Below are 144,179 nucleotides of genomic sequence, written 5' to 3'. Positions count from 1 at the left end.
CAATATGGACATAAGAGGTTTCTGCCCCGACAGCAACGATATCATAGCTTCCTGATGTCCGGAATCTTTAGGGTGTTAGTGGTCGCTGCTAATTCTATTGGGACTGGGCCCGGTTTCCCCATAATGAACTGCTTATCAGTGCAACCTGAGCCTCTCCACTCTGGCTCCGCTGCTATCACGTAACCCACATGGAACCACCAAGGTTCACAGCTGTCTAGTGCACCATCTCCAGGCCGCGGTACAAAAACCTGCTCTCCGCTAACACTGGATCCACTTACCTCTTGATCCAATTGACGAGGCGAGGAAATGGGGATGTAATGACATTTGAGTTATCACCTGGGTGGCGAAGTGGCACTGCGTTCAACTTTCACCTGATTCTGCAACGTCTTTCACACATGCGCACGCACACGCGCGCACACTGGCACACACACACACACACACACACGCTGGCAGATATTTTATGTGGTGTTGTACATATCTCTGACGTCCCGTCTCTAATAAAGTTTTACTTCCCACCTCCCCTGCTCTCTCCATCCATAAATCTCTCTCTCTCTCTCTCTCTCTCTCTCTCTCTCTCTCTCTCTCTCTCTCTCTCTCTCTCTCTCTCTCTCTCCCTCTCTCTCCCTCCCCTCAGTACAGTGTGTATTTGTCCCTCCCCATCTTTTTGGTATAAGATTCTCTCTTCTCCTCTAGTCTATACACCTCTTTCATTCCCTTTATAATTATACTGTTCCTCTGCCTCTGCCTCCGTCCTCCCTCCCTACCTCCCTCTCTCTATCTCTCCACAACTCCCCCCTCATCATTTGGGCCCTCCATTCCAAACACCTCGCGTCCATCGCTCCGTTGGCTCGTCGTCTGCTCATTATCTTCGTTTAACGTCTTCTCCCTTAACGCATCATGAACCTGGAAGATGGACTGCCGCTTTTGCCGGAGGAGACGTCTGATAGCGTCTCCTCCTCCTCTTCCTCCTCCTCTTCCTCTTACTCCGGCTCCTCTTCTTGGACGAGCATTTTCTTTGTCCCGTGTCTGGGATCGTCGGCGGGCCTCCGGCAGCCCCATGGCCCCATGGAGGACGCTGGGGAATTCAAAAGGGCCCGGGACCACCAGCCTCCGGAACGTTGTTCACCCTCCGTGTCGACTCCACCCGTGGGATGGATAGAGACGGCTTTTATTGACCTAGTGGAGTAAGTGTAATGATAGGAAAACAAACAAACTGCACTGTACACAATTCATGTGTTCATTTAGCACCTCTCAGAGTTACAGGTCCATTTGGTTCTGTTTGTTGTGGATCTTACTGAGGCTTTTGGGTACAGCATGTCATGTCTCTATCGTGTGTGTGTGTGTGTGCGTGTGTGCGTGTGCGTGCGTTGTACGGTATGTACTATGTATTCTAATAGCAGTTGAATGAAGTAATCGATTGGAAATTATATCTAAGAAATAATTGAGTTAAAGTTATTCAATACTGTATGCTCAACAAAAACTGATCAGTAAGCAATTCTGCAAGCGCCCCCACCCCCCAACCATCCATTCAAATGAACGTCTATCCTTTGGACCCCACTTTGAGACGCACTCATCTGAAAAGCAGCCCTGCCCTGTAGAGATAGGACTCGCTGGTTTCCATTACACAGCTGCCAATGATTAAAAAGCTCATTGATGGTCTTTGATGTGTGAGGTGAAAGCCATGCTTGTTGTGTCTGTCTGTGTGGCTGTGGGCCATGCTAGCGGATGAGAATGTTATCAACCCAACCAGTAGGTTGTGTTGACAGTCTTAACCGGCCACGTACTGTAAGTAAACAAAGCAAAATTGTTGTATAGCGCAGTTTCACAATGTTTCACAAAGTAACCTACCGGTGATTATTATTATTATTATTATTATTATGGGTTGATACTGATAGCATGCGAAGCTGGTGGCCAGGCGGCATAAGGACGCTCTACTGGAAGTGATTATTGTAAGCATGCAGTTCCCATTAATGGCCCAGCAGATGATGCTATTTCACCTCTCCTGCAGGCTGCAGAAGCCTTCACACTATTCAAGTGAATGAGATTCTGTCCTGACTTTACACTTAACAAGTTAGTAAGCATTTCCATGAATACTTTACCATATCTCTCTCTCTCTCTCTGCCCCACTTTTCTTTTTTCATCTCCTTCTCACAGAGGTTTTCAAAACTGTTAAACTCTTTTTTTTTGTGCCTTTGGGGCTTTTTGTACCTGCCTTGACTGTGTTGAAGCGTGTAACTGGTATCTTTCTTTGTGCTGCTTCTGTGGTTATCGGTGTTGTGGGAGGCAGCAGCCAGAGGATTAGTGGATTAGGGCATATAGTCAGACAGCACCATGCTACACACTGATTCATGAGGCACGGTGAAGATATACCTCCTATCTCCACATTCTAACCGCTAGTGTTCTTTTCCGCGGTAAATCAACGTCCTATACTTGATCACACTACGGCGTCACGCGAAAAGCATCAAAAGTTTGCTTTGTACATCTGCTACTTTTGATGTTTTTGATCCTGAATTCTGAAAAGTAACAGTTTTTGACATATGAGGTTTCCAACCGGCCAGAGACTGCTGCTCACTGACTTCTCTTTTCACACAGTGTGTTTGTTATCCACTTAAGCACCATTTTGTGCTTTCAAAACGTTTTTTTGAGGAAAAGATTATAATAATAATCACACCTGCAGTGTGGTCAGGCAGGGTTAGTGTCCCATCCCCCAGCAATATGTGTTGGCAATATCATCAAGATAGTGTAACCCACCTTAACCCTATATACTTTTCCAATTTGATCTTGAGAGCTTGTAGACCTGCCAAATCTGGGATGAAGAATGTATTATCCTCAGACAGTGTTAGGAGAAAAAGTGCTGCTTTATCACTGCTTCTTTATGGCAGTCTTCCCCTCCGGGCAAGCTCTTTGTTCTAACTTCTAGGCAAAGAAAGGTTGAACCGGAGGATTTCTGTAAGGGCCTTTAGTTCACATAACTCTCCGGGGACAGTTTTCGGCTAGACGTTTTCGAATCAATCCTCGCTTCAGAAGGCATTAACCATATGAACCATAGCGCCCCTATTCTGTTGGGCGAACACTACGAGAAAATACATAAATGTCACAATGCCACGCTTTGTGACCTTGCACAGCGGCTATTTTCGGCAAAAGATCTTGACCATACACAACATACTGTGCTCTCTCCATGCTCTGGTAGTGAACAGGAAGTGACTTGATTAGGTGGTGAATGGTGCTGGTTCAACCCACGGCTGTTTCAACCAAGCAGATTGCTTCCTCGAAACGACCTGTGGTAGAATAACCCATACACTCAGTGGCTGCCATAACAGCATGTATCGTACAACCTTCCCAGTAGATGTGAACAGACAGCCTCTTTTCCTTCATCATCCAGCAGAGCATCACTTATCGAGGGCAGAGGGGACGGTCGGTCCTAGACCGCAGTCAATAGGCCCGAGCCAAAGGCCGGTCTATACTATACTAGACGATATTATAGCGGAGTGGTGGGTTTGCCTGGTCAACCCACCACTCAGCTGCTGGTGGAACCTATAGTCTCTTGCGAGTGGCATCTCGCAGAGTTGTAGAAGGTTGCGTGGTGGTTGGCGTAGAGAGAGGAGAAGAGCAGGAGCAGGTCAGAGCGTCAGCAGGCCGGAAATGATTTTGGCTCGTCAGAAATTTTCAGTTGCACCGAAGCGCAGACTTTATGACGGTTCCCCCCCCCCCAGTAGGATTTGTAAAAACGGTCAGCTGTAATGTCAAGTTCTCTGTGAGCATCTAATCAATAGTCTAAAGATCACAGACAAACCTGGTGTGTTACCACACCACACGCCAGTTTATCTCCCACTTAACATTCTGTGACTTTGCCCATCTAATTGTGAGTCATTGTTTTTGACTGGAAGTCGCTTAGCCCGGGTGACTCCATGTTACATCATTAAAGGATAGCGGGAGGGCGTGATTAAAGAGGCCATAATCTCTATTCTCTCTTTTAATGACACAGAGGGGACCAAATCCATCTGTCACTTCAAATCCTCAAGATGAGACTTGGGTCTCATCACTCTTGTTCGTGTATGAGCCACTGACTCCCCGCCGCCCGGCGTCATTTTGAAAAATCACCTTGCATTTGCTTTGTAATATTTCATGGTGTGTGGTTTTGTTTTGGGGACATCATGCCTGTTTTTGTGCGCTGGGCCCTTTCAATGGACAAAACAACCAGTCTTCACAAAACGGTGAACTTTTAAAACAAAGCAAATCCAACGTTGAATAGAGCGAAGAGGAAGCGCTGCACCGTCCGTAGTTATCTGTAACTGCTCATTGGAGAGGGTTCATAGTAGGTACACTTTTAAGTGTCTTACCTTGTGGTAGTGGGCTGACATCAGAAGTGAAAGAAGGCAGAACTTAAAGAAAACCCAAGGCACTACGCTCAGTTGAATTTAAAAAAGCCTTTGTTGTCATCCTGGCTAAGCTAGGCAAAGGTTAAAAAAAACGACCTATGCGTTTCGGCCATAGAGCCTTCATCAGGGTTCAAATAAAAGCGAAAATAAAGCTAATCCACTTTGCTTCTAATAGTCCTATACCAGCAATTATAATTTCCCTTTTAATCTCAATTTGAGCTTTTATGATAATGTGTATTTCCTTTTCATCTTCGTGTTCAGAAAGTTTAATTATACCATATATGAGATTATCATATAGTGTAGCTTTCAGTAAGGAATCGTATTAATCTTAATTGTACTTCTATCATACATACTCTTTGAGTTCAACTTCTGAAATCCATTCCTAGCTCTTTGTCCCAGAAGCCGTTGTGGTCCCTTTTGAACCAAGACTTCATCCGTTGTGTGTGCTCTCCACAACCCGTAGTCAATGACACAATCTCTCTCTCTATCTCTCTCTCTCTCTCTCTCTCTCTCTCTCTCTCTCTCTCTCTGCCCCTGCTGCCCTCCATCTACCTCCTCCCTGCGTTCCCTCCTCTCCTCCTTTCCTCCTATGGTTCAGTGAGCCGAATAAACCCATGTGTGTTTCATCCTTCCTCTCTCCCTTCCCCCGACACCCCCCTGTCCATGTCTATCATATGTTCCCCTCTCCTCACCTCTCCTCTCCTCTCTGAATGAGCTCTTTTCAGCTCTCTGTCACTGTTCAGCCATCCTGCTCCGGTGTCATATCAGAGAGAGAGAGAGAGAAGGAGCAAAAGTACCTGTTAGCTGTCGGGCAGAAACCCCCCCCATCTCCATAGTAACAATAAAAAAGAAAAGAAGAAGCGTTACGTGGGTCCTTTGTTGTGGAGAAAACTGTAGACAGGTGCTCTTTAATAAAGAGGGTTTCATATAAGCAAAGCACAAGATTTCTTGAAAAGTTCTATACCTTAAGTCAATGTCACTGTGGAAGGAGATAAAAGGTGGCAAACTTAAAAGAGGGTCCAAGGCAGCTCTGTCCAGTTGAAGTGAAAGAATCCTGTATTTCATATTAAAAAGGGTTAAAAACACGACCCCCCCATCTCCATATTTTAACTTTTCGTGTTTTTTCCAACCCTAAAGGAACGCCCTCTTTATAGGGTTCTTCTGGCCTATTTTGCAACCAAGATGACCATTTTCCTACAAGACAGGAGATTCTAATTTATGTTTTGTCATGCGAGGGATTTGATGGATCGCTTTGGATACGCTATGATTTTTCATTTGTCTGAAGTCAGATAGGGATTTGTTCATTCATCACTCCAGTCAACTAAGTATACATTTAACCCATTTTGGGGCGGGAACCCCTTTTGGTGTTTTAAACATTGTTATAATTTAGCTATTGAAAAATAGCAGATCTATGAGCTTGTAGCGCTATGAGCACGAGCTTGTAGGTCTGCTATTTTTTTTAAATCGTGAATATATTTATTTCAGAAAACTGGAGGATTTAGAAGATTTTCTTTAAATGTTGAGGTCAGGTCTAAATGGGTTAAGCAGTTCATTGATCCATTCTCCTCCCCGCTCCTTCATATTCGTCTGTCAGTCAGTAAAACAGTCAGCATTTCCATAACACCTTTTGCACAAAGCGCGTTACAATGCAATGTCACATTCACCCCACACTCTCACACTGAGGGTGAACGACGGCGATTCAAGTCACCAGCCTGCTATAGTCGGGAGCATTGTGCTCAAGAACAACTGACGCCAGGAGGAGCCGAGAGTTGCACCGGGGCATCGAACCGGGAACCTACGATATACCTCATGAGCCACTTTCATAGATTTGTCTATGCACAACGAGAACATATGGTGGGGAAATTGTAATAATTCAGTGGGCGTAATGGAACAGCAGGAGCCGTGAACCTGCTTGGAATTCGAATGAGAGCCAAACTATGGTCTCGTTCATACTTGAAAACAGCAGTTTTACTCGCTTTGAGACCGGCTATTGCACCAGGCCAACCGAACCATCCATCCATCTATTGCACCAGGCCAACCGAACCATCCATCCATCTATTGCACCAGGCCAACCAAACCATCCATCCATCTATTGCACCAGGCCAACCGAACCATCCATCCATCTATTGCACCAGGCCAACCGAACCATCCATCCATCTATTGCACCAGGCCAACCGAACCATCCATCCATCTATTGCACCAGGCCAACCGAACCATCCATCCATCTATTGCACCAGGCCATCCGAACCATCCATCCATCTATTGCACCAGGCCATCCGAACCATCCATCCATCTATTGCACCAGGCCAACCGAACCATCCATCCATCTATTGCACCAGGCCAACCGAACCATCCATCCATCTATTGCACCAGGCCAACCGAACCATCCATCCATCTATTGCACCAGGCCAACCGAACCATCCATCCATCTATTGCACCAGGCCAACCGAACCATCCATCCATCTATTGCACCAGGCCAACCGAACCATCCATCCATCTATTGCACCAGGCCAACCGAACCATCCATCCATCTATTGCACCAGGCCAACCGAACCATCCATCCATCTATTGCACCAGGCCAACCGAACCATCCATCCATCTATTGCACCAGGCCAACCGAACCATCCATCCATCTATTGCACCAGGCCAACCGAACCATCCATCCATCTATTGCACCAGGCCAACCGAACCATCCATCCATCTATTGCACCAGGCCATCCGAACCATCCATCCATCTATTGCACCAGGCCAACCGAACCATCCATCCATCTATTGCACCAGGCCAACCGAACCATCCATCCATCTATTGCACCAGGCCATCCGAACCATCCATCCATCTATTGCACCAGGCCAACCGAACCATCCATCTATTGCACCAGGCCATCCGAACCATCCATCCATCTATTGCACCAGGCCAACCGAACCATCCATCCATCTATTGCACCAGGCCATCCGAACCATCCATCCATCTATTGCACCAGGCCAACCGAACCATCCATCCATCTATTGCACCAGGCCAACCGAACCATCCATCCATCTATTGCACCAGGCCAACCAAACCATCCATCCATCTATTGCACCAGGCCAACCGAACCATCCATCCATCTATTGCCTTATATCCATCTTTGCCTTATATTGGTTGATAATAGTACCCCAACTTTCAGCAGCTGTCACAACGTCTCCCAAGGGAGTTGGGTTGGAACACATTTTTCTGTGATAGTAGACACCTTTATGAACACATCTGTGAAGAAAGCTAGTGGTAAGCATTTGTTTTGCAGATTCGCCTCAACTTAAGCTAACTTTACCTATGCCGTACAACCAAGGGGTCTCTTTTTCCTCAAAATAAATGTACACATGTGACACGTTCTTAAAACTGTTTTGTTGGAAGGAGTTGCGAGTTGCTACTAGTTGCATTGGTGTGGTTTGGGCCTGAAGTCCTGCCACCTTCCATACACACAACTACACGTGCACCACACGCATAACAACGGATGGAGGTGGGGGGTGCATGTGCCTTTTTCATGCAGATCTGTGAGTGTTGCTTTTTAGTTTGAGTCCAAGTTAGAGATGGTTTATGATGCTGCTCACTGGAGATTTATCTGTTGTCTATCTGTTGAAGTCCCCTAAATGTCAGCTAGAGAAAAGGACATCAAGAAAAAGAGTGATTTACATTCCCCTCCATGCCCTTCAGTGTCAGAGATTGAAAATCACAGAGTGGTTCACCCCAACGAAATATTCTTGTCTTATCAATTTACACAACCATCATAAAGCCTTGAATTCATGGATTTGTTTTTCTTCACATTCCAAAGCCAATAATGTGATAACCGGCTGTGCAGAGGCTGCGCTTCCGGTAGGAAACACAATGGAGACTCTTTGTGTTGAATGGCCATCAAATTATTGGCTTAGCAATGCGACAAAATAAATAAAAATATATATCCATGAATTCAAGAGTAATTGATGGGGAGAAAAAAAACTGTAATTTAGTCGGTGAACTATGCCTTTAAAATGGCTTGGCTTGGTCATGTGACAAGAAATTAAATGTATAAGCGACTATACAGAAAATAATCCCCAGAAAAAACAAGCCCAAAGTGGCTTATAAGCAGACTTGGCCCTGGAAAGAACACTGTACCTCGGACCATTCTTATCCATTCCAGATGCATCTGCTAGAGAGGTCGTCAACAGATGCAGTTGACATGAAAATTGTAGAGAAAATGGTACATCCAATTCCCTTTGCTTTGCACTGAGATTGCGTTGCCATTACTGTGATGGATCTGCCCCGGTTGTTGTAGCCTAGAGCGAGTCTGAAGGCACTGCTAGGTACTGCTAGGCATAGTGCCGTTGTTTGCTTATGTCACGCTGGCGTCTGCAATACCATATGGTTTATATTAGGCTTCTTTTCTTGGAAGTTTTATTTTATTTAGAATAGGGTGGTAATATTTAAACGATAATTCTAATATATCGTCTCTGTCGGGTGGAAACTGTCCAAAAACTGTCACTGTTCAGGATTAAAATTCCAAAACGGCAAAAAGTAGCAGATGGAGCTTGCGGATCTGCTATTTTTGCTGTTTTTGCATGACGCTGTAGTATGATCAAGTAGCACGTTAATTCATTATTACACCTGTCACGTCAGCGTTGAACCACTTTAGCCATTATTTGAATCTTTAACTATTGAAAAATAAAGCAATAAAGAGGTCTCGGGTTACCGTGGGTTTTTATAATGGGTGAGATGGGCGTGATGAGACACGATGTGGGTCCGCGGCCACATACATACAATGTTGGGGAACAAGTTTGAGAGCCACTGACATAGAAACATGATGCATTGTGGTGTGTGTCCTTCAGATCACATTGACGTGTTGACCTTTTACTCCCCCCCCCCCCCCCCCCTCACCCAGGCTGTTGGATGTATGCATTGATTAATCCATTAAGACCCCGAGGCTGATTCGTATGTTTCTGTCGGCATGTGCTCAAACTCTTTCATGTCAAGGACCCCCACGATCGGAACCGAACCCCATCTCAAAACATATAGTTCCGGGGGATCCCCAGATTTTAGCAGTGAGCACATGTGTCTCTGATGTCATGGACACTCACGGGCTCACTTACTTCCTGGACTACATGTTGTCTCAGTAAGACAGCCCCTCCTCCCATCCACAAGGAGGAGCAGGTGCACCAAAGCATTATGGGAATTGTAGTCCAGGAAGTAAGTGGAAGTGATTGATCTATTCAAATGTATATCTTTGCTTTTGTACTGTAAATGACACTTTGGATGTTTTCCCCGGATTGAATGGGTTAACAGTCACATAGACACACACGCACGCAGGTACGCACACACAGTGCAGCTACTCATGTATACTCTAACCAGCAGTACAGCAGCTCTAGAGTAAAGTTGTTGTGTGTGTGTGTGTGTGTGTGTGTGTGTGTGTGTGTGTGTAATCGCGTGCACATGTGTGTGTGAAAGAAAGTCAATCACACCCATCCACAGTATTGCACATCCATCATTCATATTGTCATCTCTGTCTCTCTCTCTCTCTCTGTCTCTCCACCAGACTCACAGAGAGAGTGTGTGTGTGTGTGTGTGTGTGTGTGTGTGTGTGTGTGTGTGTGGGGGGGGGGGGGTCCGTGCAGTCTTCCCCAAGGGCAATGACTGGCCCCTATACTATCTCACACCGCATGATACACACGAGCACATGTGTATAGTATGCACATACCGTGCATGTTCGTTTGTGCGCGCGCACGTGTGTGTGTGGTCGGGGGTTTATCCCATGCATGCAGCTAGCCCAGATGCCCTGGCTAAATCCATCACCATTGGCGCTGCACAGCGAGGGCTAAGCTGGAACATTTGGCACCAAGCTAGAGAAAGGGACACACACACACACTTTTGAGTTGAGGGAGTTAGCAGATTTACAGTGGCGGAATCAGTCCCAGGGAGTGGAATAGGGGATCTTTTCTCCTGATGCACGGAGACCTCTTTCTGTGGGGGGACACCGATCCGTCCCTCCTTCTCTGTCTGTCTCCGTGTCCATTCTGATGGGCTGTCTGTCTCTGTCTGTCCGTCTCCAACAGCATGGAGCCCTACTACCATGACCAACAGGAGACGTCGTCCATCCTCGCCATCCGGTAAGTACCTGAACGCATGCTCGCATGTTTTTACAACTTTTTAATGCTCTTCACAGGCAGTCTTTTCACCCTGTTTGCATTCCATGTTTTTAATTTAATTTTATTTCATTGAGGCCACTTTATTCCATTATAAGCCTGTCATAATGGTTACATCAGGGGTTCCCAAACTGTGGTGAGTTGTGTATCAGTCGCCACAATATCTATAATATATAGTTTGCGACAGTATGGATAGAAAAAATACCTTCAATAGAATGATGGAATGATGTAAGTCCAAGAAAACAGTGAGTCACTGCATTTTATGCAATTTTAAATGTCTTTCACACCTTCCAAGAGACAGAAGAGGGTGTTTCACCTTGCACCCTTCGCCCTGTGTGTGTGTGTGTGTGTGTATATATATATATATATATATATATATATATATTTCATCTCAGTACAACTTGGTCTTGCCTGCATTGAGCTCAAAATAACATTTTGTGAATTGAATTGTATTTTATTTAAACATTTTTGCACATCCTTATTCCACATGATCATCACACTCAGAATTGAATTAACGCTCAGATTTTTCCGCGGTGCATAATTAGTCGGCATGCTATTGTAGCACAGCCTCGCCATCTCACAGATGGCAAAATTAATTCATAAATATTTAATTTGTTGAGCATACGGGGTCAACAAATCGTCCCTCCATTATTCTATACTCTCTGCACTGAGATTACTATACAAACATCCATGGTGGTAGTGGTTGATGTGAAGTGGCCATTGCATGGCTGCGATGTTGAGTGGTAATGTGCATAAGCCTGTCACGATTACAAATATAAGTTGACGGTTAATTATCACACAAATAATTGCGATTAATGATTTAATTGTGCTCTTCTTTGCATTGAACATTGGAACGTTACAATTTGTATTTCTGTTTGCCTTTTAGGCTTCGTAATCACAAATTGCACAGGACAGGTATGACTAATACTAAGAAAATACTGACATTCAATCATTTTTTTTAATATATTTTTCTTTCCATTTTTTTTTCAAAATAGAGTAAATAGTTGATCTAAAAGCTTACAACACATGTTGTAAGCTTGTAGCCATTTTTGAAGACGAAAAAAGGGGCACGGTGGCACAGTTGGTAGTGCTGTCGCCTCACAGCTAGAAGGTCCTGGGTTCAATTCCCACTCGGGACGCTGTGGGCGCTGGCGGTGTGTTTCCTCCTCCGCGTCATCAGTGCCCATACCCGAGGCGGGGTTGGCGAAAGGGCCTTTCTGTGTGGAGTTTGCATGTTCTCCCCGTGTCCCCTATTGTAGGTATACCCTCACAAAAAACATGCAGTAATCCTGGTCTCTAAACTGCCTAAACTGATGACATTTTTCAACTTTGAAACGACTGACTATTATACAAAACATAATTGTGACAAGCCAACCCCATCCATCCAACCAGTGTTGTTTTTGGCAGCAAATAGTTGGGTCTTGAATAGTTCTCATTTAGTTTTAGTCACAATTTAGTCACCCGGAATATTTTAGTGTTAGTCTAGTTTTAGTCGACTAAATATCATAACATTTTAATCGACTAAATCTACAGGTGATTTAGTCGACTAAAATCTGTTTTAGTGAGCCTTGATGCTGTCGTAACTCATAATGGTTGATTTTAAATATTTTCAGCACGCAACCAAGTGTAAAATGACTTGTGTCTTTTACTTATACTGGATCTCTTGTCCACTAGTGTCTTCCTAACATTTTAGGCTAGTTTTTATGTGTTGACAAAATCGACAGTATATTTACCGTAGTCATAGTTTTAGTCATCATGGCTTAGTTCTTATTTAGTTCTCGTCAGTGAAAAAAGGTAGTCGACGGACATTTCTCCTCATAGTATTAGTTGACGAAAACAACATTGCATCCAACAACAGATTGCATGGGAGGAAAAGGGAAGACCTGATGGAACACAGGGGTTTACGTTACGTAACGCTGAGGAGGATCCCAGGGCCTTGTGTGATTACTGAACCCACTTGGGAGATTACATCATGGATTGAGGAGGTTTATCTGGCTAGATGCTGGGAAGTGTGTGTGTGTGTGTGTGTGTGTGTGTGTGTGTGTGTGTGCTCCCATGCTTCCTGTGTGCGTGCATTGTTTGTGACACATACTGTATGCACAAAATATTGCATGCATGCACAAGTGTGTATATACATCTAGCCTAGCATGCTGTGCATTGATGAACATTACATTTGTGGTGTGTGTGTGTGTGTGTGTGTGTGTGTGTGTGTGTGTGTGTGTGTGTGTGTGTGTGTGTGTGTGTGTGTGTGTGTGTGTGTGTGTGTGTGTGTGTGTGTGTGTGTGTGTGTGTGTGTGTGTGTGTGTGTGTGTGTGTGTGTGTGTGTGTGTGTGTGTGTGTGTGTGTGTGTGTGTGTGTGTGTGTGTGTGCGTGTCTATATTGCATGCAGCGACGGTCAGGGGCAGGGTTTACAGTGAGATAACTAACTGTGAAGTCCAGAGATGGATTATGTTTTAATAATAGTCCTTCCAACAGTTAATTTGTTACTGTACCATGACTGCAGTACGGGTTGGGTCAGTACAGTACAGTACAGTACAGAGGCATCATCAGGTGCTTTGGTCATTTTGTCTCCCGTGCAGCCTTCCTAACAGCTTCAGTAAAGCTAAAACTAAAAAAGAATCATAATACATAATGATTTTATTTTTCAATGTATTCAAAGTCGTTTTACTGCGGGGGGCCTGGTTGTGGTGAGTATTTAGAAGTCAATTCTGTACTTGACTGGGAGCCAGTGGAGTTCAGACATTCTAAGGCAGTGTTTTTTAAACATAATGGGCTGTGAGAATATTGCAAGTGGGCCCCAAAAGTATTTAAAATGCTCTGAAAATGCGTGATTTAAAATAAACATGCTCTGAAAACAGTTTTTCAAGATTTCACTTCTACTGCTCAGTGCCAGTGTCAGAATGAAACCACGGTTCGAAGAGAAGTCAAGTCATGCGTTTGTGAGAAAATATGAAACGTTGGCGTCTTCTTTTAGTTGATGTTTTACCGTCGTATAAAGCTGGCTTCTGGATAGTGTGGGGGCAAGAGGTTACCAAGTGTCAGCATCATCGGCCAAGGGATCACAGCGACGGGGGCAAAGGTCACAGGGCTGGGCAGAACATTGGCAGAAATAATTTGGAATCGGACACATGGTGCTCTGCTGTGTCAGACCGACTGAGAGAGACACCCGTGATTGAGCGCCGACTCAGCTGTTTTTGTTTTGTCTGTTTTCAGATAAACTTTGAGTGACTCTCCCGGCTCGCATGCCGGTCTATTTTTGGAATTCTCCTTCTAGTACTGCTCCCAATGTGCTACCCTGTGCTAAAACAAGAGCTATTGGTGAACTAACCTTGCATGTTTGTAGAGACTCAGGGCTGTATTTTGCGTGTCTTAAGTACCAGGTCTTATTACTTAACTTAAGACCTGGAGGCGTGATCAATGCCATTTGGCTATTCTGAGTGGCCAAAGAGCATTGACCACGCCTCCAGGTCTTAAGTTAAGTTTTTTTTTAAAGTAAAACATGATTCATGTTTTAGGTTGTTATTCGAGAAAGTAAAACAAAAAAAAGTGCTGCTTTGTTTCCCTAAAACAAAAGAAAGCAGCAAATGGGGGGGGGGGGGGGGGGGGAGAAACAACACGCTTCTTTTACTTTCTCTAATATGCTTTGTTTTTGCTTAATGTAAGTCGCTCTGGATCAAGAGCGTCTTCTAAATGCCTAAATTGTAAATTAGAGAGAATGGTCCTCATTCTGTAATGTTCTGCACATCTACAGTATGTGGTGCATATTGCCTACAAAGATGATTAGCCTCACCACTGGGCGCAGTGACGTTTATTACTGTACATCTTTTATCAAAATCCTTTGTCGGTTCACCTCGGTGACCTCTCGGCATGATGCAATGTTTGTTCGTGGATGGGCTGGATTGGACAGGGAACGGTCCCGGGGATCAATTTGGCCGCACGCCAATCAAGTCGCTGGCCGGCAATCAAACTCTAGTCATCCGTTTTGGCCCGCCTATCCCACTGGCCCCGAGCAGGAATCACTTTGCAACGTAAACGCTGTCCTGGTGGAGAGAGAGAGAGTGGAAATACCAGTCAGCAAGCTGAGGCTGATTTGGGCTTTGATTCGCACGAGGTGTCTCGCTCTAGTCTGCTCTCTCTGCTCTTTTCCCCCTCTACACCAGTGGTTTTCAACCCTTTTCATATCATATCAAGCCACCTGGAACCCCTTAACCCCCCTACTAGTAACTCTGGCATGGGGTCCCATACTCCCTGTAGAAGACCCCCCTGGTCTACAACGTGCCATGCAGCGTCACAGTAAACCTCTTGACCAGCTGCCTGTCGCTTCCTGGGCAGCTCCCAGAGCTTGTGTCCTTGCATAAAGTGACCCAACTCATATCGCATGCAGTTATGCATGGCAGGCAGCATGTGGAATTTCCATTCCAAGATGGAGATTGTGAGAACGCTGAGCTCCATCCTAGTGTGTCCTTCCAGCAGAGACTACACCGCTAATAAGCAGACAGCAGTTTTACTGATGAGGGAATTAAGGTCAAATCCAGATGGTTTGCAGGTTTGTTTGAGTTGTCATGTTTCCCCCACACGCTTGCGTGTCTACCATTGTTTGTGTGTGTGCGTGTGTGTCTGTGTTGCTGTAGTTGACAAATAATCCAAGTGTCTGTATTAGAGATAGCCAGCACCTTTGACCCTAGTTTAGAGCCTTTACCAAGCTGTCATAAATACCAACTTGATGAGATTTATCACAGTCGCAAACACACGTGCGTCTGCACCCACACACACACACACACACACACACACACACACACACACACACACACACACACACACACACACACACACACACACACATGCTTGGCTAAGTGGGGATTTAGGGGGTAAATCTGCCAGTGGTGGCGTCTCCAAACAGAGGCCTTTCATAGACATCAGTTGGGCTAATGTTTTTAAAGCCACAATCCAGTCAATAATGCCTAAAATGCTGTGGTAGTGTCGGCCATGACACACTGTGTGTGTGTGTGTGTGTGTGTGTGTGTGTGTGTGTGTGTGTGTGCATGCGCGCGTGTGCGTGTGTAACTGTAGTTGACAAATAATCCAGGTGTCTGTATTAGAGAGAGCCTGCACCTTTGACCCTAGCTTAGAGCCTTTACCAAGCTGTCATAAATACCAACTTGTGATGCTGTACTTATACCCATAGAGTACTGAGTGACGTGCTTGTTGTATCATAAAGACATAATGCCATGATCGTGTGAATTATGCAACCTTACTGACCCTCGTGTCCTTGTATGCTCTCCTTTATGTGGACGTAAATAAATGGTTAAAATGTGAGTGTGTTTGTGAGAGAGAGGGAGGGAGAGAGAGCATGTGGATCTGAATGTTAGACCTTTGCAACAAACTGCTGACCACATTGCTGACCAGCAAGGCAGCACTATCGATACCACATTACCAGCCAAAAGAGTGTGTGTGTGTGTGTGTGTGTGTGTGTGTGTGTGTGTGTGTGTGCATGCGTGCGTACGTGCTCACTTGTGTACAAACGTGTCAGCATGTATCGAGTGTATCGAGAGAGTCGGCATGGTGTTTACCGTGCTCGGCTTGTTGTCGTAGGTGCACGTTACATGTTTATCTATGGTCTTACTAGAAGTCTTTCATATGCTAATCTCAGCGGGAAGAGATTTATCACACAGTCGCACACACACACACACACATACAGGCACACACACACACACACACACACACACACACACACACACACACACACACACAATAATGTCAACCTTGTTGTATGTCAAAAAACGTAATTCTTTTTTCAGGAAATGGAATGAAAATGTCCAGAAATAGTGAAAATAGCAGATCTACAATCTTGTAGATGTGCTATTTTCACTACTTTAACCTGACACTCTTGCACGGCGAAGAAGTCCATTAAGTTGCATGGGGGGTAGAAGATGGAAATTTGGAGATACAAGGTTTCTGTCCAACAGTGACAATATAAAGTTTATAAACCACTAAGAATTGTGAGGTAATGCTTACCTTTACATCTACTGTGTGAACTGTCGCTGCCTCAGCAGAAACCTGTGTATGTTATACACAGCACCCGCCGGGTGGAATACTTGTATGTCCAAAACTGTTATTTTTAAGAAAATGGAAAATGAAGAACCTGTGTTCCAATGGATCCAATGCAGTTATTATTTAGTCACAAGCTGTTCAAATCAATTTACCAAAACACATAAACAAAATTGAGATGTGGAGATACAAGGTTTCTGTAGCTGTCTTTCATGTTAGCAAATGCCCTTCACCGGCCTCAGGCGCATTGAAGGACAGTTATACAAACAGTGTACCTGCCAGGTGTGATGTTTTAGCCGGGGGCTTCTAAGTGACTGCTTGTGTCTATTGATCCTATTCGCACGGCACATGTCACCACCACGTGATTGTATGATCAATGGGTTCTGAGGGGACTCTGTATAAACGTAAATGTGGCTATACTGCTTACGAATTTTGTGACACATTTGCATGTGACTTTGTTGTGGTCCAAAGGTATACAGGAGATGCAGTCGGGAGTGTTTCATAATAGTGGATACTACATTCCATATAGGTTTAAAGTGCTCATTATGGCGTAATAGGACGCTTATTTTGGGCTTGTTTACATGGACCTGGTCCCAAAATCTGCGGAAGTAGTGCTCACGACCTCGTTGCTGCGAGTCAGTGCTAACTGCCGAAGACCACTGAGACAGATAAGTGATTGTACAGCGTTATTGTTGACACAGTGGCTGCGATGCCATGAGCTGTGCAGAGTCGACCCGCCACAGGTGTGAACGTGTCGATCTCCGCTAACGAGGCCGCGATCCACTTCATTGGGAATTGATCGCGTCCGTCCTCAAGTCAATGGAAACCTGCTGTGTCAGAAAAAGGCGGAGGGACAGCGAAAGAATCATTGATTGTATACCTGTGTGTGTGTGTGTGTGTGTGTGTGTGTGTGTGTGTGTGTGTGTGTGCGCGCGCGCGCTCGCGCTCTCATGCACTTGCACGTGACTCTTAGAACATTGCCTCTGGTAACAATGAGGTCGACCCTAAGCATTGACACAGTGTCTCCTTTATATTCAAGGTACGTTAGTGTGTGTGTGTGTGTGTGTGTGCACGTACATGCGCGTAGTGTGCATGTCTGTGTGCACACTGTCGCTCTATCGCCTCTAAATCTCTGAACGGTTAGAGATGAAGCACCCGGTGTGAATTGTAATGTGCAACCCGGTAACAAGCAGCCGGATTTCTCCAGCTGCTTGTGCACACAAACACCTTTACTCAAATACTGTACTTGAGCATCAGTTTGAGGTCATTTTACTTTACCCAGTGATTTAAAAATGGTGATACTTCTGCTACAACAAATATTGTATGTGTTCACTGTCTCTACTACACAATAATGTGAAAACGTTGGTTAGTAGTTACTTTATAGATTAAAATTATTATTACAAAACATTCATTTACCACTGAAGGCATATTTTATGCTTTGGCTGTTCAAATCCAATCTGAATTTTTGAGTGGTGCAACCACTCCTACAACCAGCAATGTCCGTGTACCTGTGTGTGTACCTGTGTGTAGTCATGAGCACGAGTGGTGTGCGCATGCGTGAAATTGGAACGACACGAGTATGTGACTTATTAATACCAGTAGGGGGCGCCAGAAACGGAGAGAGGGGTATGCTGTGCTTGCTGCCTGCTAATGAGAGAGAGAGAGAGAGAGAGAGAGGAGGGGGGAGAGAGGGGAGTTGCACCACTCGGTTCACACAGGTGTGACTTTTTTTTAATGTTGAAGAATAAGTTAAGTTTGAGAACGACAAATGAGACAAATTATGTATAGCTCAGTTCTGTCCTAGTTGATAATCAATTATTCACTACCATGTTGTTACTGATCCATGTCAAACAAGGGATAGTTAATGTAAAGTGCCAATCCAGGAGGTTAATTCCAGCATCATGGGTCCAAAACAGAACAAACAGATTGTACTCCACTAGTGACTCAACATCTCTATCTCCGTACAGGCTATAAATAGAGTGGGCCGGGCGGGGGGGGGGGGGTACTGGAAGACAGCCCAAAGACCATGCAATCCGATGTCTGGCAAGTGATTTGCAACAAGAGGTCCTGGACACACAATAACGCTTCAGAGCGCTCCGATGAGAAATTCAAACCAACCTTTACAACTTGTTTCAGGGACGTCAGCTTTGTTTTTCTGACCTTTATGGAGAACCTGGTTTTCTGACAAGCTTTCTAAGCGGAAACAGAATGGACTTCTCTTCTCTTCTCTTCTCTTCTCTTCTCTTCCCTCTTTCCATCCATCCATTCACCCATGTCTCGGCCCTGGGTGATTTAGTAGGCCACTGTGATAAGGAATAATATGTCAGAGAGGGAGAGAGAGAGAGTGATTGCTGCTTGGATTAAGAGAGATGTAGGGATACAAATCTATGATGTCATTGTTTACACAAGTCACACAACACTGGTGTGTGCGGGTGTGCGGTCCCTTGATCTCCTGTAATGAGAGCTCACCAAGAACGTCTCGTAATGCCCCATTGCATGCTGGGAAGGCACATTGCGTCTTCTGATAGTGGAAGAGGGGTCTGTCTAGATTTAACAACTGAATGAAATTAAATTACATTATGTAGTAGTAGTATGGCATGTTCGTTCGTTTGTTTTTGTGTGTGTGTGTGTGTGTGTGTGTGTGCAGCAGCAATGTCTCTCTGACATATTCCTTATTACATAACATCACCGTCATCACAAACAAATGTGTCATCACATTTGGGCAAGTGACTATGGCCGAATATGTTATTTGGATGAACCCTACAAGCTCACTGCATCGAGATGCAACACATTGTGTGCTTGTAGATCGGCTATTTTCAAAAGGATACACTTTTAACTTATGAAATGGGACATTCTGCATAACTTTCTACTTTTGGTACATTTTGATACTAACAGTTTTGAATTCCAAACTTTTACTTGTAACAGAGTGTTTCTATATTGCAGTATTGATACTTTTACTTAACACAGCTCTTGATAAAGACACACAGACATGGTCATCTCACACCTGAGTGGTGGTGGTGACCTTGGGAGCTGAATTGTTATTCATGGCGGGACACAACCTGCATGAGAAGAGAGTCTTGTTTTTATTTTCCTCTCTCTCCGCTCATCTCTCTAGCTTTAGAAGAAGTACGAAATGTGTTGGTGTCATGGCAGAAACCAGACACCACTTATACACAAATTGATTGATCACACTACAGCGTCACACAGAAACGTATCAAAAGTGGCAGAGAAGCAAGGGGTTTAAGCTTGTAGATCTGGTCCGGTCCATAATTGGCAATTAGACGTCTTGACGTTTATGGCTCTTAAACTGTTCTTAACAGTTTTCGACATATGAGGTTTCCACCCGACAGAGACGAAATACAAGTAAAATTCCCGTATTCAACATTTACTTAACTTGTACCAGTATCCGTTATGCAAAATGTCCCATTTCGCAGTTAAAAAGTTTGTACAAGCTCACAACGCGCTGCATCAGCAATGTTGAAATACCACAATTTATAAAATAGGGCTTTACTTGTTAATGTATGTTCTAATAATGCTAATAATATGAATCTACAAAGTAACTCGTGACAAAAACAATTATAGTAAAAAAAATCATTTGATACTGAGCTGTACTGACATATCGAAAAATGTTATACTCATTTAAATTGTACTAAAAATTGTACTAAAAAGTACAGTACTTGAGTGTGCATACTTAGTTACATGCCACCAATGGCTTTATTGGTATTCATGAGTGGACAGAGCCATGGGAGCCTCTCCTCTTATCACCATGAGTCACCAAACAGCTGTGAGGCACTAACGACGTTCCTATCCCCCTTTAACGTAATAAGAAGAATCGCTCTTTCCAATCAACCCGTAGGTCAGATAAATCTCTCTCTCTCTCCATGCAGGCTTTGAAAGATGAAAAATCACACCTGTGTGAAGTGAGGGGCGCTCTTATCGTATATAATCCAATAAAAATATGAATATACTTCCTTTTGTCAACATGCCCTAGTTCTTTCACGTCACTGAGATAAGGCATTACACAATGCCCCACAATATACCACTTCTCCTCATGTTTTTCTGAAGCAAAAATATATATACATAGCCGCGTTGCTCAGACACAAATTCTCGACGTAAATTCTCCTTTCATTGTTAATGGCATTTAATGTTTGTGTAAGCACAAAACGCAGATTTGCTACCACAATTTATGTGTTAGCCGATACAGAATACCGATACCAGTGTTGTGATCTCGTGTTGTGTTTATAGCTATCTGACTATTTATCTCGTGTTGTGTTTATAGCTATCTAACTATTTATCTCGTGTTGTGTTTATAGCTATCTGACTATTTATCTCGTGTTGTATTTACAGCAGACTCAAATGTGCACTTGCAGTTTAGGCAACTCCAAAGCAAACTCCACATGCCCCAACATTTTATTTACTTGGCATAGTGTCAACACCTTACCACTGTGGCATATTCGCCGATACCGATATGACCTGATGTGACAAATAAGGGCTGATACAGATACTTTTCCGATACCCATACAGTATCGAGACATCTCTAGTAATTAGTTACAGCTTTGTATCACGATCAGTTGCAGCTGTTGATGCCGTGTGTACTGTGTACTCATATCGACAGACAGACATACATACAAACACACAGAGTCAGATGTAGAAGCGGCCTGGCACCACTTAAAAATGAAAACACCTAACAAATGTAAAGTCTCATCCTCCCCTGTCTACCAGCCAAGGCTTTTTACTCCATTACAGACCATTGAGACTTCAGTGTTAGCCTTGGAAGACATTAACGTGACGAAACAACACGAGAAGGGTTCCTCGCCCTTTGAATTTGAATAGATGGAGCCTTGAAGATGTTGGTATTACAAGCCCGACTAGGAAGAATAGCTGCTTGTTTTCACTCGGAACGGCATGTGAATTTGAGGGAGGGAGGAGGGGGGGGTCACTGGGCGGTCAAGGAAAACATTGTTGCTGTTGGGCAGAAACCTCATATCTCCATGTTTTAAATGTGTGTACAGTTTTCTTTTGTAAATCAATGCTCTGTAGCATGTATACAAAAGTAGCAAAAAAGTGCCTACCCACAAGCTCAGTCATGTATGATGCTTGTGAGCATGAGGACTGTCCGTTTACACTAGTTTTTTAAACGTTCTGAAATTGACAGTGAAAGTTCTTGCGCGTCGACGTGGACTTTAACCGATGAAATTTAGTAAGAGCTTGTGACAAAAATAATAACTACATTGGTTCCACTTCCAATTTCTTTTCAATTTCCTGAAAAGTAACTCTTATGGTCATACAAGGTTTCCATCCGACTGTGTGCGCTGCATACTTACTGTATATGAATCCAACGCCAGCAGGTGATCTGCCGCACAATCTCCCAGTAGTGCCGCCACCGCCAATATAGCAGCGACACATATAACTGTAATAATATACTGTATAGTGTGGCGGCTGCGTTTCACATAAAAAGGAAATCACTTTCAAGGAAAGCACTTGGCCACACACAGTGAGACTGGGGGATGCTTATCTCTTCACTTCGGGGGGAAAATAGCCTTTTCATTACCTGCGGTATATTGCGTATACACCTCTATAACGGAGAAGGAGAGAGGCACTGATTCTTACTGATCTGCTTCTACTGGCTGCTTCTCTGGGTTAGTTGCTCATGTCATAAGGCACAGGGTTGGATCGGCTGAGGGGGGCAAGATGTGGATCCGCCACTTTGGTCGTTCCTTTTTTATGACCGGTTGGGATAACGTGTTATCCCTGCTTCTGGTCAGACTGAATGGACACTTTATGACCTGAGGCCGATTCTACAAAATGTCTTCTGAATCCTAACAGTTTTCTGAAAAACCTATGTTGCTATATCAGTGGTGCTCAAACCGCTTTCATGTCAAGGGCATGAGGTTAATTATGTATTTGCCTGCAGATGCCCATCTCAAAATAGGGACCCCCTAAGAAGCAAAGCTTTGATTTAATAATGTTTGCATAAAAATAAAAAATAATTATAGATTTTTATGAATAGTACAAGCTCATAACGCGGCACGAAATCACGAACTATGAGCTTGCATATCTGCTATTTTTGAATAGCCAAAGTATAAGATATGTCTAAAACTACAGTAGGGGATAGTATTGAACCGTATTCAGCTAGGCGGCTGCACCGACAATTCGTCCGTCCCACGGGTATAGTTCCGTATTTACTGTTATGTTTTCCCTCTGAATGGCGAGGCAAAGGCCTGCGTAACCTCCGGACACGCGGAAAAAATCAGATTTACACAGGGAGCTTATATACGCACAACCTGTGCACCGCAGCTGGGTTCTGTTGATTATACTGGCAGCGGACCATTGTGGAGCCAATTCCGTCCCCAGTGTAGCCCGGCCCTTAGATTCCTAGACTAGAGTAACTTTTTAGATTTTTATTTCAGCACGTGTTTAGACTGGATATATGCTGACAGAAGGTTATGGGCTGCTTTCATTTATCTGCGTACTTATTTTCCGTCTGCCTGGGTGCTGAGACAGACAGGATGTGAACCACTATGAGGCGAAAGACTAAAGGAAACTCTTTCAAAACCATGGCTTTTTGTTTGCCATGCACCCTCTAAGCATGTTTGACGTTTGAGTGTGCACGTCTGTGCACGTGTGTGCGCGCGCATGTATGATGCATCCATGCGTGCGTGCGTTTGCCTGAGGGGAGCTTGGGTCATCAAAGAGGTTTTCTGCATCAAAGCTGTCTCTACTGCTGCCTGATGTAATAGGCTGCTTTTGTCGGCCATTTCAACTCTGCTCCCAGCACTTTGGACAGGACAGGACAGGACAGGGCAGAGCGGTGTGCTATAGAATGATTTATTACACATCATCTTCTTTAACCATATGAACCCTACTGTACTGTAGCTTGCCTGTTCTGGGCATGACATCATTATTTGTCAGAAATAGCTGGATGTACAAGTTGTTATTTTTTTTATTATGTTTTTTTGTGGCTTTCGCCTTTATTTTTTATTTCTTTTATGGAGGGACAGACAGTATGCTGACAGGAAATGAGGGGAAGACATGCAGTAAAGGCCGTCGGGATCGGGAGTCGAACCCGCGGCACACTGCCAGACTGGATTACCAGCCAAGGTGCCTGGACCACTGAGCCATGGCCCAGGCCTGGATGTACAAGTTTTTATTGTCATTCCATTTCAAGTACAGAACGAAATTTGATTACCCAGGTCCTGGTCAGGCATAAAATAAGGTAAAATACAATACGTCTAAAATATCACTACTAGATATAAATAAAAACCTATAGTGCAAAAAAGCATTTGCACAACACGCTAATATTTGCACGTGCCCATACAACGCAGCAGCACTAAAAACGGCATTCAAAGAAACAGTTAATGTATCACGACTCAAGTTCATAATGCAGAGTTCATGTGTAATCAACAGATCACTAGTGCAAAGGTCACAGTTCAGGGTCTAGATGGTCACGTCGGAGGTCTCCACGTTTCCTAATAGCAGCCAGCATGCTCCCAGTATACATGCAGTAGGTCCATAAGATTGTCTTTTTCAATTAAAGTGTCAAATTACAACAAGTTCTCTCAAGACACTTTACATATAGAGCAGAACAAACGACAGACCGACAGTCTTGATAAGTAACCTACTGGTGATTATGGATTGATTTCCATTCGAATCCGCTATGTGCATATAGTACAGAGAGTCTAAGCGGTAACTACAGTGTTGTCATTGCCATCAGTGTGGCCATTGTGATTAGAGTCTCTCCTGAGACTGGGAGGTCGAGGTTCAATCTCTGGCCGTGTCATATAGCAGAGACTATACAAATGGTGGCCAATGCCTCCCTGCTTGGCATGTGGCATCAAGGGATGGGGGTATAGACTTCATAAAGCTCAGGACTCTACGGTAATGTGTCCTCAAGAAGAAACCGCTTGGACTGGTTTCTTCTTGAGGACACATATTACATTACATAATAGTGACTGCACCTGTTCAATGCAACACTATATTTATTTGCATCTGCTTTAAATAACGTTTGTTTGTTGTTTTCATTATCAGGGCTTGCTCATCTCGTCATGTCCAGAGGGTTTACTTTTACACCAAGCCGCCTCGCGCTACAGAAACATGAGATAAGCTCCTGCCCTATATGGGCCACATACGTACAGTATATCTCCCGAGGCTACTTACTCACTTACAGTTTTATCACTGCAACGGATACATTTTGACATGTATGTGAAAGCAAGCTACAGTGCATATTATTTTATCACACACATGCATGCATGGGCACGCGCACACGCACGCACACACACACACGCGCACGTACGCGATGACTGTTATCCCACAAGTCATGTTACTCAGAACACTTGCTGAATGCTGTTGTCCTGGTTTCCCTCACTTACAGAAGAAAATGGGGAAGAAATGTGTTTCATCTTGGTTTTGGTTTCTCAGTCATGACGGCGTATAATAGATTAGCCCGGTCTCTGTCTGTGTAAACTTTATACGGTACACGACAAAACTATCAAGTTTCTGTGTTTTGGGCTAATTTCTTACTGCTTGACTCTCATTAATCACTAATTAATGTTTAACTAATGAGCTCAAGTTTGCCCAAGAAACAATGCGCTCTCACGTCCTTGTATTGATATTCCATTAAAATGCCAGTGAAATGTTGTAAATCAAACAGATTAACCCATTCTGACCTGAGATCAGATTCTAAAAATGTCTTCTACATCCTGACAGTTTTCTGAAAAAGCTATGTTTCTATGTCAGTTGTTCTTCCATTTTTCAAAAATAGCAGACCTACAAGCTCGTAGCGCGTCACTCGGTGGCGCGCTATGAGCTTGTAGATCTGCTATTTTTCAATAGCTAAAGCATGAGATGATGCTAACACCGAAAGGGGTTACCGCCCAGAATGGGTTAATGTGTGGAGGACAAGTTGTTTTTGTTTCACTGTCCCATTTGTTTTTGATTTACTGTACAGTAAATGTGTCATTATTGTTTTGCAATCCAGCAAGGGTTAGTCTGTTCACCCCTTTTGCAACCAGATCTTATCTAACTATAAATAAAAAGTCTCTGTACGTCTGTAATCCACGTAACTCGAGAACCGTTCGACCACCGACTTCAAATTCGACACCGCTCTAGTTTTAATGATGTTTAGGACACCAGAAACACTTTCCTGGGGTGTTTAATATGTGTTTTTAGATATTTTAGTCATGATGCCATCCATCTTCATGACAAAAATGTGTCATGAAAATGTGGTCTCACTTTCTTCCTGGACTACTCAGTAAGACAGCCCACATGGGGTGTCTCCCCTCCACAAGTGCACCAAAGCATTATAGTCATTGTACAATCCAGTCAAACACACAGACTTCATTATTTTTCTGGTCATACGGTGCACATTTCAAATTGTGCAACTGTTATCTACTACAAATACTATTGACAGTGATTGCAGTTTCTTCCAGCTGTGAAATGGGCCTTAACTTGGAGAGAACACACAGTTAACTGCTGTTCTCATTCTTCTTCTTTCTCTCTCCTGTTTGTGACCAGAATGATTGTTCTGCTTCATCTTCTAAGTTGTAAACATTGACACCCGCTTTGAAGTGAAAGAGGGAGGGAGGGAAGAAGGGAGGGAGGGATTGAACGAATCATGGAGCCCTGAAACAAATGTTTACTTCATTTATTGGGTCGGGCCGCCGGCATAAGCAGCAGATCTACAAGATTGAAACGTGCCGCTTCGTGCCACGTTTTGATCTTGTAGATCTGCAGGTTTTTTCTTTATTTTGTAAGGCTTTTTTTGCCTTTTATTGATAGTGGAGGGAAGAGAGACGGACATTATACAGCACAGTTTGTCAGGAATGGGACTCGAACCTACAATGTGCATTAGGAGCCTATAGGTGTCCCGGACCGCTAGGCCGGCCCGGGCTGTAGATTTGCAGCTTTTGTGTGACTGTCGTGTGTAGTATCGAGCAAGGCATTAATCTCTCTCTCCCTACTGTACGTACACAATACATACATGGGCTAACGCTACAGAAGTATTTATAATTAGTCTCCTACCAGTTTTCAGATATCATTGGTGCTCAAACGTTTTCATGGCCAGAACCCCGGCTAGAATTACATGTATTTGGCCGCCGAACTCCATCTGAAAATGTTTTGTTCCAGGGACCTCCCAGAAGCAAAGATTTGAGTTGAAAACGTTCGCTGTGAAAGAATATAGTCAAAGATCTGCTATTATGAGCTTGTAGATCTGCTATTTTTGAATGGCTTTAAAATAGTTTAAAATATTGTTTAAAGTGGTTAAAAGCTAAAGGTAACGGACAGGGTCAGCTATACTATTCCCCATATAGAGCGTCGCAGTCCCGCCCCCTTTCATGACCACGCCAGGCCCAGGAAATGAATCCCAATACATTTTTCCCATAGGCATTTCAAAACGTATTTATTTAAAGACCTTTTAAGCGTCGTTCGAAGCCAACTCTAATCGTGACAAATCATGACAACACACACAATATTTTGGACCAAACAAATAATTACAAAGTGTTGTGTAACCTGCCGTTTTTTTCTACTTTCTAATTCTTTGTTTGGTCCGAAATGTTTTGTTTGTTGTCGTGATTTGTCACGACAAGAGTTGGCTTTGTCCGCGGCGTAAATGTCTTTAAATAAATACTTTCTGAAAAGTCTATGAGGAACAGGGATTCATTGCATGGCATGGGGCTTAATAAAAAGTACATCGCTGGACACACATGACATTTCTGCACAAAGGTGTCGATTTCATGGCCTTGAACCGTGCAGAACAGAAGGAAGAGATTGCTTCTTCTTGTTTGATTGAAACAAATTGTATTACATGGTATGCTAAACCTAGTTTTCCGCATTTTGCACTCAATTAAAGTTCATTGTCATTGTCGCCGCTGTAGTTTGTAGCCTGTCCTTGACTGTGGAAGCAGGGACATTTAGATGAAGCTTAGCCATCTGCACATATGTGTGCACGCATTGTACGCACGCACGCACACACACACACACACACACACACACACACACACACACACACTGATCTGTGTGTGTCGTGAAACCTTGTATGTCACGAATCACGGTTAATTTACTTGACGAATAATTGTTATACACATAATTGCAATTAACGAGTTTCAGGCATTGTACACTGGGAAATAACAGTATGAATAACGTTTAGGTCTTGTAAACTGAAATAACAGTATGAATAACGTTTAGGTCTTGTAAACTGAAATAACAGTATGAATAAGGTTTAGGTCTTGTTAACTGAATAACAGTATGAATAACGTTTAGGTCTTGTAAACTGAAATAACAGTATGAATAACGTTTAGGTCTTGTAAACTGAAATAACAGTATGAATAACGTTTAGGTCTTGTTAACTGAATAACAGTATGAATAATGTTTAGGTCTTGTTAACTGAATAACAGTATGAATAAAGTTTAGGTCTTGTTAACTGAATAACAGTATGAATAACGTTTAGGTCTTGTAAACTGAAATAACAGTATGAATAAGGTTTAGGTCTTGTAAACTGAATAACAGTATGAATAACGTTTAGGTCTTGTTAACTGAATAACAGTATGAATAACGTTTAGGTCTTGTAAACTGAAATAACAGTATGAATAACGTTAAGGTCTTGTAAACTGCACAGGGCAAATATGGTAAATACATTTCATATTGGCACTGGGAGGATTGAATGATTATTTAGTTTGGCAATGAATGAGTTAATCAACAAATGGAGCCTGCAGATTTGTCCATTCAGCGCTCTTGATCGCATATGACATCATGTTGAAGCCTCACGTTCTTTCAAACAGAACACTATGTTTTCTCACGGTGGTGGTCCAGGGACTTTGGGGTTTTCCAGCTAAATGATTGGTAGTTAGGAAGGAAATTAACGCGTATGTAATTTTGAGAGTGTACGAGGGCGGGTCCATCTTGATCCATTCATACAGTCTCACAGTTATGGGGGGTCCTAATAGCAACCTGGGGGTCCTTGGAAAAACTATGTTTGAGAACCACTGGTTTATGTTGTGGCTAGCTGTCTATAGTTCCGGCTATAATATAAACCACTGGTTTATGATGTGGCTAGCTGTCTATAGCCAGGCTATAATATAAAATACCACAGAGATTACTTTCACACTACCGGTAGGCCATCATATTGGCCAAGGCCTAGCCTATTGAGTGTCTAACCCAGTGCTTCTCAAACCTTCACATTCCAAGGTCCATTCGTAGCCTAAATAGTCTTGTGATTGTCTTTTGTTTTTTCAAAGAAGCAAGACAATACAAAAGTCATACAATTGTCCGTTAAATTGATCACCCCTGAGGCCGATTCTACGAAATGTCTTCTAAAATCCGTACCTCTCAAACGCTATTTTTTGGAATAGCAGATGAACAAGCACGCCGCTTCAGGCAGGACAGCCAAACGTAAGCGGATGAAAACGTAATAAAATATGCCATAAAGAAGAATAGATAATGTTGCAAATCGTAGGCCATTAACACACAAATTGGGCTTGCATTTTCAATTTCCATGCCTTTTTAATCCACTCCAGCAGCTAGCCTCGCTTTCCAATTAATTAATCGTTTCTCTCCGCCCGCCGCGAGCGGCGCGCACGTACACACACACGGCCGTGCAACGTGGGCTCGGTGCGTCACGTCGAGCAGGACACTATCTCCGTCGCCGTTATTAAAATTCCAACCGTGCATGCACAGACACACACACACACGCACACACACACACACACACACACACACACACAAACACACACACACACACACGCACACACACACACACACACACTCACTCACTCACTCACTCACTCACTCACTCACTCACTCACTCACACACACACACACACAGGCTACTTAATTGAATCTCAACAAGTCGAGGCGGTCTGTTGACGCGGTGCCAGCCATGGCGCTAATTCAGCTGGACTGTCAGGAAAGTGGCGTGCGGCGGCGGTGAAATGGCTCTACCGTGTCATGTGGAGATGGTGATAATGATGGGGTGTGACTGCGTGCCGGTACGAAGGGGGGTGGGGGGGGGATGTGAGTTATTGCCGGCTAGTGCATCACTTAAGCAAAGACACACAGAGACGGGGGTCCTGCGTGCACTTTCTGCAGAGTCAGCTTTACTCTGTCCATTACACCAATGCCCCCCCTCTCTCTCTCTCTCTCCCTCTCTCTCTTCCACGGTCCTACACTGGAACACACTCTCTACAGCCTACACATTTTCACCGTGTCTTTCTTTTAGACCGCCTCCCTCCTGGTCCCCTTCCCATCCTCCCCTCCATCCCTCTGTCCTCTCTCTCTCCTCAGCACCCCAGGGCGACCGTTGTGGGTGGTGGTGGGGTGGGGGGGGGGGGTGGTGGGGAGGGTCTCTCGCGGCTCCAATTCAGCAGAGAAGGGCTGCAGCTATATAGCCCAGGGGAGCATCTGTCATCTGACGCCATTCGCTTCATCCCTCCCTCGTTCAGTCTCCCCCTCCTCTATCCAACCCCCACCCCCCCCTCCACTATCCCCCTTGCCTCCCTCCCTCTTTGGTTGCGCTCCACTCTCCGCGTGCCTCGGTGGCGGCTCTGTGGGACGGTCGGACGCGGACACATCTTCCGGTGAGCGGCGAGCGCATGGCAGGCTGAGATGCAGAGTAAACACCGCCGGGACAGAGCAACGCAGCACGGACGTGCTCGGCCGGGGGAGGAGGGGGAGGAGGAGGAGGGGGGGGGGGGGGGGCAGCAGCAGCAGGAGGAGTGAGGACCGGCTATATAGTCCCATCCCAGAGAGAGACAGAGAGGAGGGAGCTCTCTCTCTCTCTCTCTCTCTCTCTCTCTCACCCGCTCTAAGCGCACAACGTTCTCAGAAGCGAGGGAATGCTTTGACTGTGCTGTGGTCGTATAACAACAGGGAGTTTTGACATTTTTTCCTCATAAGAACCTTTGACACCCGCCCCCCCCTCCTCCTCCCCGCCCACAAAAAAGTGTGAATCTTTTACTAGTTTACAAGTTGTGTGCACCATCATCATCATCGATATGGATCCAGGGTGAATTGCGGGGTCTGTCTGGTCTGGTCTGGGTCTCTGGATTGTGAGATTGGAGGAAATGCTTTAGGATGCGGGATTAGAATGCAGACGTGGAGAGTCTGAGACACCTCAGCACTGGAACCAACACATGGACGTGTTTGGCTTCTCCAAGATGGGAAAGCTGTCAGGGTGAGTGTGTGTGTGTGTGTGTGTGTGTGTGTGTGCGCGTGTGTGTGTGTGTGCGCGCAGTTGCGCACATGCATGTGTGCGTGCATTAATGCATATGTGCTTGTCAAATAATACAGAAGTGAGGGGAAGACAGCGTGTGCATGTTAAGTGAGATAACCGATGCTCTGTGCACATGCGCAGGTGTGTGTGTGTGTGTGCGCGCACGCCATGAGCGTGTGTGCGTGCATGCATGAAATATTGTGTACAATGGATGTGTGTTTGAAGAGGTCAGCAAATATTGACAGTGTGCAAAGTACAGCGTGCAGTGAGGAAGCTGACCATGTAACTGGTTTTTAACATTTTGAAAAGCGAAACCTTTAAAGTAATTATGATTAATATTATACTTCTTAAGGAAGCAACACATTGGGCCAGTGCTTGCAGGCTTTGATGAAGCCGCCCAAATTGGAACATGGCTGTTCTAGCTTTGGAGCCAAACTTGGTGAGAAGGGAAGATTAATTAAACAAGAGACGATCATTACAATACATTAGGATGGATGGTACATTATAGTGACTGTATATACAGTATGTACAGTGCAGTAACAGTATATATCGTTGCAGTCAGACAGAAACCTCTCCTCAACGTTACAACCTTTATTGTAAATGAATGGCCTTCTTCGAATTTGATTCGTGAAAAGTACCAGCTTTGGACAGTTTCCCCCCGACATTAACAATAATGTATACTAGGTCTACTGTATAGCGACAAACATCCCAGGTTTGCGTCTGCAAACGTGTGACCCTTCAAAGTGGAGCCCTATAAATGTATAGACTTTTTATATACGATGGATAAAAACTAGCAGATCTACAAGCTCGCAACACATTATAGCGTGACGTGTTAAGACAAGAGCAAGTTTGGTAAAAAAAATGAAATGTAAAAGAATATTTGACACCAGGGTTAATGTGGTTAAAGCAAGAAACCAACACTCACTTTTTCAATCATTCTAAGTGGTTGTGTGTGTGTGTGTGTGTGTGTGTGTGTGTGTGTGTGTTTGACAAAATGCTAAGGGGAGTTGTTGGCTGTGCCCAAAAATAGTCTTCCACAATCCTTCTGTCTGTTTGTGTGAGTGAGCTGTGTTCTGATGCCTGTGTGTGTGTGTGTGCGCGTGTGCGTGCGAGCTGAGTTCTGATGCCTCTGTGTTTGCTCTGTCGTGGTGTCTGCTGAAAACCTTGTATGTCCAACTCTGTTACTTTTCAGGGAAAGTAATCTGTGTTCCAATGAAGTTATCATTGAGTGACATAAGCTCTTGTTAATACTTTTCATTGTTTCAATATCCATAAAACCCATACAATATAACCTCTTGCACTTGAATTACAACACAAATCTTACACAAAATGTTTTCGTATTAGGGCAAATCAGACCATCTGCAAAGCTTGTGCATTGGCTATTTTCGCTACTAGTATAGGGCATAAATCAAAAAGTTGATATGGAGATACAAGGTGTTCCTGTGCGTTAGCAACGTACCGGATCTGTTGAACTGTAACATGTGCTGTTTTGCCCCATGGGCTCTAGTTGTTAGCAGTCAGTCAGGAACTAGCAGTGTAGTGACAATTAGCATAGCATTGGCCTCGGGCTATGCATGGTGTTTTTCTTTTTCTTTCATCAAGCATGAATGGTATATGATTCTAAAAGCATATACAGTTGTTATACCACTATATTTCCACGGCGTAGTTTAACAGATGTAATAGTCAATGGCCAAATAGTCACCTTGTTGACTAAGTGGTAGGCTACTGTATGCTCAACAACAGTACATAATTTAAAAGGGATTTACAAAAAGGAAATGAAAGAACCCAGAGCCCAGTTTTAGTTTTGCAGTTTGTGCTAGTCCATAATGCAACACATGCATTAGGATTTACACCAGTGATTCTTGATGTGGGGTCTGAGGACCCCGAGGGGTCCTTGAGGGTGTTCCAGGGGGGTCCCCAACTAAATCATTGATAGTTAGGCTTAGGAACCTAACCAAATAGAGCAGTCTGTAACTGGAACCAAAATGTGTACATATGGGGGTCTGTGGAGCGTGAGACACACTGGTTTTACACAATGAGTAAATCAAGTTTAATGTCACTGTTACTGGTACGCGAGTGGAATCGTTTTGGTAATGGAACTGGTTTCCACACAGAGTCCAGTGTATTGCCTTAAAGATCTCTCCGCTGCATACAGAGTGGAACCCCAAGTCGGGCTGACATTGCGTATTCTATTCCGCCACTAGGCTGGATCAATAAAGTAATACCGCAATGAGTTCCATTATGACCAAAGGGGGTGCTTAGGTGAGAAATGGTGACACGTACCGGGAACGTTGGAAATGCGTGGCTAGCCTAAAAGACAGAGTGGCATGAGGAGGGGGGGGGGGGAGAGAGAGAGAACTACACTAAATTCGATGGAGGTGAGAAAGGAAGACATGGTGGATGATGAATGATATAGACACAAGGAGAGGAGTAGGAAAACAAGTGCAGATAATTACTTGTCTGCCAGAGCACACAGGAACGGCTGACGGTGGACATTTGTTCAGTTAGGCAGAGAGACAGATGACTCAGTGATGGATAGTTAATGAAGGATACTTCACTCACACTGAACCAATACAGTTAAATATCCTTAATTGACTCGATTGATTTCAACCCTCCCAAAAATAGGCTCCATGCACAGGAGCCATATTGGCATTGGCATGAAATTTTACTGTATTTGACTTATATCACAGGTGTAACCAATGATACTAATTAATTACTGATTTAGGCCTCAGAACGAAAATACACTGCATGGATGCAACTGGGACGTATCCTCAGTGATGTATCACAAGGTCATCGGGGTTCCGGGTCTCGCGAACATCATACCCCTCACTCGGGTGACCCAGCCGGGGTGATCAAGTCCCGACTTACGTCCCAGTAGCTACCCTCGATCAGACCCACTAGGGAAAGACCAGGGCCACACAATCCGTTGGAACCACTCCGGAACATAGTATGCCGGGACTGAGAGGTACAATTCTGGTATGTGGAGGGACTAGGCTCTGTGGGTTGCCTCCTGTCCGCGCCCCTCCCCTCCACCAGGTCCACTCCTGCTCTCACCAGGAGTACAGCGAGGACCTGTGCGTTGCACCAGACTCCCAGCACCAGACACTTCATTCAGGAGTGGTGGATCCTTGAGCCGCAATGGTTCTGCAGGCTCCACTTGCGGCTCGAATGAAATATTCGTTATATACCATGCTGTTATTGTGGTTGCTTATAGCTAACCTTTATATCTTACCATCACTTACTGTATATAGTACTTGCATGGATTGTGACATTTGGTAGCTTGTAAAAGCCTAGTTGTCTCCACTAGGCCTGACGGCTATTGTTTATGTCACAGCCCGCCTTGTGGTTCAGCTTGTGCTTAGAGCAGATACAGTATAGCTATGATTTGGGCCTTTTGGCAGAACTACCCTTGCCACCGACACTGAGTGTTGCTGTACTTCTCCCCATGATGTTGTGTACATTAAAGAATAACCATCGCCACCTAGAATATTATCTCGAATCCTATTGCCTCATCAATTGCTCATTGGTCCAGAATCCAGGTCTTAGCGGGTTAACAAACAAAATAGCTCGGCAAACTAGCTCAGAGGCTCAAATCCTTTGGAGCCCCAGAGAGTCTCCCTCTGACACATAATAATTAAAAAAGAAGAAACAGAAACAGTTAAATGGGCAGCAGCACAAAGCTTAGTAAAGAGAACGGGGACTTGACGGATGGAATTAGAGGTTGATAAGGCCAATTGCTATAGTTGAGAGCTCAGCTTTGTAAATACTGTTATGTGTTGGCACCAAGAGGATTTCCATTTCTCCATTTCTCGTTCATTACACACATTACAGCTATGAATGTTTTTCTCTTTTTCTTTTCTTTTTTTCTCTTTTGGTCGCGCCATCTGCTCAATGCTGCTGAATGTCCCTAATCTTTCTTGTTTCCACATGTTCCCACTGGGAAGTGACTTTTTTCAATTAAAAAAATGAATCCAATGCAGCAATTAATGTAACCGGTTGGGTATAAAAATGGTCTTTGGTCTCAGTTATGTCTTGAAGTCTAAATGAAGCGTTGCGTTAGTTCATGCAGGGTGCGGGAGTCGCAGTGCTTGTGCTGTAATCAGCTGTGAGTCAGCCACGCTCTCCTACACACCAATCACACCTCACTTCCTCATGAACGCGCTACGTTGAAATGTGGCTCTCTGCTACACTAGATGCTGATGCAATGGTCTATGGCTTTAACCCATTCTGACCGGGCACCCATTTTGGTGTTCGCATCATGTTGTGCTTTAGCTATTGAAAAATAGCAGATCTACAAGCTCGTAGCGCGCCACCGAGTGGCGCGCTACGAGCTTGTAGGTCTGCTATTTTTGAAAAATCGAAGAACGACTGACATTTTTAGAATCTGATCTCAGGTCAGAATGGGTTCATCAGACCAGTGTGTGTCCAGTGGAAACCTTGTATGAATCTGATCTCAGGTCAGAATGGGTTAATTGCGAAAGCAGTGAGCACTAGCACTAACTATGAGACCTAGCAGAACATGTCTGTCTGTCTGTGTGTGTGTGTCACACTGTAACACCACTTGCACGCCACCAGAGAGCTGTATCACACAAAAAACACACATGCACAAAAAAATAACGTAACTTTAAAAAACTCAAAATGTACGAGCTGCATTCGCTTCCCGCGTTTGCGTGTCTTACTTGTGTTAAAATGTATTCACGTTATTCTGATTACATGTCTTCCTATGGGCCTGCTCTTTACCCCTTGGGAGGATTTTGAATAGCGTTCCCTGATTTTGCTGAGCATGTTGCTCAGCAAAATTTAGGGAACGTCTTAAAAGGCCGGAGCCATTAACGGCAAGTGTATTCCATTTGTTGCAAATATGCCCTTTTCGGGGCAACCACACTAATAACATTTCACGGCATGGCACAGTTCCAGCATGTTCTTGCACTGTAGTGGAAGAGAGCCATAAGTGTGAGTCTCACTCACAGCAGTTATCCAGACATCTGTCATGGCTCTGTGTGTAAGTGCACCACAGTGTCCCAGTAGTCCATGTGCAGAGTGTGCCAGAGTCAGCAGGAACTCAGCCCAAAAGGACAGAACAGGCAGTGCAATGTCTTATAGGTTGTCGTCATTGTGCCTCCTGGCACAAAAAGGCCTGCCAAGAGGAGAACCACGTTAGCAAAACGTGCTACGGCGATGTTTTAGCATGCCTCTTAAGTTCTTCAACCATTCAGGACAGGGTTCTGACAGTATATAAGCAACATGCAGAACGCTGCTTATTGAGCATGTAGTACTGCATTTTTTATTCCCTACGCTGTTCGTCTGTTTTAGGTTTGATTTAGACATTATGCTGAATACATTTGAGGCACTTCAAGACTTCTGACTGAGTTATTGAATTAAACCCTTAGGAGCCTGCGTGCAACCTGGCAGTCAGGCTTAATTAACTGGTATAACTTACTTTTATTGAATGGTCATTTTACTAATTTCCATAACTTAAAATGTGTTGTAATTTGCTTGATGTTTTATTTATCACTGAAAATAATATTCTATACATTTTCTGTTGGGATGGTTCGGGCCAGTATGCAGCCCTCAGACCTACAGTTGAATTGGCAGTGCCAATCCAAGTGATAAGTGATTCAGTGATAAATTGGCAGTGCCATTCCAACTGTAGTAGTGTCAGGGGCTTTGCCAGAGTACCCGTTGTACTTGTCTGTCTGTGTCCCTTTTGTGTCCATACAGTATATGCACTTTGTAACCTTGTTGTGCTAAAGTGCTTTATAAATGGAGTTATTATGAAGCATGATACATTAGAAAGCACAATTAATTAATTTGACGTGTCTGGCTGAAAATTCGCCCCCCCCAGAGAAAAGACTGATTTCCAAATGACAGATTTGTATGGTGGTGGGTTTATCGCCTGAAAGCTAACAAAAAAGCAAAAGAAAACCCAACATACATTAGGTATTTATTGGAACATCCATCAGCAGTAATGTCAAGTGTCCTGCAAATGAAGATGGAGAAACATGCATGCCACGTTCATCTGTCCCTAAACAGGACTGCACTGTTGTTGCCAACACGGGAACCCTGGGAATGGGTAGAACCATGTCTTTTTGAACCCTGGGAATGGGTAGAACCATGTCTTTTTGCACGTATACGCCTAAAAGCTGCAGCCCGGGACTTGTTTGGCCCATATGGTGGTGGAATATCATTGCTGTCGGGCAGAAACCTCGTAAGTCCTTATTGTTTGTGTGTTTTTTCATAAATGACTTACATACTACAGTAGCCTTGGATCAACTGGATGTATTTTAGGGATCTACGACAGTCTTTTGTGTGAAGCTGTAAGTATGATCACATAAGGGGCGGTCGTTAATTAAAAAATACACAAAGTGTAAGTGTAAAAATATGGAGATAAAAGGTTTCTGCCCGACAGCGACGACAAAAATATGATTCTTGATTATTCGATTAACCTACATGAGTACGTTTTTTAAGTCAGTTATTGGTTCTAAATTCCAGACCCTATATGGACATCTCTGTGTCTGAATGCTGTACTCGTGAGTAAAATTACGTGTATTTTATTCATGAGAAGAAGGAGGATGAAGTGACAATGAGTGTGATGCCAGGGACCGATTTAAAAGAAAGGCAGAGAGAGAGAGAGAGAGAGAGAGAGAGGGGGAGGGAGGGGAGGGATACTCTATAAGTAGAGGCTGCAATAATAATGAGAAGCTCAGTGAACTGCAATCCCTGATCACTGTTATTCTAGATGCCACTCACCCTGCCGCTGTAACAACTCACACACACACACACATACACACAATGTGTTCGGATGATCCCTGCCTCGAGTGGGGTCGCCTTGCTAAGCCCACAAAACGTGGCCCTTGATAAATCTTTTAAACCTACTGTACACACACACATGCCGTGCGTGCACACATACACTCGCGCACGCATACACACATGTAACCACACACACACACACACACACACACACACACACACACACTGTACACACTGTACACAAGCTACAGCATCTGGAATTGTCCCTACTCTTCTTCGTGTCGTCTTGGTTGGAGTGAGAGAGAGAAAGCGAGGCAGAGAGGTGAATGGAGATTGAATGAATGGGTTAATGGCTGATTGGATGAGCAGGTCGTTTAATGTGATCAATAGTCGGCTCGATGCACATCAGTCACCAAGTATCAGCTATGGAGGATAGATTAGAAGACAGTAGCATACTGCTTCATCTGAATAATAAATGTAATGTAATTTGAGTGTGGTCATTGGCACGGAAAAGTGTGTTCAAAGTTTCAAACTAGCCTACATATTTAGAAGGTATTTGTAGAATTGGCGGAAAAGGGAGCGAAGACATGCACATCCCCAACCCAAACTTGGGGCAGGTTCTGAGCGACAAACAGTGTATACAGAATCAAAAATAAAGACGCTCGCACACTGAGGGCTCCAATGCTTTAGATGCCTTTCTTGCACCATTAAAGCGACTGTGGCGTTTTGACGCACAAGGCTCTTCCTCAGAAAAGCCTTGTGAGGGAGAGCCTTGTGATCGAAACGCCACAGTCTCGGCCTCAGGTCTTAACCCATTTTGGCCTGACGTCTTCTAAATCCTACCGCTGGCTGTAGCTGTCTTGTCTTTTAGTAAGATGAGGTCTTTGGTGGCTCAGTGTACAGGAAGTCTATACAGTATACAGTAGCACACTCTGTCAAGCAGCTCCGTGCATCAGCTCTATGCTGGCAATAAAGCGTTCGCATTATGTTAAGTGATTGAAAACAAAAGCCGATATCACAGGACAGCGGTCTACCCTCTCTGTGGCGTTTCTTGTTACTCCTGCTGTAGTCTCTGTCACTGCAATGCTTATCCAACGAGCAATGATTTGAATAAATCACACTAATACCACAGGCTTCTCTGCCTTTTCTATATCTATACAGTAGACAATGGAGTACACGTGGAGAGGAATTCATGTCGACAGAAAATTGCGGTGTGTTCTGTTCACGCACACCGTCACACAGTACATTTTAAATTAGTTTACGCCTCACATAAAGACCAAAGACTTCAAAAGAATGCATTTTCATAGTGACTTGACATGAATCGTGTTCCAATGGAGTGCTCTGGAGTAGGAATGAACTCTGAACGAAGTGTTCGAGAGAAAATGTGCATTTAGTAAAATATCTTCACTTTTCATTTTCCCCACTTTCCTCCAGTGACCATGGCAATGAAGTGATTTTCCACAAGAAATGCTCTGTACAGCCCGTTAAAAAAATTAATCTGAATCAACTTTTTTTTTGTAAAAAGTGGGTGAAATTCGCTTTTGTGCAAATACGTTTTAGCGTGTGTCAGGTTGTTGATCCGTCCGGAGTTTCTGGACGGGAACCCCTTTTGGTGCTAGCACTTTATGCTTAGATGATCTCAGGTCAGAATGGGTTAGGTGTGAAAGTTGCGTGGAATGTGGTGACCTATATCGATCTCTGTTTCGCCCGCTGGCTGCTGGTGCGCACCAGCAGACGAGGCTTCCAGCAGAAGAGGTCACATGCTGTCAATCGGTCGCGCGAACGTCACTTTTCCTTGCCGTCTGCTTCACAGCCTGTGGTCAAAGACATGGCTGTGGAACGGTGACACATAGCTCTGTCCACTCAGTGCAGACATTCATTCACCAGCACCATCTCATGCATTGGACAATATCAAGATAATTCAGGACTTTCGCTCCACTACATTTTAAAGAGAAGAGACATTTTAGTAGTATACATTAACATTAACCACTACAAATAACCACATAAGCCATAAGCTATTTCAAATATAGGAATAATAGCATCAATGTATCAGTATCCAGGAGGATATTGTATATTGTCTCTGTCGGGTAGAGGAAACCTCATAAATTATGTCCAAAACTGTAACTTTTCAGGATTCAAAATTTCAAATTCAAAAATGGCAAAAGTAGCAGATCTACAAGCTCAAAACGCATTGCTTCGCACCATCTTTCAAGTGTGTAGATCTGCTACTTCAGATGCTTTTATGTGACACTGTAGTATGATCAAGTAGAGCGTTGATTTATGAAAATAAAAAAAGGTAAAATATTCAGATGGTTTGTGCCCGATAGCAACCATATACTAGGTTGAAAGTACACTGAAAGGAAATGGGAGAGAGATGGGGGGGGAAGACACGCGGCAAAGCTCGGCGGGATCGGGAGTCGAACCCGCGGCACGCCGTCAGGCTGGCTCAGCAGCCCATAGGTCCCCGGGCGGGTAGCTCAACGCCTACAACGATATACTTTGACTTAAGTACTGGGGGTTGAGTACTTTGTCCACCACTGGAGATTCCATCACCATGAGCGCAATCTCTCCCGTCCATTACAAGCATTACATGCACCAAACACGGCCCGGTTGTGTGTGTGTGTGTGTGTGTGTGTGTGTGTGTGTGTGTGTGCGCGTGTGCGTGCGCGACTGCGCGTGCGTGCGCTTGGCAAGGCAGAGGCAGTCAGCAGGCCTTGTTTGTGTTACTCATAGCAGACCGCTGTGCCGTGTGCCAAAACACACGCTGTTTTATGCCCAGTGCCTGCTGCCACTTGAGAGCAGGAGCCCATTGGAGTTGTCCCGTGTGAAGAGCATTGAAATCTAGGTCCAACTGCTTGGGACTGCTTTAAACCAAATGCTGTTTACGTCAGTGTTGATGTCTCTACCATAGAGTATTTCAAAGAATACGCTAAAATGCAAATAATCCCCAATTATGACTGTGCTGTCGGGTTAGTTTTAGGTGACATAGTGAAGGAAATGGAAGAATTGTTGCGTCAAGGTCGTTCTCTCAGTCATAAATGACTTTGCCTAGGAGGAGTTCTGACTAGAGCAACAATTTTACTTTTATTATTCTATTACCTTACATTACCTTCTTCTTTTTATTCCCAGATATACATGTTTTATGATTTCCTGACGCAGCATTTTGTCAAAGTCAGACGACTCAATGGAGTGTTTTATGGTTGCTCTTTATTTCCCATGAATCCATGCCGTTGCATGGTGAAGGAGAAAGCATAGCTGCACATCCCTCTCTCTCTCTCTCTCTCTCTCTCTCTCTCTCTCTCTCTCTCTCTCTCTTTGTGTCCGTCACTAGCCTTAAAGTCGCACGATCGTCTTGATTTGAGTCGGGATAATCCTCCTAAGGGATTTGATTGGTGTTCAGTGCTGTAGGGGCCGGCACACATGGCCGAATCCTGTCGGCTGGCATTTGATTCAGTGGACCGGTTCATATCGCATGTCTCACCCACCCACTGTCTGTCTGCCTCTGTATGTATGCTCACCACAACCGAACCCAACCGTCCATCCATCCATTCATCTTTCATCGCCAATTATGTTATTATTATTATGCAAAGCAACAAACTTTGAGCTTCCGATACTTTTGCTATTTTTTAATTTGAATCTTTCAAGGCACCCAAAAAAAGTGTCCACTGAGACAGAAGAAAACATTGCAACATTTTTTTTTACAGTTATTTACAAAAGGAGAAAACAAAAGACAAAAATGCAATCTAATGCAAACATCAGCAATCTTGAAAAGTAACATTTTTGGACATTGTCCAACTGACATAGACGATATTCTTTCATTCATTCATTCCTAAATCCGGTGCATGTTGCAGGGAATCTTCTCACTGCAGTCACATCCCTGACTGGATGGCATGCAGATTGTAATTGGAATGCTGTGATGATTTGCATTATGCATCCATCCATCCACTCGTCTACAGTATGTCCCTTTTAACTACCAAACAAATTTGATCAATTATGCAAATGAAGGAGGCTCTCTTTCCATTTCCGTTCCATTCAGTGGGAGAGCTCCTTCCCTCCATGCCTTCAGCAAAAAAAAGACAATTTGCTTTCTCTGTGCTCAGTGGCGCACGCCACACTTTCATTAGGCGCTTTTTTTTAACCTGGCCAGCCTATTTTTGTCATGCCATTATTATACTGTAGTAGGTGAAACATTTCAAACATTTTCCAAAATGTCTTATGACGTATTAAAACATTTATTATTTTTAAACGTTCACTCCACCAAATTTTTTGTGTGTGTGTGGTTGATATATTTTTGAAGCTAAAAGGAGTAGTTCACCCAATTAACATGATTTCTTTTCCTGAGTCTATCCGGTAGGAGACTCAAAGACACTCAAAGGTAGTATTCAAAGAGTATCCTACTGAGCAGACACCCGGCCATCAAATTATTGGCATCCATCCATCCATCTTCAGCTGCTTATCCGTAGTCGGGTCGCGGGGGAAACAACTCCACCAGAGAGCTCCAGACTTCCCTCTCCAGAGCAACACTAGTGACTAGTATTTATTTAGTATTAGTATTAATTTGTGCGCCCTCAAATTATTGGCTTATGCCACCTAAACAAATTATAATCTCCATGGCATGAATTCAGATTCAGATACCTTTATTTGCCATTTGTGTATACACACATAGGAATTTGCTTTGACATAACATGAATGCATTCAATTATTTTTTCACAAATACCAACAGACAACACCGTGCCGGGAAATAAATATAAAGTGCAGGGTTATAGTTCATAGTGCATCAAATGTTGCCGGTGGTTAAAGTGCCGGTGTCACTAGGAGGCAGGGGTGGAAGGGAAGCCAGAGTCATTGAGCAGCCTGCTTCATTCAATGCTTCATTCCATAGTGTGTTGTAATAAGGGCCATTCTCGGCACCACCATTATCCCATTGTTTATTATTGTGTAAGGGCATATGTCGACCCTGCCCGCTCACCTCCGCCCCACCCTCTCCTGGTGCTGCGGCCATCTTGGAAACTAAACACAATATAAACAATAGGAGAAGGGTGGGGCCAAGAGAGGCCCTTATTGTACTATAATTGATAGAATATACTGTATGCATTTCTTGGGGTGAACTACTCCTTTAAAGGCATAGCATGTAACTTTTGGTAAACTAACAAAAACTAAATCATCCATCATTTCCTTCTATAGCAGCAGTTATAAGCCACTCAGTTTCTGCTTTACCTGCAGAAACACGCTGCCTTCTTTAGGGATGTTTTTGGGCTACCAAATTGTTTGATGTACCCTTTTGATATATTATTCTCGTGGATCAAACACAATTCATACAGTAGGATATGGAATACTAAATGATTGCTCTGAGATTAGAGATCTTAGCATTTATTCACACATTTGATTCTGTGGAATAGGACTACAAGCTAACAATGCGTCGCCATGCCTGTACAGAAAAGTATATATAGAGCTTACATGGTTACAAAGAACAAGACTAACTGTATGTTAGAAACAATGGCAAGCATGCAGGCGTAGTGATGCTCACATGTTTGTATGTGGCTTGTTGGCCAGGCGTCTAGAGAACATCAAGTACAACGTGTTGGCCCAGAGCAGAGCATGTTTCCTTGTACGTGCCTTAACCCATTCTGACCTGAGATCAGATTCATACGAGGTTTCCACTATGGACACACACTGGTCTGATGAACCCATTCTGACCTGAGATCAGATTCTAAAAATGTCAGTCGTTCTTCGATTTTTCAAAAAATAGCAGACCTACAAGCTCGTAGCGCGCCACTCGGTGGCGCGCTATGAGCTTGTAGATCTGCTATTTTTCAATAGCTAAAGCATGACATGATGCTTAACACCAAAACGGGTTCCCGTTCAGAATGGGTTAATGACTCTTGTCGGGCAGAAATACATTGTAAGTGCTTATTGTTTGGAAAGCTTTATTGGGTGGAAAGCTTGTATGTCCAAAACGGTTTCTTTGTTATTATTAAGCCTATATACAAAATATAATAGCTGATATACCAGCTGTGTGTGACACTCTTGTAGAGACGTTTCAGTACAGTGAGTCCTTGTCAGCTTGCTGAATGCGTCACAGTCTCACAGAAGATTATTTTGCATTCCTAGCCCTTGAATTTGATTAATCTTTGTTTTACATTCTTACTTTGGATTACTGTGCAAAAAATGTCATCATTGTTACATTTGTCATCCATAATGTTTTTGTTTTCATTTGGGTGGGAATAGAAATGTCTAATTCTAACCAATCTGTATGATAAAGTAATCTTAAAACAATGGCATTGCATGAAAGTCGAATCACAATGTATCCTCTGCTCAAACAAGCTCCTCACATGCGCAAACGCACGCACGCACACACACACACACACACACACACACACACACACACACAATTTGCAATTTAGGCATTTAGCAGACGCTCTTAATCCAGAGTGATTTACAGTAAGCAAGAACAACACATGGTAATACATCAAATTCATAAAAATAATCATATGTAAGCTAAGAAACACACACACACACACACAGCTTTGCCACACACACACACACACACACACACACACACACACACACACACACATTTTAAGAATGTATTTATGTCCACACAAAGGAAAATGAATAAAGTTTTTTCTACTCACCAAAATTAGAGCTATGGAGCTACCTGCCCCCTATACATTTTACTGTATGCTGAATCATTGGCTGTACAGTACCTGTACCATTCTACTGTTCCCATACATTGCCCAAGATGGCATTTAGGTTGTACCATGGTACCGTTCCCATACATTGCCCTCGCTGTCCGATGGCATTTAGAAGGACTGTCTTCATGCTGTGAAGATGCATGCAGACACACGTGTCCCATGGCAAAGTGCACAGTCAATAATTCATCACTTTGAATCTGTTTTTCTTTCATTTTCACTTTTCAGAACAAATCCAGAGAGAGAGAGAGGTCAAAAGTGGGAGGGTATAAATAGTTAAAGAATTAAAAATAGCATCTAAAGTCTCGGTATAACTTGTTGTGTGTGTTTTTGTAGGCCTAACTTAACACCCAATTAGATATACTGTCACACAACAGTAGCAGATCCACTTCACGCCATGCTCGAGTTTGTGGATCTGCTACTTTTTTGTTATGGAATGTGAATCCTGAAAAGTAACAGTTTTAGGACAAATGAGGTTTCCACCTGACAGTTATATGGTTTAAGTGGCTAATTAATGAGTTTTTCTTTTTTATTGGGACATGTGTTAACGAGTGTGACTTTGAAGAGGAGGGACATATACATAATTCACAGTGCAAAGGACATGGAGGGTGATTGATGTTGTGACTAGAGTGGGAAGGTCATAAGAGTACAAGATAATTATTCATTTGTTTTGTCCTTTGCGTCAGTCGTTAGACCCGAAAAACTGCCTTTAGTCCTTTATTATTTAATGCTCTGTATTCACGTTGAACGATACCGATGACAGATCTGGGTGAAACGGCGTTCGCAAGTGCTTAGGACAGCAGACAAGTGGCTCTAAACACATCAAGAAAAGTCAGATAACGTCAAATTGTTAGATGTTAATCGCAGAGAGGAATACTTGATTGAACTTTAAATGGCCTGCATGTACACTTGCCGGTTCTTAATGAATTCTTTGTTCCTAATCCGAGCCATCGTTGTACCTTGCTTGAAGTTTGAGAGTCATGTCTGTCTTCTGATAACATCACCTCCAACTCACTGTCATCAGTGAGTTGAGAAGTTTTCACAAGGTCACGGACACACAGGGATGTGTTTTATCTTAATTTACACTGTCAAACAAGCTACTGTATCTATGAAATCTATGACAAAATTAATTCTGCAACACAACGTTATACTAGTGCTTCATCTCTGTCTGCAGTCAGGGAGTCCTCGGCCTGAAAAAGACGTTGAAACTCCCCTGCTCTACACAAAATATCTTTGTGGTGATGAGACAATCTGCTATTTTAACAGATTGTTAACTCCGGCCTATAGCAAATATGTCCTATATAGTTCAGAGAGACACTGAGGACACCTCTATGCACCGATTTGGACATTGCTTGTGTTTGTGCCAGGACATTTATTTTACATCAGCCACAGTTAGCTGAAGATGCGAGTGGAGCCATTAGTTCTGCTCCAGATAGTATCACACAACACTTAGAGGGTCTTTACACTGCGGAGAGCCCACTCCAACACACAAGACGTGGCTCGTGCTTACAGAATGCATACCATTGAATTGCTGCTACAATGCAATGACAGTCCAATCGGAATTGCTGTTGCATTGGGACCAAGTCAGAATCTCTGCTACCAAGCTGTCTGACCGAATTCGCCATTCCAAAGCTATCAATTTGCGGAATTGCTGTTCACAAGCCCATACACTTGTCAGTAAAGCTCAGTCAAATCAGAATGGTACATAGATTTGTTCCTTTTCTGTTTTTCTTGTCTTATTACTGGAGGCCATCCTTAGGCTGTGATTCAAGGTTTGAACTGGGTGTTGTGTGTGGTTTGTCTATATGTAGGTATGTCATTTTATTTAGTGTTGGTTTTTGTCTGTTCTGTATACATGTGATGACTGTAACATGTATTTATCTCTAGGGGTTCACCCTAATAACGTTTTCCATCCCAAGGACCCCTAACTTGTTTGACAGCACTGTCAGCAGTGTCATAGAAATTAGTGTTAACTGTCAACACTTCATACACTTGACCTTTCACTCTGTACTTGGTCTGCTATTTTGTTCCCTCTATACCAAAAGGCTGATTATAGTCCGAGACTGGCTGCTTTTTGGGAGCTAAAGTTCTCTTTAGTATGGGGATGCTAGGGTTAAAGTGGTTAATGTAAAACAGGTCCTATCACACAAAGAAAGAAATCACAATTGTCATAATTGTCTTAGAACAGGCTCCTGTCCACCCAGCTGTTACATTTATACTCTGCTGCATGCTTAATTGTATTAGCCTTGGGTCTCTCACCCCCTTCCTGATTATATGGCTATAATAAAAAAGTTATATAAACAGCAAGCAATATACTGGTTCCCCAGAGCTTAAAACCATACTTTTTTAATTTGTTAAATGCATTATTGTGTCTGTGTGAGAGTGTCATAGCGTTTTGTGTGTAATCATTTATTTTGAAAATGCAAGTGCACTTGTTGGATAAAGTGATTTCTTAGCACCGGCAGGGAGACATACTCTAGTACTCAGTGTTGCCATGTCTGCTTATGATACAGTAAGCGACTATGGGCTTCTTGGGCTTGTTCCTAACGTCTGTGCTATAGACTCCATACAGGATTTATGTTGTTAAAATGTTTCAAACATCTGATGCCCAGTCCACACACGTCTTATCAAATAAAAGGTGCTAAGGACGTGTGGGCACGTCTTAAGGTATTTTTTACCAACCTGTTTGGGTGCATGCACACCCATTACTAACTTGTTTACGGGCAGATAAAAAAACACTATTTTCTCTGAATCTTTGCTGCATCCACGCACCAGAAGTGTTCAAAATATTTCCATTTTTTTCCCCAATATTTGACATGTGAGCTTGTAGATCTGCTATTTTCAAATTGCCAATGTAATGTTTTCGTACACCTGGCCGCTTGTTTCTCTATAGCAAAATCTGGCAAGACTGACAGTCCTGTATGTAGAAGTGCTTCCTGTGTATATCCATCAAGGTCAGTGTCATACTATGTAATCACAGTTAGTGCACTTGTTTCTTGGCACAGTCCATTCTTTCTGGCAGTTGGGAGAGGTACTCAGATTTGTTTGTGCCATTTGAGGCTTCACATCTGCATGCTCATTTCCAGAGCTTCTGTTGCAGCAGAATGCATGACGGACGCATTTGAAAATCGAGTCTCGTCGCACTATAGTTTCTACACGAGAAAGAAGGTGGTGCCCCAGAGGCAAAGACCTCGAATGGGTTCCCACACACGCAGTCGTGTGCATGCACACACACACACACACACATACACACACACACGCACACTTCTGTCCTTTTGAATGCTTCTGAACTATTTGAGAAAAGCAGATGGAGGTAGTCAGTGCATGGCTGTGTGTGTGTGTGTGTGTGTGTGTGTGTGTGTGTGTGTGTGTGTGTGTGTGTGTGCGCATAGTCAATGCTCACTACGCATCTCACTCCCATGCCTGGTGAGCTAGCATATCAGCTATTTGAGGCAAGCGACACAATGTACTGTTACATATAAATCAGATGTCACTGCAGCACAGTCAACCAAGACCAAGACTGATCTCTAGCCAAACTCCCTGTAGGCATGATACCATTTACATTGGGTATGTCCTAGGCTGCCAAATCTGCAGTCTGCAAAAATTAGGGGTGTAATTTTTTTTGAAAGTTGAATTAGAATTGCAATTCTCATTATAAACGATTCAAACAAAATGTGCTTGTTGCAGTTACACAAGTTTGTACTACAGTATGTGGTGTTTGTGATATGAAATTAAGCTTACCATAATCACAGTACATTAACATTATCATGTCTTCAGTCATTTTCAAGTGACTCCAGTCACTTCAGTTCAGCACAGCTGAGGTGTGTGTCACTGGCTAACTGGCCCCTCGTTGACACTCGTTGATATTACTTGCATCAAGGCAATGATTGCGTTTGTGCATCAAATAGAACTACAACTAATCAGATACCATCAAAGCCAATAACTTTTACACGGCCCTCTCTGGTATTATATAATTTTTGCTGGGCTAGACTTGGTCCAGAACAACATGAATATTTTGTTTTGAGAATATAATCCAGTGCACAGTGTATTCATTGAGACACGGAGGTCAGAAGGTTTAATTATTATATAATCCCCCCCTTCATTCTCTATCAGTAATTCATTCTGCTCCTTTAAATCAGCTGTCTCTCTCCACGTCAACTCCCTTCACTCTCATTCGCTGCCAGCTGACTCACTCACGCCCACATCAGACAGGTGGTCCCTTTAAGCAGTCACTATAGTCTGTATTCAGTCTACATGCCAAGCTGTCTCTGTGGTTGTTAAGATGTCATCGTTCAAGTTCCCTCCACCTATCCCACCTATAGGCCCCCTCCCTGTGGCGTTAGTTCTGTAATGGATGATTCTGTGATTATGAATGTGATTCATGGATCGTACTATATGGTATCTAGTTCTGTTATGATGGTGTGATATGTTCAGTATCTACTGTATGTGGTATATGGAAATGCATTCAAAGTTTTGTTGTTGATGTAATATCTTTATCTTATGCTCTGCTCTTGGGTTTGTTGATACCAGAGCTGTGTCTCGGTGCACACACTGCACAGATAATCTGAGATGCATGCACGCACGCACGCACACACACACACACACACACACACACACACACACTGCAGAGCCACGTTGTAAAAAAAGCAATATACAATGTATTAGCAAACATTTGTGTTTTGTTTGTGTGTGTGTGTGTGTGTGTGCGTGCATTCTTACAGTATGTGCGTTTGTGTGTGTGTGTGTGTGTGTGTGTGTGTGTGTGTGTGTGTGTGTGTGTGTGTGTGTGTGTGTGTGTGTGTGTGTGTGTGTGTGTGTGTGTGTGTGTGTGTGTGTGTGTGTGTGTGTGTGTGTGCATGTGCGGGCAAACCATATCGGTATCAACTGCGCGCGTACATTACGTGTTTACACGCTGGCACATGTACTGTAAATGTGTATACAGTGCAGCAGGTAAATTAATGAATGCTTGCTGTGCTTGCTGTTTTCCATTGTTCCCATGCATGTTGTGTGTGCGTGCGTGCGTGCGTGCGTGCGGTGCTAATGCAGGAGGCTGATGGACAGGTAGCATGGGGCTGTACAGTCAGCACATCGCATGGGTTCATCGTGGCGGCTGGAAGTTAATGCTTGGGTTGATAGATGAGCTTTTCCCCCTCGCACTGTTTGTCATTATCGTTGGTGTCGGAGCAGAAACCTCTTATCTCCATATTCTAACGGTTTGTGTTTTTTCCACCCCGTAAATTAACGCCCTATTTGATCACACTTCAGCATCAAAAGTATAGCAGATCCGTAAGCTTGTAGATCTGCTGCATTTGCTGTTTTTGAGTTTGAATCCTGAATTTAAAATGTACGTTTTGGACATACTGTATGAGGTTTCCCCCCGACATAGACAATATTCAACAGAATGGAAGGCAGCTACAGTACAGTTTAAATACGATGTCATTCATTTAGAATATTTGACATGTTCATTGGTTTCAGTCAACTTAACTTCCTGTGAAAGATTTATTTTTGTCCTGAGGTGATGACTCATAGCTAGTATTAACACAAAGAAAATATTCTTTATTTCTTTCTTTCTTTCTTCCTTCCTATTATCTTAGTCAACTACTGCGTCATTTACCGCAACACTTTTCAAAAGTTCATAGTGAACATTACACCTATGTGTACATACTGTACAGTCGCTCACTGATGCTTCATTTCACCACCAGGTGGGAAATGGTAGGCTACACAAATGTTCTCCTAAGTGGCTGGTGTCTGACGGCAGATCTCACAAGCGTCCTATGCTAGAACTTGGTGTTGCTGGGACAAAGAAAGGTCGATAACAAAGTTGATTTCTCCTCACTTGTCTCTCTCTACCACACATGCGGGAAGTAAAGGCCAGCTGGGCTGTCTTGCTCTTATGTTAGTCTTGGGTGTAGTCGAAGAACTGGATAAGGCTGGGCGGAATGCTCTGTGGATGATGGATCACTTTTCCCCAAAAAAAAGCCTTTTAAAACATACTACAATTGTCAGCATGATGAAGGTATAGGCAGTGGTGGGAAAGGGACTACGATATTTTACTTTTACTTTTTTATAATAAATACAATACATTTGTATGATATGTTAATACACTACAATTGGGGTGGTTGTATTTTGTCTCCCTGCTCTTCTATTGAGACATTTATATCGTGTCTCACCTAGACACACATTTTGACCTGATTCAATTTATTCCCTGAGCAAGCAGGCGGGCTCTATTAGCTCATTGGTTTAAAAAACTAAATCTGGGGTAGAAGTGCAAAGGACATATTGCACTTGAGTAAATGTATAGTTACTTCACGCCACTGCTTTTAAGAGGATTGACTCCAGTCGGTGTGAGCATGTTGATGAAGGTGTAGGTATTCTGCACCTGTCACCGCGGCTCGTAACGTATTCTTCTTCTCCAGGTGTGTTTCTCACCTTAAGCGACCCAAAGTGCATTCCATCCGTTTCCCCAATAGTTCCCCTGCGTCTGCAACTTGTCACGGTGTGTGTGTGTGTGTGTGTGTGTGTGTGTGAGATATACACTTAGCTTCAAGTGCGTCTGCACCCCCCCACCCCCTCTCCATGTTGTTATTGCCTGCTGACAACCTTTTCAGTTCGGCAGTGCACTTTCCTCTGTGACAGCACAATCCCCAGCACACGTCACGCCCAGTGATTCTTTGTAAATGGGCCCGGACTGGGGAAAAAGTACTGTAGTGGTTGTGTAGGCAAAGTTCATCTGAGCAAACACTTAAGGTATGTTGCTCACTGGCGCGTTTTCTTCTTTTTCGGACGAATATCGGAGCAAATTTCAGAGGACATTAAAAAAACCCATCACTTGATGTCAAATGTCAATCACGCTTGTACACTGCCGCCGAATATTTCGTCCATAGGTCGTTTAAAAAAATATATATTTTGGGTGGGGGGGGGGTGACGTGGGTGTGGGTGACAGGCTGACAGCTAGTGATAGACTACCTCTTTCGGATCCGCAAAACGCAGCGAAAAAACGCACTAGTGTGCAACCACCCTTACAGTCTCTCTTCTTCTTTCATTTTCTTTGAGAGGAAAGGATGGTCCTCGAGTTGTTTTATTTATGTTTTAGGAGAAAAGATATTTTTGCACACCCACTGTATGGACAGGTAGACATACATACATACATACATACATACATACATACATACATACATGTATGTACAGTTCAAAACCTCAGTCTGTGGTGACTATACACTCAAAATAATAATTGGAATACTGTGCCGCAATTTACTGTACTGTGCTGTGATACGCTGTGCTGCTGCTGTGTACAGCTACTGTACTGTACTGTACTGTACTGTACTGTACTGTACTGTACTGTACTGTACTGTACTGTACTGTACTGTACTGTACTGTACTGTACTGTACTGTACTGTGCTGTACTGTACTGTATGTCAACCAGACTATGAAAAAAGAGGTTGAGCTACTGTAATTCCAATCTCAGGATTAGAGATAATCTGGTTCATTTGACGTGATGGACTGTGATACTGTATAATCTGGCCACTTGTGTCCTTATCTGCCGTTTCTGCCCGACAGCAACGACATTAGCAGTGTATATTTCCATCATACTGTATGTTGGACGCATCATATACCGTATGTCCCGGACCTTTGCCCATGCATGTAATGTCAGGTCATATTGCCTTACAGTACCTTATACTGTACAGTATGTCGGCAAAATGGCGTTTATCTCTTTTGTTTACATTTTTTATGAGGATATTTTTTCTTTTCTTTTTTTATCGGACCGGGGACTTTGCAATGTGGTCGAGGCACTCCAGTGTTGTGTAGCTATAAATGATGTATTTATTGATATGATGTACTTACACTTTTACAGTGTAGAGAGAGATGAAACTATAAGGGCAGAGAGAGAGAGAGAGAGAGAGAGAAAGAGAGACAGAGGCAGATTCAAACATGGCTTCATGATTTTGACAGTCTGAACATAACTGAACATAACTGGCTGAGGCACTTCTGCAGGCATCCCACTAGAAAGCCTTTGAATGGGTGTCTTCACCCGCAGCACGTAGATATCCCTCTAGTTTGACTACCCCCAAATTATCCATGCCATTTTGCCGTATATGGGGAGGGGGGGTTGTTGTTGGAGCCTGTATGAACTACTGGTAGATCACAATCTACCTTTTGGCCACCCCTGGATCCATCGACTATTTCCACCACGCAACACCGTCATTGTGTGGGCTTGTATCCGGTTTGTCGTCATGGCAGCAAACATAGACATGATATCGACACCTGGAATCTAACACTAGTTAGTTAGTTACGTCATACATGGCCCACATGCGGCCCCCGCCTTCACTTAATGCGGTCCTCAGGTTATTATCGGAATATTGATGTATTATTTATTTCAGCTGTTACAATTCCAAACAGGCAAATTAAATATGACCCGCTTTAATTACTTCAGTCTAAATTAGTAGCTTAATGACTAATATTAAAATGTCCAATGTATTATTCAGTTCATGAAGTTAACATAACTCTAACAAATAACTTATAATCGATTAATAGTATTGGTTTATTGACGTCTCAGTCTGTATAGCCTATGATGACGTGATAATACTACTAGTGCACTAACAATACACGTCCGTTCTTATTGGAAAACAATTGATTTGGTATTGGTAACTCTTTAATGTAATCAGATCACACATTTTGTCCATTGCAACTTGTGCATTTCCCTATCGGCTAACAATTAATTCACCATTAACTAGATTTAATTAACGACCCACGATGAGTTGATGTCATTGATCGTGGGTCTTCTCTCCGGCATCACAATTAGGCTGTGATGCCAGTAATTATCTATTTTCGCTCTATAGTCTCCTTTATTACGATTAGCGGCTCTTCTCTTCATTCACAGTGTTTGGTTTTATTGTACTTTCATTCAATTAAAATGTTGAATACAGACCTTTTGCTATAATATTTGTATATTGTGGTATTGATGCTACCTTTATTTAAGCATAAAACCAGACGCTTGGGTGGCACACTGTGGCAAAGTCCCTGCCCACCACCAGGTTGTGACTTTGAATCCACTCTGTTGCATCCGGCTTTGTCTATATCGTCTATATCATAAATACATTTGTGTGGCCTGGGCCGTGGCTCAGCGGTCCAGCCACCTTGGCTGGTAATCCAGTCTGGCAGTGTGCCGCAGGTTCGACTCCCGATCCCGACGGCCTTTACTGCATGTCACCCCCCCCATTTCTCTCCCCATTTCCTGTCAGTCTGTCCCTCTATAAAAATAAATACATTTGTATTGTTATTTCCACGTCCCCATCTTCTGTATAGCATTGCGCTATAGGCTAACACTGCTACCAGTTATATCTCATAACGCTACGGTGCTCAGCGTGCCTGCACTCCCCTCGCGCAACATTGATCTGTGCCCTGGCATCAATGTAGGCTTCTTTCACCAGGGTTTGCAGGGTTTGCACCTGTCAGCAGGGAGCGTTGGGCAGGAGGAGTGTGATTGATTGAGTGACTGATTGATTTTGTTTGGTGACATTAAAAAAAAGAGCACTACCCGACATACAGTCAATGCATCACTGAGGAAGAAAACACAGGCAAGCTAGAGGGCTTGTTTCCATTGCGGTGCTCGTCAACAAAAAAAACACTAAACAACATGACAAGACATCACAACAACAGATATGTATTAACGCATTACATAACATCGGAAGCTATTCTCTAATGAATGTGCAATCCAAGCCATTTTCATTCTTCCGCAGTATGCATACAACCCAATTCAAATAAAGTGCATAATGTATACCTTTACTGCATGCTATACAATAAAGTTCACAGTTTATCATCATAATGTGCTACTAAAGTGCCAACACACGTGTGTGGGGAGGAATTAATTGGCATAATGACTAAATTGAGGAGAGTAAGGGGTGACACATTAATACATGAAACTTCTTCTAGCACCGATCTCGGCCTTCTCCTGCCACCTCTGAACCTTCCATTCCCATGATCTTTCTCCGTGCATTTCATCCAGTGGCGTCCAGCTTAAGGGAGCTATAACATAAAATTCAACTTTTTTACTTTTGGAACTTTGTTCCAACCCAGATTTCATCAACGTTATCCGGCCCAAGAGGCCCATTAACCCATTTAGACCTGAGGACGATTGTAAAAAATCAAAGAAAGACTTCTAAAACCTATGTCAGTGGTGCTCAACCTTTTTCATGTCAAGGACCCCCAGAATTATCTGTATTTGGCCGCCGACCCCCATCTGAAAATATGTTGTTCCAGGGACCCTCCCAGAAGCGAAAACGTTCGCTTGTACCGCGGCACTCGGTGCCGCGCTACGAGCTTGTAGCTACTGTATACGAGCTTGTAGCTACTGTATACGAGCTTGTAGCTCGTATAGCTAAAGACATAACATAATGCTCAAAACACCAAAAGGGGTTCCCGCCCAGAATGGGTTAATCACCAGGTTATTTCTCTAGCATTGATTCTCCAGGTAATTCATCTGCTCATTGTACAGCCCTTCTCCCAGCAGCTCATTAACCTGCTCAGATGTGTCCTTAGATTTATTTGGTTCAGGGCTGTGGTGTCTAATGTTCTTTTTGGAGTAATTCAAGCTCAACCTTGCATTCTTGTAATTCAGCGGTTCTCAAACTTTTATTTGATTTTTTTTTCAAGCACCCCTAGTTTTGGTATATGCATTAGGGCCATGGCCGGCCCCATGCAGCCTCCTATAAGTCTTGAGATTGTACCGGTTTGTTTCCATATTTCAGTACACATTCAGAGTTACAGATCTGCAAGGGTCCGCGACCATTTGGTTCCACTTGTACACAATCAGAGTTACAGATCTTCTACAAGCTTGTAGATCTACTATTTTCGAGAAATCTCAAATCTTTCAATATATAATTCTTCCACAGCGAATGTTATTAACTCTTCTGGGGGGTCCCTAGAACAAAATATTTTGAGATGGGGGTCGGCGGACAAACACGTCATTTTTGGGGTCCTTGACATGAGAAGCTTTGAGCATCACTCATATACAGTATAGGGTTTTTCAGATTTAGGTAGCATTCTCACCTCTACTTCGATAGACTCGATGCGAATGGGCGGAGAAGTTGCATCATTCTTGCATATTTCATTTGCTGCATTTGCCTTCACACTGCGCTGTCATCCGCAGCAATTGGAAACGCAGCAGGGAACTTTATCAATGTGTTCAATTCATAAACTACACAGTGTTAAAATTATACTTTGAGTAATAAGTTAGGACGTGAAATTAGGGAAACGTGGATGCAGTGTCGTCGGGGAACTGGACTGGACGTCTCGTGTGTGTGAGTGTGTGAGTGTGTGTGTGTGTGTGTGTTCTTTTGGGCATGTGGAGGCACAGCGCAGACAGCTGCGCAAACATAATCCGACCTCTGACGTTTACAATATCAAGATGAAGAAAGTCCCCACTGTTTACGCACAGACAGACAGAATGTTCTGTACACTGCAGTGTTTTTATGTGTTTCCTTAAGCAATTGATTAATGTGCTCGTCCTCATATTTCGATGTGGGCTTCAGTCTCCTCATTTGACCACGTCTATCCACGGCAACGGGACATCTTTGCGCTGCGTTAAATATGCCTTCTCCGTCTCCAACTGTGTTTATACTCCTCATTCATCCGACACATTGTTTGCTTAATTTCCTTTATTTGATGCGATTGCATTCACACCTGCAGTGAATCGAAGTCAATTGAATTTGGAAGCTCCCGTTTTTATGAATGTAGAATGCTGTTGTTTAATGCGAAGCAGGATTCAAATGAGCCTTCAAACCTGCCAAACGAAGCGCACTTTCTGACAATACACAGCAGGATTCGTTTTAATCGCAGTAAAGCATCCTGGTGTGAATGCGACCTTAGAAGTGGCCTCAGCCAGGTCTTAAGTGCTAAACCTGCTCGCATATGTCCTTAGCGTTTGGTGTTCAATGTCATAATAGAGTTAATTAAGGCTCACCTTGTGTTATTCTAATTCACCACACACACACACACACACACACACACACACTGAGGCCTCTCTTTTGTTGGCCAAGTCCAGGTTCATTTCAGTAAAGAAACTGTGACACGCTGTCTCTTCTTTATATATCCAGTAATTCCAGTGTCAAGTGTCACACGTACAGAAAGTCCGGATTCTCATTCAGAGTTGCTTGCTTTGCATCTCTGTCGTCATGATGTAAGCACTTTGTGGAAATAAATGTAGCTTATTTTCTAAAAACTATACCTATACCTACTACGGGTCACAGACAAAGTCAGCGAGAGAAGGGTGGCAGGGTACTGCGTCAGGCACCCAGAACTAGAAACAACTACATTGACTATGCGAGCCAGGGCAAAGCCAGGAAGAGAAAGAAGCGCACCACCTATGTGGCGTGACAGGTTAGCTAACAGCACTGTAGAGCTCTAGAACCTGATGTTACGTAGGAAAGGGCAGCGATCCAGGAGTCCTGAGTTGGTGTTGGCTAGACCTCACTCTCGCAGTAAGTAAGTAAAGTGCTTAAACAGATTTGTATGCAATATTTACTTCTCTAGCCTCTCTCAAGGACCTTGGGGGTCTCCGGACCCCACTGTGAGAACCCCTTGTCTAGTATAAAAGGTAATATTGTTTAATTCACTTTCACTTCTGAACTTGTAGTAATCCAGGTGGAAACCGTCTCACAATCAGCACGGGGGAGGGGAGACAACAGAGGGGAAAAGTCAGGGAGGCGACCCAAGCGGGGCACACTCTAGGCACAGAGTGTGACACGTATAGAACTGTGGAAATAATTTTGTTCAACATAGAAGAGAATGTTGAGTGGAACCAAGTGTTGGCATTATATGAGCCCTCCGGTTTTTTACTGAGCTAATTCCCTCCGGCCGATCAACAAGAAACGACGTAGTGAATGCTAATAAGGCCTCTGTGGATTTATGATGAACTGAAGTATGCAGTGAAAATCTGCAATAGATATACTGAGGAAATGAGAAAAAATTGAAAAATAGTAAGGAGGAAAAAAATATATTAAAAAAAATCAAGCAACAAACTGTTCCCAAAAGTCCAGAATGAAAGATGAAGTAGAACAGAGTAATGCGCCTTCTTTCATTGAGGTTAATGGAATTTGTATCAAAGGACATCGTAAGCCTTTCCAAGGATCATTCCTTTTGTAGATAAAGTATATAGGGACATTGGTTCCCCCAGTGGGAGTGGATCCATGTCATTTTATATAACCAATTATTATTGTGAGAAACAAACAGTGACTTTTTCTGAGTTTCAACTAATAGTATTTGGAAAGGTGGGGGGAAAACTACTTATTATTTCCCCAGTTTGGAAATCTGCCAGGGTTTGTACCTCAGCTGTTTTTCCACTGTCAATATAGCAGACCTATTAGTAGTGTTGAGTAAGCTAATGGAAAAAGTTCCTTTTGAACAAAGAAGGCTACTACACTGTTTTTCACTTAAAGGAGCAATTCACCCATTTTCAACCTTATCTTCATATACTTGAAGAGAACTGCTCCTCACTAATTCTAATTCATTCATTATGCAATGGCACCATTTCCATCTACTAGCTCTGTGACTCATGAGAGGTGGGCTGTGGACAGTTCAGAAGCCTGCCCTACCAATGGCATCATCGCTGGGTGATACGTTTCGGGTACGTGCACTGCTACTCCGTGTTCACGTCATGATATAAAACTATTTTCCTGTGGACGTGGTCAGATGGGTGGGCCGCTAACACTTTTGAGGATTTTCAAGTGGGCCCTGATCCAGAAAAGACTGGGGAGCCAGTTCTCTATAGACAGAGTCTAGTAACACAGACAGACACTAGTTTCATTTCACCTTCATTACCGACTGCAGTCTGGTTGAGTGCAGCCAGAGAGCATCTGCCTAAGCTCTGGATCGCTCAGAAATGGAGAAAAAAGGCTGCAAGGCTCACAGTGCCCAGTCCGCTTGGTGCGTGCGTGCGTGCGTGCGTGTGTGTGGCAGAGACCAGACCCAATCAATGCCAGTGTCTCATGGCTCAGAGCAGAGGAGAGGTTGGCATGCAATTCAATGGCTTTCTTTGGGAAACATCTGTTATAGTAAACAACCATGTTGTCCAATACTCACAAATAATGCATATTGGCAACCTTCTAGGAATGATCTATACTTGAACCGAACCCCAGTACAGATGCAGCTATACAGACCTTAAAAAAAACACAGTAACATTATCCCTTAACGTTAATTCAATTACATGAATTAACTTCCACGGTGAATGGTTTCACTTATTGCACGGAGCATAGCGGCCCCTCTAATGGCACCAGCCTGTACTTCTTATCGGCTAGCGATACCATTATGTCAACATCCGGTTCTGGTCACTTTGTTTTGGATCTTCAAAATAAGGGTTGAACGGGAGAAAATAGAGAAACCATTCTTGAATTAAATGTGGCCGTCTTCAGTGTTAAGTACCAGGTCTTATGACTTATGACGACCTAGAGACGTGGCCAATGTTGTTTTTGAGTCTTACTGTAAGTTAAGTCATAAGACCTGGTACTAAGACACGCAGAAATAGGGCCCGTATATGTCATGTATTTGTTGGTGGCAGGTTAATGGGGATCCAGTAAAGCAAGGAACAAATATATATGGACACTCATAGTGTAGTGAGTGGCCTAACTCTGATATGTACATCTGTACGTGTGTGTCCAGTACATGTTTATACATCTACATCCTCATGTGTGTTTTCTGCAAACTCTCTAGCTACGAGCACTACTGACCGCAATGTAAATTATTAATTAGTAGTTAATTTAACATTTGAATGTCCAGGCTTGCAGGTGCATCCCTGCGGTCATGCATTATTCAAGTATATTTATACACGCATATTATGCATGTCTGCATTATATCCTTCTGTGACCACGCGGCTATACAGTACAAGCCACTGGTCTGTCAGTCATGTCTGTCTGTTGGTCCCGAACGAACACTGCAGTTAGCTTTATCACTCCTTTCCGTGCTTGTCTTCAACAACACATACCTTCCGCGCGGGGGAAGGTATGCTAATGAAAACAGATCAACCATGACATTGTGTTTCATGGGAAAGGGGAACCCGGCGTGCTCCTGTGCCTCCGCAGCGCTCTTTAGGACACCACTGGTGCAGATCCGTTCTGTAGAGACTGGCTGATAGAACCATGTCCTTGGGCCCGGAACTAAGCTTGCTTCACTCTTATCACCGCTCTGTGGAACTGAACGACTTCAAGTCCTCCAAAGCCCCCCTACACACACACACACACACACACACACACACACACACACACGCTCCATCATTCACTTTATAGAGCCTATACCTCCCTGAGAAGTACAGTATACTTTTTTTCAATTTAAAGATGACTTTCCCTGATTTTCTTTCATAATGCAGTACATGGATGTGACAGTTAATTGAATGAATCGATTGAATCTATTAAAAACAAGAACAACAAATCAAATCTGTAGTTTAACAACATTGTAGATTCATAATTGATCCCTGTTTTGGGTATGTCTTTATGGGGGAAATGTTTCCCCAAAGATAAAAAAGAATTAAGAAATATTGCAATGTTGTTTTCACAATGTTTGCACGACACGGCTACTTACGTGATTAATTGATTCATTTGTAAGAGATAAACATAGAAAGCACACAGATTATTTTATTCATCAAAGAAAAGTATCGATTAATCGATAGTTCCCACCTGAGAACTATCGATACTTTTCTTTGAAGTCCTACAATAAAAAAAAACAAATAGCTGTAAATGAGCATAATAAGCCACCTTTAATTATTGATCCCTGGGTCTAACACGTTTGTCAGCATCACCATTGTTTTAAACTTTAGCTTTGGAATTATTCATGATTTTTTTTTAATCGTGAAAATGTGTGCAAAGTTTTTTTATATATATTATTTCACAGTGAACGTTTTCAACTGAAAGCTTTGCTTCTGGGGGGTCCCTGGAACAACGTATTTTCAGATGGGGGTCCGCGGGCCAAATACAGATACTTCTGTGGGTCCTTGACATGATAAGGTTTGAGCACCACTGATATACGTTTTTCAGAAAACCGTCAGGATTTGAAAGACATTTTGTAGAATCTCGTCTCAGGTCTCAGACGGGTTAAACCATTCTGTACGGGAACCCCTTTTTGGTGTTTTAACTAAGCATTATGTTGTACTTTAGCCATTGAAAAATAGCAGATCTACAAGCTTGTAGGTCGCCATTTTTGAAAAGTCGTGAAAATGAACTCTTTGAATATATATTCTTTCAGAACGTCAGGCCTAAATGGGTTAATTTGAGGATATGAGCCTCCAAGTCACACTAATCAGCTGCAGTTCACTTCATTCTTCACGGAGGCCCCAGTGGGCGGGGTGCACACTGAACAACGCAGCGCATAGTAATGCTCCGCCACATAACCGGAAGGGATTCCAAGTTTAAAACAGGACCCCCACAATGGCACTCATTAGCCCGCGGACCCCCATTAGAAAAGATATGCCAGGGACCCCCATGAGAGAAGATTTACACGGCTCTAGCAGTGATTTTCAACTATTTTCATTTCCAGGACTGCAACTGTTTGATATGCAACAGGCTACGGACTCCATTTTACTGTAGGTCAGTGTTCTTTGGCCAACATGCTAGTTGGGAAGAAAGCAGGGCGACAAGGACTGAGCCCTGGCTGACCCCGGTCAACGAAGTACAGGGTTTAAGTGGTTAAAATCGTGTAATTAAGCCATTCAGGCCTGAGGCCGATTCTACAAATGCCTTCTAAATTCAGCCACTTTTTCGTAATTCACAATTTCTCAACACTTTCAAAGATCTTTCAAAAATGGCAGATGTACAATCTTGCAGCACGGCACGAAGTGACACGGCGTGAGCTTGTATATCTGCTATTTTTTAATAGCCAACCCGGGAAAGCTTTCCCGGTTTTACTGGTTTAAATAATGACGTGTTGACAGCTGGCTGTTTTACTATTTAATTGTCTTATCATAATCACCATTGTCTAATTAAATTAGGGACAAAATTGGTGTTCCCATCCCATAACAGACCATCCAAAATGAGTTGGAGCTTCTTTTTCTTTTATGCGTGTCAGTTACACTTGCGTCAATGATCCTTTCAAGGTTATGGTAAGAGGCTTTGGTATGAATGTAGGTCAGCAGGTGTGTATACATGTACAGTACAGTTGCAAAACCTTTAGTGTGTTTGTGTGTGCGTGCGTGCAAGATAAAAAAGCAAGATATTCTGTAAGCCATAGCATTGAGAATTTGCATGAAAAGGACAAGAGAATTGATGGTATAGTGGTGCTGGCCAGGGTTGACATCAGCTTCCTCTAGTGTCCGCACTATAAAAATGTAATGGATTGTTGTGTGTTATTTATTATTTTAGAATCTTGGCTTCACCATCAACACAAACAAAGCAAAAAGGACAATGCAATAAAGCCCTGTGTTAACATCAGTAAATTACACAATAATAATAGAAAATAAAATTGTCATTCATAATGTGAATTCCCCTAAACATTTGGCACAGCTGCTGCAGCCAGAACGAGATCATCATTATCCCAGCTGGGATGACGTGATTTAGAATAAAGGTCTTGTTAGTGTGTGTGCTAACTAAGTGAATTTAGCCAAACCCCTCATTTACATTTTTATCAGTGTATTTAATAATGTGGAGCTTGGAATGTGTCCATGAATTAAGCCAAGGGATTCTCAAACGTAATAATTCTAAGGACCTATAACTCTGAGCGTGTACAAATATGGAACCAAATGGACCCTTACTCCCTTACTGTCTGCACCCTTACTGTGCACTCAGTTATAAACCCGTCCTGACTATATTTGGGCTTCAGACTCCTCCCCGCTGAAGACTTGACTCAGATCTGAACCCATGTGATTTGGCATCAGCAGGAACCGGCCGCACGCCCTTGCTGACGCCGTTGGCGCCAGGCAGGGTTCGGACATATAGCCGACACAAGCTCACAGCGTTATCTGACAGCGTGTCAAGGCCCCTAGATTAGAAAGGCTAGATGGCTTGCCCGCGCTGCTGGCCAAGAGCGATGCCACCACATTGCGGCCATCTTGCTTCAGGTAGCTCGCCCACTCATGGAATTACCATACCACTCATAAATGACCATAACTTTCTACATTTTCATTTTGTCATAAACAGTTTGTTTATGGTTATGTTTAGTTTATTAGTTTGTTTTTTTCTTTCCATACAAAACATTCTTAGTTCATCAGTTTTTTCTTTTTCTTATTCTGAAAAAACTTAGTTATGGGTCTGTAACTCTGAGAGTGTACAAATGGAACCAAATGAACCCTAACGGTTCCATTTAAGTTAATTTCAAATTTATTTTACAATATAAATTGGGGGCCCCAGAGATAGAACTGCCATTAAATGGGGGTCCATAGACTAATACATGTCAAACTGGGAGTCCTGCTAGAACCGTAAAGATCTTCTCTTATGGGGGTCCCTGCAGGCATATCTTTTCTAATGGGGGTCTGCGGGCTAATGAGTGTCATGAAAAAGTGTGTACACACCCTACCCCAGAACAACAGAACCACTGCTCTATAGTACACACCCTACCCTAGAACAACAGAACCACTGCTCTATAGTACACATCCTACCCCAGAACAACAGAACCACTGCTCTATATAGTACACACCCTACCCTAGAACAACAGAACCACTGCTCTATAGTACACACCCTACCCTAGAACAACAGAACCACTGATCTATAGTACACACCCTACCCCAGAACAACAGAACCACTACTCTATATAGTACACACCCTACCCTAGAACAACAGAACCACTGCTCTCTATAGTACACACCCTACCCCAGAACAACAGAACCACTGCTCTATAGTACACACCCTACCCCAGAACAACAGAACCACTGCTCTATATAGTACACACCCTACCCCAGAACAACAGAACCACTGCTCTATAGTACACACCCTACCCCAGAACAACAGAACCACTGTGAAGGTTATAGCAGTACACACGGGGAGAATTGAAACGCCTATGAAGAACTATTCAACATCCCGCTCCTGGCTCTCTATGGTAATACGCAGGCAGAGACAGAGAGCGTCGTTGACTTTCAGGTTTGTTATTTCTGCAGTTTTTTATATCCGACGAGGTGCACGACCAAACAAAGCCATCCTGGCAGTTATATACCTCCCTTAACCCATTCTGACCGGGAACCCCTTTTGGTGTTTAGCATCATGTTATGCTTTAGCTATTGAAAAATAGCAGATCTACAAGCTCATAGCGCGCCACCGAGTGGCGCGCTACGAGCTTGTAGGTCTGCTATTTTTGAAAAATCGAAGAACGACTGACATTTTTTAGAATCTGATCTCGGGTCAGAATGGGTTAATCAGACCAGTGTGTGTCCAGTGGAAACCTCGTATGAATCTGATCTCAGGTCAGAATGGGTTAAAGTCTCAAACACACTGTGTTCCCCCTGACAGCGGTGTAAAGTAAAGTACAATTACTCAATTTTGAGGTATTTGTTTACTTGAGTAATACTTTTACTTCTACTCCACTACATCTCGGATCCAAATATGCTCCATTACATTTATTTGAACACTTTAGTTACTTGTTACTTGTAGATCCTTGATTATTATTACACGACATACATAAACCACTTCATCCCTATAGCCTACATTTCGTTTTGAAATTAGCTGATCTACGAGCTCGCAATGTGTCCCATTGCGACGCATTGTGAGCTTGTAGATCTGCTATTTTTTCAAAAGATTATTATACATTTGAAAACTTGGGACATTCTGCACAATGCATGGGTACTTGTATTTTTGGTACTTCAAGTACTTTTGCCAATACTTTTGTACTTTTTAATTCCGGACTTTTACGTAGTTCTACATTGCAGTATTGATACTTTTAGTACAACACGTGAGTACTTCCCCCCCCCCCCCCCCCACGACTGCTGTCTTCCCCCAGGCAGTGCTTGTGCAGTTTGACCTATCGTGGACTCACTATAAGAGCCGATCTCCTGTTCTTTTCTCTTTTACGACACAATGAAAAGCATGGGAAAATCAATGAGGCTAATGGCCGGTTTTGAAGGACTATGGCCGTGGAGAATCAATCTGGCTCGCCCCAAGTGTCAAAGAGGAAACCACTAGTATTGGCGTTCTGATTGGGTTCAGAATGCTCAAATACATTAAAACTAGGGCAACTGCACTGCATAATGTTCTGTTTTGCACGAGATGATTAGACTTCATGTATTATTGTCCCACGGAGGGAGATTTCTTTTCACATTTTGCTGTCGGGATGGAAACTGCTCTGCTTTTGATATACGCCCTCCTTTTATCGCCGGTGGGGACATTGTTGCGGTCAGGCCTATATCTCCATATGTTAACTTTTTGTCGTATTGCATATTAACGCCCCTACTTGGACATTGTTTATAAACATTTGTGATTTGTTTATAAACATTTGTGATTTGTTTATAAACATTTGTGATTTGTTTATAAACATTTTGGGATTTGTTTATAAACATTTGGGATTTGTTTACAAACATTTGGGATTTGTTTATAAACATTTGGGATTTGTAAGTCTCATGGGGGGGGTAGGACCACTACCAGTTGGCCTGTAGTAAGTCTCATGGTCGGGGGGGTAGGACCAAGTCTCATGGGATTTGTTTATAAACCTTTTGGTATTTGTTTATAAACATTTGTGATTTGTTTATAAACATTTGTGATTTGTTTATAAACATTTGGGATTTGTTTACAAACATTTGGGATTTGTTTATAAACATTTGGGATTTGTAAGTCTCATGGGGGGGGTAGGACCACTACCAGTTGGCCTGTAGTAAGTCTCATGGTCGGGGGGGTAGGACCAAGTCTCATGGGATTTGTTTATAAACATTTTGGTATTTGTTTATAAACATTTGTGATTTGTTTATAAACATTTGTGATTTGTTTATAAACATTTTGGGATTTGTTTATAAACATTTGGGATTTGTTTACAAACATTTGGGATTTGTTTATAAACATTTGGGAATTGTAAGTCTCATGGGGGGGGGGGGGGTAGGACCACTACCAGTTGGCCTGTAGTAAGTCTCATGGTCGGGGGGGTAGGACCAAGTCTCATGGGATTTGTTTATAAACATTTTGGTATTTGTTTATAAACATTTGGGATTTGTTTATAAACATTTGTGATTTGTTTATAAACATTTTGGGATTTGTTTATAAACATTTGGGATTTGTTTACAAACATTTGGGATTTGTTTATAAACATTTGGGATTTGTAAGTCTCATGGGGGGGGTAGGACCACTACCAGTTGGCCTGTAGTAAGTCTCATGGTCGGGGGGGTAGGACCAAGTCTCATGGGATTTGTTTATAAACATTTTGGTATTTGTTTATAAACATTTGTGATTTGTTTATAAACATTTTGGGATTTGTTTATACACATTTGGGATTTGTTTACAAACATTTGGGATTTGTTTATAAACATTTGGGATTTGTAAGTCTCATGGGGGGGGTAGGACCACTACCAGTTGGCCTGTAGTAAGTCTCATGGTCGGGGGGGTAGGACCAAGTCTCATGGGATTTGTTTATAAACATTTGTGATTTGTTTATAAACATTTGTGGTTTGTTTATAAACATTTGTGATTTGTTTATAAACATTTTGGGATTTGTTTATAAACATTTGGGATTTGTTTACAAACATTTGGGATTTGTTTATAAACATTTGGGATTTGTAAGTCTCATGGGGGGGGGGGGTAGGACCACTACCAGTTGGCCTGTAGTAAGTCTCATGGGGGGGGGGTAGCCATAGGTATACCACAGCGTCACACAAGAGCTTCAAAAGTAGCAGATCTACCAGCTTGAAACGTGGTGTGAATCAATGCGTTTATGAGCTTGTAAATCTGCTACTTTTGATGCTTTTTGAAAATTGAATTCTGAAAAGTAACAGTCTTGGACATACTGTATGAGGTTTCCACCTTTTTTTTGTTTCACACAAGCATGCACGCGTGCACACATACTCACTGACTCACTGACTCACTGACTCACTCACTCACTCACTCACTCACTCACTCACTCACCCACTCACTCACTCACTCAGGGTGGTTTGTTAGGTTCATCACTGTGCTTTTAACGTCGCTTCGTAAATGATATGAAGCATAGATTAGCTCATGAATATCACATTATTGTAATGTGATATCTCTATAAGCTTAATGTATTCATACTCATAATGGCTTTATTGGGCTTTTAGGCTCTTATAGTCACTGTTGTAGCAGACGGCAGCTTTAAGCGCATTCTCCTGGGTGTAGTTATTAAAAGTAGTAGGAAGGTATACAATCATTTCCCCACTTATGCCAAGAGCAGTCAGACGATGATGTCTGGCTCAACGCTCATATATCTCACGCTTTTAGTGTGTGTGTGTGTGTGTGTGTGTGTGTGTATGTGTGTGTGTGTGTGTGTGCGTGTGTGTGTGTGTGTGTGTGTGTGTGTGTGTGTGTGTGTGTGTGTGTGTGTGTGTGTGTGTGTGTGTGTGTGTGTGTGTGTGTGTGTGTGTGTGTGTGTGTGTGTGTGTGTGTGTGTGTGTGTGTGTGTGTGTGCATGCGTGCGTGCTTGTTAATCTGCTATTTTCTGCTAAGGCTTTGCCCACAATCCAGAATTCTGGATGCTGGCATTTAAGTGCTTAAACCCCAAACATGTTGTTGATTGGGGTCCCCTTATAGAGCGTGGCAGTCTTTCAGAACGACGAGTGGCCCAGGAAATGATTCCCCATTCATTTTCCCCATAGGCTTTTCAAAAAGTACTTATTTAAAGACGTTTACAGCGGACAAAGCCAACTCAGATTGTGACAAATCATGACAACAAACACAATGTTTTGGGCTGATCAAATCATTGGAAAGAACTAAGAAGAACAAAAAAGTCAGGGTACAACACTTTTTGTTTTGTTTTTCTTCTTACCAATTATTTGATCGGCCCAAAGCATTGTGTATACTGTATATGATTTGTCACGATCCGAGTTGGCTTTGTCCGCGGCGTAAACATAGGTCTGCTATTTTTGAAAAATCGAAGAACGACTGACATAGAAACATGGCTTTTTCAGAAAAGTGTCTCAGGTGTCTCAGGTCAAAATGGGTTAAATAAATACATTTTGAAAAGCCTATGGGGAAAATGAATGGGGATTCCTTTCCTGGGCCTCTCGTCGTTCTGAAAGGGGACTGGGACGCTCTATAGGGCTCTATCCAAGACCCTCTAGTAACTTCCCTCTACACCAAATCCCTCGGGCCTGATCTGCAAGCAGAATATTTATTGTTTACCCCAGTGTATGGGGTAAACATGTGTATGGGGTAAACATGGGATGTTTACCCCAGTGTATGGGTTCACGTCAGGGCCCATCAATGTGTCCATATAAGCAGAGGCAAGTAAAACTAGATCCTTTTTCCCCCTCCATTATAATCTTGTTTTGTTTGTGTAATGTGCGATGAAAGCACCGACTTCACTCAATTATTGATACGCTTCCAAATGGAATAGACTTGTGCCATGCTGCGTTGCAGTCTCTTTTCTTTAGTATACAGGTATAGGACACTGATTGAATTATATCGTCTCTGTCGGGCGGGGAACCTCATCATGTCCAGAACTGTTACTTTTCAGGATTCAAATTCAAAAATCCAAAAGGTAGCGGATCCACAAGCTTCTCAAGCTTATCAATTTGGTACTGTTGATGCTTTTATGTGACGCTGTAGTATGATCCATTAGAGTGTTAATTTACGAAAAAGTAGGCGTCCACTAGTATAAATATAGGTTCAGGTCTATGTGTTTAATATATTATTGACCAAATGACCGCGGCAACAATACATTTGGCCGACAAGGTCCATCACAAGCCGCCATGGTGATGACCCGCCGTGGTTCACGTTCATGTTCATAACCCATTCTGACCTGAGATCAGATTCTAAAAATGTCTTCTACATCCTGACAGTTTTCATTCTGACCTGAGATCAGATTCTAAAAATGTCTTCTATGTCAGTCGCTCTTCGATTTTTCAAAAATAGCAGACGTAAAAGCTCGTAGCGCGCCACTCGGTGGCGCGCTATGAGCTTGTAGATCTGCTATTTTTCAATAGCTAAAGCACAACGTAATGCTAACACCAAAACGGGTTGCCGCCCAGAATGGGTCAAAACATTCTGAGCCTGTAAATGACTATAGGAGGGCAAATTGATCTATATCTAATATAATATGAGGCGACTCAGACGAGGTTGAATTGATTTTTATGAATGAATTAACTGTGTTGCGGTGGCCTTTTCAACGTAAGTGCCCTCAAGTCCAGAGTAACCGGTGGTTGTTTTGGAGGTGTTGGAGCGAGTGGCAAATGTCACTTTAGTTTACAGGTTTTTAGCTCCTCTCTCCAGCGGTGAGACTTTAGCTCTGAAACAAGAACTGGTAACAAGTCTCTCTGAAAATCCTCTTACCAAACACACACACACACACACACACACACACACACACACAGATGCTTGTACGCATGCGCACATACACTTATAGGGTTCTCTCTCTCACGCATACACACACTCGCATGCACACACCCAGTCAAGTCTCATTCTTTTTCATACACAATACTCACTTTCTCTCTCTCTCTCCTCTGTTACTCTCGCACACACACACACATGCACGCACACGCGCACACAGGGGTCAGGGTGGGATTATAGGATGAAGGAGGCGAGGCCGTGCGTGCAAGCTGGTTTAGTTCGCGCTCAGACCAAAATCTCTATCTCTCTCGGTGGCAACAGTGACAAAAACACAGATGAACATCTGCCTCGGCTTGCGCACCACACCACACCACAGCACAGCAAACGCACTCTACGATGGACGGATGGAGGTGGCCGATAATACCACGGCAAGCAGAAGAATCCTGTGACATGTATTATGACTAAGCGTCTCCCCCGGTTCTATTTCGGAGGATGCAAAAAGGGGGAACCTTTTCTTCCCCCCCCACCCCCTCCCTCTGACCCCAGGATGACAGAAGTGTCAGATGATGAGACGGTGGGCACCGGGCTGCCCACGGGGCACATGGCCTCATCCCAACAGCGTCCAGACGGGGGGAAGTCGGCAGAGGAGCGCGCCGTTGAAGACGGAGCTGTTTTTTGGGGGCTGTTTCTTTTCTTCCAGAATAAGGAGACTTGTACATGGTTCCCGTGCACCACCCGCCGCCAGACACCATATTAACGTTTTGTAAAAACGTTTTTTTCTCGGGGAATACGGCTTTCCCCTAACTGATGATTGCCCGTGCTATAATGACATGCAGCACATGTCTCCAAAGAACCTGGATAACGTGTAGGAGTCATTAGCAGAGGGACCTTATGCGTGGTGTAGGAGTCTTCAAGCATATGATTTTGGTCTGATCTCATCCTTTTGGACCGCCTGGACTGATCCGTGCAATATATTTTCATGTGTGATCAATCAAATGGCTCGACGTTACTCGGCGCACGTCGATGATCTCATGCGTCTCTGTGGAAAGTGAATATTACTTTTTGCACGGCCGACGGGTCAGATCCACTGTCTCAAGAGGGCCGTCCTTTGGTGACGTGTCACCGCGAAGAAGTCAATATGGACCTTTAAAGTCTTTTCGCCGTTACCTTTCAATCCGGATGCAGCCTCTGTGTCTCATTGGTTGTTGCTGTACATGTATGATTTTTGTTTTTGAAATAATAATTTGTTAAGTTAATAGGTTAATATGTCCGAGAGGACAGACAAGCCTTTGTTTTTATCCATTGGACACTTTTGAGATGATGGACTGATGCATGGAACCCATCACCAACGCAATATGGGAGTGAAGCGTCTGGATTGTTATGGGGACGACGTCCTTATCTAGTATGCATTTTAAGATCATTTGTCTTTATACTTACATTGAAAACATATCGCAGCTGTAAATGAAAGTGATACTATCTCGTACGCATTTTCTTTAGATTAGTCTTATCTCTGGCTTTGTGAGAATGTAATTCATCATATATATATATATATATATATCCATGTATGAACCAGATCCAGAATGAAACCCAGGAGCAATCTGGGTCTTTGTAGGATCAGAGTTTGTGGGGCCCTATTAACACAATCTGTACATACGACGTCTGGAAACGTCATAGGGACTCGAACCGAGCTGTACATCTGACGTGTGAGGACGTCCTATAGCGCATCCTCAATGATACCGGGCGAGATACGAATATTCAGAATCTTTACTTTTTTTTTGTCAGTTCGCCTTTCGGCTACCGTATGCTACGCTCTGGGCTCATAGTTTACCGTTGACTTAGCTGTTAGCGCGGCGGAAAGAATGACTCGTCTACAAGCTCATCTACAAGCTTGTAGGTCTGCTATTTTTGAAAAATGTGGTGCAAAGCTTTTTAACTCAAATCTTTTCTTCTGGGAGGTAGTCCCTGAAACAACACATTTTCAGATGGGGGTCAGCGGCCAATTTAATATATTTTTGGGGGTCCTTGACATGAAATATTGAGAACCACTGATATAGAAACATGAGGTTTTTCAGAAAAAAATATTTTTTTTCCCGACGTCAGGCCTAAATGGGTTAATCTATAACAAAAAAAACACAAAAAGTTCTGTAGATAAGAGGTTTCGGCCCGACAGCAATGATACTGCAAAGTTTCCGCTGATGTAATACAGTGTGATGTCAACTGAGGCCGAGTCATCGGCTCTGGAAGTGGTTGTTTTAATTAGCCTGGTCTCTGTGCTTTACACGGGTCAAGGGTCAACGGCCCTGACTTATAGATATGCAAATCTCTGCTTGGTGATGCTATACCGTTACACTGGGCTGTCAATTCTCATCATCTAGGGGATGGGGCCCTTTTCGCATAATGTCCTCCCTAACCAGACACCGTGATTTAAAGCGACATTTGCATTAGCAGATTTCTGTCTGGCTTGTCCCACGTCTCACTCTCTCCACCTCTCTCTCTCTCTCTCTTCTACACACACACACACACACGCACGCATGCACACACGCACACACACACACACACACACACACACACACACACACACACACACACACCCTCAATGTCTTTCTCTGCAACAACCCCTCTTCTCTCTCAGTCAGGTCTTTATTACCCCGGCAGTCTCCCCTCCCCCATCCCATGCCCTCTGCGCTATACGTATAGCGCCTCCCTGGACTCCTCAATGACATTGTTAGCGTAATCTGCGGTAAGCAAATCAGCTGTCATATCGTCTCCCCCCCCCTTCTGGCCGCCTCGTCCCCGTGGCCCTGCATCGTAATTTTGCAGAGTAAGCCATTGATTGGCTGTCTGCGGCCATCGCGCCGGGACGTTATTCAACCGCGGTCGATTGCGTCGAGCGCTGGCTGTCTGCCGCGAGACGGGGCGCGACGTGCCGCGGGTGAAGAAGTCGTGCTAATTGAGGGCCCGAACTGCGACCAAATGTGACACGTTCTCACATGCCGCGGTCTTTTGGAAAGGCCTCGGCACGGGATGTGAATGAATGTATCCCAGAATGTCACGGCTCAGAGAGAGAGAGAGAGAGGAAGCGCACTCCTTTTTGGTGACATTTGCCAGTCCTTGAAAACGACCTGACACCGCGCTCTGCACCGTAATCGTTTTGTGCGACTGTGGATGTCCAGCATATGCTCGCTCCCCCCGCCCCCCGCCCCCCGCCCCCGCCCCTCCCCCAGCCATTCCCTTTAAATGCTACACCATTTTTTATTCCACGAAGATAGCCAGATAGATTTGCAGCCTCACAATGCATCGCAACGGGACACCTTGTGAACTTAAATATACACTGTTTTCAGCAAAGATCCCCAGCAACACGTGTTAATATAGCGTGACAATCATTCCATTTATCCATTTATATGTTGGCTATTGGAAGCAGATATACAATCTCACATGCAAAACTTTAGCATTTTTTAACTTTAACATTTTTTAAACACAAATCTTCTCTTCTGGGGGGGGGGGGGGGGGATCGCTGGGTGGCACAAAACCTTTCCAGATGTGGGGGCTGTGGCCAAATACAATTTTGGGGGTCCTTGACTTTAAAACTTTTTTGAAATAGTGTCTAACTGGCTGTGTGTTTTGCGTTGCAGCCATAAGAACAGAACAGCGGGCTGGCCGCCCCCTGGCCCGGGGGGCTCCTGGGGAGGCCTGCAGGGTCCACCCTACTGCTGGGACAGCATGAACATGTCCTCTGGAGAGGGACGCGACTACCCCAGCAAGTAAGACCACGCGCGCAGCCGCGCGCACACACACACACACACACACACACACACCCCCCCCGGAGGTTATAGTTTATGATTGCAGGAAGAAAACTAATATACAAATTTGTTTGCCTCGGGGCGTCCAGATTATACAGCTCGTTGCTGTGGGGTTCTAATGCAGCGGCGTGGTAATAATGCCTTTGTGGGCAGTGTTGTTTTTTTGTTTTTTTCTGGCCTATACCTGACCCTGCCCCCGTTTCCTCAACCGGAAGCTATATACCTGACCCTGCCCCGGTTTCCTCAACCGGAAGCTATCATCAAACGCAGTGGTTTCAGTTGTGTTGCTACTGTACAGCTTTTGGGAAGGAAGGAAGGAAGTAAGGAAGGAAGAGAGGTGTAGAGTTTGTCATTCTAGCGGCAGCACAGACCATCCCATTCCAAACGCCCTGCATAGGCACACTTGTCTCTCTCTCTCTCTCTCTCTCTCTTGATCTCTTCCATGTCTCTTTCATCACGCTGCACTGTGTGCGTGTCATTGCTGTATGATGAAGTATAGGGCATTCATTTATGGGAAAACATAAAAAAGTTAAAGTAAGGAGATAATAAGGTTTCTGTAAGGTACTGCATGTTGCATCTGTCGGGTGGAAAAACCTTTACTTTTCATGATTCAACGGCAGAAGTAGCAGCTGTTTGGTAAAAGAAAATTGCAAAATCAAAACAAAGAAAAACAGTACATGTGAGATGTGACACTGTAATATGATCTAGCAGGGCATTCATTTACGAAAAAACACATATAGTTAGAATATGGAGATACAATTTAGGCATTTAATCCAGAGCGACTACCAGTAAGTAAGCAAGAATGACACATGTAATACATCAAATACATAGAAATAGTCATCAAGGATCATAAGCAAGCTAAGAACCTAAGAATCTAACAGTAGCTGTACAATGAACTATGAGTATACACACTATAGAGTGCTATGTCTACATACTATGCTATCTAAATGACATACTTTTAGGATTCAGAAGATTTTTTCCCTATATCGGCCTCAGTCCTAAATGGGATAAACTGAATTGAGCTGATTGAAATTAGTCACGGTGAATATATACAGTATTGTTTTACTGTCATCTCTCCTCTCTCGCTGCCTCCTGCTCACTGAGAGAACACGGATCATCACGCTCTAACATGTTACAAATGAGAGGTGGCTGAAGAAAGGCTCATGGCTTAAGTTGAGGTGACACTGCTATCCAGGTGGTGTCACAATTGGATTTCTGAGGAGAGTGGATTCAAGATTCAATAATTTATTTGCCATGTCAACAAGTTGATAGGAATTTGTCTTGGTTCATACTCAACATATACAGACAACCATAGATACACAAACAAGAAGGACAGTACAATACAAAAACAAAAACCAGCAGCATAGGAAATTACATTCAGTTTTTTAAAGTGCTATATGCATATACTATGAGTTCAGATGTCTAATGGCTACGGGGTAAGTGCTATCCCTGAAGCGACATGTTGAGCTCTGGATACTTCTATATCTCCTGCCTGATGGGAGGAGATTGAAGAGGTGATGTGCAGGATGGGAGTTGTCTGCAATGATTTTATTTGCCTTCCTAATTATTCTGGTGGAATAGAGTGAGGAAAGTGTAGGGAAGCTGCATCCTATGTTTTTTGATGCGTGACGTACTACTCTTTCCAGCTTTGATTTGTCTTGAGAGGTTGTGTGACCAAACCATACAAGCATAGAGAAGGTGAGAACACTTTCAATAGTGGCCCTATAGAAGTGAGTCATGGCTGCTTGGCTGACTTTGAACTTCTTAAGCTGCCGCAGGAAATAGAGACGCTGGTGTGATTTGCTTATTATGAGACTGGTGTTAAGATCCCATGATAAGGACTCATGGATGGTGGTCCCTAGGAACCGGAAGGAGGAAACTCTTCCCCATTGATGAAGAGGGGGGGGAGGGGACACGATTTATTTTTCCTAAAATCTATGAACATCTCTTTGGTTTTAGAGATGTTTAGAATCAAGTTGTAACTCTCACACCATCTCACCAGCTCCTCTACTGCTCTGCGGTAGTCGGTTTCAACCTCGTTGGTAATAAGACCTACTAAAGATGTGTCATCAGCAAACTTATACATCATAACTGTACGAAAGTGAGATTGACAGAAATGAGTGTATAATGAGTACAGAAGTGGAGAAAGGACGCACCCCTGGGGGGCCCCAGTGTTTAGGAGCCTCGACAGCGAGACGAGGTCACCTATTTTGACCACCTGTTTCTGTCACATAGAAAATTAAAGATCCATTTACATAGATGTGATCTGACGCCTAGCTCCTGTAGGGTTGAAATCAGCTTCCCCGGCACTATTGTATTAAATGCGGAGCTGACAAACAAAAAGTACACGAGCATAGGTGGATCTGGATTCTAGATGTGGAAAAGAGGGGGACTGATGGTCTTCACTGTCGAACCGACAATAAAAATCATTAAAGGGACACTTCACCCTTTTTGCTAAAGAATATATGTTAATGACGTTTAGAAGCTTTAGATCACTTTCCTGGGGGTATTTATGTGTGTAATATGTGGTTTTAGATATTTTAGATTGTAGCAGTGAGCCTGTTGTCTCTGATGTCATGGATACTGGTCTCACTTCCTTCCTGGACTACATGTTGTCTCAGTAAGACAGCTCTCCCCCCTATCCACAAGGAGGAGCAGTGCACCAAAGAATTATGGGAATTGTAGTCCAGGAAGGTAGTGAGACCAGTGTCCATGACATCAGAGACAACAGGCTCACTGTTACAATCTAAAATATCTAAAACCACATATTACACACATAAATACCCCCAGGAAAGTGATCTAAAGCTTCTAAACGTCATTAACATATATTCTTTTGCAAAAAGGGTGAAGTGTCCCTTTAAGCCTCCCAGGAAGGGAGGGGTCCAGGTCTGGAACATGGTGCTTGGTTTTATAGTCAGTGATGTCCTGCAAACCCTGCAATACACCTTTGATGTCATTTGCTTGCAGTTTGTTTTCAAGCTTCACTTTGTAGGAGGCCTTAGCCTTAGACACATCACGCTGAAATTCATATTTCAGTCTCTTATAATTCCCCATATCTCCACGTTTATAAGCAGCATGTTTCTCCCTACAAAGCGATCTCACTTCATTGTTGAACCAGGGCTTGCTGTTGTTCAAAACTGTAATGGTCCTTGTGGGAATGCAAACACTTTCACAGAAGTGAATATAGGATGTAACAGTGTCAGTGTACGTGTCAATATCCTGACCGTCAGCCCAGAGGTTAGTCCATTCTGTGGACTCCAAACAGATGTATGCGTGCGTGCGTGTGTGCGTCGCATCCATAATCCATATGCATTAACTTTAGCACCATTAACAATTTAGTACAATGCTCATTCACTACTTCAGAACCATGGACAGATCGCTGTAGGTCCATTCACTGCTCAGCACCATGGACAGTTCAGTACAGGACAGGTCTATTCACTGCTCAGCACCATGGACAGTTCAGTACAGGACAGGTCTATTCACTGCTTCAGCACCATGGACAGTTCAGTACAGGACAGGTCTATTCACTGCTCAGCACCATGGACAGTTCACTACAGGACAGCTCTATTCACTGCTTCAGCACCATGGACAGTTCACTACAGGACAGGCCTATTCACTGATTCAGCACCATGGACAGTTCAGTACAGGTCCAGTCACTGCTTCAGCAGCATGGCCAGCTACACATTGCTCCATGGGAGAAGACTAAATTAAAATTCAAGAAAATAATAACAATAACCAGTAAGACACCCTAAGGGAGAAGCGACCTCGCTCCGTCTAGAAGGAGGCCTGTCTAGAAGAAGAGTTATAGAGTAAGATGGGAACAGGGAAACCACAGAACTGGTGAATTAATTACAGAGCACGCCGATCTCTCGCCCTCCACTTTTTAACCGCGTGGGCTCTGCTGACCTTATGGATTGAATATCATCCTGACCCAGTATCCCCCCTGACGCTGGGTCGGCCCTCCATGAGGGATTAAACGTGAGTGATCCCCGCCGCCGTCTCGCGCGTCCCAGATTGGAACATGCTTCATTACCAACAGATTTACTCTGAGATCAGTGTTGCCATGTCCTCTTGTTATAAGAGACTTTGGGCTTAATTTTTTCTGTAAAGTTGGTTGTAAATATTGGCAGTTCCGGGTTGCTTATTTTGGGCTTGCTTCCATTTTTCATGTATTATTTAAACCAGTGGTTGTCAAATATTGTCAGGTCATGTAAAGATTGGATGCCATTATGTATTTGTCATCTGGAAATGTTTTGTACACCAGAGAGCCCCATACCAGATTTGTGTTAGCAAATAGCAGATCTACAAGCTCTATTAGATCAGCTATTTTCAAATGGATGTGTTCATGCTATGCAATACAGTATATAGCATATATATATATATATATATATATATATATATTTAAAGTGCTCGTGTGGCGTAATTGCTTCTTTTGGGCATGTATTCCTAGACCTTGTTGCTTATTTCTCTAACCAAATCTGGTAACATTGTATATATGCATTGCTACAGCATACCATGGGAGGATGGAGAGAGAGAGGGGGAGGGGAGGTGGGGAGGTGAGGCAGAGATTGTACTGGATCCTAATCGGCATGTTGATGAGGTCGCATCCCGGGGTCGATGTAATGTTCTTTACCGTCTCGCCAGATTAAAGCTAACATGACAGAGGCCACAAGCTATAGGCCTATAGTTAGATAGCTACTAGCTTGCATGGTGCTTAGTATACTGTATGTACCTAGTACAAGTGTTCTACTAGAGGTCAGGGGCGATACTGCACCCTATACTGTGTTATTAGACTTTTAGACAGAATGTTGTCACTGTCGCCTTGTATGTCCAAAACCGTTATCTAATATATCTATAGACACTCTTGATGATGGTTCAGAGCATACATCGGCACATGCGGGCCTCCCAGCTTCACTTAATGTGGCCAACAGTTTAACACTCTAGCCGCTAGGATTTATTGAAAAATTAGGATCTAACTCACGCCAGCATTTCTTTCCAGTTTCTTTCCAGTTGAACGTAAGTAGCATTATGGCTTGATCGATCGCTATAAAAGCGCAATTGCCATTGATCTACGCCAATGGCGGTAAGCGTAGTATTAAATAATAGGCTTCAATTGACCTAGATCTACGCCAATGGCGCGGAAATATCCAAATACTGATATATTATTGAGTTCAGCTGTTGCAATTCCAAACAAAACCCACTTTACGTATACTTCAGCCTGTGATATTGGTAAAAGGAAATGAAGAAAACCTTATATTCTTTTTTAACTCACTGCACTATACTGCCCCATCGAAGTTATGGTATTGTGACTTTATATCTTGGCATTTACTTGGGAGAGGTGCATGGTGGGAGCTAGCTGTTTTAACCCATTCTGAACGGGAACCCATTTTGGGGTTAGCATCGTGTTATGCTTTAGCTATTGAAAAATAGCAGATCTACAAGCTCATAGCGCGCCACCGAGTGGCGCGCTACGAGCTTGTAGGTCTGCTATTTTTGAAAAATCGAAGAGCGACTGACATTTTTAGAATCTGATCTCAGGTCAGAATGGGTTAATCAGACCAGTGTGTAGTCCAGTGGAAACCTCGTATGAATCTGATCTCAGGTCAGAATGGGTTAATAGACAGTGTGAGGTGACTTTTGAATACTTTTCATTGGTTCAATATTTTAGGGTGTTCTATACTTTATAGCATTGATTTATGACCAAAAAATAATCAAAAACCTCAAAGATTTAGTTAGGCGGTATCCTCCCGACAGCAACGATGTATGCAATGTGACCCTCTGGAGTGATTGTGTAAATATAGTGGCCCTCTCCATCATCAACGTGGCCCACCCACCCCTGAACCAGAGGGACCCAAACCAATGTCAACTTGAATAGAAATGGATCCTGCCGAGCAAGAGCAGTGTGCAGGATCTTTGTTCATAACACGCTTTTTCTCACGAGTAGTAGTCACTGTGCAACGCACCTGCCTCTGAACAAAGTGGATGTGTGTGTGTGTATATATATATATATATATATATATATATATATATATATATATATATATATATATACACAGTATATATATGCTGCAGTTACAAAGGAGAGAGAGAGAGAGAGAGAGAGAGAGATTTTGTCGACTAAAACATTTTCGGCAACTACAGTACCTTTTTTCAACTAAATGGAAACTAAATGAAAACTAAGCTATGATGACTAAAACTAATACTAAATATATTGACAATTTCGTCAACAAATAAAAACTAGACTAAAATGTAATAGGAAGGGACTAGTGGACAAGAGATCCAGTATATACGTCATTTTACACTTGTTTGCAAGCTCGGCTATTTTCAGCAAGTGTAAAATCAGCCATTATGACAGCATCAAGGCCTGCCAAAACACATTTTAGTAGACTAAAACTAAACCAACACTAACAGATTCCAGATGACTAAAATGTGACTAAAACTAAGTGAAAACTATATACTAACAAGAGACTATGACTAAAACTAAAATAGACATTTGCTGCCAAAAACAACACTGGAGAGACAGGGGGGGGTTGGGTGTGTTTTCTAGTGACAACACTGGAGAGACAGGGGGGGGGTTGGGTGTGTTTTCTAGTGACAACACTGGAGAGACAGGGGGGGGGTTGGGTGTGTTTTCTAGTGACAACACTGGAGAGACAGGGGGGGGGTTGGGTGTGTTTTCTAGTGACAACACTGGAGAGACAGGGGGGGGTTGGGTGTGTTTTCTAGTGACAACACTGTACTCTTTGTTCAGAGAGACGAGGGAGCACTGCCAAGAATGCATTGAACGCGTTGAACACGGTGAGAGAGGGTGATGAGTAATAGAAACACATGAGGGAGTGTGTAATGGAACAAGGAAGGAGGGGGAGGCAGAAGAGGGAAGAGTTGTGCAAAAGTGAGGAAAAGTTTGTTTAAAATGAACAATGGATTCTGCTCAACTTCGGTTCTGTTTTGCGATCCATTCTGATCCGTTCCAATATGAGTCCTCCTGTATTTGCAGCTCTCTCGCTGTGTTGTGGTGTTCTCACTGTTTGTTTTGGTAGACAGGCAGGGGTGTTTTTGTGGTTTATACCGAATACAGTATGTGCATTTTTGGTGACATGCACATGAAAGGGTTACATGTAGCCTCGCATATAGCCAGACAACTACTCAGAATCTGTAACTGAACCTGCCGAAAGCCAAGAAAGGCTTTCAGGAGATGGTTTTCAGCACTGTCTTTGCACACTGCACAGGCTGTATGACGGAAGCATTTGAAAAACGTGGGAGGCAACTGTCTGGGACTGTAGAGAGAGTATAATGATATATAGACGTCATGAAATTGCTTCATTTCCAAAGTTTTGGCAAAGTTTAGTTCGGAGACAGGGCCCAGGAGTGTGGTTTAGTTCGGAGACAGGGCCCAGGAGTGTGGTTTAGTTCGGAGACAGGGCCCAGGAGTGTGGTTTAGTTCGGAGACAGGGCCCAGGAGTGTGGTTTAGTTCGGAGACGGGGCCCAGGAGTGTGGTTTAGTTCGGAGACAGGGCCCAGGAGTGTGGTTTAGTTCGGAGACAGGGCCCAGGAGTGTGGTTTAGTTCGGAGACAGGGCCCAGGAGTGTGGTTTAGTTCGGAGACAGGGCCCAGGAGTGTGGTTTAGTTCGGAGACAGGGCCCAGGAGTGTGGTTTAGTTCGGAGACAGGGCCCAGGAGTGTTGTTTAGTTCGGAGACAGGGCCCAGGAGTGTGGTTTAGTTCGGAGACAGGGCCCAGGAGTGTTGTTTAGTTCGGAGACAGGGCCCAGGAGTGTGGTTTAGTTCGGAGACAGGGCCCAGGAGTGTGGTTTAGTTCGGAGACAGGGCCCAGGAGTGTGGTTTAGTTCGGAGACAGGGCCCAGGAGTGTGGTTTAGTTCGGAGACAGGGCCCAGGAGTGTGGTTTAGTTCGGAGACAGGGCCCAGGAGTGTGGTTTAGTTCGGAGACAGGGCCCAGGAGTGTGGTTTAGTTCGGAGACAGGGCCCAGGAGTGTGGTTGTCGTTGACAAAATCAGCTGCTAGGGAACAGGACCGTTCCCTATAGCAGTCAAATTGTGTCTCCCCAATTAAAATGAGGTGCGAGTGGAGGAACGTGAGCAATGAGAATCAAAAGGTGAATGAAATCAACACATTTGAATACTTTTCTATCTGTCATCACATATAGTATAATAGTAGTATGAAATCTACACTATAGCGGAATATTGGAGGGGCTAGCGCCCCTCAAAGATCTAAAGGACTTTTGATATAAAAATCACACCTGTGTGAAGTGAGGGGCACTCTTATCATCAACATGATGTAAATTAACACTGTCTCCTTGCTCAGAAACTATGACGTAAAATTGACCATTCATTGTCAATGGGAATGTAATGATTGTGTATAAAGACAAAGTTTGTGCACACACACCAAAAGCTGGATATGGGAGGGGCTAGGGCCCCTCAAAAAATACACGTTTATTTTGTCCTTTATACTGATGGATATGTCCTCATTGTGACCTTAGGACCTATGCTGTGAAAAACGTATTTTTCTTCTCCCCACGTCTTTAAGCCCTAGAAGTAATTATGATCACAAGCAGGGCAGGGGTAGTCTTTAACTGCTGGGTGGGATATCTGGGAACGCAGGTCACATAATCCACCATGGTATCATCAGATCTTATGACATGCCCTCCTGACAGTGACCACTGGTGGAAGAAGTAATCACACGCCTGGCTTTTGAAATTACGTCATATGGCAGCAAAGTCGATGGACTTTTATAGGGCTATAATTGCGCCACCCCTTACCCCTAAACTTATTTGCCATTTTTTACTATTTTGAAAAACCTTTTAAAATAGTTCAAATAGCCGATCTACAAGCTAACAACGTGTCGATGTGGATCGTCTAGTTGAACTATTTTAAATTTTATTTTAAAATAGTAAGAAAATGGCAAATATGTTTAGGGATTAGGGGTAAGGGCAAGATTGGGCCCTTAATGTTTGTTTAGAACACTTGTGACGTAAATTGTTTGCCAGCCAAATCTATAGCATCCATTTATCACAAAACACAATTTGGGCTTGGAATTTGATCGAATATCAAGACTGTGTTCTGAAGAAGCATTCTGAAAGCAGGTACTGTGTGTATTCTTAGCATGTACGAATGGCAGAGGGTGATATTCGTCTTAGTGCGGTTCGTTTCACACACCACTGAAGAAAACACTGAATAGACAGACACAGAACCAGCCTTGGACTAAAATAACTTGGCCTGAAAAGAACTCTTGCCTTCTTTTTTTTCGCTGTTAAGAAGACTTTAATAAAAAGTTTTGAGTGATGTAATGACTTCAGTCCCTCACATTGTATGGATAAGCAGGTCTCGATCACACTTTTACCACACAAACATTTTTTCTGTGTCAGGTTATGACGTAACATGTCGATTTGCTCAGACACATACAGTATGACGTAAATTCTCCATTCATTGAGAAAGAGAGAGGGATATACGGAGAGAAATGCGTAAAAATGCGTAAAATTATCTGTTCAGACACAACAGTATAGTTTTGGGTCTTCTAACCTCAGCCCTGTGACTTAATCATTTGCATTTGAATTGCACAAGAACAACGATAACAGTAGACGTTGTGTACTGTACAGCTGCTTCATTGATATTGGCACAGGACCATGTACTTGTGTAGCATAATTTGGGAAGCAACAGCCCCTGAGCTACATGGCCCATACTGATAAGGATCTGCTATTTCTGTAGGCAGGTTCATGTACAAATACACTTGGATATGGCACTATAGTACAGTATGTCGAAGGGACTTACTCCCATTCCTTGATGGAGGGAGGCATCGGGTACAATGTTTGTAGTCTTTGGTATATGACTCAAGCAGGGCATTGAACCGCAAGCTCCCAAACGCATGGTGGACACTCTAACCACAAGGCCACTGAGCTGGTGTGTGCTTGTGAGCTTGCAGATTGGCTTATTTTCGCTTTTATTATGTGCTTACAGATTCCTTTGTCCAAGTTTCCTGTGATAATATCCAAATCCCAAGATAATCTCCATTGTGATTCAAGGCACAAGCAGCCGAGGAAAGCGTATCTTCCATTTGCATTTGTGTCATGTTTCTTTAAAACAATATTAGTGAATTGAGGATAAAGTCAAAGAGGGCACTTCATTCTAATGAGGTCCCTGGACTCCGTCTCCAAATGTGAGTGTTCTGTCTGTCTCTCTCTGTAAATCACTGTCACCCTCCCCTGTTTTTGAATGATTTATCATTTTATTAGATAATAAAATGCACAATTTGTCCAATAGAACAGTATAGAAGAAAGACCTTGCAGTCTTGTTTCACAAAAGTATCAGTTACGATGTATCATAAATTTTTTGTCAACTTAAATTCTGAAGTTTTGAAAGATTTTCCAAAATAGTTTCCACAACATTTGAAATACAGTATAGGGCAGTAACTAAGTCAATCATTGCATAACCACATTATCCATGTATATATTGGCTATTCAAAAATAGCAGATCTGCAAGCTCACGGTCCGTCACTCCTGGGGGTCCCTCCCTGGCACAAATCTTTTCAGATGAGGGGGTCCACCGAGTGGCGTGCTACGAGCTTGTAGGTCTGCTATTTAGTTTTTATCTTAAAATGTGGCGCAAATCTTTGAATATATATTCTTTCAAAGTGAATGTTTTTAAATCAGGTCTAAATGGGTTAAGTATATCTTGAGACACATTCTGTACTTTTACTAAAAGTAAAAATTTGAAATCGTATCAGAATATATTTCTTCATGGCAGTATTGATACTTTTATTCATAAGTAAAATAATTGAGTACTTTTTTTCCCCACCAATGCCACTGCTTGTGTTCCTTCCCTCCATGCAGCCAGGTGTCTCAGAGCAGCTCCCTGGAGGAGGTGCACCAGGACGGGGCCCCCCCGCCGCCGCCCCGCACACTGGAGATGAGACGGGACCCCGTGCTCGGGTTCGGCTTCGTGGCCGGCAGCGAGAAGCCTGTGGTGGTCCGCTCCGTCACGCCGGGTAGGTTGGGATTCCGTGTGCGCGTGACGTGTGCGTGGGTGTGCGCGCATACGACACACAAAATGTAGCACAGTGTTGCGATGCGACTCGTTGCCTAAACAATAATTAAAAAAACATTTCGGAAATAATAATAATAATAACATAAGCACTTATACACTTTTAAAACAAGCACAACCAAAAATGTAAGCCGCAACTACCAATATTTACAAGCGACTTTACTGAAAAAACAAGCCCAAAGTTGCTTATAATAAGTAGACATGCCAACACTGCCAAGGGCCACTTAGAGAGAGAGACGAGAGTGAGTGTGAGTGAGTGAGTGTGAGTGAGTGAGTGATTAGGCGTCTCAGTGATCAATCAGTGTTGAATTACAAGCAGACAGTTCAATTAATGAATATTCTATTAACTACCTTGGGCTCCTGGCACACATACTGTATTATATACATGAAAGACAATGCCATAGATTCCTGCAGACTCAGAGTGCATTACATGCATCAGGGGTTTCCACTGCACACACAGGCGATGGCAGCTGCAATCTGTTGATTAACATTCGTGTTAGTGCATCACACACACACACACACACACACACACGTGCGCGCATATGGACATATGCACGCACGCACGCACATCTGTAGAATAAATTAATTAAAAAACATTGTTTCCCCTATAGGGGACTACTGCAATAGCCACCTTTACGGTGCCACCTCCAAAGTTATCAAGAAGCTACAGTATGTGCAAAACTCTGCTGCCCGCCTGCTCACTAGAACCCATCCAGAGACCACATCCTCCGCGACCTTCACTCGCTCCCAGTCAGACATGAGAAATAGATCACAAAATCCTGCTCACCACTATACGAGGCCCTCAGCAACCTCTCTGACCTCCTTCCATATATACAAGCTTGCGAGATCATCATCATCATGCGACAAAATACATGACAGAAGGTGTTAAGATAAGTTATAGTTATCTAACTTTAGCTCAGGCCTAACTTCAACCTAAAATAACTTGATGGCAAATTGCCCTCACTTTCCATGATTCCACGTGTCTTTCTGCGAGACATTTCGTCCTCACGGGAATAGAAAACCTCCGCCGCACTGCATGGTGAGGTCTGGTCCACGTCCCTTCACTGCTCACTGCATGGTGAGGTCTAGTCCACGTCCCTTCACTGCATGGTGAGGTCTCGTCCACGTCCCTTCACTGCTCACGTGCACATATCGTCTCACTTTACACAGGCTATCTTTGGCTAAAGGATCGCCCTCTTTGAGACAATTAGCGCGTCCGCTGTGGCCACGGGCACACGTCAGCACGGCCTTTATTTACCATCTATCTTGCTTATATGCCGTTCTTCACGAAGCAGAGATGTAATTGACTCTGTAGTGTGTCTGTCTGTGACCGCGTGTGTGTGTGTGTGTGTGTGTGTGTGTGTGTGTGTGTGTGTGTGTGTGTGTGTGTGTGTGTGTGTGTGTGTGTGTGTGTGTGTGTGTGTGCATGTGCGTGTGTGTGTGAGAGAGACCGTGTGTGTGTGTGTGTGTGTGTGTCTGTGTGCATGCAAGACGGACCCATAAAAAGATACATATAACCATCTAACTATCTCCAGATTATAATCAGAGGAGATGGAAGTGCAAATTTCAGCACATTAAGCGTAGCAGCGGACTGATATACTGTCTCTGGCTAATGTGGCTAATGTACCCTTTCTAATGTGTGCGTGTGTGTGTGCGTGTGCGTGTGTGTGTGTGTGTGTAGGTGGTCCATCGGAGGGGAAGCTGATCCCGGGGGATGAGATCATAATGATCAACGATGAGGCGGTCAGCTCGGCTCCCAGGGAGAAGGTCATCGACCTGGTCAGGTACACACTGAGACCTCTACTACAGTCATTTACAACCTTTCTTCATATCAAGGTCCATTATTTATTGGGCATTTGAGCCACGGACCACCATTTGACGACCTATAGCCTCTCAGACTCAAGACTGAGAAGATAAGATTTTGTCCACAATTCCATGCTGTTTATTGATGTGACGATTCTTCTACACATTCCCTGATTGTGTAGACTTATTGCAAATTAAGTGATGCAGACGTTTAACAATAATGTGTCTCTTGAAAGCATAAAATGACAGCGGGAGATCAACGGCGAGCGACACTGGAATTCCATAATCGCCCACTATCGCCGCACGATGTTGTCCAAAAGATGAATTATTTGTATATTTTCGTGCGACGTTCCTCCGCCCACTATTCGACTATCGCCGCCGTTCGCCGCTAGTTGTCCCATAGACAAATAATGCACTTCCGGAAAGGTCGCCCGCTGTTAAAATGCACTTTTAACCCATTCTGACCTGAGATCAGATTATAAAAATGTCTATAAAAACAGTGTTCTGAAAAAGCTATGTTTCTATGTCAGTCGTTTTACTTTTCAATAACTAAAGCATAACATAATGCTAACACCAAAAGGGGTCCCCGCACAAAATGGGTTAAAGATCTACTGTATAAGGGTGTGCGTGTGTGGGTAGGTGCGTCCATGTACGCACACTCGCTCTTGGCACAGTATGTGCTGGGGTTATGCGCAAAAGTGTCTGCCAGAGAGTGATTAAGGACCATATAAAAATTGACTGGAGCTCCTATACCTGCTAACTGAAAGCACGTTTTCTGCCTCGAAATGATTATGATTTCATTCTGGAGGGTTATATTTCAAATGTTATAGCCAGATATCAGACCAAGACACACACCTCTAAAAGGCCATATGAGCCATAAACAGCGTGACATCACTTTTAACAGCCTTCTGCACATTTCCGCAGTCCCCATTAACTGTGTGCCTGATGATTACTTTTGTGCACAACTTGCAGCATGGGTATGTTTCCGCATGTTTGTGTTTTTGTTTGTTCGTTTGTGTGTGTGTATTATTTGTTTTCTAGTGTGCATCTGTGTATGGTTGTTAGCTGTGCCCACCCCAGGCATCCCATCTCATTCTGTCCGAAACGAAACTGATAAAGTTGCTGTTATCTTGTCTTAACTATAGCCTGGGTTCCAGCCTGAATCGCTGCGTTCTGTGAATCTGTTTTGTCACTTCACTACTCAGTCTGGAAATGGTCCTATCGCCGAGGTAGCTACTGCACTGCACTGCACTGCTGTTGCCCTGCATCGTACAACGTATCATTCACTAAACTCACCCCACACAGCCTTTCTTTTTCTTTTGTCCTACCGAATCTGACATAGTGGACTACTGAATCAAATTGGTGTTTAACTTTTTTCCATAGGTTTTACTCTCGAGTCTCGAGTGAGAAAAGAGAGTGGCGCTGGCTGATGACGTACTGTATCATCAACGACCTTGGCTACGTAACAGGTGACGTTAGGAAATACAAGTCTGCTGCCTGCTGGCCAGACTGAGTAGCGAAGTGACAAAACAGATTCACGGAACACAGCGATTCAGGCTGGAACCCAGGCTATGATTAACTGCTGCGATTGCTTGTTTTGTGTTTTGTAGCCCCATTTTTGATGGGGCTCTAAGGATGGCCATGTCTGTCAGTATTGGTATTAACCTGGAAAGCATCTGTGTCATCATTTTATACTTTGGATATTCAAAAATAGCCGATATACAAGCTCATATCTGCTATTTTTTTTGTTGACTCACATCTTTGCTCCTGGGGTCCCTGGCATAACATACTGTATTTTGAGATTGGGGTCCGCGGCCAAATACATACAATTTTGGGGGCCCTTGACATGAAAAGGTTTGATCACATTCACCACTGATATAGCAACATTTTCAGAAAACTGGGTTATACCAGAGATATCTCAGTGGTTTCCAACCTTTTCCGGATCAGTGCACGCTGGAAAACATGTTCACGACGGACCCACTCATCTGACCACTTAACCCTGAGGCTTTGGACTTAAACGTAATGTTTTTGTTGATGCCGAACATAACCGATCGCTGTCTTCTCACCCCAGGAGCTGCAAAGAGTCCATCGTGTTGACTGTTGTCCAGCCCTACCCCGTGAGTACAACTTCAACTTTATTCAGAAAAAACAGTAACAGTTCATTATTCTTTTGCAGTTACAAAATAGACGATCTCCACAAAAGGAAAATGTCCAAATAAAAAAAGGAACAAAATCAAATATGCATAAGGTATGTGCAATGTACATATAGGTAATGTCTAATTCATGGCCCGTAGAGGTCTAGCGCGCCAAAAATAGCCGTTCTACTGTGTAGTATACAAGCGCACAGCGAGTGGCATCCGCTTGTGAACCAGGCTTAAGGTAGAGTACCTCAGTCTCTTGTGAGCGACATCACTTAGCAGCGGATATCAAATATGTATGAGGTGCGTGGGAACGGGAGTGTGTGTATGCACCGGCACATGGAGGCAGATGGGGCTACGGCAGCAGAAGACCACACTGCATGCCTCAAGCCTGTCAGCCTGAGAACTTGAGAACAGGAAACTGTGAGGCGAAACAAGGCGACATGGATGCCGCCATTACGCTCCATAGACTTTGCATTGCGCCTCGGTTACCCAGAAGCCCTACAGGGCGAGGTCGTGTGCACGCATCTGCCTCGTTGACAGCAGACTGCTGGGCGAGCGCAGGCGCTTTGGCATTGGGGGGGTCAGATCAACATAATGAAATGTCAGAACAGGTCAGTGTTGAGTGTACAGGGTTTGATGAGGGCCCAGGCAGGGCCGGGCCTTAATTTTCGGACCTGTTGAGAACTCAACACCCGGGCCACCTGCCCGGGTGTGGCGGCACTAATAACTTTGAATGGACAGGTATAAATCAAAAGGGAGACGTCGAAGAGGAAGGATGGATGGGGAACAGATTCTGACATACTGTGTATCCATGCATGGGAGATCTGAGGTCTGAGGTCAGATGTAGAGTTGCTGGCCAATATTGATGGCACCAGGGATCTCCATAAATGGGCTTAACTGTGACAGCAGGTCGCATTTACTATATGACATCAGGGGATATCCATCCCTGATGATGTCACGTGATGTCACGATGACCTGAGCACCATATATGGGGGCTGATATCACGTGATGTCACGATGACCTGGGGGCTTGCCTGGTGTGACACACTGATGGGGAATGCAATTAAATGTAGTATATCATATAATTAAATATTCGAAACATTGTTTTGTTTTTCACAGAATCAAGATTGTATGGTCATGATTCACCAGGATCCTGGATGGCTTGATTCATGGCTTAAAATAATTGATATAAATATTTTTGTAAATCTCTATTGGAAAAATGAATTGGAGATTTTTCAGTGGAACCAGAAAACCACTGCTATGCCCTATTGAGACATGAGACAAACTGCACCCATCTCTCTTTCTCTAGGGATGCTTAACAAAAGATGAGCACATTTTGGCGTCTCTATCGTTATTCCCTCTCATGTAATAATTGTCTTTGTCTCTCTGGCCTGTTAGTCGCCTAAGTCAGCGTTTATCAGCGCTGCCAAGAAAGCCAAGCTCAAGTCAAACCCGGTCAAAGTGCGCTTCGCCGAGGAGGTTATCATCAATGGCCAGGTTCCAGTAAGTTCATTGACACACACACACACACACACACACAAACACACACACACAGATATTTTTTTAGGTTTTTTAAACCTATAGTGTTCTTATTTTGATCATAATACCCAGTCTCCAGGTTTAGCTCAGAACATGTGTGACACTGGTTTCATCAGGTTTAGCTCAGAACATGTGTGAACAGAACATGTGTGACACTGGTTTCATCAGAATCAGAAGCCTTTATTTGCCATACATGTAAACATGTTAGGAATGTGTTTCTGCAGTACAGTTACAGAATGCAGTTACCACAGCTGCCATGGATGGTGCTATATTGGATCAATATAGATCAATTGGTTTACTATGACATGTCTGACTGGCACATTAGTTCTCAGGCCTTTTCTTTTCAAGGACTCCCAAAAGTCTCACTGATTTAACCACAGAAATATTTTGTTTTAAATAAAATAAACTATCACTTAGCCTACCTTTAATTCATTAAAATACCTTTTCTGCATTGTACATTTAAGACATAATGTCCAATTTCCTTCCCTGTGTATTCATTGCAGAACTCTGTGAAGGACAACTGTCTCCTGTTCATGCCAAATGTCCTCAAGGTCTACCTGGAGAATGGACAGACCAAGTCCTTTCGCTTCGACTGCAGCACTTCCATAAAGGTGTGTGTGTGTGTGTGTGTGTGTGTGTGTGTGTGTGTGTGTGTGTGTGTGTGTGTGTGTGTGTGTGTGTGTGTGTGTGTGTGTGTGTGTGTGTGTGCACGTGGGTGCGTGCTTTGTTCTACACTCAATACACCTCTTAAGCCATTCAAACTGGGAAAGCATCTGTGTCATTTTCTATTTTTGCAATTGGCCATTCAAAAATAGCAGATGTACAAGCTCGATTTATATGAGCTTGTAGATCTGCTATTTTGGAGCGTTGCCTAACCACTCAGATGACGTGTGTCTATATGTATGTAATGCATGTCTGTCTGTTTGAGTACACACACACACACACACACACACACACACAGAGAGAGAGAGAGAGAGAGCCTACACCGCTCAGTTCACACAGGTGTAATTTTGAACTTAGAAGGAATTCTAAGAAATTAGAATCTTATTGTCGCTGTCGTGTAGAAACCTTGTACTTTTCAGGAAATGGAAGAAAGAAAAAAAAACTGTGTGTTCCAATGGATCAAAATGTTATTATTTATAGTCACAAGCTCTTGTTAATGCTTTTCATTGGTTCAATATTTATAGAAACCCACAGACACACTTTCTTGAGACATACTAGCGCCATGTCCAGGGGCGAGGCTACTTACTTCACAATGTTTTCCAAAATACCCAAAATAACAGATTCTACGACAGCACTCTTGTACGATGAACTTGGGCATTAATTTGCCTGCAATGGACACACAAGGTTTTTCTGCTCAACAGCGACAATATCTTCTGTGTGCGTGCGTGCGTGCGTGCGTGCGTGCGAGATAGACAGTGGTGGAACATTAATTTGAAAACTTTTGTTACTTTGTAGATTTGTATTACAAAACCACTTCAGCCCTATATGCATTTCTGCGATTTGACAAGCCGATCTACAAGCTCACAATGCGTCTCGTTTCAACACATTGTGAGCTTGTAGATCGGCTATTTTCAAAAGTTGTTTAAACATTTGAAATGGGACATTCTGCATAATGAGTACTTTCTTCTTTTGGTACTTTAAGTACATATACTATACTAATACTAAGTACATTTTTAATTCCCAACTTTTACTAATATTTCTATATTGCAGTATTGATACTTTTAAGTAAAACATTTGAGTACCTTTCCCACCACTGCGTGTGTGAGAGAGAGTAAACACACTCCACTCTGCATTATTTGTGTACTACTCGCTGTAATGAGAGAGCCTCTAGTAACAGGGAGAAGATGAATGTGTACTACTGAATGTGTACTACTGAATGTGTACTACTCGCCGTAACGAGAGAGTCTCTAACAGGGAGAAGATGAATGTGCCTCGATGTAAACAAACACACTACACTTTGAAAGTCACAGTCGCTGTGACAGATATTCCTTTTTTCCCTCTACGTTTAATCAGAAAACGTGGTATTGGCTTATTTCGAGGAAAGTGGTTATTTGCTGCCTGACGGAGCACTTGAAGCCGGCAATTTCAGCCTGATTTATATTTGGCACGCAATGGCGCCGTGCGCCAAAAATAGCCTATAAGGGGGTAATATAAATTGAACTTAAATTAGTAAATTAGTCATTATTTAGTTTTTGTAGAGCAGACTTCCACTGTCGGCTGCTGAGTCGCGTCAGTGGAGCGCTGTCGGAGGTTGTAGGCTAATGTTATAGTTTGTTGCATGAATACAACCATTTATTTTCATCACTCAACCCTTCTTCAGGGAAATCACTCTGTCATGTGACATGACCGCGGGATGAAGTCTAAATTTGCATTAAGGGCCTGTCTTCGAAGGTCACATTGACAGCAGTCAGTGGTGGAAAGTAACAAAGTACATTTATTCAAGAACTGTACTTGTTTGACGGTACTTTTTCCTGACATTAGTGTGTTTGCCCATATTTTATACTTCACTACCACTGGTACTATACTTTTGCTCCACTATACATCTCAGAGGCAAAACCTTCGACTATCGACTATAATTCGACTATATAATTCTTTGACAGATTTAGTTACTAGTTATTTTGTAGATTTAGATAAATATTACGTGTGTGTGTGTGTGTGTGTGTGTGTGTGTGTGTGTGTGTGTGTGTGTGTGTGTGTGTGTGTGTGTGTGTGTGTGTCCGTGATTGCGTGTGTTTGTGTGTCCGTGCGTGCATGTGTGCGTGCATGTGTGCTTGCAGGACGTGAACCTGACCCTGCAGGAGAAGCTGTCCATCAAGTGCATGGAGTACTTCTCTCTCATGCTGGAGGAGAGGAGAGACGGCTGCCCCAGCAGACTGCTGCTGCTGCACGAGCAGGAGATGCTCACTCAGGTACATGTCTCTCTCTCTGTCTGTCTGTCTGTCTGTCTGTCTGTCTGTCTGTCTGTCTGTATCTCTCTCTCTCTCTCTCTCTCTCTCTCACTAAGGCAGCGGTTCTCAAACTTATGTATACATTGGGCCATGGCACGGACTCCTATTATGTTTTGTGCCCGGGACCCCAAGAAGCACAGACACACACACACACACACACACACACACACACACACACACACACACACACTTTGAGAACCACTGCATTAGTAAATAAGTAAACTCTCTCTCTTTCTCTTACTCAGATATAGACAAATCCACAGGTGTACCATTAAAGATGGAGTGCCGTGATTTTATCCCCCCCTAAAACATGATCATCAGGTGTTATGATTATACTAGGAGGAAGATGTCTTTCAAAATAGTGTAAAAATTAGTGTTAAAATTATGTTTTTATGTCGCCACACCCACCAGTTCATTAAATATACATGGTTTTCACTTTTCACCTTTTCACCCACCTGAATTTAAGCCTCGCCCACAGCTGTGTGAGGGCCTTTTGACTCAAAGGCTTTCAGCTTTCAGGAAGAAACCAAAAATACACAGGGAAAACATATTTGCATATTATAACCACACCTGGGGGTCTATTAGAGTAATGTTTATGTTAACTCCATAAACACATGCGAAACAGAAAAAGTACAAAAGTCACGGTACTCCATCTTTCACTGATTAGCTACACCTGGCCTACAGGGCACTGCTCCATAGATTAGTGCCCTGTAGGCCAGGTGTAGTCTCGCATAGCCAGACAACTACAATCTCTGAATTAGAGTCTGGAACTACAACCGAAATCTGAGTCAGGTTCACGTTCACGAAAATTAGACAGACCAAGTCAATTAGAGCTTTTTCTTTCATTTCCATTTCTGCTATGCAGCAAGCTATATATGCTTATATAGCATAACGGAAGTGGGGAGGAGGCTCCACTTCCGTTTTATATTTTACTCATGATAGAACTTCCGTTGCTCCAGACTGTATATAGAAGCATTTGTAAATTTGCGAGAGGCAACAGTCTGGCCACGTGAGACTAGCCATGTGTAGCTAATCAGTTAATGGTACACCTCAATAAATGGCGGTGTCTATAGGGCACCCTTCTGTGGATTTGTCTATACAAGTGAGTAACACTCTCTCTTCCTCTATCTTTCACTCTCTCTCTTTATCTCTCTCTTCATTATTTCTCTATATCTCTTGCTCTCATGCTTGCTCTCTCTCTCTCTCTCTCTCTCTCTCTCTCTCTCTCTCTCTCTCTCTCTCTCTCTCTCTCTCTCTCATTCACTCCCTCCTAACTTTTGCTTCTACCTCTCTGCCACACACTTGCTTGCTTATGGTTGTCCGTCGAATCCGATGATGACGTCCACTTCTATCGGTGAGTTCTTTGTTGCCTGAATTGCCCACAGGTCCTATTGCAGTGCCACGCACACACATATGCACGCACTCACACACATGCGCGCTCACACAAACATGCACTAATTACTGAATGCATGAATTAGTATTCTCGTCGCATTTGGACTTTGCCGTCATTTATCAGACCTGGCACAGGGACAGGGGCGACAGTTCACCTTACAAGCACACACACACATACACACACACACGCTCGCGCGTGCACACAGTCACACGCGCTTGCACGTGTACAAACACTACATTGTAATGAAGGTGTGAGCTCACAAGGGTACAGATTTAATATTCACCACGCGCATATACACACACACACACATACTTGAGCTCCGAGGCTTTGTGTGTTCAGCAGCAGACGATGGACAGATAAAGTCTTTCAAAGGGAGCCCTTGGTGATGTTCACTTTTTAAACACTTTTAAACACGGGATATTTCACTTTCAAATACATTTTTGGCCATTTTGTCATTCTGTCACTCAGGCTTATGTGAAACAGTATTTAAGTTGCTCGATTCAGTACCCAGATATGTGGTATTCTCTCTCTCTCTCTCTCTCTCTCTCTCTCTCTCTCCCTCTCTCTCTCCCTCTCTCTCTCTTTCTCAGGTGACCCAGAGGGCTGGCTGTGATAAGATGAAGTGTTTCTTTCGGATCAGCTTCGTCCCCAGGGATCCTGTGGAGCTGCTGAGGAGAGACGCTGTTGCGTTTGAGTACCTCTATGTACAGGTAACTACATATATGGGCATAAAGACAGATGGGTGGAACGGGTACTCTGACACGGGTACAACGGATATTGCATACCCAGGTAATCCTGCTATTAACCCAGGTAAATGGAGGGGTGTTGCAAAGATCCCATAGCTGGTGATAACGGAGGCGTTGATACAGTAGTAACAGGACCAATGTTAAAAGCTGATTTTGGGCTCAACCACTTCATATATGCTGTAAACTGGGGGGTACGAATATGTTCGTACCTAGCAGTGAAATAATTAACCACTTTCGACCATTTGAAAATATTGAATATTTTGAAATTATAACTTTTTATATTTATACATTTGAAAACGTGAAATGGGACACTTCCAGTAATTTACCTGTAATGGAGTATTTCTACATTGCAGTATTGATACTTTTACTTAAGTAAAACAACCACTTTTTCCACCACTATTTTGAATGCTTCAGCTTCACTACTGTTTGCAGCTACAATTATTAATTTAATCTGCTGACAACGTGTCACAGCCAGGACACATTGCTTATAGATCTGCTATACTCAGTCCCCATTGTACGATGAAGCATAAATCAAGCACTATATACACTCACAGTCGGACTGCTTCTATGTTCAGTACACATGGGGGATAGACCTGACTTTGGGGTTTCCTTTTATTTTGAAACGTGTCCCTTCCGGCTTGCTGTGCATACAGAGTTGCAACGATGTGGTGCTGGAACGCTTCGGCCCGGAGCTCAAGTACGACGCTGCGCTCCGATTGGCCGCTCTGCAGATGTATATCCTCACCATGACAACCAGACAAACGCAGAAGGTCTCTCTCAAATACATCCAGTAAGTTTATCTTTGTCTGTTCGTTTGTCCATGACTGCTATAGGATCGTTGCTGTCTCTTATCTCTTATCTCTTATCTTATCTCCATATATGTTTTTTTGCGTTCTTCTTTTTCGTACTGGATCACACAACAGCGTCACACAAAAGTAGCAGATCTGCTGCAAGCTCGAAACGTAAAACGAATCGACCCGCTTCGAGCTTGCCGACCTGCTACTTTCGATGCTTTTGAGAAAGGCGCAGGCACCAACAAACAAATTGACCGGATGTATAGAGAACCGGGACGACTGGAATTGCGACGATGGAGGGCTCGTCTGAGGACGACCTAGAGAGAGCGTTTGAATCTGGAAAAGTTGTTACTTTTCATTTGGACCTCATTCGTACACACTGTATGAGGTTTCCCCCCCCACAGAGACGATATGCACCACTAATGTCGTCTGCAAGCCGAGGTCAAAGCAACCGCAATGCCGTGGGGGAGAAGTCAACGATAAACAGCAGACAGACCCACATTTTCCATAATATTGGCGTGAAGGACACAGTCGAAGGTAGTCCCACCGGGACAGATGTGAATAAGATACCATGAGAAACCTTTATTGTCTACTGAATTTGCATAACATTTTAATTTTGACTTCGGTAACTCTGGCAGCACAGTGCGAAACAGACAATAAAATACATCAAATAGAATGCAATGCTTTTCAATAGCGGAAGATGTCCTCGGATAGTGGAGGGACAGTGTTCCCTCATATGATCATTACGGCAGAAATGTCAGCACAAAAAAAGGACCACAATGGAAATGAGCTCTCAAGTCGTATTGTGTTTTATCATTTTGAATACCATGACTTTTTGCTTTTTTTAAATTTTTATATTGATATTATTATTGAAAATATTTTTTCGGCTTTGTCGAGATCTATAAACCCACCACGCACTACAGAGTGACGCGTTGTGAGCTTATACATCTGTTGTTTTTAGCGAGTGACACCGTCCACATTCTCTCAAAGGTGAATTAAATCGTATCAGGCTCAAGAGGGTTGGTTACTCGTGTTTATTTACAGTGCAAATCCAAGATGGCGGACACACAACAACGTTTAACCCATGAATTAATAATAATGGATTTACTCACAGGTTAAGGATTTAACCACTGATTTGTTAAGCAATGCTTAAAATTAAGTGGTGCAACACAAATTAAAATCAAATTAAATCCTTGATCAACAAATCCTTGATTAACACTCAACTAAGCTTTATTTAGTCTTTATTGGTACAAAAACATTCCTTAGATACCATACCATACCATACCACCTTTATTTATATAGCACATTTTAAAACAACAACGTTGTACCAAAGTGCTTTACAGTAAAACATAAAAAAAATTAAAAAACACAACTTCATTGAAAAACCACAAACAACATGCACAGTGTCACATTAAACATCAAAACATCTCATACTGTGCTTGGAAATGCCAAGGAATAAAGGTAAGTCTTGAGGCGTGATTTAAACACCTGGAGGTCTTATGTGCAGAGGCAGCTCATTCCAGACCTTGGGAGCTGCCACTGCAAAAGCTTGGTAACCTCTGAGCTTCAGCCTGGTTTTAGGCACCACCAGGAGAAGCTGGTCAGAGGACCTGAGCGTCCTTGTCGGAGCATAGGGTTTCAGCAGCTCAGATAAATAAATGGGTGCCAAACCATTTAGACACTTAAAGACAAAGAGCAATACTTTGAAGTCAATCCTGTATCGCACAGGAAGCCAGTGGAGGGAGGCTAGTACAGGGCTGATGTGGTCTCGCTTACGTGTGCCTGTAAGTAACCTAGTGGCGGCGTTCTGGACTAGCTGTAATCGAGAGATGGAAACCTGGTTTACGCCAATATACAGGGCATTACAGTAGTCAAGGAGGGATGTCATAAAAGCATGAATTACAGTTTCAAACACACACAGGATATACAAGATTTAACCGTAGATAGCCTCCTAAGCTGGAAGAAGCTCTTTCTTACTACCTCATTTATCTCTTTGTCCATCTTTAGGTCAGAGTGGATTTTGAAACCTAGATTGGTGGCAGTTGGCTTTAAGAAGGGCTCAAGGGGACCTAAAACACCAGGAGGAGACACATGTGCTTGTGTGGGCCCAAACACCATAACTTCAGTTTTGCTGTCATTGAAGTTTAGGAAGTTTAAAGCCAGCCATGCTTTTACATCCTCGAGGCAAGCAAGGAGTGGTTTTAAAGAGTCAGGATTGTTACGCTTTAGAGGCAAATAAATGTAAGCGTAGCAATGGAAAGAAACACCGTGTTTTCGAAAAATAGATCCTAGGGGGAGCAGATACAACATAAACAGAATTTGTCCAAGAATAGAGCCTTGTGGCACTCCACAATGGAGGGATGCTGTGGTGGATGTGGCATCCGCTAGGGTGACACGGAAACTTCTCCCTGACAAGTAAGATCTAAAACACTCTAGTGCTGGCCCTTCAATGCCAACCCAGTGCTCCAAGCGAGAGAGCAAAATACTGTAATCTACAGTGTCAAATGCCGCGGTAAGATCCAAGAGCACCAGAATGAGAGAGTCACCAGAGTCTGTAGCCAAAAATTTAAGATTCTTAACAGTGCAGTCTCGGTGCTGTGGAGAGCTTTGTACCCGGACTAAAACTAGACTAAAACTACAACTTTTCAAAATCAGCAGTGCCTTAAATGTCCACCTCTCTCTGCTCCCAACGACAGGAAGGAGTGGGGTCTGTCGCTGTTCCTGCCTCCCGCGGTGCTGTCCAGCATGAAGGTGAAGAACATCAAGAAGGCTCTGACGCACATCCTCCGGACCAACCAGAACCTCGTGCCTCCCGGGAAGAAAGTATGTGCGAGCAGCACATGTTCATTGTCTCCTATTATCTCTCTCTTTGCCCTTGCAAAAGACGCTGCGCACTCTTTCCTACGCCACTGGTCATAGACGGCGTGTGTCTGTGTGTAACGCACGGAAACAGACGTTGGGCACACGCACACACACACACTATCTTTCTGATGCAATATGTAGAAATAGTGCACACCTCAGCCCGTGCATGTGTGGCGTTTCTCACCCCTTGTCAACCCTCTAAGACCCTCTGTCATGTCTGCCCTTGAATACTAATGTGAAGAACAGCGTGAAGTATCGCACACGTGGAACAATCCTCACCTATAGGGGGTTGGGTTGGTAGATCGTTTAAAAGAAAGCATTGGCTGATAAGAAGCGGCCTGCTCACGCATTGAAGGAAGCATGAGGTCAGTTCGGGACACTCCCCAGGTTGGCGGAGGGAGAGTAGTGCCCAGGATTATACCACTTATAGGCAATTGGCACCGGGTGAAAAACGATTTTGCAATCGCAAGACAACGTGTTATAAGCTTGTAGATTGTCTATTTTCAGTATTATACCATAAAGTATAGTGGATTAAGTTGTAAAAGAAAAGATATTGAAAAACTATTGTGATGCCTACAGAACATTTTGAGTACCCAAGATTCGTCCACAATCCACATAATGGTAGTGTCCAAAATGTAACAATAATTGATCCTTCCAAACACGGACTGTGAAACATTTGTATGCATGACAGTGGCAGCTGGTTCATTAGAGAGCCAAGAAAACAGCAAACAAAATCAGACTGATGCTCATTATGGTGTCCAAATCCATGAGCAGCAGCCTGCTGCCTACATCAAATATTCACTCCTATTCTATTCTTCATTCCTATTGTGGCTGTTACCAAGTGAAGGTTTCACAATTTCAATCATCGTGTGTGTGTGTGTGTGTGTGTGTGTGTGTGTGTGTGTGTGTGTGTGTGTGTGTGTGTGTGTGTGTGTGTGTGTGTGTGTGTGTGTGTGTGTGTGTGTGTGTGTGTGTGTGTGTGTGTGTGTGTGTGTGTGTGTGTGTGTGTGTGCGTGTGCGTGCGTGCGTGCAGCTGACTGCTCTGCAGGCGAAGGTGCACTATCTTCGGTACCTGAGTGAGCTCAGACTGTACGGAGGGAGGGAGTTCAAATCAATACTGCTGGTAAGGGCTGTCATTTTTGTTTTCTTTGGTTGCCTGGGCCAAAGCATCTTGTCCCCTAGCCTGAGGGTTGGTTACATTTCCATGTTTTCCTTGCTTCTACTTTTTCTGTTCTCAGTGAAGAGACCAACATGTTAACAAGTTTATGACAAACAAAAACAAAAGAGCAACAGCAGGGTGGCTTCAACAGATTATAAAAGTCAACAAGACACAACGAATAAAATAAAATATGCCATTCCAGTGATGTAAATAGGTTTTCAATGTAATGAGTCCCGGGAATGGGATGCAGGGATGGTCTTTTAGATGAGTCCCAGGGACATTTTATGAGTCATAATTTTACAATATTGCAGCATTTAACTCTCATTTCATTTTGGTTATAATGTCACTCATTATATGCATGTAGAAAACAGAAGAAGAAATGATTATTATAACTAAAGCTAGCGAAAATAAACTAGAATGAAAAACAGTACAGTAGCAGTAGGTTGTTGTTTTATTGCGTCCCTTAACCCATTCTGAACGGGAACCCATTTTGGTGTTCAGCATCATGTTATGCTTTAGCTATTGAAAAATAGCAGATCTACAAGCTCATAGCGCGCCACCGAGTGGCGCGCTACGAGCTTGTAGGTCTGCTATTTTTGAAAAATCTCAGGTCAGAATGGGTTAATCAGAACCAGTGTGTGTCCAGTGGAAACCTCGTATGAATCTGATCTCAGGTCAGAATGGGTTAACTATAAACTGCGTTTTGGGATGCAAAATGCACCCTATTTCAATCTCTGCCATTCAGCATAAATCTGAGTGATTTGGCATACTTTACATTCTATTTAGGTCATCAATTATTTCGATCCTCCACTGTGGGTGCCTGTGGCTGCAAGCATTTTCTTGTGATATTGCACGCACACACGCATGCACACACACACACACACACACACACACACACACACACACACACACACACACACACACACACACACACATAAAATATCTGTTATTTTGTGTTTGCAAAGTGTTGAATTATTTCGAATTAAGAAAAGGTTTGAGAACTACTGATCCAGAAGGCAAGTGTAGAATCAGCCTAAGGCAAGGCCTCGGTCCCCGAGTATACCCACCCTTGGGTAACAGATCAGAGTACTTTTTTCTCTCACCACTGTGTATACTTTGTACTCAAGTACGGCGTCCCTTCACCGTTGTTGTTTCCGCAGCAGGGAGAGAAGCAGACGGAGGTGACCCTGCTGGTGGGACCGCGCTACGGCATCAGCCACATCATCAACACCCGCACCCACCTGGTGGCGCTGCTGGCCGACTTCAGCCACGTCAACCGCATCGAGATCCTCACAGAGGACGACGACAACGTGCGCCTGGAGCTGCACGTTCTGGACGTCAGGGTGAGCACGCACGCGCACACACACACACACGCACACACACACGCACACACGCACACACACACACGCACACACACACACACGCACGCGCGCACGCACGCACACACACACACACACACACACAATCAGCAGGTTGAGGAGCGCAGAGAGAACGTAAACGCGTAGCATCGCAACGCGTTTGGTTTTATTTCCATATACTGTGTAGGTGTAAATAGGGCTAAATAAGTGGTTGAGGGATGATTTTGTAATAATAATCCAAATCCATAAAGTAACTATCAACTCTGTTTTCAAATAACTGTATTGGCGTAAAGGCCTATTCATACTCTGACCACCTGAAACAGTGCTTAGTAAAAACAAGAGAGATGTGTTTGGGTGAGCGGTGAGTCGCTGACCACCACGGCGTGACGGCATGTTGTCGTTTTTATCAACTAAAACCGGAGTATGAGTAGACATTAAAAAGTACAATAATTGCCTCTGAGATGTAGTGGAGTAGAAGTAAAACTATAAAAAGTTGATAATACTCAAGTAGAATTATCTAAAAATTGTAGTTATTGACAATTGGAAATGCGCAAGTAAAGTAAAAGTACCTGATTTTTTTAGTTAAGTACAATACTTTAGTAAATGTACTTAGTGACTTACTTTAGTGAATGGTTCTTCAAAAATAATACAATGTTAGATGTAACTGTCATGTCTGTGTGGCATGCTTCAGGGCCAATGCTTATCACAAGGACCATGAATCTCATCTGTTGGTCGCTACTGCCATCTACTGGCTTAAATTCGGAAAACAGGAGAGTGTGTAGCAAAATACTGTATAGCCTATCAGGGGAAGTCAACAGTGAAACCACTCTGTCTCTGAACACAACACGAAGATTACATAATTTCTTTCTTTCTTTTTTGCATGTTCTCTTTGTCTTTTTTAATGACATTCTTCTTTATCTATCCCCATGTTTCTCTGTCTTAACCACTTAAACCACATCTGTATTTTGCAGAAAATAGCCAATCTCCAATCTCACAACTACTGAATGAGCTTGTAGAACGGCTATTTTCTGCGAATATGTAGAGCAAAAACAAGAAATACACACGTTGTTCTGGGATTAGGAACAGAGTTAAGTACCTTCAAATACCTTACGGGTCCATTTGGTTTCATTTTACGCTCCCAAGAGTTAAATAAGTGTTAAACATCTGCATTACTTAATACATACTGTAAGAAGTCTACACAATTAGAGCATGTTAGAAGAATTGTTATTTTGATCGTTTGCCATGGAATTGTGGACAAAACCTTCATCATCATCATCATAACCTTTATTTAAACTCGGAGTACAATTGAGGGGCAAGCCCTCATTTTCAATGTAGCCGAAATACAAAGCATAAAATACAAAAACAAACTCAACAACATACACTCTACAATACAGCAATATCAAAATATGAAATGTAAAACAGAACCTTATCCAACAACTTAACAAAATATTCTTTGGTCTTGGGCCTGTGAGCTTGTAGATCTGCTATTTATTTTTTTATCGAAGAACGACTGACACAGAAACATAGCTTTTTCAGAAAACTGTCATTTCTTTCAAACAGACATTTTTAGAATCTGATCTCAGGTCAGAATGGGTTAAATGTTTCGTTCCCCGTTCTTATCCTGCAGCCCATCACGTTGATCAGAATCTGATCTCAGGTCAGAATGGGTTAAATGTTTCGTTCCCCGTTCTTCTCCTGCAGCCCATCACGTTGATCAGAATCTGATCTCAGGTCAGAATGGGTTAAATGTTTCGTTCCCCGTTCTTATCCTGCAGCCCATCACGTTGATCAGAATCTGATCTCAGGTCAGAATGGGTTAAATGTTTCGTTCCCCGTTCTTCTCCTTCAGCCCATCACGTTGATCAGAATCTGATCTCAGGTCAGAATGGGTTAAATGTTTCGTTCCCCGTTCTTCTCCTTCAGCCCATCACGTTGATCAGAATCTGATCTCAGGTCAGAATGGGTTAAATGTTTCGTTCCCCGTTCTTCTCCTTCAGCCCATCACGTTGATCAGAATCTGATCTCAGGTCAGAATGGGTTAAATGTTTCGTTCCCCGTTCTTCTCCTTCAGCCCATCACGTTGATCAGAATCTGATCTCAGGTCAGAATGGGTTAAATGTTTCGTTCCCCGTTCTTCTCCTTCAGCCCATCACGTTGATCAGAATCTGATCTCAGGTCAGAATGGGTTAAATGTTTCGTTCCCCGTTCTTATCCTGCAGCCCATCACGTTGATCAGAATCTGATCTCAGGTCAGAATTGGTTAAATGTTTCGTTCCCCGTTCTTCTCCTGCAGCCCATCACGTTGATCATGGAGTCCAGCGATGCCATGAACCTGGCCTGTCTCACTGCGGGCTACTACCGCCTGCTGGTGGACTCGCGCAGGTCCATCTTCAGCATGGCCAGCTGCAACAGCATCAGCGAAGAGGACGCTTGTGAGTTTCCACGCACAATACAATGTGTGTGTGTGTGTGTGTGTGTGTGTGTGTGTGTGTGTGTAGCCCTTTCCACACCCAAGCGCAAAACGGTTTTGCGCCGCGGACAGAAGAAGCTCTGCGGAGGAGAGCGCTTCTGGGAATCTGGCCGTCGCACAAGTCGTCCGCGGAAGTGGAGCTTCTTTTCCGTCCACCAGCTGTCTAAAGACTGTTGCGCAGCTGCTGTGTGCAGCCGAGAACGTGCGCGGCTCTTTAGATAGTGTGGCAGCACCTTGTGCGTGCGTGCGACAGTATGCATGCAGAACAACATTGATGGAAAATACCCTAATATTAATAATCTTGGATATATTTTAAGCAAGGCACAATTTTGATTTCCTGTTTAGCTTGGTTTTGCACCCTGCAATCGATAACCAAACAAAGTAATTTATCGTCTCTGTTGTGTGGAAAACTCGTATTTGTCCAAAACTAAACTATGGCATTTCAGGATTCAAATTCAAAAGCATCAAAAGTAGCAGATGTGCAGGCGCGCTTCGAGCCTGTGATTCTGCTGCTTTTGTGTGACGCGGCTGTGGTGTGATCAAGTATAGGCCGTTAACTTACGAAAAACCAAAAGTTAGAATAAGGAGATAAGGAGGTTCTGTATTTTACTACCACACAACACATCATAAAACCCTTACAATCCTATAGCTGATCCAGCCTTTTTTCCTGCTCCGTCCAGTTCAGGATCGTATCCCAGAGTGGCCGTACGGATCGTCTCCGGGGGTCTGCGAGGAGACGTCTCCCGGCCCCGGCCAGGGAGACCCCTACGCCAGGAACTGCCAACGGGAAACAAACAGCATCTCGCCGCACCACCACCCCGAATCCCAGGACAGAAACCCCCTGCCCCCTCCCGTCCCCCCTGCCACCAGACACAAACCGCAGGACTCGCCCCGGAGCGCCAAAGTGTCGTTTATTTTCAGCGGCGGCGGGGGGGACCCGCCCCTGAACGCTGGCGGCGGGGGAAACCCCAGGAGTCTGGCGGCTTACGACAGGCTGCTGGAGAGCCCGGACGGCGCGGCTGCCGAGCAGAGGCCGGCCTACTCCACGACACCGTCCCACAACAATGACGACGTTAACAACTTCCGGCCGCGGGACGACGGGGCGCCATTTCCGTACGGCGGCCGGCCGCACGTCTACAGCAACATAGGCGAGGTGGAGGGCGGCGAGGAGCCGCTGCTCAGGTAGGGTCAGCACAATCTTTTTTTTATGTTTTTTTATGTTTTTCTTTTGTGGCGGCTTTCTATTTTATATTTTTTATGAAGGGACAGACAGTAGGCTGGGTCAGCACAATCTTGACATTTACTCGACCATTCATTGTCACAAACAAATAAAATGTACATTTCTGCTTGGCTTATTTCAAACTAAGCTAAACTTGCACAGGACAGACATGAAATATTTAACTGAAATATACAGAGAAATGATTTGATAATTCCATTATGGAAACCCTATTCTTTAAGACACACATACTGGTATTTTGAGGTGTGTACGAATTCGCCATTGCTTGATGGTGTGAAAACAACACAGCTTACCATTGGAATGGCATTAGGGAACGTACACATGGTTACATTTAATGGGTTTATTTCGTCATAGTGCAACATATGGTGACGTATTGTAGTGTAGTGCACGTGATTTCAACATCCACCGATGCAGTGAAAAATGAAAACGGGACCGCCAAATATTCTAAACTTTTCCGTGATTCCACCAATAATCATATTCTTTGAGACACACATCCACGTTTTTGCGGGGTCAAACAAAGAATCAGGTGACGTTGATCCCATTCGTCTATTCGCTCATTCTAAGGGCCGATTCATACTCCTATTTTACCGCTGTTTCGGCGCTGTAGTGCCGAAATTATTTCGGCTCGTCAGAAATTTTCAGTAGCACCGAAGAGCCGCCTGTAATTGCGATCAGGCGACTATGTGCAGGTTACTAATGTATATGTTTATCTACCCGCAGGGACCTGTGCAGGTTACTAATGTATATGTTTATCTACCCGCAGGGACCTGTGCAGGTTACTAATGTATATGTTTATCTACCCGCAGGGACCTGTGCAGGTTACTAATGTATATGTTTATCTACCCGCAGGGACCTGTGCAGGTTACTAATGTATATGTTTATCTACCCGCAGGGACCTGTGCAGGTTACTAATGTATATGTTTATCTACCCGCAGGGACCTGTGCAGGTTACTAATGTATATGTTTATCTACCCGCAGGGACCTGTGCAGGTTACTAATGTATATGTTTATCTACCCGCAGGGACCTGTGCAGGTTACTAATGTATATGTTTATCTACCCGCAGGGACCTGTGCAGGTTACTAATGTATATGTTTATCTACCCGCAGGGACCTGTGCAGGTTACTAATGTATATGTTTATCTACCCGCAGGGACCTGTGCAGGTTACTAATGTATATGTTTATCTACCCGCAGGGACCTGTGCTACGCCGACACCACGGACGACGCCGAGGACGACGAAGACGCCTCGTGCGAGGAGGACTCTTCCGCCGGAGGCGCGGGCACGCCGGTGGGGGACGAGACCACGGCGTTGGGGCAAGGAGAGGGCAACGGCGACGCAGCGGCAGCCGGTTGTGGCAACATGGCCACCGTGGCCACCTTCCTGGCGCTCTGCGGGTCCACGGACGACATCATCGACCTGACGTCGCTGCCGCCGCCCGAGGGAGACGGTGCCGCCGGCGAGGAGGAGGAGGACGCGCTGCTGCAGAGCCTCAACCTGGCCATCGCCGCCCCGCCCCAAGGCTTCAGGCAAGGACCCTGAACCCATTCTGACCTGAGGTCAGATTGTAAAAACCTCTTCTACGTCCTGACAGTTTTCTGAAAAACCTATGTTTCTATGGCAGTCGTTCATCGATTTTTCAAAAATAGCAGACCTAGAAACTCGTAGCGCGCCACTCGGTGGCGCGCTATGAGCTTGTAGGTCTGCTATTTTTCAATAGCTTAAAGCATAACAAAAGGGGTTCCTGCCCAAAATGGGTTAAGAGCAGATATCAATGGAATGGGGCCCAATGCACACAGAATGACTCTTCCTACTTCCGGCTCGCTTCCCTACTTCCTGCATATGTGTTACCGATGATGCTAATTAAGCCTCTGTTCCATTTAGTGTGCAGTGGTTCTCAAACTTTTTGAGATGTGATACTTTGAGACCCACTGGTGTAGCAGAGTGTTAGACCCACTGTTGTAGCAGAGTGTTAGACCCACTGGTGTAGCAGAGTGTTAGACCCACTGGTGTAGCAGAGTGTTAGACCCACTGTTGTAGCAGAGTGTTAGACCCACTGGTGTAGCAGAGTGTTAGACCCACTGGTGTAGCAGAGTGTTAGACCCACTGGTGTAGCAGAGTGTTAGACCCACTGGTGTAGCAGAGTGTTAGACCCACTGGTGTAGCAGAGTGTTAGACCCACTGGTGTAGCAGAGTGTTAGACCCACTGGTGTAGCAGAGTGTTAGACCCACTGGTGTAGCAGAGTGTTAGACCCACTGGTGTAGCAGAGTGTTAGACCCACTGTTGTAGCAGAGTGTTAGACCCACTGTTGTAGCAGAGTGTTAGACCCACTGGTGTAGCAGAGTGTTAGACCCACTGGTGTAGCAGAGTGTTAGACCCACTGGTGTAGCAGAGTGTTAGACCCACTGGTGTAGCAGAGTGTTAGACCCACTGGTGTAGCAGAGTGTTAGACCCACTGGTGTAGCAGAGTGTTAGACCCACTGGTGTAGCAGAGTGTTAGACCCACTGGTGTAGCAGAGTGTTAGACCCACTGGTGTAGCAGAGTGTTAGACCCACTGGTGTAGCAGAGTGTTAGACCCACTGGTGTAGCAGAGTGTTAGACCCACTGGTGTAGCAGAGTGTTAGACCCACTGGTGTAGCAGAGTGTTAGACCCACTGGTGTAGCAGAGTGTTAGACCCACTGGTGTAGCAGAGTGTTAGCACCGTGCCTCTGTTTGACCAGAATGGAACAGAGACGAGTTTGTGGTCATCTTTAACGTCTGCTCAGGCTTTTGTGAGCAGCCCAGAGCGGTTTTAAGTTGCTCGATTCAGTATTTAGATATTTGATGTTGTATCTTCAGTCAGTTATAGTTGTTTCTTAGTTTTAGTTATTTCGTTAGTTCAACGTTAGCCTTGCGTTAACTGCAACAACTCCGGCTTCACAGGGACAGCTCAGACGAGGACTCGACGGCCGACGCGAGGCCGCAGGGCGGCGCCCAGGGTGGTGCCCAGGGTGGCGCCCTGGGTGGTGCCCAGGGTGGTGCCCAGGGTGGTGCCCAGGGTGGTGCCCAGGGCGGCGCCCAGGGTGGTGCCCTGGGTGGTGCCCAGGGTGGTGCCCAGGGTGGCGCCCGGGGTGGCGACGCCGCGGCCGACGGCGACATCCCCGTGTCGCTGATTGACGCCGTGCCAACGGGCGAGGAGGACGGAGACGGAGAGGAGGTCAGCGCGGGGGGTGGAGGAAGAGGAGGAGGAGGAGGAGGAGGATCAGGAGGAGGAGTGCGAACGGAGAGGAGACTGGACAACGCGGTGGTCAACACGCTTCACGCCCTGGAGGCTCTCTCCGTCTCTGAGCAGAGGCATCCGCTGCGACCGCATCCACAGTCGCATCATCACGCTAACAGTGCAGGTGTGTCCCTCCCGTGCCGACGCACGTGTGCACGCATTGTCGAGCGCCAACGAGTCAGCCGCGCATTGACGTACATGTAGTCACTCTTATGCACAAATAAGTACGAGCACTTGTGCCCTGCTCACCTTTACGAGACACACACACAGCACACACACACACACACATGCACACGAAGGAGGGCGAACTCCAAAATGGTATGTGGCATACCACTACAAAAGGTATACCGTTTTGAAAACGTGATTTATACCACTTTTAAAACACTTTTTAAAAAGGTATACCATTTAAAAGTGGTATGAACTTATTCAAGATAGTATACCATTTTGAAAAAACTTTGGTATGCCACATCTCGCCCCTTATGGGATAGAGAGCTACTGTTATATATTGTATTCTTTTTAAACTTGATGTCCAATGTTATTTTTTCCTTGGCATGATTTCCGTTTTTTAAATAACTAATTTATTCCAATGATCTTACACACATTTAATTTCCGCTGATAGTCCATCAAAATCTTTCGATTAACATTTTTATTACATTTACACTAAACGATTTGAACACCCAAATCAATGAACGCAACGCTGATATGTTTTCCTCTCCCTCGTTCCCTACAGGTGTTTTGATATCTCGGGGCTTCAGCCCTGGCTCCTCCTCGGATTCGGGCAACGAGACCAACTCCTCAGAGATGACAGAGATCTCAGAGCTGGCCGCCGCCCACAAGCTCAGCGAGAGCCACCTGCGCCTCCTGGTGGCCACGAGGGACGGCTACCAACCTCTGCTGGAGGAGAAAACGGAATTCCCTGCGTTGCCCGGAACAGCGGCGGGGGGTGCCGTGCAGAAGAGGCCGCGGAGTCCTTCTTCGCGTCCCCTCCAGCCCCCGGCGGTTCCCCCGAGAACCACCCCGTTGCTGGAGGCCGCCGCACGGCCCGAGTCGGAGAGCCAGGAGTCGGCGAGGACCCAGACGTCCACGTCTGTCACCGTGCAGCAGCAGCGACCCAACTCCACCACGCCGGGAGGCAAACATCACAGGAAGTCGCCCGACTCCAACGGGAAGTACAACACCTTCAGCACGAGGGACGGCCATCGAGGAGGGGCGAGCAACGGCCGCCTCGACGCGGAGCAGCGCGTGTCATTCGCGGAAGAAAGAAGCGGGAGTCAGCGGAGGTGCGCGCTGCCCGAGAGTTCTGTCGCCGAGGGTCTCGGTCTGAACAGCCTCCCCAGGGGCCGCATTCATATACCTCGCGTGTCATCCTGCACCTCCGACCACCTTGTAGAAGTCAGCGAGTCGGGAGACGCCACAGAGGACGGCAGGGCGCCGGCGCCAGGCGAGCAGGACGAGCACCTGTTGGTGGCGTCCCTTCTCTCCCCGTCCAAGACAGCCCCACCGGAAGCACACGGCGACCACCCGCCCGTGTCGAGACAGCAGAGCGTGTCGCGCCTGTGCGAATACCACCTCGCCAAGAGGATTTCCAACTTGCACGGGGAAGCCCACGGTTCGCTACAGGGCTCTCTGTGCTCATCGATAGACGCCGGCGGCAGCAGCGTCAACAGCGGCAGTGCTTGCTGCACGCCGGCTGATTCGCCGCTCTGCTCTGCCACGCTCGACTCCAAGCTCCGCCGCGTTCAGCGGCACCCGCTGTCCGCCTCCTCCTCCTCGCTACTGCGAGTGCACGCATACGACAACGGCAAGCACGGAGGCTCAGGCCCAAACCCGCAGGGTAAAGACCTCCACCCGCACGCAGACCCTTCGCTCCTACGGAAGATGCTGCCCAACATTCACCCCCCAGCGGTGGGGGCCGAGACTTGCCGGCCCTCAGCCGTAACGCACGCACCATCGATGCACAGAGAAGCTTCAGGCTCCGCCGCCAGAAAGCAGCACAGCGATCCACAGGCCAAGCAACAGGTCTGCGGTCTGAGGGAGCTGAACCAGAAGGAAGGCGAGGCGTACAGGCAGCTCATCAACTACCTGACGGTCAGCAAGATGCATGACCGTAAAGGCAGGGGAGGGGCGGTGAGAAAGGACAGTAGATGCTACATCACTAGCAACCCCCAGCTGGCGGAGATGGTGAAGAACAGGGGGAACACCATCGCGCGTTGCACCTGCACGCCTGCCTCCGTGCCGTCCCATTTCCTCGGCCCCGGCACGGTCAGCGCCAATATGGCCGCCCCGCCGGCGGCAAACAGAAGCCAACATCCGTACCACTCAGCCACTCTCCCCGCCAAGCTCAGGAGTCACAATTCGCACACCCCGAGACCTGTCGAGCCTCCAGAGGCGAGGGCGGCTAGCATCGAGCGGAGGAGCTCCTTCTCCGGCCTGGAGATGGATCTCGAACGTGGTGCTGCCGGCCCCGACCGTTTCCTGTCGCTGCGCAAGAGGACAGAGAGCAGCGGGCATCAAAAAGCGGGTTTCACTTCTGGCAGGAACTGTGAGGACGTTGAACGCCCGCCACCGAGATCCAGAAGCCAGCCAAGCGGCAGTTCGGAGGACTGGATGAAGTCGAATGCGAGGACAAAGCATGCGCTCCACCAGTCTCACCAGCTTCCTAACGATTCTCTGTGCTACACCGCTGCCCCCAATTTGACTGTCCCGCGGACGGAGCTGTGCCCCATCCCGCTAGGATGTGGAGCACAACCCTCAGCTTTTACCCGACAGGCTTCTACCGGGTCTGTATCATGCATTATGTCACCCACCCGCAACCTTCAAGCTCCAGCTCCACCACCACCTTCCTCGTTGCCACCTCATTCCTTGGCCTTGCCGATGCAAGCCAACGCCAGCTCCGGCAAACCGAGCCCCTTGCCCAAGCAGGATTCCATCCAGTACCACTGGAAGAACCAGAACCACGGTCAGATGCTCGCCCCGGCCCTGCAGCAGCAGACGGACCCCCACAACAACAACGGCCTCCAGCGTGGCCGAGAGCTCAGGCGCAGTTGCAGCAACGTGACGGCGGGTTGCGGCAGCGCGGAGGCACTATTCAGCAAACCTTGCAGGAGCCGGAGCCAGCAGCCGCTGCTGGCGTCGCCGCACCAACAACACGGAGAAACCAAAGTCCAGCGCAGGACGGCGAGGAAGAGGCTCTCCAAGAGCTACTCCCAGGGCTCCGTCTCTTCCCAAACCACGTGCTGGTCCTCCGGCAGGGGCGACAGCCGGAGGGCGACGGTGGCGTTCCCTCTGCAGAAAGACTCCAAGCACATGAAGGGCTCGCAGAAACTGGACAACAGTCCTTGGCGCTGCAACGGGCCATTTAGCAACTGCTTCTTCAAGAGGAAGAGCGAGGGGGAGGAGGATGACATTGAATGGGAGAGGTCCAGGGGGAACAACGTCGGCATCCAAGGCGGGAGAGTGATGACGCCGGTGGCTCAGCTCTGCGGCGGCACGCCAACGCCGGACGCGAGCGGCGACCCTCTCTGCGGCGACGTCCTGAACAGCATGAGCTTCGTCGACCGGCTGGCGCGCATCAACGCGTTCAAGGACCGCATGTACGTGTTCCCCGCCGGCTTCGCCGACGTCCGCCGGGACGCGAGCGAGCTCATCGCGCTGGTGCGGTCCAGCGTGGGCCGGGCGGGGGACCACCGCGGCGGGGTGCCCCAGATGCCTCCCGTCCAGGACCTGTCCCACTACAAGCAGCTCCTCTCCGTCGAGTCCAAGGAGCTGGGCCGAGCCTGCCGGAGGACGGCGCAGGCCCACGGCAGTCCCGAGGAGATGCTGCTGGCCGTGACCTGCAGCTTCCAGGTGCTGTGCTGTCTCTGCGAGGCGTGCATGTGTCTGGTGCGGGGCCTCGGGGCCTCCGCCACGCACCAGCAGAGGGAGGTGGTGGCCAAGGTCGACGAGGTCGTCATGAACTACATCTGTCTGCTCAAAGCGGCCGAGACGGCGACCGTCGGGGCGCCGGGGGAGCACAGCGTCAAAGCCCTCGTGCGCCACTCGAGCACGATGTCGGCCATCGCCAACGCTCTCACGCGCTCCCTTAAGACGCTGCTCAGCAAGTAATAAGATACTTTCTTAACCATGGTCTAAAGCTTTTCCCACAATACGGATGTTGGGGTTTGAGTGGTTAAGCCTGATTTATGCTTGGTTGCGCATTAGTGTCTTGGCAAACCAAAAATAGCCGATCTACAGTAGCAGTGCGTCACTTTGTGAGCTTGTATTTCGACTATTTTCAGTGAGTGATGATACCGGCACCCAACTAAACAACTAAACAACAACTAAATCAGACATTATGCTTTTATGGTGTATCTTATGTAGGCTAAAATCTAAAATCTAATCTTCCTTGATTACTTGTGTATTTTACTGTAGATTCTGGCTTATAAGCATTTGTCTTACTCAAAGTCTGAACTCTTTCAGACTCTGTCAGACTTGCTTGTGGTCGAACTCTTCAAACATGCAAATCGTTAACAAGTCAGATATTTATGCTCAATGGTTTCTGAGTAAACAGTTGAAAGGCAATCTCAACTCGCTGTCCTTGCTCTTTCTGATGACCGACGATGTAATTTGCAAAGCCATATACTGTTAAAAGACCTTTGTAATATATACCTAGATAGATTCCCTTTGAACCTGTGCATAACATAGCTTATTTAAACATGTGTAAAATGTACATAACTATAATAAGAATATATTATTTGCTGTAGAAAGAGATATGTACTTAATTTATTATAGGATGATGATGATATATGAACAGGGTTGGACTGGAGTTCTGTTTCAGTGATGAGTGAAGAAAAAAAAGAAAATCACAAAATGTGTTCCCTTGTCAACCCAAGTCTTTGTTTTTCTCATAGGCTGAAGTGTATCTCAGTTTACTGTTTTGAATCATTGGACTTGAAGCGACCTATTGTATTACAACAATGCATTTTGGGGTTGACAGAATGATCTGTTCAATAACACAGGGACACCAATATTGCACTGGAACTAGTAGCGCTTACCGTCACTGTATTGTGTAAATTATTTTGAAATATTTTCCAAACACAATAACACACTAATGGCAAAAAAAAAGACTGTTTTCTTTTTGTGTGTGGAAATATTTGTATTCAGTGTTTGAGCACTGTGTTATGATTACAACAAATCATTTTTATGTTTCTTTTATTTATTTATTTATTTTTGCAATAATGTGTCTGCTTGAATGATTAATTGTACTGCATTCATCTAATTAAACATGGTGCAGAATAATATGTCATTCAAGCAAAGGACTCAAAGGAGAATTGATGTTTTTCCTGATTATCGGGATGCATTTGACTCAACAATCAACTTCCTTGTTTTTCTTCCACAACCCCTCCAGCCTATTAAAACAGTTTACATATGAATAAATGTGTCTCTTTCATGTATTCTTTGCTCTCCGAGCTTCTCTGTGTCACAAATGCTGAATGTAAGATGTTACTTGTAAGTAACGTAGCCTCGGAAACCCAGACATTTTTATTCCCAGGGAACGTGACGTGCTATTGGGAGATTTGGCACAAAACAAATTATGATGCTAGTGTTGTCTCCAACCAGCTCTCTCTCCATCTCTCACAGAACAACCTGCTGGATCCCAACCAGTCCGGATTTAAGAAGGCCCACTCCACAGAAACTGCCCTGCTGGCAGTCACAGAAGCACTGCATGCTGCCCAAGCTGCTTCCCACTCTGCAGTACTGATCCTCCTAGACCTATCGGCAGCATTTGACACAGTGAACCACCAGCTGCTCCTAGACACCCTAGCGGATCTAGGCATCGGTGGAACGGCACTAAAGTGGTTCTCTTCCTACCTCACCGACCGGACCTACCAGGTTTCCTGGAAAGGTCTGTTATCATCCCCCCGAACCCTCCAAACTGGGGTCCCACAGGGATCTGTACTTGGTCCCCTGCTTTTCTCACTGTACACTAAATCCCTTGGCACTATCATCTCTGCTCACAATTTATCCTATCACTGCTACGCCGATGACACACAACTGTTTCTATCCTTCCCCCCCCCCTCTGCCACTCAGGTGGAAGAGCGTATCACCGCATGCCTGGCTGACATCTCACAGTGGATGTCCTCCAACCACCTCAAACTGAACCCAGACAAGACTGAGCTTCTCTTCTTCCCAGCTAAGTCCTGCCCTATGCGGGAACTAACTATTTCCGTAGACAACGCCCTGGTAACGTCTGTCCCAACAGCCAGGAATCTTGGTGTTGTCCTGGACAGTCAGCTCTCGTTCAAAACTCACATCACAGCTGTCACTCGATCCTGTAGGTTCACACTCTATAACATACGACGAATTAGACCGTTCCTCACCCAGGAATCAGCCCAGCTCCTAATCCAGACAACAGTCTTGTCAAAACTCGACTATTGTAACTCCCTCCTTACTGGCCTACCAGCATGTGCACTTAAGCCTCTCCAGCTGATCCAAAATGCCGCAGCTCGCTTGGTCTTCAACCAGCCAAAATTCTCACATGTCTCCCCCCTGCTCCGCTCCCTCCACTGGCTCCCGGTCGCTGCCCGCACAGAATACAAAACTCTGATGCTGGCATTCAAAGCAACCAAAGGTATGGCTCCCCCATATCTTGCAAGTATGATCGAACCCTACAAATCCTCCCGCTCACTCAGATCAGCCAACGCAGGGAAGCTGGAAGTACCCTCACTAAAAACGCCGGGACAACGCTCCACACGTCCCAAACTTTTCTCCCTTCTGGCTCCAAAACTGTGGAATGCACTTCCCATTGCAGTCAGAACTGCAGCATCACTCCCAATCTTCCGCCGTAGTTTGAAAACCCACCTTTTCAGACTCCATCATGGCCCATAGCACTTACCCCACCCCCTTAGATAGCAATTCTGTAGACTTAGATAGCATTTGATACAGACTTATAGCATGTTATGTAAACAGCATAAGTGCATTGTATGTAGTCATAGCACGTCATAGTACATAATGTATATCATAGTAGTATAGATGTATAGCTTATTTCATTATAGATATTCCACTGTTATAGTTACTTTCTTAGCTTACGCATGTTTCATGATAAATGTTTTTATGTGATGTATTCCCCATGCTTTTTGTTCATGCTTAATGTAAGTCGCTCTGGATTAAGAGCGTCTGCTAAATGCCTAAATTGTAAATTGTAAATTGAGTAATAATAATACAAAAGGTAGCACCGGAAGCCAGTGAAGGTCGTGGATGGCTGGTGTAACATGGTCTGTGGTACTGAGCAGGTAGGCAGCTGTGTTCTGGACATATTGGAGTTCATTGTGGACTTTGGAGGTGGACTTTGTTTGATTGATTGAAAGATGTATTAACATTACAGTACATTTCAAGCACAACTCAATACAAAACTGTTAACTGTGGACTGTGGGTGTTTATTTACAATAGGGTCCATGCTCAATTCACCATAACATTTAGAGACGTACAAATATACACTTCTATAGCCTATAGCCAAAAACAGGAAATCATCATAGAAGAGGTAAAGAGAGAGAGAGAGAGAGAGAGAGAGAGAAAAACATGGGTGGGGGGATCAGATTGTACCCTTTTCAGGTGGTTCACATTTGTGGTCCTTGCCGTGATAAAGTTTGACACCCCCATATTTAGGAGATGAGGACTGTGCATGACCATTTTGTGTAGAGCCTACACACTGACAATGCACCACCTCTTTAATATCATTTTTTTCTCCAAAAGCTGCATGGTTTTTGTCCACTTGAGGGCGACACAGAGCAAGTGGCAAGTGTTGAGAGCCACTGATCATTCATTTGAATCAGATGTGGAGCCAGTGGTGGTCGGTGGAGGTAAATCTAATAGGCAGACAGTCAGATAATATTGTCAGAAAAATGTCCAGTCTCTTCATACATGACTTACCAAGAAATGTTTTCAGCAGTGTGTTTGTAAAGGTGTCTAAGTTACTGAATTTCAGTCTTTGTGAAATGTGTTACAATACTATCTCACAAAGATTGAAATTCAGTTTAACCTATTGGGGAATCTGTGACAGTTTAGCTGCTGAAAGTTGGGGTCATTATACTATATAGGTACAAGGAACAAATACACATTTTAATTTGAGCATGTGAGGGGTCAAACTAGGGTTTTAATTTCAGCATGTGAGGGGTCAAACTAGGGTTTTAATTTGAGCATGTGAGGGGTCAAACTAGGGTTTTAATTTGAGCATGTGAGGGGTCAAACCATAGACTGTAAAAGGGTCAAACTAGGGTTTTTTCGTGATTCTGAATCCATTGCAAGCATTTTGTTTTGCATGAAAAACAATCCTTGTGCTAAAAATGGCCATAGCCTTGGAAAGCTGTCTTGCTCATGCAGGACTGTTATCCAGATGGGCTCTAGCCCTAGCTGCTGGCGAAACTGAAGACTCAAGTGAAGTGGGATTGATTGATTGATTGAAAGAAAATATTATTGCGACCATAGGTCGCAGTTACTAACCGTCCATATCCATATATGGCCAAAGCCAATACAGAATTAATTCAATGTTAATCTAACCTCATCAAGACACTCAAGGCACTGACACTCAAGGCACTGCCCCCGCTGCCACCCTGGAGCTGACCTGTTCCGACTTTCCATATGTTGACCTCATCAAACCCTGTACACTCGTCACTCGAGTCAAGACACGCTCCATATGGCCAGACCTCATCAAAGTCTGTAAACTCAAGACACTGCCCCCGCTGCCACCTATACTCTAAGGCTGCCACCCATAGATCTTCATATGGAGCAGACCTGTTCCGGCATTCCGTGTGTGTGTGTGTGTGTGTGTGTGTGTGTGTGTGTGTGTGTGTGTGTGTGTGTGTGTGTGTGTGTGTGTGCGCCCCTGAAAATATTTGATCTGGTGAGCCCACCTACTGTATCCGGTCATTTGCATCAGTTATCCGCTCTAGACCGGATCTGCTGCAACTCGGGCAGATCCGGCCCGGCTATCAGATTTGCATATCGGGCGCCCTCGTCTGACGCGTCCACCAATGACACGGCCAAGAGCGCTCTAAGCCACGCCCGCGCGGCAACCAGCGCGTCGCGCGCTCCATTCAGCTGCAGCATTCATTGTATGATAAATAGTTCAGAGGGAACGCAACAAGTTAACATTCTGCTCCTGTTTCGCTTTAATTATTAACCAGATTTATTTTTTTATAAACACGGGACCTTATTCATGCTTCACTTTTGCGTTAGTTTATGGGTGAACCACATCTCTTTTTGTTGTTTATAAATATATTCGAGCGCGAGGAGGAGTGCAACTCAACATAACAGAGCCTCTGAACTTTACTTTAGCCAGGGCTAAAGCTAATTAGCATCCAGGGAGACTTTTAATTGTTTGCAGGCAGCCCTGGGTTTGGTTGGTGGGGGTCGAGGTGAGGTTGAAGCTAACAGTAGTAGCTTCTTACACCACGCTGATCATTTTATTTAGCAGATAATTCTGTGCCAAATGGCAACTACGGTGTGCCAGCCGAGACGTGCCCTGGTGGAGATCCCTCCTCCACAGCCCAAAATTGCGGGTAAGTTGAAAAGGTGGACCTGCTAACCTTTGTGGTTGTACAATAACTAGGAATTCAAATGTATATAAGGGATAATAACGATAATAATAATAACGGTGGAATTAGCTATGCACATTTTCTATGAATCATATATTAGATTAGTCTACTATACTTATGTAGTTATGTTGTGTGTTGTAACAACAATAAAAACAGTGAATTTAGCAGAGTTGTAGCTATGCACATTTTCTATAAATCATATATTAGTCGACTACTACTATATATTATGTTGGGTGTTGCCTAAAAGGGCTGATAACTTGTTAGATCTGTTCTGTGATTATAACAATGGTTTCCCCTCTCTAGTTCTCTCACTTCATAGATGCTATTTGTATTATGTGTGTGAGGGAACTTGTGGCTAATCCATGAGCTATCTGGACTTTTACTGTCAGTGAAATAGAAACGTCTTAAATAATTAATAATTCTTTGAAATGCAGTATAATATATGATGGAAACCGCATGATTCAAATTAAAAAGTAGCAGATCTACAAACTTGAAACGCGCCGTTTCGCACTGTGTGCCGAGCTTGTGGATCCGCTGGAGATGGGAAGTTTTTGCCAAACAGCAGCGGTGATAAACCGTATAACATTGGCCAAGCTTGACAAAGTTGGAAAATATAATAATCAGATATTGTGTGTATGGTGTGATTTGTGTTTTTTTCCCCCAGCCCGGATGAGAAGGTCGTACTTTGAGATTCTCAGCGCTCGCTTGGCCCCGTCACCTCTGGCCCAGAGAGGCAGAACAAGTGCAGCAATAACGTCGTCTAGGCGTGGACAGTCGTGTAAGTGTCAAAGTAAGTGTGGGCGGAAAAAAACCCCACGCTTTGCATTCCGCTGACACAGCCTTCAGTAAAAAAAAGCAAGACAGCCTTGTTAAATACATTTATGGACTATCTGACATAGTCTAGTCAGTGCAAGGGTTCCCAAACCTTTCTGGCCACGGCCCTGCAGGCAATATGTGACGATTTGGCCATTTGGCCCCTGTTAACCCATTTTGGTGTTTTAAACATGTTATAATTTAGCTATTGAAAAATAGCAGATCTACAAGCTTATAGCGCGCCACCGAGTGGCGCGCTACGAGCTTGTAGGTCTGCTATTTTTTGAAAAAACGTGAAAATATTTTCTTCAGAAAACTGGAGGATTTAGAAGATTTATTTTTTTCATTTTGAGGTCAGGCCTAAATGGGTTAAAGACCCTTGATTTCCATGTATTGATCACACGACATGTGTTGTGCAGTGGACTCGTCTCTGGGTGGTGTGTGGCGGGTCGGGCCCGCGGAGAGATGTAACAAGATGGAGCAGACGCACCACCACCAGACTCCACTGTCTCAGCAGCAGCTGGTTCAGATCATCAGGTCACTCATCCTGGTGGAACAACAGGTAATGCTTATACCGTAGGCCCTGTCAGTAATTTTGTGGACGACCTTTCTTTTTTTTTACGAAACGAAATAAAAACTAAGCTATAGCCTATGATGACTAACGCTATGACCAAATGTACTAGTGTCAACTTCCTCAACAAATAGGAACTATAGGCTAAAATGGTAGGGAGGACTAGTGGAGAAGAGATCAGTAGAACCAAGATGAGTCATTTGATGCTTGGTTGTGTGCAGGTGTCACACGAAAATAGCCGATCTACAAGCTCACAACATGTCACGGTGCAACACGTGAGCTGGCCAAAAGAAAAACATGTCGGATGACTGAAACAAAATGGAAATGCATTTAAAATTAAACAACAAACGGTAAACAAATTTACTGTAAAAATCTTCACTGCCTGTCAGTCACTATTACATAATCGCCTGATCGCAATACATTTTTCCCTGAGTGAGTGAACTTTAGAGTAGACATGCGCTCACACAAAGTGTCTATTTTGTGTCCCACTTTACGATATTACGATATTTTTCCTTTTTTGCCTTTATTGATAGTCGAACTGTAGGTAGACGGGAAACGGGGAGAGAGATGAGAGGGAAGACACACAGCACAGTTTGTCGGCATCGGGACTCGAACCCGCGACACACTGTCATGCTGGATTACCAGCCACGGTGCCTGGACCGCTAAACCGGCCTAAGTCAGTCCCACTTAATTTCGATCATGGCTTCAAATCATGTGGGAGTCCGTAGCCAAATACATCAATACTGGGTCCATCTATGGCACCATAGAGTTTGAGAAGCACTGATCTAAGAGTACAGGGCTGAAGAAGTGGTTAACAAGCTTCAGAGCTGTGAACACACAGCAGGGTGCAGACAGTCTTATTGGCACAATCTGCTCTCACAAGCCTACTGTCTTAACGGCAGAGCTATGTCTGGGTGTGGGAGCTCTCTAGACGCAAGCAACACAGATGCTATAATGCTATCTGGCACCTAGAGTTGCAAAACCAACCCAGTTGACAGCCTGTTCATTTAAACCAAAAAGCCCTATCTGATTGTATTGTTAAACTCAACAAGATTGCAGCTGTACAGAAAAGCTTGGATTATTCTCTTTGTATCTGTCAAGTCTTTGTTTCATTAAAAATTATGACCTACTTTCTGTCAATATATTCTGTGTGTTTGAGTTTGGAAGCACCCGTTAGTCATTTTCAATAACACAACGTCCTGCAATTTTGGAACGGGTGGTACGCATGCACTACACAGCCACCCAGAACTGGAGTGATTTCCGACAAGCTCTCGAGCTTGTAGATAACTATTTTCTGTTATTATTTTAAGATTGGAGGATTTGAAGTGGTCAAACTAGCAATACGTTCAGATTGAAGCATCTTCCATCAAATCTTAATCGATTCGGATATTTCCCATAACAGCAAAGGTTTCTTTGCCTGGTTGGCAGTATGTAGCAGTAGGAACAATTATGACCAAAACATCATAACTTTACATATTGTGTTAAATTGTCTAGGAAACGGCGCTAGATGCTAGTGTTTGGAGGCTGCTTTCACACCATTTAACAAATTCCGCAAACAAACATTTTAGAACCGTGAGATTTTATTTTGGTGTTTTAAACATTATGTTATAGTTTAGCTATTGAAAAATAGCAGATCTACAAGCTCATAGCACGCGCTACGAGCTTGTAGGTCTGCTATTTTTGAAAAAAATTGTGAAAATGTGGCACAAATCCTGACAGAAAACTGTCGTGGTTTAGAAGCCATTTTATAAACTTCGACATCCGGTCTAAATGGGTTAATGTGTGTCCCCAGAGCCAGGAGCGCAGAACCCTCACCTCAGACCTGAAGTATCTCCAGGAAGACCTGCAGCTGAAGAAGACCACCGTTTACAGATCCATACCATACTCGCGCTTCTGCTCCAACAGAGACGCGCACTGTTACAGAAAAGCATATCCTCACCTGCTGGCGTTCAAAGTGAGTAACCGTGAAGTTACCGTTAACTTCTTTTAATGTCGAGGACGCCCAAAATTATACATAATTTATTCGGCCGCAGATCCCCCATCTCAAAGTGCTGTGTGCCAGGGACGTCCAGAAGAGAACCCTTTTTTTTTCAAACTAAATAGCACATGTACAAAGTGGTTAAAATGATTGTGATGAAAGCAAGCTGGGGACCCCCATCGATTTGTTGTTCATCTTCATCTGTTGATTCTGCGCTCTCTTGAGTAAGAAACCAGGAGTAGTGATTCCATTTCATTTGTTATATCTTTGGTCAGAAACCTTATCTCCATGTTCTAACTTATCACACAGTACATTAACCAACTTGAACCCTAGCACTATTAATCTCTATCTGCTGAAAATAGCCAATCCAGAAGCTCAAAACACGATCATCTATTTATTCAACAACACTGGACAGTGCTGTCTTCAATGCAATTTTATACAAGTGGAGGTCAGAATGGGTTAACATCTCTTCCAACCCTTCGTCGTCTGTGCTCAGGTGTCGTGTGAGGAGTGGGGCCACGTCCTCCTCCGGAGCGAGGAGTGGGAGTGTGTGCTGGAGCACACGCTGGTGGCGTGGCGCTACACCAGTGAGCTGCCCCAGTGGGACACGGCGGGCCACAACACTCTTCGGGAACAGTGCTACGGGACCCTGGCGGCCCACTGTCTGGCTGCACTGCAGCACCACCGGCCCAAGCCCGGGAAAGCACGCGAGCTGCTCCGGAGGTAAAAAAAACCCTCCTCTCTCTCTCACCAACACACATGGATTAAAACCCATTCTGACCTGAGATCAGATTAAAAAAAATGTCTTCTACATCCTGACAGTTTTCTGAAAAAGCCATGTTTCTATATGTCAGTCGTTCGATTTTTCGAAAATAGCAGACCTACGAGCTCGTATGAGCTTGTAGATCTGCTATTTTTCAATAGCTAAAGCATAGCATAATGGTAACACCAAAAGGGGTTCCCGCCCCAAAACGGGTTAAAAGTTCATTTGGATTCCATAAACGCCGTGCCATGTCTTCCATGGAGCTCTTGGCTGGCAGCACAGTCTATGGCACTGGTTCCCAAACACTGGGTCGGGAACCACATGTGGGTTACAGACACATTTTTATGGGCGTTTTGTTTCCTACATTTGGTCTTTTAATTATTATTATTATTTCAACATTTCAACATTTTCAAAAAACATTACCAAAAAAGCTAAACTTTTCATGAATTTATAACAAAAGAAAATGTCAGCAATGTCATGAAGAAATGAAAGAAAACTCTAAAGTAGTGGATATAGCCGATCTACAAACTCACAGCGTCCATAAATTAGAACAAATATTTAAGAAGTAGTGGAAAAAATAGCCGATCTACAAGCTCACGGCACCGAAGCAACGCGCTGTGCGCTTGTTGTAGATCTGCTAGTTTCACTTGTTTGGTTTCCACTAGGGCTAGGCAAACGTCTAATCTCTCTTTTGGTTCACGGACTATTTAGGGTATGGGAAGCACATGACGCCGTGGCAGTGCCCCAACAGTTCCTGTATACCGACTCTATAATTTTGAAATGCTCAGCTTTGGGTGCTCAGTTGGCCCAGGGGTAAATAGTAGACATGTAACGATACACTCAACTCACGATACGATACGTATCACGATATGAGGTTCACGATACGATTTTTCACGATATTTTAAGTAACACAATGATTTTCCAGACAAATTACTTTATTTTTATTTTTTATGATTTATCTTCCCCTACAAAGCTTTTTTCACAATTTTTATTTAACTACATTGCAAAGATAATTGCCTTCCTTGATGTATTAATGAGCATCAATAACGACCATCACCTGGGCACAGACACATATACAACTACGCCTCTACTGTCTCATTTCTCTCCAAAATCATGTGAATATGATGGAATATGATTACAGCTGACATTTCTTATCACACTATGTTCTCCCGGCCAGGGCTCCTCACTGTAGTGGAGTGTTAATGCGTAAGTGTTTGGGCCGGGGGGAAACCGTAATTGGCATAACGACTAAATTGGGAGAAAAATAACTGGCTCCCCAAATGCAAGAGTGTCACCTTTTTGAGTATTGACAGATTTGAAATGTCTTGTTATGCCTCGTGTGGGTGTCTGTGGATGTTTAGGTACTTGACGTTTTGATTTTGCAAAACCACTGACAATTACAATTATGTCATTGTGAGCAGAGTGCACACTACTCACGGTCTGAGCTTTTCTGTTTTAGGATTGGTTACACGGCACCATAACCAATTAAACCCCAGCAACCATATTCTGGGGGCTAACATTGGCCCAAAAAAATAGCAGATCAAGAAGCTCAAAGCGTGTTGCTTCGCGCCACATTTCGAGCTTGTCGGATCTGCTACTTTTGAAGCTTTCGTGTGACGCTGTACTGTAGTATGATCAAGTAGGGCGTTAAGTTACGAAAACACAAGTTACAGTATGGAGATAAGAGGTTTCTGCCTGCGTGCCATTGACAAGAAGCCTCTCCACTTCCCATCCCATCATACGCCACTGCCTGTTCCACAAACTACTTGTGGTGCTCAGAAATCCACCCAAGATAATTATTGTCTCTGTCGGCAGGCCCGGATTAATCAACAGGCTTTAGGTGCTGCAGCACAGGGCACCAACCTTGTGGGGGCACCAAACGGAGTGGAGAACGTGAAAGATGACTAAGCTAAGGCCGCAAGCACCGGAATTTAGAAGAGACGAGCTCTTGTTGATGTTAATTCAACAAGTTGTGCATGTACACAACATGTACAGTATAAAACCCACAGACACAGTAAAAACAATACCGGGGGAAGCAAATCAGCAGATCTACAAGCTCAAAATTGGCTATTTTGCTACTTTTGTGTGATGCTATGGTATGACAGAAGTAGTGCCATTAACGGGCGGTGGTGGCTCAGGGGTAGAGTGGCTGGATGGCAACCGCAAAGTTGCCAGTTCGAACCCGGGGTCCCCCAGAGTTGGTGTCGAAGTGTCCTTGAGCAAGACACTGAACCCCTAATTGCTCCCAATGTGCTGGTTGGTGCCTTGCATGGTTTCAGGTGTATGAATGTGTGTGTGACTGGGTGAATGTAATGCACAATCTATGTAAAGCGCCTTAGATAAAGGCGCTATATAAATGCACCATTTTAACTTTTTATTTTATTATGTGCGAAAAACAACGAGATGAAATGTGAAGGTAAGAGGTTTCTGCCCCGACGGCGACAATACGACAGGGAGGGACGTTTAGCGCAGATATTTACAATGGCTAACAAAACAACAGGATTTTGCCCGTGAAGTACTTCATTAGTGTTGCTGTTGGCGCATGCTAGGTGGCATCGATGCGTGCCAGCGCTGGCTAATTGTAGCTGGCAGTTAAAATTAGCTAGTTGGGTAGGAGGCAAAACTGGTGGATTTGCCTGCCAGCCAGCAGCGAAGTCATTGTCATAGCATACACATACAGTGCACTATAAGTAGTTAACATTACCGCCTGTGCATTTTGCTCAGGCTTTGTGAATACACATTGTGGCTTGCAGGTAATTGAGGTAAATGAGTAAGTGTAAATCTAGGCTTTAAAACGACTACAGCTTTAACGCCGTTTCCATTTTCCCATACATACAGCCTTGCTCTGGGTTTCCCTCGATCTCGGCTATCAACTAAAATGGAACAGTCTGGAAAAGAGTCATGTGGGACATCGCAGGGCGAGACTTGACTTCCAAATCTTTTTTTTCTTCTCCTTTTGTAGGCTGAAGATGGCCCAGGTACACAGCCAGGCCATCAGACCCTGTATTGAGAAGCTGCAGAGCACTTTGGAACAAGTGGACGGTTCCTCCATGGACACACAGTGAAATGATTAACGGGGTCGGTCTCACTCTCAACACCAAGCTGCCTGCTAGTCCCTCACTGAACACGCTCTCGTTTTGTTTGACAGTCAAGCTTAATTTATACTGCCAATACAGGCCAATGGATCATAGCGCCGGGCATTTAAGAGCTAATCTTCCACCAAAAAAAGTGTTTCCCTCTCTGTTTCATCGTTATTGCAAGGTTAAAATTTAGTCGGGTACATTTTAATTTCCTGCAAAACTGAATGTGGGACAATAAAATGGAACCACTTACCGGATATAGTGATAGCTATAGTTTGATATTGATTAGGCCAAGGACCCCCATTTGTTGTTTTTTTTACTCTGGGGACCCCAATCTACACTATGAAATCTTTAATCTTAATTTAACCAAATGTGTCTGGTGCCATTTGTACAATACATTCCGATGCCTGGGGGGGGAAATAAATGTTGGTTTAAAGGAGAATGCTTTTTTTTTTCTTCTTACCTTTCTTTGTAGTCGTTACGTCCCCACCAAAGAGGTCCAGGTGTTTTGTTGTGCAAAAACCCCTTATTGGCTATTTCCCCTGCCATAAACCCTCAATGATTTGCATTGAATTGAATGGGTCTATGGGGTGTTGTGCTAATTTCCTTATTCCCATCGAAATAAGTAGTAAAGTGTGCCGCTTGGGATATTATTTACATTATGAAGATTTTTTTTTGAGCGATGGAAATAAGCGAATTAGCACAACACCCCATAGCCCCATTCAATTCCCAGTTCAATTCAATGCAATTCATTTAGGGTTTATGGTAGGGGAAATGGCCAATAAGGAACTGTTGCACAAAATAACACCTGGACCTCTTTGGTGGGGACGCAACAACTACAAAGAAAGGTAAGAAAGCCTTTTAGTATGGAATTCGTCACGATACTGTCCGAACTAAGTCTGGACAGTATCACCAAGACTGGATATTCCACATGCTTGTTCTTCGTCCGCTTGCATTGATTTAAGTTCTCATCCACGACTCATTTCAGTCATTTGAATTCCATAAAAGCCATTATGTCTTCTATGGGAGGAAGCATGTTGCACAACGAAAAATGGTCGATCTACAAGCTCTCAATGCGTCGCAGGCTCATTGAGAGCTTGTAGGCTATATTTGGTTATTGTTTTAAGATTCAAGCATTGTAAGTGGTCAAACTAGCAATCTGTTCAGAAACCATCTTGACTTTCATATAACCGTAATGTCTCGGATATTTCATAAAAGCCTCAAACATCATAGTTTACATATTGTGATAGCTGTTTAGGAAACGGCGCTAGTGTGGGGAGGCTCCTTTCACAGTGTTTTCTCAAATTGCACAAAGTTTGAGATTTTATTTTGCTTTAATCCATGTGCTGTAGAAGCTTCCAAAGCCAATTCGATCCACCAAACACCAGCACTGTGTGCTGGATAATCCAGATGCTTGTTTTTCCTCCGCTTCTCTCATCGTCTGTAAGGATGGAGAAAGGAGGAAACAAAATCACTGAAATGTCTCAAACTCACAGCTTCTCTTTTTATCTCCATTAATCTGAGCATTAAGTGCAGAGCTATGAGCCATAGCTTGGCTCACACACGCCCAGTACGTATTAGACTTCATTCAATCAACTGACCGGGTGGGCAGTTATTACCAGGCCATTTTGGGCTAGTGGCGAGATGATTTAGTTTAATCTCCAGGTACGAACAGCTTTGACTGATAACCACCTGCCTAAAAAGCTAATTGGGGTACTATCCACTTTATCACCCTGGTGTCCCTGTTTTGGGCATGCAGGTGAAACGGGCACATGGGAGAGATTTATTTAAAAACAAATCTTAAAAAAATATATATTTAAAAATTCTGAAAGAGCTTTCAACAACAAAAAATAGCCAAACTACAATTTCACGTGTCGCACTAGGGGGGGGGGGGGCAATCGTTAGTCCACGACGTGCATTACTCCAACATCCCGTTAGACAGTCCGACTACGTGGCCGTTTACTGTGGCTGCCGCCTGAGAGATGTTTAGGGTTTGAGGGGTAGGCTTGCTGTCGGATTTATGGGTGTCTGATTAAGAGGACGTCGGACTAATGCGCACCTGTCGCAATGTGCGCTTGTAGATCAGCTATTGTTCACCTTTTTATTTTTTAAATGGGGATTAAAAGGATCAGTGTTTTCGTTATTTTCTAGTTGTTTTCACTATGGATGTGTGGTGTGTAGATGGGTGTACAAATGAAATGGTAGTGTTTTGTTTAGGAAAAATAACCACTACAGTATTGTTCCAAAGTACAACCATGTTGCAGCAGAGATGCAGTTAAAAGTGGAGCGGAGTGTGTGTATATTTAGTTTTAGAAAGAGTTTGTATAGAGTACCTTTATGCATTGCTGAAATGTTCAAGTGTCCATGTTTCCTTCAAATGTCCATGTTTCCTTCAAATGATGGACTGCCCTGTGCCTGTTGCTTTATATGTGTGTCTTATTGTCAGTCTGTATGTTCTCCTGTTGACAATACTTGAAAATGCCTTCCTTGTCTCGGCATAGTACCTGTTATATTTGTTCTATATAGTTTATATAGGAATTGTATGTTCCATTGTCTTTTGCACTGTTTGTGTATGACCTGAAAACTTGAAAATTGATTCACGAGAAAAAAAGAGAATACCTAAATTAAATAAAGTCATTACTTTGTGATTTTTGAGTTGTTTCAACTTTATTTTATCCGCATAAATCCTCTGAAGATCGTTTTAGTAGACTAATGGGGAGTGACAAAACAAAACGGAACGCAGAGAATCGGTCTGGAAATTGCGGAAATGGTAATTGCGGAAATTACGGGAATTGTGGAATTGCGGAAATTGCGCAAATGGAAATTGTGGAAATTGCGGAAATTGTGGAATTGCGCAAATGGAAATTGTGGAATTGAGGAAATGGAAATTGCGGAATTGCGGAAATGGAAATTGTGAAATTGCAGAAATTAAGGTAATTGCGAAAATGGAAATTGCGGAAACATTGCGGAAACATTAGCAAATTGCAGAGTTTGCTCATTTTTGAGGATTTGAAGAAAAGAATAATAAAAAAAAACGATTTTCACTTTTTTTAATATCCTCGACAATGATTAAGACTATAGCGATGACCTCTGAGACCATGGACCAATGAACCATGTAAATACAACAAATTGAGCAGGGCACTGCAGGGAGTTGCACCCCGTTCCGGTAAACCAGAAGTACGACACCAGTGCCTTAGTTTTTGTGTTGTCATTTACAGGTCCTTTCGTTGAAATGTAAATTTTACATTTCAACAGTAAAGTAATTGTGGGAGCTATATTCAGTCAGTTTCTATTTCAGTGTTTCTGTTATATATGTAATGCATTTCTTATTTTTTGTTTAAGTTGCTTTGTTATGTTGGTTTGTTTACAGCCATTATTTTTGTTGCAGACAGAGCTTTTGTTTTGAAGGTGATGGGCAGTTCACAGCTGAGTCTATTTAATTAAGAGAGCACACAGGGAGTGAGAGAGCACTGGGAAGGTCCATGGTTTTTTACCAGCAGGTTAGGGAGAGCACTGTGACATTATGACATCTTGTACTGTGTCTGGAGAAGCAAAATAAACACCATCAAATGTTGCTGCCTTGACTGGACAATGGTCTTATTCCCTATACCAACTGCGTAAGATTCGCTGCCCGGTGCTTTTAAGTTTTATTGTTCATATGTGTTGATTAGCCACTACATAAAGTAAAAAACCTTCCTTATTGAAGCGGAAACTTTTATTGTTGGATTGGAGTTTTTTGCACCTTTGGATGTTTGGAGTTGGAGTGGATGCACTTGCACTTTCAAACAGATCAATCAATGGAGCCACACCCGAACAATGCACTTGTCACTTTGAAGCTTTGAACTGCCTTCGATCAACCCTGGACACGGTCGGAGAACGGAGAAGCACCTGGCTTTATGGACGCCCCACAAAACTACTCTACAACAGCATTGGTATGTGAACTTGAAGAATAATCTGTCAGCTTTATTGGAAAAAAGCAAACTTATTTGGAGTGACAGAATTATTAATTCACTACATGCAAATGAGTATTGGGAGTTTGGACTTGTGGAGTGAGAGACATTTCCTGTGTGAGCTAAATCAGACAATATGGATCAAGTTGATGCAAACAAGACGGTGCCTCCTGTGGGTGATACAAATGTTTCAGGTGTGGAGAATGTTGCTCAGCCCGAGCCCTCTTCAAAACGGGACATCAAGTTCACAGCAAAGGAATTGGCATTTTACATGAAAATATGCCAAGAAAAAAGATCTGCTAAGATCAAACAGGCCAAGAAATGCATTGAGCCAATACGTGTGTTGATGACATCTACTGACAATGTGAAATCTGTGCAAAGTAATTTGTGTAACCTCATCAAATGTTATGAGGAGGCTATAGATATGCATGAGTCTTTCATACATATGGATTTGCCTGAGGAAGAGGTCGAAAGGCAAGATACATATTTCAATGCAACAACAGCGAAATTGTGTAATTTCACTGAGGATGTCAAGGGTTGGTTGTCTGCTGCTGGGCACCCTCATGTGGTATCAAATGAAAATTATGTTGAAAATGAGTTTGAAACAAATGAAAATGAGGTTGAAATTGGTGTTGAAATACATGACAATGTTGACATTGATGATGCTGAGACTCAAACTAAGCAAAGTGTTATTGATGATATAAATCCAGATGACAGTGCCTCTAACATTTCAGGTCCTAATGAAAAGCAACAAAAAGCACATTCTAGTGTATCGAACACATCATCCACCACATCTGCCAGGCTAAATGCAGAGGCTGACAAAGCAGCACTTGTGGAGCGCATTAATGCATTAAAGAGGAAACATGAGTTGGAAGCAAAGGAGGAGGAATTAAGGAAGGAAACTGAGAAAATAAGAAAGGAAAAGGAACAGTTGGCTCTGGAGAGTGAGCTAGCTGCAACTAATGCCAAACTCCATGTGTTCGAAACCAGCTCAAAATGCAGCTCCAGAAGATCAGATGGAATGAACTCATACCTGGAAAGAAACAAGGCTCAGAATCGAATGACAAGCCAACTCAACCCTCAAGCTAATCAAATTGTCCCACAGGGAAATGACAAAAATGACATGCAAAATGTATCTCACTCTGAGGCCCAGGCTGTCACTGTAAGGCCAAAGACAACATCACAGACCATCAGTTTTATGGAAACCACACAAAGGGCAACATTGCAGACAAACCTCAGACCACCAACCAATAACACTCGAGCACCAATAACACAAATGGTTCACAATACTCCACAAACAGGACAGGCATCCACCTCGAACATGACATCTAACAATTGCACCCAAAATGACATTGTGAACATTATGCAACGCCAAACTGAAATTACTAATATGTTGGTACAGCAAAATCTAGCATCTTCCCTACCAGTGAGAAGCATACCCATTTTTGATGGTGATCCCCTTCAGTATCATTCCTTCATCAGATCTTTTGAAAATTGTGTTGAGGTCAAAACTGACAATGCAAGTGATTGTTTACACTTTTTAGAACAGTACACCAGGGGGCAACCAAGAGACCTGGTGAAAAGTTGTCAACACCTACCCTCTGTTCAAGGCTACCAAAGGGCCAAATCCTTGCTTTCTGAACATTTTGGAAATGAATACAAAATTGCTTCTGCTTATATGGACAGAATTGATAGCTGGCCTCTGGTTAAAGGAGAAGATGTCAAAGCACTGCAATCCTTTTCTCTTTTCTTGAGGGAATGCTCAAATTTAACACAGCAAATCATGCACATGAATGAGTTGGACATGCCATCGAACCTCAGAAATATTGTCATGAAGCTTCCTTATAAGATGAGGGAGAAATGGAGGAATGTTGCATGTGATTTACAGGAGCAACGTGGTTGCAGAGCACTTTTTATTGACCTTGTGACATTTGTTGAAAAAGAAGTTAGAATTGTCTCTGACCCACTGTTTGGAAATATTCAGGATCCAAAAAATACCAGCTACAACAGGTCACCCCCCACTGTCAGTCAACCAAGGCAGAGGAATCAGGGCACCTTTGCCACCAGTGTCACTGCAGTGAAAGAGGAGAACAAAAGTCACATGCATTGCTGTGTATTCTGCCAACAAACCAGTCACTCACTTGACGAATGCTCACAGTTTGAGTCCAAGACACAAAGACAAAATAGATTTCATAAAGGAGCATGGGATTTGTTTTGGATGCTTGAAAGTGGGACACACAAGTACATTTTGTACGAGTAGATTGTATTGCGGCGTGTGTCAGAAAAGGCATCCGTCAGTTCTTCACATTGAGCATAATGAAGCTCATGAACCTGAGAGTGATGCATCTCATGAGTCTCAGACATGTGGCCATATAGGGGCCGGAGACGAGGACAATGCTGTGTTTTCCATTGTTGCAGTTAAAGTGAAAAACAAAACGAGTGGCAGAGTTGTGCAGACATATGCATTTTTGGATCCGGGCAGTTCTGGTACCTTTTGCACGCAGAACCTTGCAAAGAGACTGGGGCTAAGTGGCAAGCCAGCCAGTATTCTATTAAGAACAATGGGGCAAAAGAAAATTGTGAGTACCAGTGTATTGTCTCACTTGGAAGTATCGGGCATGGACACGAATGATTTTATTGAACTGCCAAATGTCTTAACCCAAAAACCTATGCCAGTGTCACAAGTGAACATTCCACGACAAGATGATGTGGAAAAATGGCACTACTTAAGGAATATAAAGCTGCATGACTTGGATGCGGATGTGGATATGCTCATTGGAACTAATGCTGCGAAAGTGATGGAACCATGGGAGCTGATCAACAGCCAAAATGAAGGACCATACGCGGTCAGAACAAGAGTTGGCTGGGTCATCAATGGACCACTCAGGAGTGGAACTAAGAGCAGAGTTCAAACTGGCTGCTCTGTGGTTACATCTAATCACATATGTGTGGAACATCTGGAAGAAAAGTTAATTAAACACAACCATGCTTTGAATGAAACATCAGAGAGGCAATATGAAATGCCCAGAGAGGCCACTCAATGCACGATGAGAACAACAGAAATGAAAAATGAACATTACATTGACTTACCTTTCAGAAAAGAAGATCCGGTCTTGTCAAGTGAATTGCAGAGCATCAAGCTGCAACTTCAAGGCCTGAAGAGGAAAGGCCCAGATTTGCTTGAAAACGAGTGGCCTACGCTGGAAATGGAGTCAGTATTTCCCATTGATGACCCATCAATCGTTAAGGACTCATCTTGCCTCTCATCTGGGAAGATTAAAATGCCTGTCTCCCGGTTCTTTGAACTCAAAAGGCTTCTGAGTCAAAAGAGAAAGGAACTTAAAGCCACCAAAAGTGATGCTGGAATCAAAGTATTGAACAGAATCACCACAGCTTCAAATGTACACTGTCTGGAAAACATTTCACTCCAAAAGATTGTGATGAAGCAGAGAAGGCAAGCATGCATTTTGTGCAGAAACACAGGTTCAAGAATGAAGTTGCCTCCCTCAAACATGGTTCAAATATCATCTCCAAGAACAGTCCACTGTACATATCAGACCCCATACTGGAGGACATCTTCAGAGATGGAGGAGCATCTGACGACCCCCATGACCTTGAGGCCCCCACCCCAAACCATATTCTCCTGCTGAAAGGAAACCCCAACTTTCCCCCAGGACTCTTTGAAAAGAGTGACTTGTACATCAAAAAGAAAATGGACAATTCTATCTACTTTCTCTTTCTATCCTGTCTTCTCTCAATCCGTTTATCTTTCAGTGGCTACAGAGGGGGAGACGTGTACACGGATGGAAAGAATAGCTCCCTTATATGTTTACACTTTGTAATTGTGATTCTCACAATTAGGGGCCGGAATGTGGGAGCTATATTCAGTCAGTTTCTATTTCAGTATTTCTGTTATATATGTAATGCATTTCTTATTTTTTGTTTAAGTTGCTTTGTTATGTTGGTTTGTTTACAGCCATTATTTTTGTTGCAGACAGAGCTTTTGTTTTGAAGGTGATGGGCAGTTCACAGCTGAGTCTATTTAATTAAGAGAGCACACAGGGAGTGAGAGAGCACTGGGAAGGTCCATGGTTTTTTACCAGCAGGTTAGGGAGAGCACTGACATTATGACATCTTGTACTGTGTCTGGAGAAGCAAAATAAACACCATCAAATGTTGCTGCCTTGACTGGACAATGGTCTTATTCCCTATACCAACTGCGTAAGATTCGCTGCCCGGTGCTTTTAGTGGCTTTTAAGTTGTATTGTTCATATGTGTTGATTAGCCACTACAGTAATATATAAAGAAGAGAAACACAAAAAATGAAAAAAACGATGGGTTATAGCCCATGTTTTTTGAAATTTTGAAAAAAAAGGTTAGCCTCGTTTCTCATCATTTTGGACCGTGGGCTATAGCCCATATCGTACGGCATACTATGGCACGCTGTTTTTCATCATTTTTGAGGATTTGAAAAAAATGAAAAAATGAAAAAAATTGGAACACATTCTATTTTTCACATTTCCTGAAAAGTAGTCTTGAACATACAAGGTTTCTACCCGACAGAAAACTCAATGGAGGTAAATGCAAGGTTCTTAGAGAGGGTGGAGATGGTCTGTACCGTACCTGTATGGGGACAAAGACCCATTGCCATCTGCACAGAGTGGCCAGGGTGTGATGATCCAACAGGGGGCGTTCTGTCCAGTCTCATAGCCAGGGAGGAGACTCCGCATTGGGGACGGAGCACCAGGCCGACGTAGGGTTCTCCTGGAAGGTCTGGTACACACCGCTGCCCTCTGCTGAAGGTCTGGTACACGCCCAGCAGCAGACAGTGCCCTCTGGAAGAAACACACACACACACACACCCCATCACCATGAATCAATTTTACAATCCATTTACCCCAGTAGTCAGGGAATATTATCAGTATAGTGTCAAATCTGGGAATACATTTCTTACCAATCATTTTATTCACCAATGCGTTTGTAAAGGTGTCTACTAACATATCCCACATTGGTTTCTATTCAACCACCCTAGGGGAAGTTTTGACAGCTGCTGAAAGTTGGGGTGCCATACAACCATTAGAAGGCAAAATGTTTTAAATGTCATTATGTTATTATTCATGATTCTGAATCCATTTCAATCATTAGTTTTGTACTAAAAACACTGCTTGGGCTAAAAATGGTTGATGAGGTCAACGCATTTGGGTATATTTGGGCAAGTGGCTATGGCCAACCTATGGGGGTCTATGCTTAAACTAGGGATCAAACTAGGGGTTTTTCATGATTCTGAACCCATTCCAAGCATTCTTTTTGCACGTCAAATACTTCTCGGGCTAAATTCGGCCATAGCCACTTGCCCAAATGTGCCCTAATGCGCCAAAATGTGCTGACCTCATCACATTTGTGATGATGGATATGGCCATTTTTAGCCCAGGGATTGTTTTTCGTGAAAAACTAATGCTTGGAATGTGTTGTGGAGTCTTGTCTTCCTAGCTCATAACAAAAACAACAGACTCAGAATAGCCGAGTAAAATTTGTAATTGATTAATTGATAATTTTCCACAGGGTTGCCAGATACTTATCGGTTGAGTCATTTAAAACACAGCAGATCCAACAAAGCAGTCCATCCTGTCCGTCCCACTACCACATAGGGTTGGGTACCGCACCAAACATGCTTGGGTACCCATTACAATAATTAGGGATGTGCCGATGAGACATTTTGGCCGATATCGATATCCAATATAATTAATTGCTGTTATGTCCGATATTACCGATGTCGATATGATATCATTCTGTATTGAAAACGTATAATAATTTTGTCCATTCTGTACAATACATGTAACAGGGTGTCTGCGCTGCAGGCTTAGGCAAGTCAGCTTTAACTTAAATACCGTTATATTTAATATTGCGAGCTTGTAGATCTGTTCAAGCTGTTACTTTGGGGCTTGTTTCTCTGTAAAGACAGAGCGATTAATCAGACAGATAATCAAACCGATGCGGATTAATCTAAAAACAACTAGAATCGGCCGATACTGATGTGTTTGCAGATTAATCTCCCATCACTAAAAAATTATTCAATTTCGGTTCTCCCTATTGGTTCCTATACCGTCACTCAGAGATATATGGAGATATATATCTGTCTTGAACGTGATCAGAGCGCTCTGCGTCTACGACTCTCCCCATTTGTCCCGATCAGACAGATCGGATTTCAGCTTGCTGTCAAATGTAGTGCCCAAGTATTTGTAGGTGGTCACCAGGTCAACTTGCTCACCAAGTTGCTCCTCATCTTCTGCTATTATTGTACAAAAGCATTATTCAACCTGTTCTGTTGTACTGTTCTGCATGTTTCTACACCATACTGTCCATGCCTAACAGGAACAAACTTTTCAGTATCACCCGTATTGCTTCCAAAATCATCGGACTTCCTACACCCACACTTTCTGATATGAACAATAACGCCATCACACGACTAGCACTCTCGATATCAAATGACACTGACCATCCTCTGTATCGTTTCTTTAACCTCATGCCATCTGGACAAAGATACAGAACCTTGCCATGGAAAAAGGTCCGTTTTAGTCGGAGTTTTGTCCCCTCAGCCATCGCGGCATTAAACAAACTGCCCCGCCGATAGGATGGTTCTGTAAACAGTGGGGACCTCATGTTTTGTTTTTTTGTTTTTTGTACTGTCTTGGTGCCATGTGCTCTGTGTTGTTTTTGATGTGGGTGTTGAACTGTTGAACAGATTGTGAAGACAAATATCCTTCGGGACAATAAAGATTATTATTATTATTATTATGGACCAACACTGCTCTGGGGAACTGGGGGGGGGGGGGGGGGGGGGAGACTCCTAAAGTCTACACATATTCGAGTCTACACATATTATTCCCTCAAAACAAACAAATCACTGGCTTCCTTTAAAACCGGTCTGAAAAATCACCTATCAATGTCAGCGGGTCAAAAGAAGAGAAGATGACTGCCCAACCTCCCCATGGAAATATAGTGGCCCTCTGGAGTGAGTGTGGAAATATAGTGGCCCTCTGTAGTGAGTGTGGAAATATAGTGGCCCTCTGGAGTGAGTGTGGAAATATAGTGGCCCTCTGGAGTGAGTGTGGAAATATAGTGGCCCTCTGTAGTGAGTGTGGAAATATAGTGGCCCTCTGGAGTGAGTGTGGAAATATAGTGGCCCTCTCCATCGTCAAAGTTGCCCACCCCTGTTCTATAGGGACCCATCCTGTCTCCGCATCTCTTCTTTTCCCTTTTTTACCTCCTTTATGATGAATTCCTGTTGTTGTTTGGCTAAATAGAAGTGTATATTTGTTTTGATGAATTTAACAAGGTGGACCCTCTTGTACACAAGTGTATAATGCTTTATTGGGTCGTCCAGTCAGTTTCGTATCGAGCTGTGCTTGAAATGTACTGTAATTCTGCAAACTGTTAATAAATACTTCAATCAATCAATCAAAAAAGGGGGGCGGTGATTTAGTTTGACATTATATACATGCGACACACACACACACACACACACACACACACACACACACACACACACACACACACACACACACACACACACACACACACACACACACTTTAGTTCAGGGTAACTCATATATCTGTTAATTAGCAAGCCATATATAGGAATAACCTGTGACAATAAGTGAACAAATGGAACCAAATGGACCCAGAGCCATCACCACTCAACGATGATTGACACCTGGCAATCTCCCTGCTCACCACTGAAATTGCCACAGGTGTGTGTGAATCAGGTTGGAAGAAGTTTGTTTGTATGCTGGCAGCAGCTCTTCATGACAGTATAGTCCAGCATTCAACTCAACATTCTTTACCCGGTGTTTTATTTTATCCTTTAGGTAGCTCAAGTTGGAGCAAACTACCTAAACAAACTATATAATTCACTAACTGAGGATCTTCAAGCCCCACTGCGTTTTGGAATCCAGGGAGAATTGGAGCTGAGGAGTGAATTGTTTGGAGCGGGAGTTGTCCTTCAGGATTCTCTTGGATTTGCCCGTTTTGAGTTAACCATATTCACCTAAGGAACATACAGGTAACCCAACTCCATAATATGGGGGGGGAAAAGGCCTACTTAACTGAGAGCAAGAGGAGTTTGCTCCCCATTAAACAGAAAGAGGATATTTCCTATTGACATTGCAAATTGAAGAGGATCGTTTTGTTTTATTTGAATTGAACTGATATATTTCCGTCTGTATATTGTCACGCCTGCCTGGCACCCCAAATAAGCTACTGAGGAAACCGTTACATTGTACACATGGAACCAACTTGACAAACTGGGTATTTTTGAAATTAATTTAAAATCACTGAGGTAAACTATAGAATAGGCTATAACTATAGAATATTAACATAATACAATAACAATGCAACCAATCCAATGCGCCTGGAGTCCCGGGCCCCTGGAGCCCTGGGCCCCTGGAGCCGCAGGGCCCCTGGAGCCGCAGGGCCCCTGGAGTCGAGGCCCCCTGGAGTCATGGGCCCCAATCAATCAAATGTGTGTGGGGGGGAATTATTGCTTGGTCTAACCCAGATCAAACAATCATTGAGGCACTCCATCTTCAGGTGAAACAATGAAGAATGTATTGTTTTTAGCAGCAATATTCACATACATGTAGAAGTAATAGTAATGTTTTCTTTCTTTCTCACCTGTCTTCTGCTTTCCTTTCTTTATTTCTTTCTTCTTTTTTTCGCCAATTCCTCCACCTATGTTCACCAAAACAAAAACAAACGGCATTTGCATAAACCAGGCTCATGCAATGTAAAGCTTATTGACCCCAGCTAAAAATAAGGACAAGTCCACTTGAGTGTAAAAAGTTGAACCAAATGAACCTTTTTTGTGTCGATTTGGTTCCACCAAATGGTTGATGAGGTCAACACATTTGGGTATATTTGGGCAAGTGGCTATGGCCAACCTATGGGGGTCTATGCTTAAACTAGGGATCAAACTAGGGGTTTTTCATGATTCTGAACCCATTCCAAGCATTCTTTTTGCACGTCAAATACTTCTCGGGCTAAATTCGGCCATAGCCACTTGCCCAAATGTGCCCTAATGCGCCAAAATGTGCTGACCTCATCACATTTGTGATGACGGATATGGCCATTTTTAGCCCAGGGATTGTTTTTCGTGAAAAACTAATGCTTGGAATGTGTTGTGGAGTCTTGTCTTCCTAGCTCATAACAAAAACAACAGACTCAGAATAGCCGAGAAGACGGAGAAGCCTGCAATTCTGCAATGCATGCCGGGTGAAGCCTCGGTCTCAGGCTTCACAGGTGAATTTACCCCACCACGACAATTACTATAGTCTGCAGGTACATATTATTATTAATAAAAATTAAAAATAAATATAGCTGCAAGAAGAAGTAGAAGAAGAATCCACTTAATTATATTCAATAATAGTTAAAAAAAAAAAGAAATCATAATAATAATAATAATCCTACAAAATATAATATTATTATTATTGAGAGAGAGAGAGAGAGAGAGAGAGAGAGAGAGAGAGAGGAAGAGAGGGGCGGGGGGGGGGCAAGCCTCAGGACAGCGTCACGAGGGCTGTAAATGCACACTGTTGCGCAGAGGAATGAAAATCTAACTGAGGCGAGATCGTTTGACGGGAGGACAGCGGGGCGAAGTCCAAGCCAGCCCGGGCGTGCTACGCTGTGAAGGCGACAGCGGGAGGCGGTAGCTAGCGGGGAAATGTTAGCTGGGTAGGCGACTGCTTAGTTCGCCTATGCCTAGAACCGGCCCTGCTTGTTGACGCGGCCTCCTCCTTTACTCTATTCTGAAGCTGCAATAAATCCAGACCAGAACAGCGCTGCCAGGATCCTAATGAGATTCAAATGGACCCCAACAGGTCCAGATTTGCACCACATTTTCACAAATTATCTAAAATAGCAGATCTACAAGCTCATATCGCTGCACTGCCGTGCTATGAGCTTGTAATGCTAATTCAGGTCAAACCGTGGGGGCCCTTGAAATGAAAATGGTTGCGAATCACTGCAAATCTTCGGTTTTGTGGTCTGTGGGCTAATGAGTGTCAATTTGGGGGTCCTTGACATGAAAAGGTTTGGGAACCACTGCTCTATAAAGGCTGTGTTGGCTAAAACAGACAATTGCAAAGCAAATGAAAACATACCGAAAGAACGGTGTGGTGGTTTCCGGTAGCTGTACTGAGTTGCCTTGTGTGCAGATTCTCTGTGTGACTCAGAGGTTGGAAGAGAGGGTTCCGCAGATGAAGCACCTGCTTCTTCCTCCTCATCCTCCACCATCGCCAGCATAGGTTCCTCTGGTACGTCAGCAGTCGCACAGAGGCTTTGTAGCGTCAGTAAAACAGTCAGTATTCAAGGTGTTTGTCACTAGTGGTTCTCAAAGTGGGGTCCAGAGACCCTCAGGAGTATTTGAGGGAGTTCCACAAGTTCCCCATCAAAATGAGAATCTGTTTTATTTCACTTGATAGAAATTAGCCCACTGAGAGAATGGAGCGGAATAAATTACTATTCTACCAATTTACAATGTAGGCAAACTAGGCATTTAGCAGCAGCTCTTAATCCAGAGCGATTTACAGTAAGCAAGAGCAACACAAGGAAATAGATCAAATGCATAGAAATAGTCATCTAGGATCATAAGTACACTAAGATAAGCAGTCCAACAGTAGTATATCCAAAGAAAACCTATAATCTGTACATTGAAACTATGAAACACTATAGCAGTGGTTTTCCAACAAGTGGTCCTTGGGTTAGGGGTTCCAGGTGGTCCCCACTCCACAGCTAAATGATGGAAAGTTCCAAATGGATCCTTATAGATCTTGAACCCTCAAGGGTTCATTTTACACTCAAGTGTAAAATGAAACCAAATGGACCTGTATGGTTCCACTTTATGCTCTCATTTAATTTTATGCTGTTACAAGTAAAATTATTTTTAAACATCTATTACTTCATTTACAAGAAGTCTACACAATTAGATTATGTAAAATCATTATTTTTTTATCAACATTTGTCTATTATCTCTCCTAATGGTACCAACATCAATACAACATGGAATTGTGGACAAAATATTATCGAAAGAAAACAAAATATAATTTAGTTTTAGAGGCTAAATATCATCAAATGGTGGTCCGTGGCTCAAATGCTGAATAAATAATGTGCCTTCACTGCCTTGATATGAAAATGGTTGAAAACCACTGCACTATAGTATTATCAGGTCAATAATGACCTGGCAACCTACCATACCGCATATTACACTCTTTCCACTGTCATCCCACCACATATTATAGAATTGTTGAAGTATGTACTGAAAAAAATCATACAGGTCCCTGTAACTTAGACTTATTGTGTTTACTTTATTTCCCTAACTATACAAATCAATAATCACAATTGATGTGATACAATGAGAGCAAATGATTGAAAAGGCTGGAATACAGTATTGGATAATGATATTATTGTACTGTACTGTACAATTTGTTAGAACTGAACTTTGCATGATAGGATCTCACACATTATAGCCTACAACTGCTCAGTGATGGCTCTGGGGGCTGGGGCTCAGATATCACCAACATCGTTACACTTCTAAAAGTTTACAGCTTAATTTCTCCTGCCATTGTTTTCATCCTAGCATAACATGCTAACGCATGCTAACGTAAGAAGGGATACTGTAGTTGTAAAACTTACCCGAGACAAACTACAAAGAGTCAGAAAGAAGACACACACTCAGTGACGCGTGCTGCAGTGCAGATAAACAAAACAAAACACGTGAAGAGGACTTCCTAATTCCTATCCACAGAGCCAACGTGCGCACTCTGCTCCACCCATCCTACGTCATCACATGAGCGCCCACATTGTTTATTGTTTACAAAATACAACCTGAATGCTGTCCTTTAAGCATGAACATATAACACCCATCCTATTTTCATTGCACTGGTCCTATTGCACCCCTTTAAATGTCTACCCCACTTCATCTGAGAGGCAAATATTGTACTTCACTGGAATGATTTAACATCTTTAGTTGCAGTTACCTTGCAGATGTGTGGGGAACCGGGCCTTCTGCTTGGCTGTGGAAGAGTTTTCCAAGCACTTGATAAGACGTCGAACAGCTGAACTTTGAAGTTTGGACACAAACAAGGAAGATGCCGACAACGGTAAGGAATTAACTTGCTATGCTGGTTTTATTTCCTTATATCTAAGGTGAACACGCCACGGGTTTGATTGATTGAAGTATGTATTAACAGTTTGCAGAATTACAGTAGCCTACATTTCAAGCACAACTCAAAAACTGTTAACTGCCTACACCATTTAACGAATTACACTTGTTTGAAAAAGGGTCCACCATTTTCAATTCATCAGGGTGTTACCAATGATACTAAATTAACAAGAGCAGTGCCACCCAGTGGGAGTCACTCTGTTTAGACGTGAACTTTCAACTACCCCAATTAATAACTCTTATAGTCCTACACTGACAGTGTATAACACTGATGGTCCATGGACCCCACTTTGAGAAACCACTGACTGTCCTCAGAGGTGGAAAAAGTACTCACATTTTTTTACTTAAGTACAATTACTCGAGAAGCGACCTCGGCCTTTGCACGCATCCACCCGGGTGACGGCAGACTGCTGGGCGAGCGCTGGCTCTTTGGTATGAGTGTACAGGGTTTGATGAGGTCAGATCAACATGGAATGTCAGAACAGGTCAGCTCCATATAATATGGAGATGTTGGAGATCTAAGGGTGGCAGCTGTGGCAGTGTATTGAGTCTACAGGGTTTGATGAGGTCAGATCAACATATGGAATGAATTCTGTATTGGCCATATATGGAACATGTCACAAGGCTGGAGGAGTGACGGACTGACTGATAGTAAACTGCGACCTACGCTTGCACTCAATACTGCAATATAGAAACAATTAAGTCTGGAATTCAAAATGTACTTGAGGGAAAAGTGGAAAGTAGGCTAATCATTATGCAGAATTTCCCATATCACAAGTTTTCATATAAAATAGCAAATCTACAAGCTCACGATGTGTCCCATTGCAACATTGTTGGCTTGTAAGTATAGTCTCGCGTTGCCAGACTGTTGCCTCCTTATTCATAACTATGGTTGCCTGTAGTTTCTGGCTATGCCAGTTGTCTGGCTATGCGAGACTAGCTTGTAAGTGGTTAATGTATGTCTTCCATATATGGTCACGGCTCTTGACATCATGCCTTGTTGTGACACGTCACGCCACTGGCCATCTCCATATATGAAGATCATCTAACCCAGGATAACCAATAAGAAGACTGGATCATCACCTATAGTCCTGCATATATGGAGCTGGCCAGCAAAACTGTATACATCTGACCTCAAACCCTTAGATCTCCATATATGGAGCCGACCTGTTCTGACAATCCATATGTTGATCCTTCCCCACCCGTCGTTCCTGTTCTGACATTCCATATGTTGATCTGACCTCATCAAACCCTGTACAATCAAGGCACGCTCCATATATGGCCAGTACAGAATTCATTCCTATGCTCATCTGACCCCCCCCATGCCAAAGCGCCAGCACTTGCCCAGCAGTCTGCCGTCTACTGTCACCCAGGCGGATGCATGCACGCGACCTCAGGGCGTCTTACTGGTATATATAATATATTTAAAAACACATTTGTTGTATTATGTACATAAGACAAGTACAATACTTTGTACATAATACTTTACACCACTGTAAACTCAAACCAAACCATTTTGGTTGGAGCTCAATAAACAGCCTGATGAGAGACTGTGCTTGACAAACAGACCTCCTGCTGTGTCCAGCAGCCAGTTACAGTCACATCCTCATTTCATCTCCAGGAGATCTTGCAGAGAGGAGCTCGGCATGCATCCAAATTGGAATGCCACTCAATGTAATGCTAATTCATTCATAATCATATGTCTTCACGAGAGTCAGTGCAACATGTTTGTTCAGCGTGAAGGAGGAGAAGGTCCACATGTTTATTTCCTGCTGACCATGGTCAATATATTAGAGTTGTAACAGTTGATACATGTAATCAATAAATATTAAAATAAATATAGGCCTATATATAAAATGATCAATTAAAAAGTGATCGCTAAAAATGTAGTTAAAATAGTGATCGACAAAGCTTCGTCAATTTGGCTAGTTTGGTATGTAAAAAAAAAAGTCACTAAATAAATTGTAACTTTTGAAATGTGCAAATACACTGCATTGTCAGGTGTCAAGTCCACAAAAGGTAACATTCACTGAAAAAATTATCTGCCCTATGATGACTTTGGCATTTATTCAAGAATCAAGTCTATAAACCATTAGCTCTGGTCGGATGAAGGAAGAGAGAGAGAAAATCGCTGAAATGTCAATGCAATTAATGTCAAACTTCTCTTCAGCTTCTCTTTTTCTATCTCCATTAATCTGAAGAATACTGTACCATGCATAAATTAGTCATCTGAAGCCTTTTTGGTTCTCCAAATGGGATTGGGGAGGACCCTCTGGGCTTCCTGGATGCCTTCCAAAGGCTTATCAGTGAAAACGGAGAATACTTTGATGTCTTCATTCATAAGAACGTCTTCAGTGAGAGACTGCATGCGTATTGTGGTGGAAGAACTGCACAAGTCTATTGCCAAGGTGTCTATGCTATAGAAGTGCACCGCCATATTTTGGTCATGTGTCATGCTATTGATTGATTGATTGGTCAGAAATGTGGTATAGTAAGACATCAAAGCTAAAAGGGTTAGAAAAGGGTTAAACGGGTTACACAATAAAAGTCATAATTATGTACTCAATTCATCAACATAGCATAAATAATAACACAATAATTCATGTCATCAACAAATACAAAACACTATAATGTACAAAGGAGAAAAAAGACAAACGGCGGCAGTGAATGATTTTTCAGGCCAGTTTTGAAAGAAACCAGTTCCTTTCCCCTCCATCAGGCGCCCCGGCTGGCCAGGGGGAGGCAGTTTAGTGACCAGGATTACTGCATGTTTTTTGTGAGGGTACCTACCCTAGGGGACACAGGGAGAACATGCAAACTCCACACAGAAAGGCGTTTCGCCAACCCCGCCTTCGGGTATGGGCACTGATGACGCGGAGGAGGAAACACACCGCCAGCGCCCACAGCGTCCCGAGCGGGAATCGAACCCAGGATCTTCTAGCTGTGAGGCGACAGCACTACCAACTGTCCCCTTTTTTTTCTTCTTTTTTACACAAACAAAACATTCTGCCTTTTTTCCCACGCTTTGCATAAAAAGTCTGCTAAAGCAAAAATACCTTTCCTAAAACAAAATTCCAGTTTTTCGTAGTAAAGAGTTAGCACAGATTGTCATTTTACAAAATAATACATTACTTATACTTAATTCTTCATATAATGGGCAGTAAAACAAAACAATAATTTTATTTTCAATTTCTTTCAAATCACACACTAGACACACTCTGTCCTCCTCAGGAGTACCAATGAATCTACCCGTTTCTAAAGCTAATGGTAAGGTCCCAGAATGCAGCTGTGCACAAAAAGATCTCTGACTTTTGGATATATTCCATAATCACGCACCACATTAAACCAAATGTGTTTCTCATATAATAACATGACACGTTCTCTAAAGGCGGACAGTTTAGTTCCGGGAGTGCTGCAAAGGTTGCAGATAGATGAAATTATATAGAATTATGAGTGTTCATCAGAAAAGGCCAAAATGTCGGTATAATTATGCGTTGTTAGCATCAGTGCCATAATTGACTGATAATTATTCAGTGAGAATATTGTATATCGGGGGGAGAAATGTGTAGTTGACAGCATATCTATAATTCTATTGTCAATATAAGTTCCTGTTTCCAGACAAGGTCAGACATGGTAATGTGAGTGTGTGTGCAAAACTGTGCATACAGGCTTTACACTGCATTTTTTAACTTGTAGATCTGCTACTTTCGATACTTTCGGCTAGGGTGACACTGTAGTATGCTCAAGTAGGGTGTTAATTTACGATGTTAAAATATAGAGATAAGAGGTTTCTGCCCGGCATCTACGAGTAGGCCTATATATATATATAGCCTGGTTTGGGTCCATAGGAAGTGTTTTTTTAGCTGCCAGTGCCTTTCTGCAAGGCAAAAATAACGCTGCATCGCTCCATGTGCCAAGCTTCAACATTCATCGCTTTCTGAGTCCAACATTATTATATATTATTTTCTTTTGGAGAGGGGCAGCACTCATCAATGTCACATGTTGTCACCATCCATGCCCTCTCTCTCTACCTTCCCTTCACTTAAAGATCAACAAACGTTGAGTTT

The 144,179-nt window shown here is 43.7% G+C and overlaps 2 protein-coding genes across 2 annotated transcripts; both read left to right on the top strand.

Annotated features, from left to right (window-relative positions):
- Nucleotides 1-30,700: 30,700 nt before the first annotated feature.
- LOC308311821 (FERM and PDZ domain-containing protein 4-like) lies at nucleotides 30,701-111,272 on the top strand (the record flags this gene model as incomplete). Its single annotated transcript, XM_080758597.1, has 19 exons — nucleotides 30,701-30,741; nucleotides 72,238-72,366; nucleotides 83,247-83,401; nucleotides 85,139-85,241; nucleotides 87,332-87,377; nucleotides 88,799-88,903; nucleotides 89,443-89,550; nucleotides 91,720-91,851; nucleotides 93,874-93,993; nucleotides 94,683-94,819; nucleotides 97,520-97,646; nucleotides 98,719-98,808; nucleotides 100,005-100,187; nucleotides 102,496-102,634; nucleotides 103,353-103,854; nucleotides 105,103-105,435; nucleotides 106,832-106,856; nucleotides 107,007-107,292; nucleotides 107,899-111,272. 19 exons carry the CDS (start codon nucleotides 30,701-30,703, stop codon nucleotides 111,270-111,272), a joined length of 6,135 nt encoding a protein of 2,044 aa, XP_080614723.1.
- A 5,067-nt stretch (nucleotides 111,273-116,339) lies between these two features.
- LOC308312028 (uncharacterized protein) lies at nucleotides 116,340-124,362 on the top strand. Its single transcript, XM_080758883.1, has 6 exons — nucleotides 116,340-116,704; nucleotides 117,405-117,530; nucleotides 117,973-118,115; nucleotides 119,917-120,078; nucleotides 120,599-120,825; nucleotides 123,828-124,362. The coding sequence occupies exons 1-6, from the start codon at nucleotides 116,635-116,637 to the stop codon at nucleotides 123,928-123,930; spliced, it is 831 nt and encodes a 276-aa protein (XP_080615009.1). The 5' UTR covers nucleotides 116,340-116,634; the 3' UTR covers nucleotides 123,931-124,362.
- The last annotated feature ends 19,817 nt before the right edge of the window (nucleotides 124,363-144,179 follow it).

The sequence above is a fragment of the Protomyctophum bolini genome, assembly GCF_963924005.1.
Source record: "Protomyctophum bolini genome assembly, chromosome: 24".
NCBI lineage: Eukaryota > Metazoa > Chordata > Actinopteri > Myctophiformes > Myctophidae > Protomyctophum > Protomyctophum bolini.
The sequence above is the reverse complement of the archived record's forward strand: the minus strand, read 5'-3'. Positions and strand labels throughout refer to the sequence as shown.

Excerpts from the sequence above, each read along its gene's own strand:
- LOC308312028 (XM_080758883.1), top strand. The coding sequence starts at position 116,635 with ATGGCAACTACGGTGTGCCAGCCGAGACGTGCCCTGGTGGAGATCCCT. Across the intron at positions 116,705-117,404 it reads TCCACAGCCCAAAATTGCGG|CCCGGATGAGAAGGTCGTAC; the intron begins GTAAGTTGAAAA and ends TTTTTCCCCCAG. Across the intron at positions 120,079-120,598 it reads CTCACCTGCTGGCGTTCAAA|GTGTCGTGTGAGGAGTGGGG; the intron begins GTGAGTAACCGT and ends GTCTGTGCTCAG.